We start from the raw sequence: 140,984 nt of genomic DNA, 5'->3' as shown, positions 1-140,984 counted from the left end.
GTTCGAACCACATTTTTGACATTTTTTCACACTTTTAAAAAGTGAGACCTACAGACCGCTGACGTGTCGCATCAGGAGAAGAGAAACTCTCCTATTATATAATAGATTGTTGTTTTAGGCTTAATTTTTGTCACAAATGAAATGTCGTTCACGTTTTTCAATATGATTCATACAAGATAATAACTATTATAACATCAATATAAAATAATAAAATATTTTAAATTAAACTAATCATATTTTCGTTTAACATCACTCTAACAGATTTTCTATAATTATTTTTTTTTAATCTTTTCTGACGTGGTCAACATATATGTTAAAGTGTGGTCAATGTAATATCATGTTTTTTATCTCTAAAGATAACAATGTAATATCATGTTTATAGATTATCAATGCTCTTTTAAATAATGCATATTGTTTTGTTTGTACCAGTTGACGAACACTGTTCTCCAGTTCTGCTTGTCACAAACCTCTCCAGTCTCACCTTATCATGTCACCTGCAAAGATCTCTTATTTGGATCGATCCTTTCTCATTTGTAGTTGACCTCTTTTAAAAAGTTTATGTGTATTTTTCGAATCAGACCAATAGCACAACCCTTAGCCATAAAAACGTCAGACCACTAACAAGATCACTTTATATTATACCAAAGAAAAACACATAAGTTTTAATTTTCATAAAAAGTGAAGAAGCTTGAAATTCTCCTTGAAGACATATATAAGAAGTTAAGAACCATAGAAAAGAAATGGATATTATCAAGGAGAAAAGAAATGATTAAACAAATCTCTTTGCTTCGTCTTTTAAATTTAAACTCATTGTTGCAAGTTCTATAGTACGGACTACGGAGGCGTTGAAGGTTAAACATTAGTGTTCTTTTGTTGAACTTTTTTCTTTTTAATAATGAACAGATTTTCTTGCGCCAAAAGGTTACTCTGGGATTATCTAATTCAACTAATGAAGTAACACAAGAGAAGGTTAGAGAAGCTAAAAGCTTTGAAAAGAAGTATCTCTATTTAACCACATTGTGGTGGTCCAGTAGTCTCCACTAGCCCACTAAAGGAGGAGTTACCATATTGGTTTAAGCTAGGGATTGATTCCCTTCTACAGTTCTACTGCAAAATTACTAACTTCAGATTAATCAAAAAAAACATGGGAACAAAAGAGAATTTGAACGATCTGATTTTGTAAATTAAGTGAAAGGAGATCAGTTACACGAAAGTGAGGAGAGCTGAATAAAATATTCCAAAGAATGTAACGAGATTTGCATTCTTGAGTCTTGATCATCGTTTTAAATCTGATCATTTGTATGTGTCTTTTGTGTCGCAGTTGAATGTAGAGTACCATTACCCAGAAAACCCAATATACTTCGACATCACAGACTAAGTTTTTTCAATGTGTTCTGTTCCACAAGGCTGTTATTACTGGAACCTGTAGTAATCTCTACGCACAACATAACCATAGTATAATGTAATTATGTAAATAATTAAAGCGAGATAATCATTTCAGAGATCAAACGTCGGAACTTCTGAAGATAAACCATGTGAAGCCTGATACATCATCCTTGGCAACAAGTGTCTGTAGGGATCACTCTCTCTTTTCACTTTCAAATAGGCAATGCATTGTTCAACCTCAGACTTGACTTGCAAGTAAAACTCTTGAGCCTTCTCTTTGTCTCTTAGCTCTTGTTCCTTGCCTGCCGCGAACATAAAAACAAAGTCATTCCTAGTATTTTCAGCTTCAAGAGAGAGAGTGACCAAGTTTAAGAGTGAGCAAATAGATATATACCTGCTGTTTCTATTGGTTTCCCAAAGTAAAGGTATAACCGCCCAGGAATCTTAGGTAGAATTACTGGGAGATAGCATTTCTGGTTTCCCAGTTCGGTTTCATCTCCTTCCCTAACAGTTTTGACGTTGAAAATCAGTTTTCATATGAGTTTTACTTGAATGGATTACAATGAGAAATATGATAATGAAGGCACCTTATGTTTCCAGCTTGCCTTGTTGCCTCTTCCATGAAATCCTTTAGGAACGGGATGTTCATTTGATCATCGGAATCGAGGACAAACTGAGAATATCATCCAATGTCCCATCAAAGTCAAAAGTAGACATGCGGTTTTTGTCCAAACCAAACTAGGCAAACCGGTTTTGGAACAATTCGGTTCGGTTTTTGATTTTCAAAAAAAATTAAGGGAAAATAAAAATAACCGAAAACCGAACTGAAAATAACCGAAATAGCCAAATTTAACCGAAAATATCAGACTTTTTAGAAAATTATACCAAAATTAACCAAACACCAAAAAATTTGGTTATTTTTGAAATTAAAAATGAAAATCGAAATTAACTGATAACCGAACCTAACCGAAATGTAATCAATTAATTTCAGAATTGGTTTTCAAAAATTTTGGTTAATCGAAACTGACGGTTCGGTTTTGGAAAACCAAAATCGCAGGGCTAGTTAAAAGTAGAGTTTAGCAGAGCAGAGAGAGAGGACAATGCTTCTTGCTAACACGTTAAACGAACATATCTAAAACGTGTTGTAGAAGCTGAGAAAGTCTTGAGTAATAATGTAAATTTCTGAATAGAACCATTCATGTAAACATGGAGGAAGTAGGAAAAATTGAGTTGAGAAATCTTACATCGCAGATGTCGTCTTCTCCAACAACACCAAATGGGACAATCTTGGCTCCAAACTTAGATGCAACTCTCACAAACTCTGGTTGCTCTGGCCAGAACAACTTGTATTCTTCACCCTGCAATGTCTCTTTCTACATGTTTAGACAAGTCTAGGAACACAAACGTTTGTTTTTTTTAACTCGGTGAGAGAAAGAAAAGCACCTTTTTATGAAAAGCCTCACGGATACCACCAGGATACAAAAGCACATGAGACTTTGAGCGCAGTAGATTGTAGATACTGAACTTGGAGATAGGAACTCCACCAATTAACTTAAATTTGTCAAAAATCTGTGGGTCGACAAACACATCCTGGCCGTCTAGAAAAAGCATTGGATGTGCCAAACCGCGCAAGTGAATATTTCTCTCTTTCAAGAATTGAGTTATCATTGGAATTAGCTCAAGTCCCAATAACATGTGATAGCCAACGAACAAAACAGGTCCTTCTGAGGGTATACCTTCAAGGCCCCTCACAATTTTACCATCTTCAAGTGTTGACAGATATACAGGTGAAGTAGGACCTATTAGCAATCTGCAGCACAGAAAAATTATCATTCAGTATTGGCTATAATATTGTACTTGATGAGAGTGATTTATTTTGTTGAGCATTTTTACTTGTGGTTGTATAGTTGTTGCTTTATCTCATATCTGGTAGGCATAATGTAATCTGAAAGGTGATCATGAGACTTCCCACGGCGAAACAAGTACACTTGATGATAGTAACCAAGTCTACACCATCCTCCTAACATGAGATATAGTTTGAAGTGTAGTTAGTATCAAGACTTGACTCAAAAGTATCATCTTTAGTGGATGAAGAGAGATCACTTACGAAAAAGAGAAAGTGTCCATTGCCTTTAAGCTTACGCACAATACATTTTGGCAATGTGCGTGAGTATCTGTCGATGTTTTCATTGTTCAGCAGCCAATGATCACGTCTACTGCAATAATCATAGCCAGAAATTCACATTAAACGTAAGATCTAAGGTAGGACATTACGTGCAAATCAAAGAGATTAAGAACACTTGAAAAAGAGAAACTTATTGGACCTCAGAAGTATCAATGTTTCAGCTCTGACCGCCTCTATGTGAGAATTGGCAGATGCGACAGTAGACTTAAGCAGTTCCAGCTTCCAAAGAAGTGTGTCCTTAGGGACGGTCCTACTCAAAGTCTGAAAAAAATAAATCTCTCCCGTTTAATTTTAGTTGTGATTTTTTAGGTTTATTCACACAGATTAAGAAAATATTTAATTTTGCATATTTCCAAAATAAAAACATCAATACTTATACACCTAATTATATTTCAACCAATAAAAAATAACGTGAAAAATATTGTTAATAAATTTTGCATTGAAATTCTAAAATGACACTTATTTTGAAATGAAAATTTTACTCTACAACGACAATTAAACTGAAACGGAAGGAGTATGTTTGTAAAGGATCTTTTACAGAAAAACTCATAGATCAATGAGTTTCTAAGAAGGTATCCTTACAGGAGGATTAGCTGAAACTGCAAAAAGATCTCTTAGTATCCCTCCACCAATTCCACTCATCTGATGGACTGCAAACTCATTCGTCAAAGCGTCTAACGCTGCAGTCAATGGATTGCCTGTGTAAGAAAGTCCGAGGAACAGATGAAAACATGGTTTAATGATGTTGTACAACATTCTACAGCAGTCACTGGCTCACAGCTTTCTAGTTACAATCAAGAAGACACTTTAATATCAAACTTGAAGCTCAACTAGTATGTTATCATTCACTTGGAGACACTTAATAAACAACATGAAGTCCATATAGAAATTGAGAAGAGAACAAAAGTGTACCTTGCTTAATACCAAATATTTCTTCCAATAGTGTACGAACTCCGTCTGCTAAAACATTCAGCATTCCTACCAGAGGTTGTGACATGAGGTTGTGGACATGTGTGGCTGCAACAAACAATGTCTACGATGATGTACAGGAACCATGACACTGTACCGACAATGTAAGACCGAACTTCGTACCTGGATTAGCCAATATCAAAGCAAGATCAATGTTGGGATTCCTAGCTGCAACATCTAACGCAAGACACGCTCCAATAGATTCTCCAACTAGATATATAGGTCTATTTGGAAAACGATAGCTCTCCGATTTAACTGTCCTCTCAATAAGTTGGACCAAGTCTGAAACACACAAACAAAAGGCTTTATACGCAATAGGCTATCTTTGCGGTTAACAAAGGTAAGGAGCAAGAGAAGGCACCTTTAGCAGGAGTACGGTCCCTGACTGGAATGTGAAGGCACCATACATCAAACACCCTACTCAAAAGACAACAAACAACATCAGAAATGACAAAATGAGGAATATCAAGAAACGGAGAAACCATGGATCAAGAAAAAAAAGGCGGGAACGTTGTGTAAATGAGAAAAGGCTAATGCAAATTTGTAAGCTTCTAAAGAAGTGGAGAATTTAAAATTACGCACTCCCCAAGTTTCTTGTGGTGACGAACAAGCCCAAGTCCAGTACCATCAATACCTACAAGGTTTTAATCTTGTTAGTCTTCAGTGTTCATGGAAATTTATGAGATTATGTCTAAAAATATGATACAAACTTATTTCTTTTTTCCAAAAACGGAATCTTCGGTATCATCAGCCATAGTCAAGTCAATGCTGTTCCAAACATTTACTAGGCTTAAAGTTTGTCGAAGTAATGTGGCCTTATAGGTGTAAATTAAAATTGGCAATGAAACATGAGTATTATAAAATGTGTGTGGTCTAGTTCGAACCAAGTATAACTACCTTCTCTATAAAAGCTGCATATCTCATATCTTATATATTAAAACAGAAGTTACAACCTTGATTCATGTGTGAACTTTTAAAAAATAGACCTAATGGAAATATTCATAGAAAGTCATGTTACATTTAATCTTTAATCTTATCATTTAAATTTTGAGCCTACCAAATATTTTTATTGAACTATCAATAATTAGATTTAAACAATATAAGATCCATTGGATTTATAGATAGTATAAATTAAATATATATAATTTAATGTTGTAATACTATACCTCCATATGTTAAATATTAAAATATATGTCGACGTTAACTTTTAAAATTATAAAGATTTTTTTTAAATAACAAAAATCATTTTATCTAACAATGATTAATCTTTACTATCTTAAACCAATGAAAACAAATTTTAAGCTATATAGTTTATTTTAAAAATTAAACAAAAACTAAATATTTAATTTTTACTCGATAACATAAATCTATGAAGCGAAAAGTTTAATTTTTTTAAAAACTTTCTAAATTTGTGAAATGTTACAATATCTTTGAATATGACAATAAAACAATATTTTTTATCATAAAAACAATAAAACAATATTTTACTAATCTTTATATATAGTTCCGATTTTAATAATGAAATAATAATCCGAAAATATATATATAGAAGAAGATACAAATATATGTGAAAGTTTGAAATAATCTACTCAATGAAAAAAATATACCGTAAACTTATTATGCTTTAAAAATTGATTAATATATTCCAATTTATAATTAAAAACAAAATATTTATATAAAAATAAATGAAAACAAAAACTCGCGCAATTACGCGGATCGAAATCTAGTATTCTTTAAAATGTAACCTACATATAATTTACATATTTTATGTTTAGCCAGTGTTCCAAAAAATATGTTTAGCCAATGATTGACGGTCCTGGCCATCAACAATCAAAGCTGTATTCATGTTGCCATTATAACGATATGGCGTGGCTGTTGAGGATCCGCCATGTGGGTAAACTCCAGAAATTAAATCTTACCATAGTGCTGTCTTCTATCATTGAGATCTCCCTATGTATATTGTAGGTGTTGTGTCCTGTTTTCTTAAATACAGTGTCGGTGATTAGTCTAGGTTCTGGTCTGGAATCTACCGGTTATCAAAATAAATATTTTCTTTGTTAGATGACGTTTTATAAATATGTGTATAAATTAAAAATATTTAGTATTTTATATTTCCTAAATAAAAACATCACTAATTATCCATCTAATTATAATTCAACAAATAAAAATGTTTGCATATATATATATATATATATATATATATTTATATTATTAAAATAGAAGTCATGACCTTTTTTATGTATGATTTTTTATTTGGACCATCCTAAAAAAATTATTAAATTATACATAACTTAGTTATAATATTTTTATTTTTATTTAAAACGCTAATAAATATCCTAAAGAAATGTCTAACAAAAATTTTCAAATATCTTTTAGAATCTTTTAAATTATATTTTCGAAATTAGTTATTTAAAATTACAATTATCACAAAGTATAGTTAGAAAATAAATTTTAGTTTAGTTTTGATTGTAAACAAAAATTAACAGTTATATAAAATACTTTAATAATATGTTAATGATAAGAACAATTTTAAATTTATTTAATTTTCAAAATTAAATTTAAGAAATATCTTTAAAAAAATATTCATTTCTATTTCTAATTTAAAAATAAAAATATCTTATCTATTTGACAAATAAATTATGACTTATTTCATATGTGATTTTTTTTTATCTAGACCATTTAGAAGTCATACCTATATACTTTTACCATGTAATACAATTAGGGCCTGACTGGTTTAACCGCAGCGGTTGCGGTTGCGGTTGCGGGAGTTTGCGGATGCGGGTGGTTGCGGTTTCTAGCGGTTTTAAGAGATTTGTACGACTGGTTATGCGGTTAGAAATTTGTGCGTTTGCGGGATACTTATGACTGGTTAACTACCAAATGCAGCAGCAGTTAAATAATAAATTAACAATATTTACATTTTATACAATTATAAAAATATCAAAAATAATAATATTATAATAAATATAAAATTTATATTTAGAAAGTTATAGTTTAAATTTTTTAAAAATATAGAAAATATTTTTATTTTAAAGTTTTATAATATTAATTAAAATTTAATTGATATATTTTAGCATTTTTATAATTTCAGTTTAATTTTTTTATTGAATTTTTTTATTTTTGTATTTATATTGTTTTGGAAAAAAAATAATTTTTTTTTATCCTCCCGCAAACGCCCGCAACCGCAAACGCTAGCTGGAACCAGCTTTTGAATTTATGAGGTTTAGAGCGATTTGGAGCGATTTGGAGCGGTTTAGAGCGGTTTGAGCGATTGTTGCAAAACGCCAGCAACCGCTACCAACCGCAAAAGCTGCGTTTTTGGGTGGTAGCGGGAAAACCAGTCATACCCTTAGTGTACACCTCCCTTCATAGATGAAACATTTGATTTTTATTCATATCGTATATATAAAACTTTAGTCTACTGTTATTAAATTTTGTATATTCCCTTAAGTTAAAAACCAATTCGGTTTATTATTTAAACAACTATACTAAATTGGTTTAGTTAATCACTATATACCAAGTTCTCTATCATGTAGGTTCAACTTAATTTAGTTTTCACATATATTTCGAATTTATAAATAAAATAAAACTATGTAAATCAGTATTGTTACATAATAATGTTTTCAAATTACATTTTGTTATAAAAAAAAATTTATAAATTTTATAATAATAATATTATACGCCACATGAATATTATTATAAAATTAGATAATATATAACACCAAATATATATTTTATTACATAACCTAAAATATTTTTGTATTAAAGAAAATCCGCACGGTCGTGCGGACGAAGATCTAGTTGAAAATTTAAAATGTTATTTAATTTATAAGAAAATATCTTCTTAAACGTTAACTATAAAAAGAACAGGAGTATTAGATAGGGAGGAAGAAGATTTAGAGGGACGAACCAGGTATGAAAAGGAGTAGAGGAGAGCCTTGAGCCTGAGAGTCACACTCCAACGGAGAGAACCAACGAGGCGGACCATCATCATCTCCCACGAAATCTCTCGCTTCCTCCAAGAAGTCGGACAAGCTCTTATGCAGATCGGGACTCGCCGTCTCCGCTTCCGAATACGGATTCTCCACCACCTTTGCTACCGCCGCTCCATCTTCATTCTTTCTTATCCGTCGAACACCTCCATGATGAGTCTTCGACTCTACGGAGTTAATGGCCGTGACTCGATATGTTTGTCGTCGTGTGTTTGTCTTCAAACTGCTGAAAACCGCGTTGGAGAGTCGTCTTTCTGACGAGACGGTAGAGAGGCCGGAAACGGAACCAAGTAGTGTAACCTCCATTCGTGATAAGTTTGAGAGAACGAAGAGAAAAATTTTCCGTAGAAAGTGAGAGCATCTGCAATGGTAGTATTGATGCAGTTTGAACTATTATTAAAAATATAATAAAAGAAGAAAGAAAGAAAAGAGTAGAGAAGAAAGAAAGGTAAACAGCTCTCGTACAAGAGCGCTAAACAAAAGATGGAGAACTTGATTCTATAAGTGTCATACTTATAATGGTGTGATGTTTAAAAACATAATAATTAATTTTGTAAAAAGATTAAATATTAGATGAGAGACTGTGTTATTAATATAATTAGGTGAGAGTTTATGTTTGAGAACATTAACTGTTGATGATGCTCTCAGAGTGAGAACGATAAAAACGTTTACAATGAGCCAAGAAAGTTCGCTGAAAACAATGCTTTAATATTTTTTTTTTGAAAACAATACTCTATTCGTTTCAGTTTAATTGTCGTTGTAAAGTAAAATTTCGTTTCAAAATAAATATTGTTTTAGAATTTCAATACAAAAGTTATTAACACTATTCTTCAATTTTTTTATTAGTTGAAATATAGTTAGGTGTATAAGTAATGATGTTTTTATTTTTAAAATGTGCAAAATTAAAATGTTTTTATTAATCTGTATGTATAAACCTAAACCTAAATCAAAAATTTAAAATGAAACAAAGAGTACTAACTGGAAATTATACACTAGGGGAGGACATGTTTGTATTTTTTATAATTAAAGAGTAGAAAGTTGGTTGAATTATTTTATTTTTAAGAAATGAATCCAGTGATAATGAACATGATTAAAGTAGAAGACAAAATAAGGAAAATAATTTTGTAGTTCAAGAATTTGGAATAGTTTATCCAACGTAACTAGAATTAAGAATAGCAAACCTATTTGAAAGTTGGCTCACTAAACTAATGTTTATCAACTGATAAAGTCGTTGGTTGATGGTTCATCAGGTTATTATATGAGTTATTAACACTCAAAGGCAGTTTTGATGTTTTTATTACAAGAAAAGACAGTTTCAACTACTGAGGTACTTTTTTAAAACTAAAACCAAATAATTGCTAACTAAAATAATTTATGTGACTAATATGGTCCCACACTTACAACTTGCATTACCTCTCTCCTCTCTCTATCTGATCATCACTATGTTTTCTTTTTCCTTTTGGAAAATATGTTCGACTTCTTCCTTTTTTACATGTAACCTATATTTTTTTTTGCAAATTTTTACTTTTCACCATCATAATTTTTTCTCTTTTACTTTATGTATCACTAATTTACTTTTTTTTTGTAGAGCTACAGATCCAAAAACTCAATACGGAGAAGAAGCAAAAGGATTTGGAACCTCCATAGAATGATTTCTTCAACTCAAAACCAAAGTCTCCGCCTCCTGTAACAGGCTTTCTCTCTCCGCCTCCGTCGACTGAAACCTCTGCCTCCATCTCTTCTCTGTCTCCTTGTTGCCTCCTACTCGTCGCCGCCTCTTTCTCGTCGCCATTGTTGCAAAAGCTTGATGGGCAACAATGGCCAGTTTTAGCTTTATTGCACATTTGGTCCCTAGAAATTTGAATATATTCATTTCTGATCTAAAAATATGTGTACATCGATGTGTACACTATTGTAAAGATATCTATGTGTACACATGTACATAGTTGTAAATGATATATATGTGTACATCGAAGTAATGATATCTATCGTGTACACAGTTGTAAATCATATATATGTGTACATCGAAATAATGAGTCAAATCAACTATATTTGTGTACACAGATGTAAATATATACGTGTACACAGTTGTAAATAATATATATGTGTACATTGAAGTAATGATAACTATATCCGTGTACACATATATATGAAAAATTAGATTGGATCAAGATATCTTAGAGACCAGAAATAGAGGTTACATTGTAACTTAACAATACTCACAACTAAACCTCTAATTGGATCAAGATGGGAGCAAAACATTTAGCACCGCAAAAAAACGTCAACGTGTACGCATGTATTAGTTGTCCACATGTACAATGTATTTTTTAAAAATCAGATGCACACTAGTTCTTTTGTACATTGCACAAGTTATGATGATTCTAATGATTTTGAGTATTTTATTATTGTTGCTCATCGCGCTTTTGCAACAAAGGGGGCGAGATGGAGGAGATGAAAGAGGCGAGACAGAGGCAACAACGAGAAGGAGGCGACGAAGGCAACAACGAGAAATGAATCTGATGTACATGTGTATTGTTGTACATGTGGATGGTAAAGAAAATGGTGTACATAGTTTATTGTTGTACATGCGTACTGTAGTACAATATGATACTTCATATTTATTTGTGTTCATTTAAGTCATTTAGGTGTGTCTTTAGCTATTTTTATTGTATTTTCATAGATGTATTCCTACTACAAGGGGTTAAAATGTTGTTTCTGAAGTTTATGACGAAATTAAGGACCAACTTTAACATTTAAAAAGTATTGGGTTACAAAATAAATAACAAATAAGTTTAGGGATCAAATCTGCAAAAATGCCCAAATTAGCCATTGTTGCTCTCAAGCTTATCGTGCCAGTTTCAGAGCGCGTCGGAGAGGCAAGAAGGTCACAGCGACGATGAATCACGACAAGGAAAGATGAGTTGAGACACAACACGGCATAGCGAGCTCGAACCACCACTGTTTCGCATTGCGGTGAAGGAGAAGATATGACGTTTCAACGGCGGCGAGAGCTTAGGTCACGGTGACGACAGAGACGAGTTGCAAAACATATACCAAAGATGAGATAAAATAATTGTGGCGGAGAAGAAAGAGTTGTGGCGGAAAAAAGAGATGCGGTGGAAAAGGAGAAAAGTGTGACGATGTGAAGAAAAGAAAAGAAGTTTTGATAATTTCTGATTTTTTTAATATGGTTTTAGGTTTCAAACGTGTGGTCCCAACTAAAGGAAGAAAGTTACTAATTTCCAAAAATTGTGGGGACATTTTAGTTACACCAATGACTTTAGTTAACAAAAACTACCTCAGTAGTCATAACTGTCTTATGTTGTTATTAAAAACTTAAAACTGCCTTACAGTGTAATATTTTCTTATTATATCGCTATTCACGTTTATAAATCTTTAAACTGATTGTTTAGTTAGTCATAAACTAATTTTGGAAAGTTTTGTTTCCATCTTTCTGCATCTAGAAGTCCAACTTCTATACTTTCTAACAATTTTGGGTCAACGATCTATTTTCTGACGAGAACTATCGTATAACATCAAATGTCTTTCGAACTATTGCCCCATTTTATATATCCCCCAAATAAAAGTTTTCTACTTGTTTCCGCATAGAATAAAAGTTGAATACTTATTTCTCCATAAAATCAAAGTTCGAAACCGGTAAACCCATAAATTGGATTACTCTGGTTTAATGTACATAAGTTAAACCGAAACTTACTAAATCTGAATGTAAACCAATAGAAGACCAAATTTAGACCCGACTAACTCAATTAAACCATCAACAGAAAACCCTAGACCCGATAAAAACCCTAACCGAAAGATAAAAAATCCTAACTCAGAGTCTGCAAAAATATTCACACTTTACTTCATACAATCCTGTACGTTTTGAACGTAAAGAAGTCCTCACGGTTTACTAGTTTTAATCAAAGTGTATTAAAGAGAAGAAAAACTTTGAGTCTGAGTGTGTGAACCTACCTCTTGTCTTTGAAAAATCTTGTTGGAGTCACATTCTTTCCCATCTTGACTTGATCTCCACTAGAAGTTCTCGCTAGCTACCAAAAGTTTTCACCAAACTCACATGTCTGTTTCTTGATGTCTCGTGCACACACTTTGTAGAAGATTGCGATAATATTAAGCTTTCCTTGATCCACACGTTTCTTCATCTTCACCGGCTCGTCCATGTACCAGCTTGATTCAGCATTCCTATGATTCCAAAGTAAGGGATTATATTAGACTTATTTATGCGCGATCTTTGTCGACGGGATTCTATTAGATAAGAAATTTCAGTTACTCTAGTTTTTGTTTACGTAACAGAGCAAGTGAAACTTGTTGTCTGTGTTTTGAAGAATCAATAACTTCTAACAAAATTTCCCAAATATCAAAGATGCAATTGAGACAAAAAATCAAAACTGAAGCTTCAGAGAAAAGCTTGAAGTTGTTGCCGGAGATCAATGGCGTTAGTCGGAAGTATCTTCTTACGGATTTGTCCTTGAAATTTTAACCCAATCGAAGCTTAAGAAGTAGAATTTGCAGCCCAGACATCACCATTATTGCAGCTTTCGGAAATCAGAGATTGAGACAATCGAATTTTGAATATCGATTTTAGCTTTTAAACTTGTCTTTGATTTGGATCTTAAAGCATAGTATGTTTATGGGCCGGGTATAATTTGGTAAAGTGTTGAATTCAAACCGGTTTCCAGGTTATATTTCTATGTTTTACGGTTTGGGCAAGTGATAATACAGAATACTGTCTAAACCGATATTCGTGGGAAAATAAGCTTAACTTTTTTAGGGGATATATAGAATCCTTTATATATTAAAGTACAAGTTACTTCACAAATCAAATTTTGACAAATCTTTTATATACTAAAGCACAAGTTACTTCACAAATCAAATTTTGACAAATGGAAAATACTTCAAAAAAAATTAATTGAAAAACAATTTTCTTTGATCCCTAATTTTTAGCAACAATTAACTGAAAAACAATTCTCTTTGATCCCTAATTTATAGCAATTATCTCAATATTTTATCCACGTTCAAAAGTTACTTTACCATGATTTCAAACTGTTTTTTTTTTCTTTTATATAAGTTTTGGTCTAATAATTTACTCTGTTTATTTTGTTTCTTTTTTTCCATCTTCTCCAACGAAACAATACATTTTTTTTTAATTTCTCTTAAATTTTGACTTCATGTTTCTTCATATCTTCTTTCTTTCTTTCTACACCATTTAAATATATTATTATTCTTCAGTCCGGATTAATACTTAAAAGTTTATTATTGACAAGATTTCAGGTTGATAGTGGAATTTTGAGAAGCAATTGATACTGGTACAGTAATTTTGAACATATTCGATTTTAAATCACTACAGCATAGCTAAATCAGAAGCTTCATCTATCTATTAATTTAAGGTAACAATTTGGAGAAATAGGATGGAGCATAAAATATTATTCTTCAGGAAAATCTATAACTACACTATCGGGCAGTGATTTTCCAGTTAAATAGAAGAAACATAAAGATGGAGCATACAATATTATGTTTTACTATTCATATAATATTTTAAATAATATTCACTCTGATTGAAAACTATGAAAATGATCAAATAATTTTTAAAACATGGAATTGACCTGTGCATAGCATAGGTGGTAATAACTAGCTATATATACATCTTTCCCAATAAACGAAACACTATATCATTCAACGCAATTCCTCCGAAAATGTCTACTCTGACTACTTTTCATGCTCTCACAAAATTCAGGCCTTATAAAAATAATCAGCGAGTTTAAGTTAAGTGCTTACAAGATGAACACCGCTTCTAGAGATACCTTTGAGATGGTATTAACAGACTAATGGGTAAACCAATATTTCTAAACATTTGTTGTGTTATAACAGATTATTGCTTTAACAAGCTAAACTAGTATTTCCTCTGTTTTTGTTTTATAGGGAAACAAAATCCAAGCTCGTTGCAAAAGAACACACATATACCATGTTCATCGTGCTATACCAGTTGGAAAACGGGGAGTAATTAAAAATGTTCAAATCAATGCAGCTAGTGGCAGGGCAGACGTGTTTCTGTTTATTTCCCAGAAACAATATTATATAGACTTTGATTTGTGATTCATGTCCACTATTTATTCGGTTAAAAATGATAAATATTTTAAAACCATAACAAAATGACGCAAATCAATCCATCTAATTAGGCTTTGTAAATATTTAATAGAGATATATTTTTTTTTTATGTTTTTGGGGTTACTTTTCCAATTGGTTGTATATTTGCTAGCGATTTTTTTTGTAAAGCTATATAAACAAAAATTTAAAATAAGGTATAAATCACAAATTTTAGATTTTCTTATTTAATAAAACTATTAAATCTCAAATAAATGTTCTAATATTATATACTTTATGTTTAGTTTACCAAGTAAAAGAAAAAAAATACAATATAAGAACAATACAACCTCAAAGCTTAAAAATCTACACTAAACAACATAAACAAGATACACCAATGTCAAAACTAATAACATATGAAACAATAACATGAACGTTTTTACAATAAACAAAACATATAATTACATCGAACATATATCCGTGCGGACGCACGGATCAAAAGCTAGTACAATATTATGTTCTACTATTCATATAATATTTTAAATAATATTCACTCTGATTGAAAACAATGAAAATGATCAAATAATTTTTAAAACATGGAATTGACCTGTGCATAGCATAGGTGGTAATACTAGTAAGATGATAATTCGGGAGACATTTGATACTATAAGATACTTCTCGTAGAAAAATAACTTTCGACCCAAATTTTTTTATCTTATAATATTTATCTTACTTTCGATTGGCGGGCTGAGCCAAATCTCTAGGTCCAAGAGTTCACATATCCCTTATATATTAAAGGAGTAGCATTGTAATAAATGCATTTATACTATAATAGACACGTGGCAGCCTCACAATGATTTGATAATAAATATGCCAATGCGTTCACACTATATTCATAAATGTATTCACACTATATACTTTGTATTTTTTTTATATAAAACTCATATGCATGGTTCCAATAAAACTTTGGATTTTTCGGTTCGAATCAAAACAAATAACGAATCAAAAGCTAAACTATATATATATTATTTTTATTGTTTACCGATAAAGTCGGGCAAAATATTTATAAGTTTTGATTCAATTCGTTATCCGTTTTGAATTAAACCAAAAAATATGGATATCCGTAACTTTACGAAGCAAATCAATTACTAAAATACAATTAAAAAAAAAAAGCAAATCACAAATACCAATATTTTTAGGAGCGATTATCAAATTCAATCTATTATATGCATATATATACATATATGTACAGAATTATATATATATATATGTTTATATATTATAGTTTATATAAGTTTTACAATATTTTTATAAATTAAATTTATTATATTAGGTATTAAAATTTAAAAAGTAAATAATATTTTATTTTTGTAATAAAACGTTATTATTAAATTTTCAATTAATTTTTAAATTTTATTTACGGATCAAATCAGATATTCTTTAAAATTCTAAATCATTTCGGATATCATAATCACCGACTATCCATGTGGCTAAAGATTGAATCGACATGAATGTCTCCAAATACTCGGATATTCGATCTGTGTCACCTCTATTTACGGATACAGTTGATTTTTTTATATAAAAAAATTCACTAATATCAAGGCCTTTTTACTTTTTAATTAATTTTAATTTTATCTTTCATGTATTATTTAGAACAAAGATATCATTAATATTAATTAACAATATCTTTATATATTTGTCATTTATTTTTGTATACTTTTACATACACATACATGTGCACCTTGATGTGAACACTTTATAAGTATTTATCACTACTGAAGTATCTATTTTTTTTTGGAAGTTGAAATATTTTTTTTTCTTAATGCTTCTTTCACTACCGACCAAATTGTAGTGAAATGATTAGTCTTAATAATTTTTTTTCTTTTTCTTGAACTATTATCCGTTTACAAACTATAATATGAAACCATTGGTTCGACATGACGATTATCTAAAATTTATAACATAAAAATAAACTAAAAAATCAAACATTCTAACAGAATAAACCAAAAAAATAATTTAAAACCGAACTAATATCCAGATTAAACAGATTTAATGTGTTTTTATTAAAAATAACGAAACTAATAATCACATCCCGCGCAAGGCGCGGGTTATTACCTAGTCTCTTATATATTAAAGAAAAAATATTGTAATAAATGCATTCACACTAAACTAGACACATGTCACGTGTAGAAGCATTGTAATAAATGCGTTCACACTAAAATGGACACATGTCACATATAGAGAGCTTCTCAGTCAAACTCTATATAAATATGTTCACACTATGTATTTTACGTTTTTTAATATAAAACTCACATGCATGGTTCTTCTTTACGTTATTTTTACTGTTTACGAATATAGTTGGACAAATTATTCCTAAATTTTGATTTGATTCGTTATCTATTTTGATTTGAAACGGAAAATCCTTATATATGTTACTCTACGAAGCAAATCAAATACTAAAATGCAATATCCGTAAATAAAAAAAGAAATCACAAATATCAATATTTATAGGAACGGATATCCAATTTGATCCGTTATATAAATTTTACAATATTTTCGATTTTAAATAATTTCATTTTAAGAATTTTATTTTTCATGTATTATTTTGAAAAAAATATCATTTAATATTAATTAACAGTATCTTTATATATTTATCAACCATCTTTATATATTTTTACATACACATACATGCGCACATTGACGTGAGTACCTTATAAGTAAATATTTACCACAGCTGAAATATCTAATTTTTTTGGAAGTTAAATATTCTTTTCTTAATGCTTCTTTCACTATCGACCAAATTGTAGTAAAATGATTTGTCTTAATAATTTTCTTTTTTTTTTAACTATTATCCGTTTAGAAACTATAATATGAAACCATTGGTTCGACATCACGAAAATTTAAGATTCATAACATGAAAACAAACAAATAATAATAATTTTTGATTGTCAGAGGAAAATAAAACATCAAACATTTTAATCGAACAAACCAAATAAATATTCATTTAAAATGATAGATATATTTTAAGAGATTAAAAACAAAAAAAAACAACCTAAAACCGAACCGATATCCAGATTAAACAGATTAATGTCTCTTTATTAAAATTCAAAACTAATAATCACATTCCATGCAAGACGCGGGTTATACTATAACACATCAAACTTTTAAAAACTTTAGTTTAATATTTTCCAAGAATCATTGAATGAGCTGTAGCATTCATACATACATATATAATGGACACTAATATATCTTTAGGGAAATATCTTAGGATAACACTAAAAAAATTTTGATCACAAATATAGACTCTGAGAATCAAAATGACCAAAATGTTGCATTAAAGAGGTAAATATACAGTTATACCCCTAGGGTTAACTAATCCAAACCTTAAGGTTTAGAGTTAAGGAGTGGGAATTTTGGTTTGAGGTTTAAAATTTTATAAAATAGAAAATAAATATTAAAAATTTGAAAATAAAAATTTTTAAAATAGTTTCAAAAAGTATTTTTGAATTATAAAAAGAAAATTTGAAAAAAAAAATTCAAAAAAAAATAAATTTATATAAAAGTTCAAATTTGAAAACATATAATCTAAAACTATAAAAAAAAATTATTTTTTTTATTTTTTATTATTTATTATTATTATTTATATATATAGGGTATTAATATCATTTTACCTATTAAATGAAATAGTGTAGTCATGTTCTTCCTTGTGGTCTATTTTTATGACCAAAACTTGAAAATTGTCTATTTATGAGAATTGCTCATATCCTTATCCTAAATAATATAAGTACGGGTATGTCAAACTAGTGTATTTGTAAAGAAGGTGTTCAATTCGGTGAAAATGCCTATATCTTTTCGGCAAAAAATGTATTTTAAGATTCTTTCTTTAAAATTATAGATTTACGTATGATCCAATCTATATTTATTTTTTCAACAATTAATGTCTACGTACAACATAGCTATAGTATAATGTAATTATGTAAATAATCAAAAGCGAGAATCATTTCAGAGATCAAACGTCGGAATTTCAGAAGAGAAACCATGTGAAGCCTGATACATCATCCTTGGCAACAATTGTCTGTATGGATCACTCTCTCTTTTCATCTTCAAATAGGCAATGCATTGTTCAACCTCAGACTTGACTTGCAAGTAAAACTCTTGAGCCTTGTCTTTGTCTTTTAGCTCTTGTTCCTTGCCTGCCACGAGAATAAAATCAAAGTCAGCTTTAAGACAGACTGATCTGGTTTAAGAGTTAGCATATATATATATACCTGCTGTTTCTATAGGTTCCCCAAAGTAGTAGTAGAACCGCCCAGGAATCTTAGGTACAAGTCCTGGGAGATAACAGTCCTGGTTTCCCAGTTCTGTCTCATCTCCTTCCCTAAACAGTTTTGACGTTTAAAAATCAGTTTTCATATGAGTTTTTACTTGAAGGTATATGACGATGAAATGAAGCACCTTAAGTTTCCAGCTTGCTTTGTTGCTTCTTCCATAAATTGCTTTAGGATAGGGATGTTCCTTTGATCATCGCCATCCAGGACAAGCTGAGAATATCATACAATGTACCAACCAAGTTAAAGTAGAGTTTAGCAGAGCAGAAAGAGAGACAATGCTTCTTGTTAACACGTTAAACAAAACATATCTAAAACGTTTTAGAAGCTGAGAATGTCTTATTGGGTAATGTAAACTTCTGAATAACTGAGTAGAGAAATCTTACCTTGCAGATGTCGTCTTCTCCAACAACACCAAAAGGGACAATCTTAGCTCCAAATTTAGATGCAACTCTCACAAACTCTTGTTGCTCTGGCCAGAACAACTTGTATTCTTCACCCTGCAAATTCTCTCACAAAGATAAGTCTAGGAACAAACCTTTTTAAAAAAAACTACATGAGAGAAAGAAAAGCACCTTTTGATGCAAAGCTTCACGGATACCACCAGGATACAAAAGCACATGAGACTTTGCTTGCAGTAGTTTGTAGATATTGAAGTTGGAGACAGGAACTCCACCCAATATTTTGTATTTGTCAAGCATCTGTGTGTCCACAAACGTAACTTCGCTGTTTATAAACAGCATTGGATGTGCCATACCGCGCATGTGAATGTTTCTCTCTTTCAAGACTTGAGTTATCATTGGACCTAGCTCAAGTCCTAATAACATGTGATAGCCAACGTACAGTACAGGTCCTTCTGAAGGTAAACCTTCAAGCCCTCTCACAATTTTACCGTCTTCTAATGTTGACAGATATACAGGGGAAGTAGCATCTATCAGAAGTCTGCACAACATAAAAATGATAATTCAGTATTGGCTACAACATTGTATTTGATAGACTGTTTTGTTTTTGTACTTGTGGTCGTCTAGTTGTTTCTTTAACTCATATCTGGTAGGCATAATGTAATCTGAAAGGTGATCATGAGACTTCCCACGTCGATAAAAGTTAGTGTACTTGATGATAGAAGCCAGATCTACACCTTCCTCCTAACATGAGATATAGTTAACTGTAGTTAGTATCAAGATTAAATCAAAAGTCTCATCTTTAGTGGATGAAGAGAGATCACTTACAAAAAAGAGAAAGTGCCCATTGTCTTTAAGCTTACGGACAATACATTTTGGCAATGTTAGCGAGTATCTGTTGATGTCTTCCTCCTTCAGAAGCCATTGATCTCGTCCACTGCAATAGCCACAACCAAATATTCATAATATACCTCAACTCTAAGCTAGGGTAACTCTTTGCAAATCAAATCAAATCAAATCAAAGAAACTTAGTAGACCTGAGAATTATCAGTGTTTCAGCTCTGACCGCGTATATGTGAGAATTCGCAGATATAACAGCAGACTTAAGCAACTCCACCTTCCAGAGAATTGTGTCCTTTGGGAAGATCCTACTCAAAGTCTGAAAATATACTCCCTCAGTTTTTTGTGACAAAAAAAAAAAATATACTCCCTCAGTTTCATTTTATATGTTGTTTAAGGTTTATTTGCACATATTAAGAAAATCATTAAATTTTCTACTAAGCTCTTACTTAATACATTGTTTTACCTGATATTGTAAATTAATGAGCTAAAAGAATATGGATAAAAATGAGAAAATTATCAACCATTTGCATTGAAAATATAAAACGACACTTATAATAAAACATATTTTAAAGTCTACCATGACACTTAAAATGAAACAGATGAAGTATGTCAGTAAGATATTTACTGAAGTGTATAGATCATGAGTTTCTAAGAAGGCATTCTTACAGGAAGATGAGCAGAAACTGCAAAGAGATCTTTTAGTATCCCTCCACCAACTCCACTCATTTGATGGACAGCAAGTTCATTCGTTAAAGCGTCTATCATTCCAGTCAATGGATCGCCTGTGTAATAGAGCCCCGGCAACAGAAGAAACACATTTTTTAATGTTGTTGTATAACGTTCTAAGTAAAATCAAGAACAAACTTGAAGCTAAACTATTGTGTTATGATTCACTTGGAGACACTTAATCAAAAACATGAAGTCAAGATAGAAAATGAGGAGATAACAATAGTGTACCATGCTTAAAACCAAATATTTCTTCCAGTAGTGTGGGAACTCCATCTGGTAACACATTCAGCATTCCCACTAGAGGTTGCGACATGAAGTAGTTGACATGTGTGGCTGCAACAAAACATTGTCTACCATGACCAAAAATGTTCATGATACATGACACTATACCAGACAATATGAGACCGAACTTTGTACCTGGATTAGCCAATATCAGAAGAAGATCGATGTTGGGATTCCTAGCTGCAACATCTAACGCAAGACACGCTCCAACAGATTCTCCGACCAAATATATAGGTCTATTTGGGAAACGATAGTTCTCTGACCTGACTGTCCTCTCAATAAGTTTCACCAAGTCTGAAACACATAAAGAAAATGCTTTAATCCGCAATACGCTATCTTCTCGGTTAACACATAAAGCAAGAGAAGGGACCATTAGCAGGAGTGCGGTCCCTGACTGGAATGTGAAGGCACCATACATCAAACACCCTACTCAAAAGACAACAACAACAACAACAACAACAGTAATGTGAAAATGAGAAAACATCAAGAAACAGAGAAACCATGTTCTTGATTTCACTTTAGGTTTCTCTTTCTCTTCAACTGATATTGATCTAGAAACAGAGGCAAGAACGTTGCAATAATGAAAAAGGCTAATACAAAGTTGCAAGCTTCTAAAGAAGTGAAGAATTTGAAGTTACGTACTCCCCAAGTTTCTTGTGGTGCCGAATGAGCCCAAGTCCAGTGCCATCGATACCTACAAGGTTTGTAGTTTCTCAAATCTTGTTAGCCTTTCAGTGTTCATGCAAATCAGATTGTCTAAAAAATGTAATAGAAACTGGTTACAATTCAACCAAAACGGAATCTTTGGTCATAATCAGTGCTGTCCCAATCATTTTGTATATTTAAAGCTTGTCAGAGTAATGTGACACTTATTGTTGTAGTTAAACTTGCCCATGGAAACGAATATAAAATCTGTGGGTCTTTGTTAAAAAAAAGTGTGGGTCTAGTTCGTACCAAGTACAAAGATGATCAACTTATCTTGCTTAACCATAAAAGCCACTTTTTTTTTTTTGATATTTTATGGTTTAGTGCCAATGGTTCATCAGCTTTAAAGAAGGGCGGCGTGACCATAATAATGCTGCATTCATGTTGCTATTATATAACGATATGGCTGGTCTGGTGTCTAGTGAGGATCCACCACGTGCTTCAACAACAGCATTCAAAACCAACCATAGTCTATCATTGGGAATTTAAAGATCTTCATAGATAATGTAAATGTTTAAAATAGTAAAGTAGTGTTGTAAAAACCGTTTTACATATACCTAAACTCTAAACCTTCTAAAATCGTACAAATTTTCTTCTAAAATGCTTTAAATTATAATATCAAAATAATATATAATTTTCATTAAATTAAATGAAAAATTCTTTTGGATAACAACTTTTAGTTTATTTTCACAAAAATAGCTTTTCAGAGAGAAAAATGATCAAAATAGATTTTATTAAAGAGTAAAGTATGCATTTATACCCCCTTGGGTTAAGTAATCTTGACTAAAGTTTTGAGTTAAGGGGTGTGTTTTGGAATGAGGTTTCAAATTTCAAAAAATTAAAATTAAAAATTAAAATTTTCAAAATAAAAATTGGCTATTTTGGTCATTTTATTTTTTGAAATGTATTTTTGTGACAAAAACTTAAAATGAGCAATTTGAGAGAAATGCCCTTTGTAAATTATAGTGATTAATATATTATAGTATAAAATCTAATAAAAATAATATAATATAAATTTTAGTATTAGAAAATCATGATATCTAATATATAATTATTATATATCTTTAGCTTAATTTGCAAACGTTTTGGCCAGTTAACTATTAGTATTAGGGGTTCAACTAAACGCTTTAGGCTTTCTTGAATATTGGTTTAAAATGACAAAAACATTACGGACAGTAACGGGATTAGTTTGTGTTCTGGTCGGAGATCAACAGGGTAATAAGAAAAAAACTTGATAATGCCAAAGAAGATTTAGAGGACGAACCAGGTAAGAAAAGAAGTAGAGGAGAGCCTTGAGCCTGAGCTGCACACTCCAACGGTGAGAACCAACGAGGTGGACCATCATCATCTCCCACGAAGTCTCTTGCTTCCTCCAAGAAGTCCAACAAGCTCTTATGCAGATCGGGAGTCGCCGTCTCCGCTTTCAAATACGGATTCTCCACCACCTTCGCTATCGTCGCTGCTCCGTTTTCATACTTTATTATCCGTTGGACACCTACATGAGTCTTCGATGCTACGGAGTTAATGGCCGTGACTCGATTCGTTTGTCTTCGTGGGTTTGACTTCGAAATGGGGAGAACAGCGTTGCCGACCACTCTTTCTGACGAGACAGGAGAGAGCCCGAAGACGGAGCTAAGTAGTTTAACCTCCATTGGAGAGAAAAGTCGAGAGATCGATGTAATTACCGTTTCTTTATTTCTTGAAAGCGTGAGCGAGAAGGACAAATGCATCATCCATGCTAAGAGCCAAGAAAGTGCGCGGAAAATAAACTTTAATATTTCTTTTTTGAAAACAGTAATTGTTTTGGATACGCGAGAAAATGACATGTTGTACTTTGATAATTAAAGAGGTAAAAATTGGTTGAATATTATATTTATTATAAAGAAATGAATCCAGTGATAAAAGTATAATATAAAATTTTAATGTAAGGAAGATAATTTTGTAGTTGTAGAGAACATGATAACTATGAACCTGAAATTTGACCCAAAAAATGAACTTGAAATTTTTAGCAAAACTTTTGTGAAACTTGGTTCACTAAACTGATTTTTATTAACGCTTTAATTAAAAGTTCATTATCCTTTTACATTAGGAATGCAAATTATGCAGAATATTAAAGAACAAATTTATAATATATTTTTAGCATGACACAAAAAATATTGTCAGAAATATATTTTGTAGAGCGGTTTATGGTAATGTAATCATATATGAATCCTCCTAAAATATTTAGAATTACCGGTTATAATATTGTTTTTATAAAAAAGTTCACAATTTGTAATAGTATAATTAATCAACGTTGAAAGAGAAAATCCATTATTTATCAATTGATAAAAGTGTTGATTTTTGTTAATCAAGTTATTATATCACTATCTCAGATTTAGAAAATCTGTAAACTGGTTGATTAGTTAGTAAAAACTAATTTTGGAAAGTGATGATTCCATCTTTCTGCATCTAACTTTTTGCACCTCCTATAAATGGGTTCAGAACAAAAATAAAAAGAAAACAATATATACTTTTTGATAGAAAACCAATAACAGTGACTTCTTGGATTCTTTGTTCTAAATGTGCAGACAAGTAACGTGCAAGGTTCGTCTACTAAAATTTCTACAAACGAAAACTAAGTTTTATTGAACAAAATCTGGAGCCAGAAATTGAAAACAAGTCCAATCAGCTTAAATGGTCAGAGCTCAAAGACCCAACTGCGCCCCGATTATCTCCTTTTTCTTTGTTTTTTTTAATGTATTATTCGGCACAGGGCCGTGCCTGAGAATTTTAGGCCCTAAAGCTCAATTATTAATTTGACCTTTTAAAACTATGAGAATTTAAATGTTATAGGGAAGAATCGAACTGGACACCTTATATACTTCTAATAAGTACATTACCAACCTAGCAACTTAGTTATTTCTGTTAGGTTTTGGTCCCTAATGTTTATATAATTTTTCAAGGCCCCAAGCATATGCTTGATTAGCTTTTACTCAGGCACGGCTCTGATTCAGCATCTAGCCTAGATACTACTGAATTATAAGGCGTGGTTTACGATAGAAGTTTAGACCACGGCTTGTTTTTGTATCCAAACGATTCATCTGGATGTTAATATTCAGATATTATTAGTATAGACACTATTACATAAGCATCTAGATGCAACATCCATAATATCTAGAATATTTGAAATGCTAAAAATATATAGTTTGGATGCTATATTTTCATCTCGAACTGAAAAAAACCTAAAAACCTTTAATACAAATAAAAAATTAATTTAATTAGTTATTACACTTATTATATAATATAATTAGAAACTGATGTTTTTCCGTCGAAACTAAAAATTTTGTTTTTTCCATCAAAACTAAAATCATGTTTTCTCCTCAAAATCATAAAATTTTATTTTTTCCACCAAAAGCGTAAAATCACATTTTTCACCGAAAGATAAAAATACATTTTTCCGCCAAAACCATAAATTGCATTTTCCGCCTAAACCGTAAAACTATATTTTCCCGCTAAAACAAAAAAAAATCATGCATTTTACCTAAACTGTAAACCATATTTTCCCGTCAAAAACAAAAAAAATTATGTTTTCCGCCAAAACCTGCCAAACCCGAAAAATCACATTTTCTGTTTAAATCATAAATCGCATTTTCCCGCTAAAACCAAAAATCGAGTTTTTGCGCCAAAAGTTGCCAAAACCGAATTTCGCCAAATCCAAAGAATCTTACTTTCCCGCCAAGCCCAGAAAATTGTGTGTTTCCTGCCAAAACCAAAGAATCGCATTTTCCTGCCAAAACCAAAAAACTAAGTTTTCCAATCAAAATTGGAAACAACGTAAAAATCGGAAAATCGCGTTTTCACCAAAATTGAAATTTGTGTTTTCCCGTCAATACTGCAAAATTATTTTTTGGCCAACACATTTTTCCGTCAAAATTAGAGAATCATATGTTTCCGCCAAAACGGGGGAATCACATTTCCAGCCAAAACCAAAGAATCATGTTTCCCGCTAAAAACATATCTTTTGCCAAAACCACAAATTGTACTTTTTCACTAAAATTGCAAAATTGAAATTTTCGTCAAAATCCAATAAATCGCATTCTCCGCGAAAAAGTGCAAAATTAATTTTAGATGTATCTATCTGAATATTATATTTATCTCATTATTAAGAATAAAACAATGCCCTTTTAGTCTTTTTAATTACTAAGATAAAAATGATATTATTTAGATTTTTGATCAATTTCAAATGCTATTATAAAATAACAAAAAAAAAACAAATAACTTACCATCTAGATGTTGCATATGAATGCAGATACTAACTATAAAAACCAACATTCAAAATGTTGTATCCAGATGTTACATCTATATGCTGCATGGCCGTAATAGTTGCAACTCTCCTTCTAAATAACCAAGTGCTCCGAGTTAGTTTCAGCATTTACGGATGATTATTCTGATTGTCCAGAAGGCAATTTAGTTAGTCTTTCGGATGTCTTCTTAACAAATATATATAGTTGTAATCCTGGAGAAATTTATATGTTTCTCAGTGTTGCGAATAGAGAGTTTTGAGAAGTTCTAAATGTTCACTTGTGCAGGTTCTTAGTAATTCTGAGAAAACACCTTCCTCTGTAACTATGACTTAACTGATATGGCAGCCGGAACAAAGGTATTAGCCTTTCAAAGCGAATACTATGTTCCTTTTAGTTTCAGGCTTTCAGGAAAGATGATGATTTTTCTTGTGTTGAAGAACAAAAATTCACTAGGAGTTGAGATAATGTACCAGCTTATAGGTAGAAGAGTAACAATGTCGCTTCTAGGAAAGCACAAGGCCTAAAACAAACTCGTTGCTTAAACTCATTGTTGCATGATGTGTTGTATCGAGAAGTTGAAGTTTAAACATTAGTTTCCTTTCTTTTTTTTTTGGCGACATTAGTTTCCTTTTATTGAACTGTATTTGGGTATTGTACATATTTTCTTGTTGGTAGTACTGGAACCTACAGTAATGTCTACGTACAACATAACCATGGTATAATGTAATTATGTAAATAATCAAAAGCGAGATCATCATTTCAGATATCAAACGTCGGAATTTCAGAAGAGAGACCATGTGAGGCCTGATACAACACCCTTGGCAACAAGTGTCTGTATGGATCACTCTCTCTTTTCATTTTCAAATAGGCAATGCATTGTTCAACCTCAGACTTGACTTGCAAGTAAAACTCTTGAGCCTTGTCTTTGTCCTTTAGCTGTTGTTCCCTGCCTGCAACGACAATAAAAACAAAAAGCCATTTATAGTATTCAGATCAGTAACTTGAAGTGGAGTTCAACTTTAAGATTAAGCATATATGAACCTGCTGTTTCAATTGGTTTCCCAAAGTAAAAGTAGAACCGCCCAGGAATCTTAGGTACAAGTCCTGGGAGATAGCATATCTGGTTTCCCAGTTCGGTCTCATCTCCTTCCCTAACAGTTTTTTGACGTTCAAAATCAGTTCTCATCATGAGTTTTACTTGAAATATATAACATGAGAAAACATATACTCTTTCAGTTCCACAAACATAGTAGTTTTAGGATTTTTATGTGTTTCGTAAAAATAGTGGTCATGTATTAAATTAAGGTTATTTTGGTATTTTAACTTTATTCTTAAAGTATGCATGTGAAAACTCTAAAAAAACTACCATCTTGTGCAAAGAAGAGATGAATATAAAATAAAGCACCTTAAGTTTCCAGCTTTCTTTGTTGCTTCTTCCATAAAATCCTTTAAGATAGGGATGTTCCTTTGATCATAGGCATCAAGGACAAGCTGGAAAATTCATCCAATGTACCAACCAAGTCAAATTAGAGTTTAGTAGAGCAGAGAGAAACAATGCTTCTTGCTAACACGTTAAAACGAAACATATTTAAAACGAAGCTGAGTAATGTAAGTTTCTGAATAGAACCATTGGTGGATCATATAACATGGAGGAAGTAGGAAAGCTGAGTAGATATAGATCTTACATCGCAGATGTCGTCTTCTCCAACAACACCAAATGGGATGATTTTGGCTCCAAATCTAGATGCAACTCTCACAAACTCTGGTTGCTCCGGCCAGAACAACTTGTATTCTTCACCCTGCACAGCCCCTCTCTCTCTACATGTAAGTCTCCTACCATATAATCTCCAGAGAGAACGTGAAAAGGTCACAATCTCCATGAGAAAAAGAAAAGCACCTTGTTATGCAAAGCTTCACGGACACCACCAGGATACAAAAGCACATGAGACTTTGAACGCAGTAGTTTGAAGATATTGAAGTTAGAGACAGGAACTCCACCCATTATCTTATATTTATCAAACATCTGTGTGTCCGCTAACGCATCTTTGCCGTTTAGAAAAAGCATTGGATGTGCCAAACCGCGCAAGTGAATGTTTCTCTCTTTCAAGAATTGAATTACCATTGGACCTAGCTCAAGTCCCAATAACATGTGGTAGCCAACGTACAGTACAGGTCCTTCTGAAGGTATACCTTCAAGGCCCCTCACAATTTTACCGTCTTCTAGTGTTGACAGATATACAGGTGAAGTAGCATCTATTAGGAGTCTGCACAACAGAACATTTTATCAATAAGTATTGGCTATAACCTTGTACTTGATATATATACTGGTTGATTTTGTTAAGCATTTTGTACTTGTGATCGTCTAGTTGTTGCTTTAACTCATATCTGGTAGGCATAATGTAATCTGAAAGGTGATCATGAGACTTCCCCCGGCGATAAAAACAAGTAGACTTGATGATAGAAACCAGATCTACACCGTCCTCCTAACATGAGATATAGTTGTACGTAGTAGTTAATTAGTATTTAATATATTTTTGACTCAAAGGATCATCCTTATTATGTATTGAATGAAGAGAGATCACTTACAAAAAAGAGAAAGTGCCCATTGTCTTTAAGCTTACGGACAATACATTTTGGCAATGCGTGAGAGTATCTGTCAATGTCTTCTTCATTCAACAGCCATTGATCACGTCCACTGCAATAGTCATAGATAGAGATATTCACATTACACTTTAAACTTTAAGCTAAGAATCTTTTTAACGGGGAACACTTGAGACAGAGAACCCAAGTAGACCTGAGAAGTATCAGTGTTTCAGCTCTGACCGCGTATATGTGAGAATTTGCAGATGCAACAGCAGACTTAAGCAGTTCCAGCTTCCAAAGAAGTGTGTCCTTAGCGAAGATCCTACTCAAAGTCTTAAAATTATATGTTTGTAAGTGATCTTTTACTGAAAAACTCATAGATCAATGAGTTTTTTCTAAGAAGGTATCTTTACAGGAAGATTAGCTGAAACTGTAAAGAGATCTCTTATTATCCCTCCTCCAGCTCCACCAATTTGATGGACAGCAAACTCATTCGTCAAAGCGTCTAATATTGCAGTCAGTGGGTCGCCTGTGTAATAATAAACACTTGTTTTAATGATGTTGTATCACATTCTACAGCCGTCTAAGTAAAATCAAGAAGACGTTTTAAATATGATTCACTTGGAGACACTTAATCAGCAACATGGAGTCAATATTGAAATTGAGGTGAGAACAAAAGTGTACCTTGCTTAAAACCAAATATTTCTTCCAGTAGTGTGGGAACTCCATATGGTAAAACATTCAGCATTCCCACAAGAGGTTGTGACATGAGGTTGTTGACATGTGTGGCTGCAACAAACAATGTCTACCATGACCAAAGATGTACATTATTCATGACATTGTACCGACAATATCAGAACCGAACTTTGTACCTGGATTAGCCAAGATGAGAGCAAGATCGATGTTGGGATTCCTAGCTGCAACATCTAACGCAAGACATGCTCCAATAGATTCACCAACTAAGTATATAGGTCTGTTTGGGAAACGATGGTTCTCTGACTTAACTGTCCTCTCAATAAGCTTCACCAAGTCTGAAACATACAAACCAAATTAAAGGCTTTAATTCACAATAAGCTAATCTTCTTGGTCAACAAAGGAAGAAGCAAGAAAAGGTACCTTTAGCAGAAGTACGGTTCCTAACTGGAATATGAAGGCACCATACATCAAAAACCCTACCCAAAAGACAACAACAACAACAACATCAGTAATGATAAAATGAGGAATATCAAGAAACAGAGAAACCATGCTCTTGATTTGAGTTTAGGTTTCTCTTTCTCCTATAGAAGTTGCAAGCTTCTAAAAAAGTGAAGAATTTGAAGTTACGCACTCCCCAAGTTTCTTGTGGTGCCGAATGAGCCCAAGTCCAGTACCATCAATACCTACAAAGGTTTTTAGTTTCTCAAATCTTGTTAGCCTATTAGTGTTCCATGAAAATGACATTAATTCTAAAAATATCATAGAAACTGGTTACAACTCAACCAAAACGGTATCTTTGTCATCATCAGTCATAATCAGTGCCGTCCTAAACATTTACTAGGCTTAAAGTTTATGTGGTCCTTATAGTTGTAATAAAACTTGCCAATGAAACAACGTATATAAAAAAACAAATGTGTGTGGTCTAGTTCGAACCAAGTATAAAGATGACTAACATCTGTTGGTTTAGATATAAATTTTTTTAAATGTAGCTTATATATTTTATTCACATAATTTATGGCTTAAAGTCAATGATTGAAGGTTCTGCCATAATCAATAATAAAAGCTGCATTCATGTTGACATTATAACGATATGGCTGGTCCGGTGACTCGGTGAAAAATCCACCATGTGGGACAACTCCAGAAACCAAAACCAGCCATAGTCTATCATTGGAGATCTTAGATAATGTAGATGTTTTAAAATGACAAAAGTAAACCGGGTTTCTTACAGACAATACCGGAGATAGTTCTGTGATATGGTCCGGTTATCAAAAAACAATGGATAAGACCGAAAAAGATTTAGAGGACGAACCAGGTATGAAAAGGAGTAGAGGAGAGCCTTTAGCCTGAGCTGCACACTCCAACGGTGAGAACCAACGAGGTGGACCATCATCATCTCGGACGAAGTCTCTCGCTTCCTCCAAGAAGTCCGACAAGCTCTTCCGCAGATCGGGACTCGCCGTCTCCGCTCCCGAATACGGATTCTCCACCAGCTTTACTACGTTCGCTCCGTCTTCATTCTTTTGTATCCTTCGAACACCTACATGAGTCTTAGATGCTACCGAGTTAATGGCGGTGACTCGATGCGTTTGTCGCCGTGGTTTTGACTTCGAACTGGGGAAAACAGCGTTGCCGACGACTCTTTCTGAGGAGACGGGAGAGAGACCGAAGACGGAACCAAGAAGTGTAGCCTCCATAGGAGAGAAGCTAGAGAGATTGATGAGATGGTAAGAGTTTATGCGTTTCTCTAGCTCTTGAAAACGAGAATGAGAAGCAGGACAAATGCATCATCCATGCTAAGAGCCAAGAAAGTGCGCGGAAAAGAAACTTTATTATTTCTTTTTTGAAAACAATAATTATTTTGGAAATGATCCACGAGGAAAGGACATATTTGTATTTTTATATAATTAAAGAGGTAAAAGTTGGTTGAATTATTAGATTTATTATAAAGAAATGAATCCAGTCATCATAAACATGATTAAAGTAGAATACAGATCTTAAAAATAAGGAAAGTAATTTTCTAGTCACAGAAAAGAATATAATTATGAACTTGGGATAGCTTACCCAAAGTGATTATAATTAAAAATAGCAAAGTTTTTTTGAAAGTTGGTTCACTAAACTAACTAGATGTTTTGCTCGCACATGCGGGCTTAGTCGTTTTACAAATATATATTAGTTTATATTTTTTAATTCAAAAATCATCATATATAACTTATTATTTATGTTTTCAAAAACATTAAATCAAACATCAAATTTTATATATATATATATATATATATGACATAAATTTAAATAAAATATATATTTTTATTATTGTGCTGAAATTTTAAAAGAAAACATTTCACATATTAAAAATATTTTAGTAAATATATTTATACAAATTTAGTTTATTAATATTTAATTATAAATTTTTTATTTGTTATTTTCTAACTTTTATAATTGAAAAAATAAATTTTAAGATAACAACACAATATATAAGAATTATCTTATTTAAAAAAAATAATATTATTAATAAAAATTCGTTTTAATTATATTTATAACTGAACAATATGTTTTAAGAAAACAACACAATGTAAAAATTATCTTTTTTAAAAAAAATATTATAAATAAAAATTCGTTTTTGATTATATAGTTAATTATAGATAAATTCATTAGGGGTTTTTGCCAAAACTAACCCACAACTTGATTTTAATCCCAAACCTATACCCAAACTTGAATCAAATGCAAAACTAACCTAAAAGCCTAGTGAAATTACAGCTCAGCCCCTTGTGACCAAACAAAAAAACAGAAGCCATTTTTACGAATATAGCCCCAGTAAATCGTCTGAGTCGTCTGAATTGTTGGAAGTCGTCTAGACGACTGAAGTTTCAGTCGTCTGGTACCAGCTTATTTTAAAAATAATTTATAAATCTTGTAAAAAATATTTTGATGCGTGAAAAATAAAAATCAAGTAATTATAAACAGTTTTAAGTGATATAAATTAAGATATGATAAAATTGATTTGTTTTGAAGATAGATGAGTGGAAGTAGTGAATCATGAAATACTTTGGTTTAGGAGTTTGGCAAACATATGTTGTAGTATTGTATGGATTGTTAGGGTTAGATTTTGGAAAACTAAAATGTTTTTTTCAGAAATTAGTTTTCACTTATATGTGTTTATTTCTGTGTATAGTAAACACTTTTCAAGTTTGATTTGGTTTTATGAAGTGTTTAATTAGATAATTAAGTTTAGGGGTTATGTTTAGGGTGTGGACGACTTATATTTCAGTCGTCTGTTGAATAATTTACCCGGACGACGTATATTTCAGTCGTCCAGACGACTTACTTGTAAGTCGTCCAGACGATTTACTTGTAAGTCGTCTGGAAAGTCTTCTATTTTAGTTTCCCACTAAAAATATTTAATTTCCCGCTAAAAATATTAAACTCTTCTGGACGACTTACATGTAAGTCGTCTGTTTTAATTTCTTCACCAGACGACTGAAATGTAAGTCGTCCAGGAAGTCGTCTGAGTCAAAAATATTTAACCTAATTAGATTTTTTGCCTCCCTATATAAAGAAAAATTTACACATTCTCTCTCCTCCTCTCAAATGGCTGCAACAAAAATGTAATGTTCATCATTCTAAAACTCTCCAACCTCTCTCTAATCTCTTTGACTTGAAAACACCAAACTTTATATGAATTTTTCAGTTTTGTCTCATGTATTTCTTACTAATCTATCTCTTTTACAGGTTTTTAATCAAGTGGTACTCATCTTCCACTAATTTAGAGGTAGATCTATTAATTTTAGATATGTATTTTTGTGTGTTCTATAAATGTAGATTTATCTAATCTTCCACTCATTTTTTCTATTTTTAAGTCATTTGAACGTTTTTGGATATGCAGGTTTTTCAGATCTGGATTTGATGTGCAGGTTTTTCAGATCTGGAAGACTTCTGGGACGACTTACGTGTTAGTCGTCTGGAAGTCGTCTGGAAGTCGTCTGGAAGTCGTCTGGAAGTCGTCTGGACTTCTTGGAAGTCGTCTGGACTTCCAGGAAGTCGTCTGGACTTCCAGGAAGTCGTCTGGACTTCCAGGAAGTCGTCTAGACTTCCAGGAAGTCGTCTGGACTTCTAGGAAGTCGTCTGGATTTTTCTGAGCGTTTTGGTAAGTTCTTATGTCTGATTTTTCTTCATTTGGTAACTTCTTGTTGTATAAAGTTCTTACTTTTTTCCCAAACTAAAACTCTCCAAACCCACTTTAATCTCTTTGACTTGAAAACACCAAACTTTATATGAATTTTTCAATTTTGTCTCATGTCTTTGTTACTAATCTATTTTTTTTTTGCAGGTTTTTAATTAGATGGTACTCATCTTCCACTAATTTAAAGGTAGATCTATTATTTTTAGATATGTATTTTTGTGTGTTCTATAAAGGTAGATTTATCTAATCTTCCATTCATTTTTTCTGTTTTTAAGCCATTTGAACGTTTTTGAATATGCAGGTTTTTCAGATCTGGATTTAATATGCAGGTTTTTCAGATCTGGAAGACTTTTGGGACGACTTACTTGTTAGTCGTCTGGAAGTCGTCTGGAAGTCGTCTGGACTTCCTAAAAGTCGTCTGGACTTCCTGTAAAGTCATCTGGAAGTCGTCTGGAAGTCGTCTGGACTTCCTGTAAAGTCGTCTGGACTTCCTGTAAAGTCGTCTGGAAGTCGTCTGGACTTCCTGTAAAGTCGTCTGGACTTCCTGTAAAGTCGTCTGGACTTCCTGTAAAGTCGTCTGGACTTCCTGTAAAGTCGTCTGGAAGTCGTCTGGACTTCCTGTAAAGTCGTCTGGACTTCCTGTAAAGTCGTCTGGACTTCCTGTAAAGTCGTCTGGAAGTCGTCTGGACTTCCTAAAAGTCGTCTGAACTTCCTGGAAGTCGTCTGGACTTCTTAGAAGTCATCTGGACTTCTTAAAAGTTGTCTGGTCTTGTCTACTCATCTACTCAAGTTGTCTGGTCTTGTCTACTCATCTACTCAAGTTGTGAATTGCATGTATACTCTTTTAGTTGTGAATTTTTTGTAAAATCAGTAATAATATTTTCCAAGATGTATTAAATGTGCTAACAATGTGTTTACACATTTACAAATCAATGAAATAATAGACTTCAGTAGCCTTTTTCTTATCTTTGGATCTCTCATATGCAATAATAAACTCCAATGGCCTTTTTCTCATCATAATAAACAAGAATGTTGGTAAGAGATGGAAACAAACAATAGTAACTAGTCAAAGCATATCATATTTTTTATAAGTTTGCATTGAAAAACTTAGTCAAATTTAGTAAAACTAAGGGAGAGAACATATTTTGTAAATATGAGTTTTACATATCTTGAAGTTACTTATCATTCTTAAAAATACAAGTTATTCAAAAACTAACGTAGAAGACTTAAAAACTAGTGGAGAAGACGCGGACGACTTCAATCTAAGTTGTCTAGACGACTAAACTATATGTCGTCTGGTCAACGCAGAGGTTATTTTTGCAATTGACTTTGAAATCTGTTATTTCGGACGACTGAAAGTTAAGTCGTCTACTATTGTTTGGTTAAAAAAAAAACTCCAAAAAAGCTAGACGACTTACATTTCAGTCGTCAGAGGTTAGTTTTGCATTTGACTGGATTATTTCAGAAGTTTGACTTTTTGGACGACTTACATTTCAGTCGTCTAGTGAAAATTAAAATAATAATATTTTTTTAAAAGTAGACGACTTAAAGTTAAGTCGTCGTAGGTTAGTTTTGCAATTGAAAAAAAAAACTTCAAGATTTAATTATATACAGACGACTTATAATTCAGTCGTCCACGAGACGACTGAAATGTAAGTCGTCTAGGATTTACGAGGTTTGACCAGAATCTCGGAAAAAAGTCCTGGACGACTTACAATTAAGTCGTCTGGTGGACGACTGAATTATAAGTCGTCTGTGTATAATTAAATCTTGAAGTTTTTTTTTTCAATTGCAAAACTAACCTATGACGACTTAACTTTAAGTCGTCTACTTTTAAAAAAATATTATTATTTTAATTTTCGCCAGACAACTGAAATGTAAGTCGTCTGGGGAAGTCAAACTTCTGAAATTATCCAGTCAAATGCAAAACTAACCTATGACGACTGAAATGTAAGTCGTCTAGGTTCTTTGGAATTTTTTTTGAATCCAAACAATAGTAGACGACTTAACTTTCAGTCGTCTCAGGTTACAGATTTCAAAGTCAATTGTAAAAATAACCTCTGCGTTGACCAGACGACTTCCAGGTAAGTCGTCTACAGCCAGACGACTGAAAGGTAAGTCGTCTACAGCCAGACGACTTCCCAAGTAAGTCGTCTGACGAACAGATCTGGAAAAAAACTCGATGTCATACCTTAAATTGGTGAGATAAGTTCCTTAGCATACATAAGGCTTCTCCAAGCACACAGAATCACAAACGAAAGTCACCCACCCATAATTGTTAGCTTCTATGACTCTATGAACCATAAAAAATTTAGAATCAAAATCTTGGGTTTTTTTAGCTCATTGTGGAGAGAAATTGAGAGATATGTTGTGTTTAGTTCACAAGAATGGAAAAAGAAGAAGGGTAAATCGATTTTGGGAGCATTAAGAGCTTCAAATTGGTTGTTCATGGTGGTTGTGGTATTGATGACAATGGCAATCTTGTAATTACTTGAAGATGATGAGGGTGAGAGAGTAAAAATGTCATTTTCGAAAAAAAAAAGAAAAAAAAAATTGATGGCATTTTCGTAAATTATATGAACTTGTGGGGTGAATAGGGCAAAACCAATTTTCAAAAAAAAGGGAGGTTAGTTTTGTGTTTGACTTTAAGTTGTAGGTCAATTTTGCAAAAATCCCAATTCATTAAGAGTAGTATAGATATTAACCGCTCTAACTTTTAACGTGAGAGCGCCGTTGCTAAAATATATATATATAGGACATAAATTTAAATAAAATATATATGTTTATTATTGTGCTGAAATTTTAAAAGAAAACATTCACATATTAAAAATATTTTAGTAAATATATTTATACATATTTAGTTGATTAATATTTAATTATAAATTGTTTATTTTTTATTTTCTAACTCTTATATTTGAAAAAATAAATTTTAAGATTACAACATAATATATAAGAATTATCTTAGTTAAAAAAAATATTATTAATAAAAATTCATTTTTAATTATATTTATAACTGAAAAATATGTTTTAAGATAACAACACAATGTACAAATTATCTTTTTGAAAAAAATAATATTATAAATAAAATTTCGTTTTTGATTATATAGTTAATTATAGATAAATTCATTAAGTGTAGTTAGTATAGATATTAACCGCTCTAATTTTTAACGTGAATGCTATGTTGCTAAAATTTACTTGGCAAATAATAGTATAGATGTTTATGAACTGAAAAAGTCGTTGATTGAGGTTATTAATCGCTACTCAGGCTTTACTTTCAGGCACTTGGTTTGTTCAATTGTCAATTTATTTTAAATCAGATAAAAACATTTATTATTATTTTGTATGTTTCTTTCAATGGATTTGGTAAAACAAAAATTTTGGTTCAATTGAACCGTTTAGAAAAGGTAATTGACATATTTACTGCGGATGGTGGTGACAGATCTTACCGGCTTCAATCATTGATGGTTCTTCATTTGATTGTGATGGAGTTCTTGCTGCAAATTATGGTTACTTCGAAAGGCAACATGAAATTCTATGGAACAGTAATCTTTTTGACTATGTTATTATCAGTAGAGCAATATAAAGAATTGGTTTACCTCGGTGATTTCTACTGAAGTATTAAAAAAAAGAATGGCAATTATTCTTAATTCAGTCTGAAACGTAGTGTTTTCGGATTAATACGAAAATTATCTCCCTTGAAATTTAACTATTCCAGAAGCAAATATGGAAATTTTTATATGAAGAATCTTTAATCATTCAACGCAAAATAGATGTGTGTTAGTTTACTTTGGATCTCTACTAGTGTATCAATTTTCTACTTTTGTTTTGCTAATTCTCATTGTTTAGAACTTTTTGTCCAAAAAGCTTAATAATACAATCCAGTGTAAAAAAACTTCTCCACCTTTTCTTTGGTGAAAATGTCTATATTATTTTTGACAAAAAATATATTTAACATCCTTTCTATAAAATTATATATTTACTTATAATTAAACAGAATTAAAGATGGGAATGGGCCGGTGAGAAACTGGAATGAGGCACATTTAAAAATGGGTATGGGATCAGAACTTGGCATGACACGGCCTCAGAACGTGAGAAATAGCTTAAGAATTGCGCGGGATGAATGTTATATATAAAACTAATTTTTATCTATTATTATTCATTTGTATTCATTTACGTATTATGTAATTAAATTAGAGTAAAGCATCTTGTTTATCGATGATACTTTTTGGTAAATAAATCAAAACAATCATTTTATTTATTTTATATGGTATATAACTAAATTTCAATAACATGGACATAGATATATATATATATAGTATATTTTAATATAAATATTTATTATTGAGAATTCATACTCATATGATAAACACAAAATTTCTATTGTTCGATTTTTAGTGCAAATTTCAAAATTAAAATATTAAGGTTTCAATAATTTTTCAATACAAACTTAGAAATTATCATCTTTAAGTATTTTTTCTATGTTATATAGTTTAATTTTAAACTATATTAATATATAATATGAATTTCTAGTAAATGAGATTTCATATTCATACGATTTATGATCATTTGTATCTTGTTATTACCACAACAAATTAAACCATTGATAACAAAATTATAGTGTGAGACATTTAACGTTTTTAATAATATATAATCGTTTTAAAAATTGAAAATATAACATATAAGAAAAATTTAATATTTTATTTTATGGTTAATGTGGTTGTTTAATATCTTTTAATAATATAAAATTAAACAAAAAAAGAGCTAAGATACAAAAATTATTATCAAATATTTATTATTTATAATCATTAATTATCATATATATGTTAATCATATTAGGCAATTCCGTAGTTTTTATTTATGAAATTTATTATTTAAAATCATTAATTTTCATATATACGTTAATCATATTAGGTAATTCTGTAGCTTTTATTTGAAGAAAGTGCGAGAATATTATTTTGTACACTATTTATCAATTTAATAGTTAGTTTAATAAAAAGTATATTATAAGTGAAGATGGACCAACCTATTTTTTTAAGAATTCAAAATTTTATTTTTATTGTGACACATGGCTATAAAACAATATTGTAATGTTTCTCAATTAATATATAAGAGATGGATAGGGACCAGTCTTATGTGCATGAGCAACTTATAAAAAACCCAAATAGCAAACTATTTTAATGAGTTTTTTTCTTTAAAAATAAAATTAATATCATATGAACAGATAATCCACATATAAAATATTATATTAATAAGAACATATACTACATTTGATCTTACCTAAAAAGCCGAAAAAGGTATGACTTAGAAGGAAACTCGAACTTCATGTTTATCCACTAATTTTCCGGCATTGCAGCTTGCACGAAAATAACCAAAAGGGAAATTTCAACTTAAATTTAATTACGAGAAAAATCAAATGTAGGAACATGGATGGGGCGTAAAATCCTTAACTATCAAGCTTTAGCTCATTCTATTCAATGGATGAAGGTTCAAAGTGGAAATCAAACCACTTGCTGGTTTGATAAGTGGAATCCATTGGGTACCATACATGATCTCACTGGAAACAGAGGTTGTGTTGATATAGGAATTCAACTAAAGGCCATTGCCGCATCTATTTGTCATCCAAGTTGTCGGAGACATGACATATATATATCAGAAACTTGTGCTGTCATAGAGCAGGTTATTGAAGTACAAAAAAAAACTCTTTAACGGAAGAAGAAGATATTCCTCTTTGGAACAGAGTATTGATGTCTATACAGAAGGTTTCAATTCAAAAACTACTTGGAACATGTTTCGATCTTCCTCACTGAGGGTCACCTGGAGACTTGTTCTAAAAGTTGGGCACCTACCCGATTACTCCACCGATTAAAAGTGAAGCGGAGTGCAAGCGTAGCGAAATTGTCCAATTCGGTTACATTAGTTGCTGAGGGCGAGGAGTGCGTGGAAATTAAAAAAGCTTCGGCCTAATTACAAAATCGCCTGGTCCAAAATCGTTTATTCTTCGGTGAAATAAAATTTAGCTCAATTTTGATTTTTTCTGATATTATATCAACTTCTCGTGTACTTTCTCAAGAGAAGTTGGGGTGAACCTTTCAAAAGGTTTGCTTAATGGCTGTGAAATAGTGGACTGACAGAATCTGTTGCTAACTGGTTTCAGCAGATAGACATCAAAAGCCAGAATGGTTTTTTCTATGGTACATAACATATGGCAAACAACAGCTTATACATTTTGGAGGGAAAGAAATGCAAGACGATATGGGGATATTCTTTGTACAACAGGCGGATGTAGCATAAAATCTTGGTGGGACAAATCATGTATAATATAAAATGTAAGACCAAAATGTAATTTTTAGTAAAAGAGAACAGCTAAAATTTGGATATATTACAAAGGATGTGAAGTTTTCATGGGGCCAAGTGCCACCCTCTTATTTCACATAGATCCGCCACTGAGTTTGATCAAAGTTATTGATAAACAAGTCATAAATCACATCCTTTTACTAGGATCAAATGAGAAGAGTATGAAGGGTTTATGTAAGTATGGCTAGCTACAAGATGATAGGAAGTATGGCTAGCTACAAGATGATAGGAACAAGTAGGAGGTTTTTATTTTGATTCTCGTTAAGCAATTACGTTGTACTGGACAGTTTATTTTTCTTTTGAATTCATTTAACATTCAATTAAAAAAGTAGTTATGTGCTAGGCTTTGTCCCACCACAAATAAGCCCAGAATTTAGTAGCTTTTGGGTGCGAAAATTAAGCATTTTACATAAAATCCGCTCTTGTAAATTGAAATGACATTTTTTATATTATGTTGTTTTAAATAATGTTTTTTTAACACAATTTTTTTTTATTGTTTTGTTTGTACCAGTTCATTAATATTGTTCTGCAGTCTATGCTTGTTACAAACTTATCCAAGACGTGCCAGTGAAAAGTATGTGTGACAACTTATTGAAAAGACAGAATAATGACATTCGAACCAAATCAAATCTCAACAATCGGTAATGAAAAGATATGGGTGATAAAAAGGAGAATCGTGTACTTTAGCAAATGAATGGTATTCTGACTCTTTAATTTAAAAGGTATTCTAATTCTTTGGCGGTCAAACCTTTTTATATCTAAAAGAGGTGATACAGATAGATGTAAAGTAGCCCCTGTAAAGTATCGTAGAAATTTTCTTAATATGGATTTTGATGGAAAATAAATAGAACTTTACAATTTTCTAAGTGAAAAAGTCGAGAACAATTTGCCCCATCCCAGAAGGCAGAAGCATCCATTTCAAAGGACCATATTTTCACACAATGCGCGAAGATAGGATGAGAGACCACATGAATTCATGCATATACATTTTTTGCCAATTTAGGTGGCCATTAAATAGAAAATTACTATGCTCCCACTTTTTCTTCTACTTTAAAATTCATAAGATTTTTGCCTCCAGTGATATAAGCGTAATATATATACCTCTATATTTCTATAAAATATATATGGAAATTGTGTCTTGTAAACACACCTGGTTTAATCTTTCTCTAACAATTGTGACATATGTAAATCTACTTGTTGGTTTATATCCCTGTTCGAGAACGCGTTAGGCACTAGTCGGATGGTCGGGTTGGGCCTAGCGCCTAGAGAGAAAATCGGGGACTAAGCGGACATTAGGCGGGGTAAAATTTTTAGAATATGTTATAAAACATGTTAATCTTTAGTTGTGTATAACATTAATACATTTTCATGTTTAGGACTATATAAACACACAAATAGAATATATAAACTTAATATAGTGTAAATTCATCAAAATTATGAATATAAATTATATTTATCAAATTTTAAATCAAATAAATAGATAAAAATAATATTAAAAAAAAAAAAGATTAGACGATCATCTGACGGTCTAGGCGGACAAAAATCGGACAACCGATTTTTTAGACCGATTTGCTATAAATCGAGGCGGATGGGCACCTAGGCGGGTTTTTTTTTTAATGCTGGGTAATACCTTACATCATCATATAATCTCAAATCTATTACATATGATGATCAACTACCTGCAACATATGCGATATTGATGAACAGCTCAACAAATAATGATTCCACGATGAAGCTCTCCCCGAAACACTTGAACCCACTGACGGTTCTGCATGTACGACATCCTCGATGGACAGGCTCTCACCGCAACAGGCGACCACAACGAACGGCTCTGCTTACAGTACTTTGGAACCTCCGAAAGCTTCGCATCCTATAATCTGCAAGAAATTGCATAGTCTGGGATTCGAACCCCAGACCTGAGTGTAAAAACCTTTAAACCTTAACTAATAGGCTAGGGTGTTTCCACAACCTAGGCGGTTAGACGCCCGATTTTTAGAACAGTGGTTTATATCATGGTGTGGAGCCATTTTGACATCATATACCGACATACATTTTCAAACCAATATATAAAAATATGTACACATTTATAAAACCAGCTTCTTTCATGGTGAAAGGAATATATTTATTTGACGCTGTTTCATTCCGTTTCCTCTAAGTATATAGCTTATTGGACTATAGAGTTTTCCTATGATTTAATCATGATCATCACACACACATATATATATTATATTGCATGCTCTTCAGTCTGCAATATTATTATATTTTAAAAAAATTGCAACACACACATTTTTGGAAGAAATTGTTTACATCGTATGCTGACCAATGTGGTTAAGATATGCTAACAAGTGAAAATAACCTATTTATTTTTCTCCTTTCGAGGCATAATACATGCGCTAACGTTATTGATACTAATTAACTTGAAAAGAAAATGCAAATTTCCTAATTGGTTCTTCTGAAACTCCACATCAAAGATCTGTGAAGCAAATGCATGCCAGTCCACAATTCAAACTAGATATGTCGAGTTTGCAATGAAATATGAGCAGTACGAACTATGTGTTGTAGCAGATTCTGCATCGTTCATACTAGGCTCTCTAATTCAAAACTAAACGCATACTAATCCTTTTGAACTCCCACTAAATATAGCGTATCGTCTTGTAATTAAGTCTAAAACCCAGACGACTCCATTAATCAGTCCATTCTCCAAGTCTACATATAGTACATTTGAAACCATTTTCTGTTAATGATATCTAACGGTTCTATCTTCTATCATATTCAAACTTAGTTAATGCTCATATTCAAACAAACTAAAACACAGTTACTTCAAGTCGAGTGAGCCAACCACATCTATATTCGCTTGAATTCCATTGACCTAAGGAAAAATAAAAGCGTACAAAATTGTGAATGAACCGAGAAAAAAAAAAGAATGTTATCTTAATGACCCTAAATGGTCCATTAAAAGGAATATATTCCGGTGATGGAGAATACAAAGTTGACCATACTTAGCCCATGCAAAAGAGAAGAGATAATTTAAGAAATCAATTGCATATATTATTCCTTCTCAGGGTTATAAAAAGGGAGTAGATGCATGTGAGGAATGAGTACAAACATATAGAGAGTAGTGAGGTGTATAATAAGGAAGAGAGGTCTAACATGGCGAACAAAGTCATGTTTAGTAGCCAAGGATGACTTGCCTGCTCTTTTTCACCTCCATGATTCAATTTTATGTAGGGTTTTGGATTACTATGCTTCTAAAGAGTATAGTAATTCAAAATCTTGTTGAATCTTTGTGGGTAACGGTTTCAGGCAGTCTCCTTGGCTATCTTGACATGCTTTTTTCTTCCATGTTATACCTTATTTCTTTGTATTTTTCGAGTCCAAATAATATTTTTTTCTATAAATTTACTACGAAAATCCCTTAAACAATCTCTAACAAAGTATGTTATTAGAAAACTACCACTTTTTGCATTTATTGCAAATGCATGTACGTGGTGAGTGTACGCATTGTTTAGAAGGAAATGTCAAAGATGAATAGAAGAATCATATTTGGTAGCCAAGGATGACTTGCCTATTTCTTTGAGAAGTAAAATGGGCATGGTGTCATGTTTAAAAGTTACTGTAGGTAGTTTCAATTTTGACCATTTTGCTTACAAAATGATATTAGGCAGTCTCCTTGGCTATCCTTATATGTTCTTCTCTCTCATCTCAGACATTTACCTTCATCCAAATAATAGAGAGTGGGAGACATACACGAAACATGTAATTTTGTGACTTTGAGATTTCTTTATGTATATGTGTACGTAAAACCCAACATGTATACACACATAGTACATATATTATATTATATGTAGTCTACACTATAATGTATACTCCATAAGGTTACTGGAATCTTGCAAGACATTGAAATTTGTTTATTAGGTCAATATCATATGTGACAACTACCGAATTAGACATTAGTTTTGACTGTTCTGTAAACAACTTACCGAGAATATAGTGCACACAGCACACGTCTTCTTTGAGGTAAACTTATGAAATAGCTTTCAACCGATTTTTCTTGAAGTACTTATCTACATCAGATCTAGTGTAATTGTTAGTTTGTTACGTTTTTACTTGATATTTAAGATGAAAAGAAAACAGTTTTTTTGCTCTAGTGGTAAAAAAAAGTGTATGATAGACACTTCGTCATTCGGGTTCAATTTTCGTTGCAATAGATTAATTACATTATTTAGGTTCCAATTGGTGACTATGTTGAAGGAAAAAAATTATGATGAATTTTCTATTCCTCAAAATTTATATCTATTAGGTTGAATTTTTTATCAAATTATTAATTAATAGGTCCCACATTTTTCCTCTAAATTCCTCAAAGATGAATGAATTTATAAAGAAAAATATTCCTCTGCAATTTTGACGAGGAACAAAATGAATAAAAAATTTTATTTTTTTAAATTTTTTAAGTTCTTCAAATGAAATTTTATTTTTCATTTTATTCATTTTTTTCTATTCATCTTGTAGTCACCAATCGAAGCCTAGGTTTTTAAGAGATGGATCCACATTTTTTACACCAAAACACATTTTCATATTTGTATTTTTGTATATATTCCTCCATATCAATTTAATTGTTGTAGACTAAAATTTTCGTTTCAAAATAATCATTTTTTTAGAATTTTATTGCAAAAATTAATTAAAGGAATTCTCCAATTTATTTTTGTATTGGTTGCCGAATTGAGATATATTCCGGACAGAGACTAGGTTGCAAATATTGTTGTGATATATAAATAGGAACGTGCAGGTCTGCATGAAATGACCACGTCGCACGTTCGATTCATGAACCAAAAGGAAACTTATAATCAAATCGTATAACTTAATATAATTGATACAAATTTGTTTGTCGATATAAGAACATTAAAATATACATTTCATTTTTGGCAATATAAATATTCATATGTTTTAGTTTATAAGTTATAACTTGTCCATATGTTTTTGTCCATTCCATATATATAGAGGACAAGAAGCTCCCGTGACTAAGTGAGTGACCATCGGTGAATTGAAAAAAGATGGAGATGGGAATGAGGAAGCAGCGTTCTGTGTCGGCTCTTGTATTCCTTGCATTGATTTCGGCTTCAATGGCAACCTCGGAATCGGAGGTCCCTTTCATGGTGGTTCACAAGAAGGCGTCTCTCTCTAGCATCAAATCAGGAGTCCAACGCGTCTTCGTCACCGTCGACATATACAATCAAGGATCCTCGTAAGTTTCACTTCCATTTTCTTTCTTAGATCCTCTTAAGGCTCACAAAACTTGTTTGCATGCTCTCGCCGATCGATATTTTTATCGACCAGATTCTGAATCTTGGATTTTGAATGTTTTCTCACATTCTTCTGGAAATTGTATATGTTCTACGTGTTGGTCAAATATTCAAGGGACACCTAGAAATATCGTCAATCTTATCCATAGGTTGATATTCAAGTCAAATTTGGATTTCTGAATAATATCTGATGATTATGAACCCTTAAAAGAACGTTCCTGGTTTGAAATTTCATTACAAACAATATTAGAAATAAAATTGTTTAAAAATTCTGTAATTTTTTTTTAACAGATCAGCATATGATGTAAATCTGGTAGATGATACCTGGAATTCAAATCTATTTGAAATTGTTAGTGGCAACACTTCAAAGTCATGGGCAAAGCTTGACGTGTAAGTCTCTCTCATTTTTTATTTGAACAAGAAGTCTCTCATTAATTTCGAACAACAACAAGAAAAAATTTATTTGGCAAAAAAAAAAAAACAAGAAAAAATGTATTAACATATGGTTTTCTTTGTGTGTAGTGGTCAAGTTCTGTCACATTGGTTTGAGTTGAAGAGTAAGAAAAAGGGTCTCTTCTATGGTTCACCAGCTGTTGTTACTTTCCGTGTCCCATCTAAGGGTGTTCTTCAGGTATTTTATTATTTTTGCTTCTGGTTTCTATAGACTATAGTAATGATTCTTCAGAATAAAACCAAAGGAATCTTGTAGTTATAATTTTGTTATCTTTCTTGCAACTTAGGCGTATTCAACTCCAATATTGCCTCTAGATGTACTAGCAGAGACCATCCCTGAAAAGAAGCTTGATTTGGTAATGCGTCTTTCCGTTTAAAAAAAATTACTTCATTCATCAACATTCTTGGCTCGTTTTCTGTAATTAACTAACTTGGTTTATTTTTCTGTTTCTCGTGGAATCCATCTTGAACGTGGCTAAAATTCAGGCAAAGGTATGTCATAATCAGTATCTCTTCTCTCATTCTTTAACGTAGTTTATAAACAGGGGAAGACTTGGTGAAAGTTGCAATAAAATCTTTATGAAGATAGATGTTACCAGTTATTTTAACATTCATCAAATTTTCAAATGTTATACGATTCATGACCCTTTACGAAGATTTTAAGCATCATACATTCATACTTACGTTAATCTTGTGATCTGATGATTGTGATTTTTTTATTTGCAGAGATTGGTGGGTAGATTTGGACCTCAATTCTCAGTGCTTTCGATTATTGTGACGTTTGTGTATTTGATGGTAACTCCATCAAAGGCAAGCAAGAAGAAGCGTTGAGATTAAGTTTTTGGATCTGGCCTTTTTCATCTTTTCACGTTAGTAAAAATATCGCTCTCTTTTTTTTTTAACCTTTATCATTTGTAGTTGACTTTTTTTTAATTCTTGTGTCTTTCGAATCAGACCAATAGGCAACCCTTTACCAAAAAGAAAGTCAGACCAATAACAAGAGCACTTTAATTTCCACATTCTAAAAATAATTATCCAAAAGAAAGAAAAAACGCAAAAGGTTCAATTTTCATATAAAAACTTAACAAGAAACTAATGATCTTTGTCATAATGGCAAGTAGGGATCAGTCAAACGCAACTGCTGTAGGGGCATGAGAAGAATAAATTGACGGTCATACATATGAGGGAAGGATATGGTGATCAAATCATCAAATAAGGGTATCAAAATAATCCATCAGAACATATAGCTTAGTATATGTTGTGTATTACTGTGTGTAAGAGGAATGTTGTTTTTAAGATTGCAGAGTACTATTTCTTTTCATTTTCACATACCTAACCAAAAAAACTATGATTCAATATCTCTCTCTTTTTCTCAAGCTATACATTAATGTGTAGTTCAGGACTACTACTGTACTACACCTGGGTGTTGGAATGAGTCTATAAAGCCATGTATTTGAAACCATTAGTATAAGAGCAATTTTTTTTAGTAATTTGAATGCTAGTATTTGAAAACAAGAACTTTGGAAAGGCTTCAACTAAATTTGTATTATTTATACCAAGAAATATTGGAAAAGCATAAGTAGATGTCATATGCATTTTCTTGCATTAGAACCTGTAACACTTTGCATTCCAGAAGGTATTTAAAACACAGTGGTGATGAACTGATGATCAACTTGTCAAGAGGAATAGTAGTTTAATGAAATAGCATAATAACTAAACATGTAAGTAAACACTCAAGTGAGCAACGGCGTTTAGGTTAGAGTAATCACGAAAACCCGCAATAGACTAATGATTTCATTCTGTGCATTATACTTCGTGATAATCTTTCAAGAACAGCAAATTCAATGGCACATCATTATCATTTTATCACCTACTCTCTTCCTACAAATTGGATAAAGGGATTTGGATACTTATTCAGAACTACAATTGCTTGTTCAACATTATGTACATTTTTTTTCTTTATTTGTAATAGTAACCTAGCAAGGTAAAAACTAGTGTAATTACTAATTACTTAATCTAACAAACTAATTAAAAAAAAAAACAAGCAGTAGAATTGGAAATAACTAAAAAGCAATAAATCACCAGGGGAAAGTCGAAAGAGGAAAGAAAAACAGAAAGGCTTTAACAAAAGAATCAGTTTTTTCGTCTTAAATAAAACAAAAAAAGTACACCTAATTTCGGAAAGGACCACGAACGTAAGCCGACCAATCAGAATCTCAGAAGCATTGAACCAGTTCCATGTTTGGTCGGAACGAAAAAAAAACTAGAGAATCCACACAAATGGTGGCGCATCAACCCTTGTCCCAACCACAGTCCGGTAGAGATAAAGTTTATCCACCTTCTGTCTTCCCTCATATCCATTCTCCTCCATCCGGTTATTATCGTTCTCGTTAATGATCTCTACATTGAGCCATGGCGCTTTCCGTGCAAGCCTTTTGCATCCCCCAAGAGTGACTTCGCATGACGACATCCAAAGGGATCGCATTGTTTCATACTTGTTCACATCAGCAAGAAGCGCCGCGTCCCCAAACGGACTATCCCTAATCTCTAGCTTCCTCATCTTTTTGCAACCATTCAACACATACAACATGCCTTTGTCCGTATCCCCAGCAAAAGCTATAGAGAGCATCTCAAGCTCAGTTGCGTACATCCCAATGTAGAGGAAGACTTGGTCTGTGAGGAGACCAGAGACTGAAAGCCGTTTCAAGTTCTTGCATGCTTGCACGATTGCTCCAAAGCCTTCGTCTAGTGGTTGAGATGTGACGTGGTCGGGTTTGTGTGGCTCGAGGATGCATAGTCTGAACCTGATGAAATTTGGACAGTTCTTGGCGACGGTTATGAGCGCTGCGTTTGTCATCTGCTGGCAGAAGTAGAGAATAGAGTGAAGCTTAGGGCAACCTGCTGAGATGGCAACTAGACCATCTTCGGTCACAGCTGTGTTGCCTCCACCTTGTAAATCAGTTGGAAAAACCCTGAGCTCTTGTAACTCTTTGCATGTAGAAGCTACCACTTCAAGCCCTTTGTCACCTATACTATCCAGTATCTGCAAGAAAACCATAAAAGGCGATTATTAGTGTTCTAAAAATCGGTCTACTGAACAAATATGATAGAAACGTTTTTCACAGTGATTTTCCAAAAGTCGGTCTGTAGGCGGCATCCAGGTGTCCGCCTATAATTTAATTCTCTATACCTTAACTATCGTCTAGCTATTTCTTGAACCAAACCACATTTTTGGGTTCAATTTCGGTTAGGAGTTTGATTTGGTAGATTTTTTTTTAAGTTGATTTTCGGTTCGGTTTGGTTCGGCGATCGGTTACTTCGGTTTTCTATAAAAAAATTATAACCAAGCCATACCAAAAACCTAAACCGAACTAACCAAATTTATTTATCGAAATTTTATCAAAACTAAACCAAAATCTAGCTGAAATCAAAACTTTGATTAAGTTCAGTAGATTTTCAAAAGCGAACTAACTGAATACCGAACTAAACTTAATTATTCAGCAAAATTTAGGTCGAACTGAACTAACCAGACCGATTAAACCGAACTAACCAAACCCACAAGCCAACTATTTCTAGATGCGGATATCTTTCTTATTTTAAAGAAACCAGTATCAACTTACCCATAACCGTTGGAGCTTCTTGCAATGCTCAATAAGCTTAATGAGATGGCTGCCATGGATCTCAGCTGCATAGCTAAGATTCAAGGAGGTGAGGTTATGGCATACAGGGTGGAACGCTGACAGACAATGAGGAGCAGCCTCTAAAAAGCCAGACAAACTCCTTAACGATGTGCATTTCCTTATAGCGGCCTGGAGTTTCAGACAAGACTCTGAATCTTGCTCATCCTCATAAGACCCTACTCCTAAGTCAACAATCTGCGGCGCACACGCCATCAACCTCGCCAATGCATCAAGCGGCACTGCACGGTTTAGCTTCAAACTCCTTAGGTTTGGAGACCTTGCAACTAGCCTCTCTAATGCCACCAGATTGGTTTCACCTTCTAGACACGCAAAGTTCAACGTGACAAGAGATGTGTAAGTCTCTGGGAAACAGCTTAGCCACTGACCTCTGTGGTCATCAATTTCATTCTCTTGCAAGTCAAGATCCTGAAGATGCCTACACAGAACACAAAATTTGTAAAAAAAAAACAGAACCAAGTTAAACGTCATTACAACAAAACTTTACCTGCAGTTGGATGCAATGGAAGCTAGCCCATCAGTACTAAAACCTTCACAGCTAACAAGCACCAGAGACTTAAAATTCACAAAGGAACGCGAAAGCAGCTCCAAGCTCTCGTCAGTCACAACCATCCTCTTCAACCTCAGCTCCTCAAGCCCCACGCGGCTCCTCGCTAAAGCCTCGATCCAAGGCTGCACAAAGCCTCCCCATCCGTGAGGGACCAAGTTGAAGTCAGCGAAGTGAGGCTTCCCTTTCAAGGTTAAGGACTTGAAACAAGGAAACCTCCTTAGTAGCCTCTCCGGGTTGATGGCGTAACAGTTTCCGATGAACACGTTCTGTCTACTGTATCTCTCGATCTTGAACCAAGATTTGCATACCAGAGATATTGAGTGCCTGTCTTTATGAGATGTCACGAAGTCGAAGACGTGCTCTATCACTTCGTCTGGGAAGTAGTTCATATCTTATTCTTCTCTCTAGCAGCAAGAGCCCTAACAGATGGAGATCCAATCAGATCCTGAGGTTGAGCTCGAGAAACACCAGATCCACAAAAAGTCTAGAAGGAAGGAGATAATATAAATCTACACAACTTCAGTGTCGATATCAAAAAAAAAAGACATGATGATTACAAAGACGTTGACAATGAACGAGAATCATTAATACATCTATAGAATCTCTCTCAACACGCAACTATAAATAGAAACTTTCTTCCTCCCTCTGAAAGAAGAAAGAAAAAAAAAACAATGATGAAGAGATGATCAGAAGATTGATGAGAGAGAGAGAGAGAGAGATCACTACGCAAGCAAATCAAAGCAAAAGCCCAGAAACTAAAAACTCTCTCTTCTCTCTCTATTCTGTGTCTCTCGGTGACTTGGTAATGGAAAAGAAGTCTTTAACCAACGATAGAAGCACATCACAGTCATTAGGGGGGTCCCCACCTGGCTGTCCGAAACAAAACCGTGGTTTACTGATGATCCAACGGTGAGAGATGGTTGGAAAGAGAGATCTTGACCGTTGATGTGAAATGGCATGCATGTGTCCTTATCACTGCTTACGAGGCCATTCACCAAAGAGAAAAGGCAAGGGTGATGCAGTAGTGTCAGACTTAAGAAACATTTTTAAAATACCCTCGTTTTATGTATTTAATTACGGAGAAATGCCACAACAGTCTTGTAATAATAATAGAGAGTTATTATAATGATCAATTATTCAACTAATGTGTGATTAAAGATTGATTAGTAATTGGTTTATCTGCTGTACATACTTATATGTTGGCCATTTATTTTGCCAAAAAATGCCAAGTCTTATATAGTTTATTCTAAAGCTTGTTTTCTAGAGATAACATAGATATTTGATAAATTACATGCTATTTTGTCCAATCATCATGTTTTGTATAATGTTAGGTTATTTGTATTTTCCATCCAGATTTTGATTTCCTTTTTTTCTAAAGATTAGGAAAAAAAATTAGGAAACCAAATTGATTGATCAGCTACCATCAATTTATTGAAATTTATTAACTGGCGAATTAAAAAAAATCGTATTAACACGTTTTAAAAGCACAAATTTCAGAATTAGATTGGTTAATTTGAGATTTAAAACGAAAAAAAAATAGAAATGCAAGGCTGGCTGAATTTGTCTGGTATGAGGACATACAGCACCCGTGGAGATACGTAGTCAGGCAGTAGGTGATGACATTAGCAAATTTAGTATTAAATTCCTTCTTCTCTTTTTTTTTTTCTTTCTTACCAAATAAATCCAAACACCACTCCAAATAAAAATCTACAAAACATTTAAATTTAAGTTTAAAAATGGTGGCAGCAATTGGGGAAGAGTGTGTTTGATGTGAAAAATACAGTGTACCTTGGTTGAAAGTTGAAACGGTGGGTTGGAATATTAAATGGTACATGAAAAAAACATGGAGGTATTATAAAACTTTTAGTTAATTTTTTAGCGCCTAAGAAAACTAAGAAACAATGATTTAAGAGGAGAAAAATGTCATTTCAATAATTAATTTTCAAATTTGATTTAAATAAAAAAACAACATTTTCGTAAACAAGAAAAAACATTCAATTTTTGTTGACAAATTATTTTATGGACAATTGTCAATAATAGCACCTTTTGAAGTTTATGTCTCAAAAATAGCAATAGAAGGTGAAAGTCACAAAAATGACATTTATTAAAGAGTAAAATATCTCTAATACCCTTGGTTTAAAATTAAATAAACAAACAGAAATAAATAAAAATAAATAAAATAAAAATAAAAAAATAAAAAATAAAAAAAAAAATAAAAAAAATAATTTTTTTATAGTTTCAGATTACATGTTTTCAGATTCGAAATTTTTATAAATTTTTTTATAAATTTTTTTATAAATTTTTTCTTTTTTATTTTTTTTTCAAATTTTCTTTTTATAATTTAAAAATACTTTTTGAAACTGTTTTTTAAATTTTTATTTTTTATTTTAGTATTTATTTTTTATAAAATTTTAAACCCTAATTCCAAAACCCCACCCCTTAACTCTAAACCCTAAGGTTTGGATTAATTAACCCAAGAGATATAAGTGTATATTTACCTCTTTAATGAAACCTATTTTTGTGACTTTGAGCCTTGAGTGCTACTTTGGGAACAAAAACTTGGTTTATTGCTATTCTAGTCTTTTTCTCTTATTTTAATCATAAATTTCTATTAATCATATTATTTTAGTAGTTACTCAACAGTTATAGTGACTAACTAACAATATGCTTAAAATAACTTTTAAATATGATGAGTTCTTGTCAAAAATATAAATCTGACATTTTCTAAAAAATTTGAATGTTATCTTTTAGAATAAATTATTTAGAAACTATAACATCTTATAAATATGAATACTGAATAAATAAATTTATAATTTTCATTATTTTCTTCAAAGTAAAATTTCTATTTTTTCAATTATATTATAAAATAGTTATTTAATATATCAATAATTTAGTTATTATTTATAAAATAATTATCAAGAAATCTTATAATTGTTGACAATAATTATGTCACTTTTGTAACCATATGAAGTCCTAACTGAAATATGTTTCATAATTATATTGTCAAAATTTTTAATTCTATTAAAAATGTTAATACTTTTTATTCTCAAAAGAATAAAATTATTGATAGGTGGATTTTTCATAATTTCATTGATGTAACAGAATTTTGGATCTTAAACATTTTAGATGAATTTTTCATTAAATGCAGAAATAATCTTGTAACACATTTACAGAACCAAAATATTTATCTTCAATATAAAAAATCATGAAAACTAAAATGGTTTGAATTATTTCTTATTTATAATTTTATTTGTTAATGTTATATTTATTATAAATATATTTGTCAATATTTTAAATTCAGTATTTAGAAAATTGTTGATTTATATTTGTGCCAAAAGACATAAATTTTAAAGCTATTCTAAACAATATTAGTTAGTTATAGTTGTTATCTAACAATAAGGTTAGAACATTATAGTCAGTGAAAATTTATGATTAAAATAACTTGTCGATAAAAATTGAATGTCTTTGGTATACGAAAAAGTTAGTGTTTTATTTCAATCAAATTTGAAAATTATAATTTGAATGACATTTTTCTTATTTAAGGGATGAAATAATTATATCATTGCATTACTTACACCAACGTGGAAAAAAAGAAACACATAAGAGAAAGAACAAAAAATTAAATCGTGACTAGTTATTGTTATAGTTATTGTTGAAAACAAAACAAGCATCTTAATATTTGGAGATACTAAACTTTAAAGTGACATATTTTAGGAAATAAAGGTGATCGATTGGTTCGACTGCGAATTTAAAAATTTAGTTGTAGATAAATTGGTTGTAGCTGTAAAGTTGTTACTGTAGACTTTTTCTGTAGAGATTTTTGTTGTAGTTAAATTTGTTTGTAACTGTAAGTTATAGGTTGTGGATATTTTAAAATAAAATATATGAAATATGTGTTGTATATATAAAATTATTATTTTATATGAATTAAAATAATTTATATTAATACTTTTTTATAAATTATTAAAATTTATTGTAATTTAAAATGTGATATGTAAATAATATTTATATTATTTAAATATCTTAATAATTAAAAACACTCAAATTAAAAATTAAAATATTTATAAAAGTTTTTATTATGATTATATAATTTATTTGATATTATGGATATTTTTTTTCATTTTACAGATTCTACAACCTATAAAAAGATGATGTAGCATTTTTGCCTCAAATACATAAGAAAATGTTTTGCTTTATTTTTTTTTGTTGTAGTTTTAAAAATAAAACTAAAGCATGATTGGTAAAACTAAATAAAAACTTGATGTAGACTTTAATTTTTAAAAGTAAAGCTACAGCATGATTGGTAAAATTTAGTAATTTAAAAATAAATAAAGCTAAAGTATGTAGATAAAGCCCAACCAATCACCCTCAAAGAGTGAAATATATTGGTGTAACTAAAATAAAAACGGCTTTTTAACCGAACTCAATTATAGACCCACTTGCATATAATTACAAAAGGGAACACACAAAACAAAAGTATACTTGTTGGTTGAAAGAGGAGTCACTTCCTTGCCGCGTACCACCAAACGTTTGTTTAGTTGTATTTAGAGTGTAAATTCGGCTGAAGACCTCCTATTTATTTGGGCTATCACTAGTTAAAATCTAATGAACCAGCAAATGGAGAGTAACTAATATACACTAGGTTAAGTTCCGCGGAATGAACGTTATATATATTATATGTTTCTAACATATTATGAAATAATAAATATCTATTGAATAATTAAAAAGTTAGTAACTATTATCTATATAATTAAGTTGGTGCCAACATATAAATAAATTTTATTAATCCAAAAGAATATTTTTTTCTATTTGATATGGTATATAATTAAATTTAAATGATAGTAACATATATCTAGTATATTTTAATATTAATATTAGTTAAATGATTTCGCTCATGTTTTTTTATCATTTGTATCTATTATATCAAAAATTTTAAATTACTGATAACAAAATTTTCACTGTGGGATTAATAATTTATGTAATTTATAATATTTTTAAAAATTAATTTGTCAATATTTTTTCAAATTTTTATCAAAAAAAATGTTTAAAAGTAAATTTCAAAATTAAGAAATTTATTTATTTTCTTATATGACATATAATATAATTTAATATATATATATACATATCTATTTTTATATATATTTTATTTTTAATACGTATTAAATGAGACTTTCAACATATATGATTTTTTTAATTATTTGTATCATGTCATAACAAAAAGTTTAAACCATAGATCACAAAATTTGAATGTGAAACTAATGGTTTTAGTAATTTATACTCATTTTTAAAAATTCAAAATACAACATAGAAAAAAAAATTTTAATTTTTTTTAAATGGTTACTATGATTATTTAATTTATTTTAATAGTTTAAAATTAAACAAATATAATATAAGATACACTTATTTTTATCAAATTTTTATTATTCAAAGTCATTAATTGTCATATATACTTTAGCCATATTAGGTAATTCCGTAATTTTATTTATAGAAATAATGAAGCACATTAATAATATATTTATTGTTAGTTTAATAAAAAAAATTATTATATATTTAGATGAACTAACCTATTTCTTTAAGGATTCTAAAAATCATTCTAGTGATGACATGTTGCTACAAAAAAATGTTGTAATGTTTCCCAAATAATATATAGGGGATTGAGGTAATACACAGGGTAGTCTCCGGAAATACACAATACTGCATGAAGTTATCAATACATTAAAAAACGCATAATTATTTTTGCGGAATATACGAAGATATCAATACATTTTTTTAAATGAAGTTTAATATATTATTTTCGTTTTGAAATTAAAATTTTATTAGATCATTAAATTATAATATATTTAATTATTTAAATAATAGAAAAAAATATAAAGTTTTGTTACAATTAAAAAAGATAAATGTTTATAATTCATTTTAAAAATATTATAAATTATTTCAAAATTAGAAATTAACAACTATAATTTAATTTTATATTTTTTTACTTTTAATGAATATCTAAGCATTCAAATATCTCTAGTGGCACAAATAATTACAACACAACAACTAAAGATTAATTCCATATAGTAGTTTTGTTTTAATAAAAGGAAATATTATATAAATATCTTACAAATGACTCACATTGATTGTTAGATGGATATTCGTAGTATAGAGTTTTAGTATAGAGTTTAAATGTCAAAATCTAACATACAAACAATTAGGTTACAAACAAATTTTTTTTTTGTAAAGTAGGTTAAACTATTAAAATAAATTAATTGCGCAAATTTCATCGAAGAAAATCTCGAACATGGTTACTATGATTGTAGTTGGGCAAAATAGAAGTGCTACGTCTATAAATACTTAAGAACATGTATACATGGTATTCAATAATTCAATGAGTTTGGCTTGCGCAATATATATAAAGTGATTTTCTTCGATGAAATTTGTTTTGCTAACTTCAAAAATTAAATTATTTTTGGAGATGCTCTAAAATATGTCTTATTTTGTCAATACATGTTTTAGCTTCTTTTTTTCTTTTTGACGACAAGTCAAGACATGTTTTAGCTTAAACTCCTCAGAAATGTTAATGTAAGTATGTATGGATATAAAACGGAAGAGTGGTGGATGTGCATTGTTGTTTTTGTGGATAGGTCCACTTATCTCTTGTATCTCATCATATTCTAAAAAATGGCTGCCATGTGAAGACCACCACTTCCTTCCTCTCTCTGTTCCCTTTATATAATCACATGTCAAGATTTTAATTATTACCCCCCAATTACCCATAACTACAGTTTTGAGAAATGATTATCTAGCCGTTGATTGCTGGTTTCTTTCTATTGGTTAAAAAAACAGTTATTAATGTCTTTATAATACTAAAGAAATTAAAGTACATTTAGATAGACCAGAACTCTTGGCTAGAATCAAAGCGACGAAAATATTGAATGAATAGTGTTGATTAGATGGCCATTTCGTAAGATTTTGTGATTAGCAAGAAATAGGCATTCCATGGTGTAGCCCTTTGGTTTAATGAACCGTTTAATCAAATTACTCTTCCAACTCCAAAACGACCGAAGCATAGTGATTTTTGTTCTCCTCACCTCTGTTCCCTATTAGCAATGATTTTGCTAGGTTATGTGAAAGCAAAGTTCAAGCCCAAGAAGGCCCAAAGCATGCTCTTATCTATATATAACTGGTGGTCCTCCATAAACGCCTCCTTGGTACATAAAGGATAAAACTCTCACTGTGCATAGACATAATACACACAGCACACGACATAATTATAAAGATTGTACATATACATCATACTGAGTATTGACAACATTGTCACTTTTGATTTGTCCCGTCCAGGTGGTCCTCCCTACCATTTTTGTCGATCACCTTAATGAAACTTCACTGCCTATGAAACATGGTTATTTTCCTTATAGCAGTAACGGATATAGAGTATGGATACTGGAATTCACTGTTTTTTGTGCATTTGCGTGTAGAAATGTGCTATGGAATTCCACCTTCGTGAAATGTGCTGCAATATCTCTGCAGAAAACTAATCTAGTTTATAGCCATCTATCAAATGATACAGCACAAAAGCAAATGAAAAAAAACAATGTTTGCAGAGATATTGCAGCACATTTCACGAAGGTGGAAGTCCATAGCTGTTCCTAGACGTCGCTCTGGTATGACAGTTGGTCTTTTCATGGAAGAATTATTGAAAAAACTTGAGGTAGAGGAGATATGGGGATTCAACTAAATGATACAGTGGAGAGGGTGGTGAACTCTCATAGAAGGAGAAGACGAAGAGGGGCTGTCTTTTTTTTTTTTGAACAACTGTTTATAACAAAAATAAAGGCCCAGTGGGCTAAGACAGTTACAACCGGAGAAAAATTCGACGGCAAATTGAAAAGCTAGAATAACTAAAACATGATAAAAGATATAGATGGTCGAGGAGAGAAGAAACCTATAGAGAAACTTCACTTGTAATCCTTGAGCATGCATTCGAAGGAACGTGATGAAATCGAAATCGACGTTGAAGAACCAAATCAATGGGTTTTGAGAGCAGCTGAAAGTTGTCTCTGGAGATGCTTGGATCTCCCGACAATGCAGTGAAGTGCGGAGCGGCTGCCGAAGTAGGACTACACATAGAGTCGTCGACAGTACAGCTTCTGAAGGATAGAAGTTGACATAATCAAGAGATGTTAAGCTTAGGTTATATTGCAGTGAATTGAGGAAGAGATACACAATTTGAGAACAAGAGCTCTAGATCAGAGAGAAGATACTCGATTATGAAAGGGGGCGGAAAATTTATACAAAGAAAGTTTCAGCTCTAAAGAAACTTGGAGACTTACTAGAACAACCCACCTAAAGGCCGACTGGCACAAAGGTATATGGTTTCAATTCAACACTCCAAAATACTCGTTCATGGTTTGGATAGCTATACAGAATAGAATTCCAATAGGCAACATAATTTCCAACTGGAACATTGCAACGACGACAACTTGCTGTCTCTGTCCTGTGATGCTTGAAACTAGAAACCACTTGTTTTTCCATTGTTTCTCAGAGGATATATGGAGAAACTTTACTCATAAGTTACTGTTTGAGCCAGTGGCGACTAAGACCTACGGGGGCATGTGCCTCCTACTGATTTTTAATTATTTTTAAACTGATTAATACTGGTTTATGTAATGTTTTTATGATTTTATAACTAGACATAATGAAATTTTTTGATGTGCCCCCGTCTAGATATGGAGCTGGTTCTGCCCCTGGTCTGGGCAATACACTAGTGAATGGGATGGGGTCACTCGCCTTATAAATGATCAAACACGGAAAAAGGTACATTTGTTCTTTCTCAGATACGTGTTTCAGGCCACACTATTAACCATCTGGTACGAAAGGAATGGGAGGCGGCATGGAGAGAAGGATAATTCCCATGTAGTTTTGATTAAACAGATCGACAAGCTGGTCAGGAACCGCATCTCAAGCTTAAGAATGATGGAAGACCGAAAGTATACAAAGGCCAAGGAGATGCGGTCTCTAGTTTTCTCACTAGAAAAAAATTAAGGTAGTTGAAAACCAGGAACTCAAATTAATGTATTTACACGTATGTCATCATGGTGATTAGATTAGAATCCTACGGAGTTGAATCAAACCGGCACCGTAAGAACCTACAATGAAAAAACAAGATCCTGATCTCTAGTTCTTTGAGTCAGCTGATTAGCTCTACAGTTAAGAGATTAGTGAGAGAAAAAAAAACTTATTCCAAAACCATTAAGAAAGTTGGCCACTCATGCATGTGAAAGCTGGTGGTTTGCTTGAAATTTGGATAAATTTAATGGGTATCTTCAATAAGTTTTCCATAGTATATGTATACATTGATGCTTTCATGCTCCAATCCATCCAGCATTTCCTTTCCAATCTGCATCTTGAGATTGAGTCGTAACACGGACTTGGTGTGTTGCTTCTCTTAATTTCTTAAACTTCAGGCTAGGCTTGCGGATTTTGATTTCTTCACTTAGTTCAGGTCGGTTTGTTCGGATTTCAATTATTTCGGGTGGTCGAAATCTAACCGAAGTGAGCCGAGAAGAAATTTTCTTCGGTTCAGCTTTGATTAGTTCGGTTTTAAAATTTTCAAACAAAGTTTTTGGTTTTTGGAATATAATTCGAAAGTTTCAGTAAGTTTGGTTATTTCGGTTGGAATTTTAGTCTTTTTTATAATTGGTATTGTTTGATTTTTTTTTTTTAGAAAACCGAATTAACCTACTGAATCGAAAATCGTATTTTTAGTTGTTGGATTAAACCAAACTTTTTGGTTCAGCAGGTTCGGTTAATAACCGCAGGCCTACTTCTGGCTCTCACACGCGAGGCTTTATATTGCGAACATAATTAAGAATATCCAACCATATGATTTTTATTTTGCTTATTATGAAAGCGTAAGGGAGTATTCTTATTTTAGATTATGCACTTTTTAGATTATTGATTGATCTATGATGTCCAAGGTTAGATAATTCTATAATCTTTCATTATACGATTAATTTTTTTAATATAATATTTTTTTGAGCTTATTACACAAAATATAAAAAAAAATTTCCATACGATTTTCGTTTAGATTTAGTTTTAATGGGTTTTTATAAGGGCATCTCCATTTACACCGTAAAATAGAATGGAAAATAGAGTGATGAACAAAAAAAATGATTACTCTACAAATGGAGTAATTTTTTATTTTTTTCCATCACTCTATTTTTTACTTCATTTTGAAGTAAAATATGGAGTGGAGACGGAGATGCTTGAATTTGAGTGATAATAATCACTAGTTATTTCATTTACAAAAATGTAAATTTAATTTAGTAAAGTTTGGTGATTACTGCAATCAAAGTGAATCTTATATAGAATAATAAAGTTTTTTCTTAACACAAGTTCTGAAAATTTATAATGTGTTACTTTAATTTTGACATATGTGTTTTAAATATATTTAATTGATTTAATCATTTATTTTATTATTAATTTATTTTGCAATTATAAATCTCTTTCAATATGTTTTATTTGGGTGAAATATCAAAGATTATAAATTTTCTAAATCTCCCATATTTCATTAAATAAGTAAGATTTCTTAAAACACAAATTTAGCCATATAGAAACTAACTTTTAAAATTTTGTATTTAAAATTTTCAAGATTCTTCTAGCATGATAATATATTAATCATCAGTATCTTGAATATTTAATTATCTTATATTTTCCTTTCTTCAAATTCTTGTTATAAATAAATTTTCATGCTTTGTAACTATATACTTTTATTAATATGTTTAGTTTAATTATTTTTCTATAGTTTTTATTTTAAATTTTTTATACTTTAAATTTAGATCATGTATTTTTTTTTCCTTTTATAATATAAATATATTTAAACTTGATTGGAATTTGTCTTTTAAATTATGAAATTTTGATGGACATTTACATGTCATTAATATGTTAATTAATAATTAGATCTCGACCCTCGCAACCGCGCGGATTTTTGTTTTCATTTTTTATATAAATATTTTGTTTTAATTCTAAATTAGTATATATTATAATATATATGTGTCTATCAATTTTTAAAACATAATAAGTTTACTGTATATTTTTTCATTGAATAGATTGTTTCAAACTTTCACATGTATTTGTATTTTTTTTCTATATATATATTTTCAGATTATTATTTTATTATTAAAATCGTAACTATATATATAAAGATTAGTTAAATATTATTTTATTGTCATATTCAAAGATATTGTAATATTTCACAAATTTATAAAGTTTTTTAAAAATTAAACTTTTCGCTTCATAGATTTATATTATCGAGTAAATAATTAAACATTTAGTTTTTGTTTAATTTTTAAAATAAACTATATAGTTTAAAAATTTGTTTTCATTGGTTTAAGGTAGTAAAGATTAATCATCGTTAGATAATATGATTTTAGTTATTTTTAAAAAAATCTTTATAATTTTAAAAGTTAACATCGACAAATATTTAAATACTTAGCATATAAAGGTATAGTATTACAAAATAAATTATATCTATTTAAATTATACTATCTATAAATTCAATAGATCATCTATTTTTAAAATCTAATTATTGATAACCCAATAAAAAATTTTGGTAGGCTCAAAATTTAAATGATAAAATTGAATATTAAATGTAATATGACTTTTTAGAAATATGTCCATTTTTTAAAAAAAAATTACACATGAAACAAGGTTGTGACTTCTGTTTTAATATATAAGATTTTGAGACATAAAACCTCTTCAATAAAGTTTTTACTAAACTTTTGATAAAATAGCTTGGATAATTTTGCAACCCATTTTGATATTTAAAACGACAACAAACTATTAGCTTTAAACTGATTTTTAAAAATAAAAATAAACTGAATGTTGAAGTTTATATTGGTTGTTTAGGGTGGTTTATGATTCATGAATAAGAACTATTAAGAAAACACAAATTGACAAACTAATTTAATTAAAATTTTCAAAGTGCGTAAATTAAATGAAGGAAAGACGGATTCTGTTATTAAACTTAAAGGACGGGCGTGCATGGTTGCCACTTGTCCATGCATTTTCTTCTGATTAGAACACAAAATACGTACTTCTTCCCTCACCTACTCACACTACTAACTCACAGAATATCTGTATGCAGTCAAAACCCCACAAAAAATCTTACAGTCATATGTATTTAAATAAATAGTCTAATTAATATCGAATATATTACTTTGATTGGTATATTCACATTTATCTTGTATTTGTATATATACGTGCTTGTATTTCTCCAGAATTGCTTGTAAATTAAGAATCAAATTTGGTCCGAATTGGTATAATGTGATTAAGTAAGCAAGCATGATGTGATCCTCTCTTCCGAAGCAAACAAAGCCACAGCCACCTGTATTGTTTGTCTTTGTATATATACTTGCTCACATTTTTATTTCTGAAATAGATTGTATACACATACAAATACAAGAAAATTAACAAATCACATGTTGACCACTAAGTCATGAGAGTAATTACAATGTTGACTTAAACTATAATTTCAGTTCTAGAGAGAGACAGAAGAAGAGGAGAGAGAAGGGGAGAAAGAAGACGCCATTGAATTATGGAAAAGAGGGATGAACAGAACTTTTGTAACACCTGTTCAACATTCACCTTCCACTCGTCTCCTCCTTCTTGGTTCCATCTCTTAACTTAACCTCTCTTGAAACTATGGTTGAGTTTTACTATAATCAACGTTCATTTAGTGTCACAAGATCTCGCTTCGAACTTTGCTATCATCATAATCTTTTTCACAATCCTTTTAAATCCCCTCCTCCAAAACCCTAGATCATGAATGTGAGTTATACAAATGTCACCCCTTACCATAAATAGTAGTTAAAAGAAAGAAAAAAAATAAACAAAAGCTTCTTGTTTAGACAAACCAAATCTCTGATTGCCCAGCGTCCATTATAAGCCACTGTTTTGATCTGCACAACACACACACACACAAAAAGTCTCTCTCTCTTCTCTCTTCTCTCTATCTCTATCACTGAAACCCAAAGCCATCCACCATTTGTTCTTTTTTCCTTCACACACTGTTTCCACACTTCCTTTTTATTAGGCAACCAATTGAGTTAAAGATGATGATGGATGAAGCTCATGATGTGGAAACCAAAGCATCTGCTTTAATAGCAGGTGTCCATCATCGTCCAGGGTTTGGATCCGGGTCTGGCCATGGTCATGGGTTATCGGCGTCTGTGCCTCTTCTGGGTGTTAACTGGAAGAGGAGAAGGATGCCCAGACAGAGACGATCTTCTTCTTCCTTTAACCTTCTCTCTTTTCCTACTTTGCCTCCTTCTTCCTCCCACGTTCCAACTCCTCTTCCCGCACGTGTAAGTCCCTCCTCTCTCTCTTGTTTTTTGAGTTTTATTTTTCTCCTCAATATTATTTATTATTTATTAGTTTTAAGAATAAATTAAACCTTTAATGATTCTCTTTAAATCTGTGTGGATCCAAATGAAAATATTTAATATTTGTGTATATGATCTATGTATATTTCCTTCTGACTGATTCTGGAAAAGATTCAATGTATCATGTATGTTATGATGTAAAAAAAATAATGATGTCAGAAAATAGACACAAGAAGGCTAAGATTTCTCTTCCAAAAGGAACTGAAGAACAGTGACGTCAGTTCCCTCCGCCGAATGATACTCCCCAAGGTACCATCTCTGATTTGTATGATCATGATAGATGATTGAAGATAATGATGATGATGATGATGATGATGATGATGATGATGATGGTTGATCCAGAAAGCTGCGGAGGCTCACTTGCCGGCGTTGGAATCCAAGGAAGGGATACCTATAAAAATGGAAGATTTGGATGGTCTTCACGTTTGGACCTTCAAGTACAGGTATGTACTTATAATTTCATAATTTAATTAATTAGTGCTATGTCATAATGTCATTGTATAATCGAATCAACTAAATTTCATAAGTCACAAATTGGTTTTAGTTTGGATATCTATTGATATACTTGGTAGATCGCTAGTTTGGGTAGTATATTCACTTATCCATGTTTTTTGGTATGAAAAAACAAATGGTTACTTGTGTTTCAAAAAAAAAAATGTTTCAAAAAGAAAACAAACAAATGATTACGTATCCATGTTGCTCCTAATATCTTTAATTTGTTATCTATGCAAGTCTCCATAGTCTCTAACTACTACTATCACTAATTCACTCTATATGAGCTTTCAAAATGTCCCTGTGGTGGCATATATAATATATCATCATTTATTTAAGGACCGACCTTAATAAGATCTTAACAATTTGGATCTTGAGTCTTGGGCTAATGTTGTGATCTTTAGGTACTGGCCAAACAACAATAGCAGAATGTACGTGCTAGAAAACACAGGTACTTACTTTGTAAACCTGAATAATAATTAGATGTATTCTCTTTCTATTTGTATCATGGATCAATGACTAAATCATTGTTAAAATAATCAATTTGAGCTGGGTTTTATTTCCAGGGGACTTTGTGAATGCTCATGGTTTACAGCAAGGTGACTTCATCATGGTCTACCAAAACCTCTACCCTAACAATTACGTACGTAACACGTCACCAAAATCCAAAATCTTTTGTCCTGTAAACTCAAATTTATTTATTTATTTATATTCAATTCAGGTGATACAAGCAAGAAAGGCATCAGAAGAAGAAAACTTAACAAGCTTTGAAGAAGACGACGTTTACACAGACTTAACAAAGATTGAAAACACTGTGGTTAACGATCTTCTCATCCAAGATTATAATCATCATTACAACAGCGACAACGGAAAATGTTCTTATTATTATCCCATCATCGACGACGTCACCGCCACAGCCACTACCGCGTCTTTCGTCTACGACACGACGGCTCTAACCTCCAACGATACACCTCTCGATTTTTTGGGTGGTCTCACGATGAGAACTAATAATTATTACTCCAAGGTTGGATCATTCGAGGGTTTTGGCTCAGTCGAGAATATCTCTCTCGATGACTTCTAGAAAATCGGATCGAGCTATGGGCTCATGATGAATATTCTTGATGGTGATCAACTTTTTCTCTTACAAGATATATATAAAAATGCAGTGAACAAAAAGGTGTTTTATATTACAGTATGAGGAGCATAGCTAGATGGGAGCCGTGGAAGTGTTTTGTACTTGATGAATAATGTAACTATGTCTATGTGTCGCGGCTTTAAGTTATTAATCCATGCCCGATATGAAAAGCAAAACATAATTTTCATTTTGGGAAATTTGTTGTTCTTTTTGTAAAAGCAAACCAATTTCGTTATATATATATATGAACTTGTCTTTTGAAATCGTGTTAAGTCTTAACTATTTATTTAACCATTAACAAATTATTATTTATTAAACTGTTTTGAAAATTTATTTTTTAGTTTACAAGGCTTAATCAAATTTAAATAGTGTTAAGTGTTTACCCATTATCAATCAAAACTCCGTGCAACATCTAAAAGTAATCAAAAGAAAGACTAGGACAAGACAGTGAGGACTGAGGACACATAACAGTAATTTCTTAGCGGTCTACAAGACTGAACAAAATACATTGACCATCGTTGACTCAACTTTTTACATATTTTTCTAGATTTACTTAAGACATCCATCCATATTGGTGTTTCTAAGATTTCAAGCTAGAATCTTTCATTTGAAAAACTTTTATATGAGTTCTTTAAAATTTTGAAAAACTGTTAACTTAAATATTTTTGGTGAGAAATTCTGGTGAGAGATTCACCAATGCAGATAATGCTAAATTTATTGAATCGACCTTTTTTTTTAGAAATATAGAAATATGTCCAACATCTAATTATCTAAATCTCTTTGGAAAATTGTAAAACCGAAAACTATTTTGAAATTTCATAAATTTCATGCAGCTTCTTCTCAACTTCTTATGCTTTTTTTTTTTATCTCACATCACTATCTTGATTATGCACATAATCATCATTGGTATTAGGGGTGGGCGTTCGGGTACCCGTTCGGGTTCGGATCGGGTATTTCGGATTTTCGGGTATTTCGGTATAGAGGTATAGAACCCGTTCGGGTATTTCTGTACTTCGGGTCGGGTTCGGATATTTTTAGTTCGGGTTCGGTTATTTCGGATCGGGTTCGGATATTTAGATTTTGAAAAAAAAAATTTAAAATTTTTAATTCTAAAGTTTCTTGTATTTAAAAATATAAGTTTCACTTAACTAATTTTTTTTTCAAATCACATATCGTCCTAATTGGTATCATGAAGACTAGTGTTTAATTATTTTAAAAAATTTGGTTTATCTAGATAACAGTAATTATATATTGATTTAGGATGTTTAGGATTTAATTCACATTAATTCTTGCTTATTTGATGTTATTCGCTAGAGTAGCCTATATATACCATTTAATCTAGACAGTCTATACTTAGAAATCGTTTGCTAAAATATTTGAATAAATTTTATTAATGCTTTTGAACTTTTAACCAATAAATAATGATTACAATATTTAGCGCATGAGCTAAAACAAAATAAAAATCCAGTTTATTTTGATATCATGGAGTCTCTCTATCCGTGTAGGTTTTGAGCCAAGGTTTATGGATGAATTTATGTGCAGTCAGGGCCGGCTGAAGACCAAGTGCAAGCAATGCACCTGCCCAGGACACATTGCTGGAGGGGACCCATTATTTTTTTAATGTAGGTATAACTTTTTTTTTGTAAACTATAAATATAAATTTTTAGTAAAACAAAATTAATTAATACAAAATTTACAAATTTAACTTTATGGAAACAAAATCTTATTTCTGTTAATCTGTATAATTTTTTACCAAATTATAAATAACTAACAAAATATTATAATCAACATTAAAAGTAGTTACCGTAATGTAAGTTTTTTAAACATGAGTATATTTAATCAAGACGTCTTCTTTCTTCTAAAAAAAACTGTTCATATTTTCAAACTTCTAGTGACGATACAATTTTAAAAGATCTCAAAATCGTTGAGTCTTCAAGGATTCTTGCATCGTTGATTATTTTCTGTAAGTGATTTTTATTGTTTTGTTTACTATCCTGTTTTTTGTTTCTCTCTACACACGCATAGATTATCAATTAATATAAGAGAAGACATGTGCATAAACACAAATCACTGATTTTGTTTTGGTATTGAGCCAAATATTTTTTAGTTTCTAGAACCTAGTGATATTGAAAGTTCTAGATTTTGTTGAAAGTGTGGATTGTTATCCAAATGTTTCAATTGCTATAGAATTCTTTTGATAAAACCTGTGATTGTAGCCTCTGCGTAAAATTGTTGACAAATTATTTAAGATCTTCAATGTCTCAAGTAAAATTGAATGGTTTAGCTATTTTATGCATTACAAAGAATATCTTGGAAAGCATTGATTTTGAAACTCTCATACATGATTTTATATGAGTAAAGCTGGAAAAAATGTTTCTTATGATGATTACATGTCTTTTTAGGACGACTACAATTTTTTTGTTATCTCCTTTTTCACATTTGCGGGAAGATGTTATATTGCGAAGGTTTTGGTAGAAATAAATGATTTCATTCTCAAGAAAACAGAAGCTACAAAAAGAATAAGACTGTTTTCTTTTTATTTTTATTTTTTTAAACATAAACGATTTTATTTTACTTTGTAGCTACAATATCAACATTTGAATTTTATATGTCAAGGGTCACTTTTTTTAATTTTCCTCGGGCCCCTAAAATGTTTGAGCCAGCGCTATGTGCAGTGCGTAGTATATTTGCATCAGTATATGGCTTGCCACCATCATTCTTGGCAGACTTGACTCCAAACTTCTGTTTTTCTTTGATATTTCTATAAATAGCAATCTCTCACAAACTTCTATCTGGTTGCCGTGTATGTTCTTCCAAGTCATGTGTGGTAGCTCCGGCTGTGAAAAGTGAAAAGTACGGTAAAGGACTTACAGTTCTAGTGATTCTAACTCTACTGGTAAAGGGCTTACAGCTGTGAGTACCGCTATCTGGGTTCGAATCCCGACCACTGAGGAATTAACATTTTGGTATCGCCAGGGACAGAAGACCGACATGTGTCAACACGTGATTAGTATGGATCACTTCTGTGGGGCCATGATACCTTTGTATAATTCAAAAAAAAAAACTTTAGTCCTTATTTGCTTAGACATATCACATATGACATAATGAAAGTTAACCGTTATTCTTTAAATTGAATTAGAGAATCTTGAGAATGCAAAATGAAAAAAAGCAAGTCTTTGAGCTCTCTCGGGTTTAAGTGTTGTTGTCGGTTCATATCCGATTTTCAGTTTTCAAGTGCTTGGCTGCATATCTTTACACGTTTTCGTAGTTGCCCGGTCTTTGGCGATGGAGATTATTTTCAGCAGGTTCTGAAGCTTTTTTCGTAAGACTGTTCTCCGATCCTTAAATTTTCTTGGCTTGCGCTTCATTGTCGGTAATGATTGCAAGTCTAGATAAATGTGAGTCTAATATAATTCTTCCATAAACACTTTTGTGTTCTTTACTCTCATCAATTTGTCATGGTATCAGAGCCTGAACAAAACTAAAAACATTAAAAACATCCTTATTCTCGTTTGTCTTGCAAAATCGCAGAACAATCAATTCTCATTCAAAAACTTTTTTATTCACGACTTGAAAAAGAAGATTTTTATTCAATCATAGTCTTGGTGTCTTTGCAAAATCGCAAATCATCAAACTTATTCTCTATTCCTTTGTTTCTCGATTTGAAGCAAGGAAAATTCATTCAACAATTCAAACATTCATTCATCAACTTTCGTATGGCTATTAGCTCACGAAGATTCAGATTTCTTTACGGCAGTCTACCGGCAGCCGATTCACCCTACCGTGAAGATTGCAAAGCAAACAATCATCTCATTGTAGGATGGATAAAACAAACATTCGAACCAAAACTCAGATCATCTATCTCTACTTGCAAAATCGCAAGCTATGGGACATTCATCAAGCCTCCGCAACGATTAGTGCATGAGCTACTTCTACCACCTAATTTGAAGATTGTTCAATCTCATACGTGTTATCACGTATGAGCTTGAGGGAGGGTATTGGGAGATCTAGAAGATTGATCTAATCCAATAGTCAATATTAGGATATACATCAATATATTAGAATAGGAAGTTTATCATTATCTATTATATACTATTCCATATTAGTTTAGGAAATTAGTTTAATTTATTCTCTATATAAACAATGCATCTTGTAATATTATTTTCATGAGAGTCTAATATAATTCTTCCATAAACACTTTTGTGTTCTTTACTCTCATCAATTTGTCAGGGTTAGGTGGTATCTGTTGAGAACACAGAGAGAGTTCCATGAGAAGACATCTGTCTTGGTGACATATCTGTTGAACAAAGTTGTTCGAGTTTTGTCTATCTAATCCATGTGGAGAAGACGAGAAGGAGAACATAGTTTTTCTTTTACTCGGAACATTCGTTCTTTTTCTCAATTAAGATTTTCCTAATCTCATTCTTAATGTTTGCTCGCAACTATAAAAATCAACGAACAAAAAAAAGGAAAAATAACACACAAAGATCAAACTCAATGAATATTTTTTTTCCATAGTTTCAAAACAAACATTACAAAGAAGAGGCCGTGGCATGTCATCAGCATAAGTGCATAACCTTTGTTCTTGAACTTACCACAGATTCATCATTGTATACATATGAAAACTTTTTTTACCAGTAAATAATTTTTTTTTTCAAACTACAACAATCTAAGATGAGCAGTATCATTCATTCGTTTGATCTGCCACCCATTTCTCCAAGAATGCTGCAACACAGTCACGGAAGAGTCCTCCACACACATCTTATGAGTCATTACCGGACTGCACCCGAGGACTCCGGTCAGAAGACACTTTATAGGCAACGAATGCGTGAAAACCCCAACGCAACTCGATACCAAGGAAGAAGAAGAAGAATCACTCATATCAATGTGGTTATGATTAACATCATCCCTTGGGGATACTCCATCCTCAAGCTCGTGATTGGTCATCACCTGAAGCCTGCTTTTGCCTGATTTCTTCCTTGTAAGACTTGGACGATGCTTGTGAAGCAAGTCCCAGTTGGTCGACGTACCATAACGCTCATGTGTTTCACTGTGATCTGACCTGATCTTCTCTGCAAGTCCTGAGACTGTCCCGTTTAGAAACTGAACCATGCGGAACTCCACTTGTCTGAGTGATTCTCCGGAAGGAGCTGAGAAATCAGGCTGACATCTTTCGATCAAGCTCAGAGTTTCAGGATTGTAAATCTCTGATTGATTGCAACCTTCCCAATCTCCTAGACTCATCTCTATAAGTGCGTCTGAGGATTGTACGTGCTCCTCTGGAAAACTCATTTCCTGCAAAAACAAAATGCACTAAAGGCTAAAGTCTGATTCTTTAACCACTTAAAAGCTAATCCCAATCATGTTAAAGATAAAGTAAGCTCCTTTAAGCAAACAACCATGAACAAGACAAGCTCACATCATTACTTTGAAAAAACTAACACAAGGAGATGTAATAAGACTATGAGCCCTGTCGGTTAAGACAGCAACAGCCAAAGTAATTTCTCAGACAAATGTTGATTCCAATCTCAGACAGCAAAAGCCAAGTAATCTCTCTGACAAATGTTGATTTCAATTCAGACAGCAAAAGTCAAGTAATCTCTCTGACCAATGTTGATTCCAATTCAGACAGCAAAAGTCAAGTAATCTTTCAGACCAATGTTGGTTCCAATTTAGACAGTAAAAGTCAAGTAATCTCTCAGACAAATGTTTCGATCAAGCTCAGAGTTTCAGGATTGTAAATCTCTGATTGATTGCAACCTTCCCAATCTCCTAGACTCATCTCTATAAGTGCGTCTGAGGATTGTACGTGCTCCTCTGGAAAACTCATTTCCTGCAAAAACAAAATGCACTAAAGGCTAAAGTCTGATTCTTTAACCACTTAAAAGCTAATCCCAATCATGTTAAAGATAAAGTAAGCTCCTTTAAGCAAACAACCATGAACAAGACAAGCTCACATCATTACTTTGAAAAAACTAACACAAGGAGATGTAATAAGACTATGAGCCCTGTCGGTTAAGACAGCAACAGCCAAAGTAATTTCTCAGACAAATGTTGATTCCAATCTCAGACAGCAAAAACCAAAGTAATCTCTAGGACAAATGTTGATTCCAATTCAGACAGTAAAAGTCAAGTAATTTTTTCAGACCAATGTTGGTTCCAATCTCAGACAACCTATAGATCTTGTCCGAACATGAGAGACTTTTAAGATTTACCTGGCAAACCGAAACAGCCATGGATCTAGCTCGATCCAAAGGCGAGGAGTAAACCGAAGTAAACCGAACACCCTGTGATTTAAAGAACACAGCAAGAGCCCTAGCTTGGCGTTCACCATTAGCGGTGAGGGCAGCGACGTGGCATCTCCCTCCGACAAGATCAGGCCTAAGATTGAGATCGCACTCACCGTGGCTGATGAGATAAACCTCGGTAACAGCACGATCTTCGTCTCCGGAGGCGAGTCGGGAGAAGATAGGAGGAGGAGAAGGAGCGAGGACGTTGTAAGGATCCCAGACTTTGATGGAAGGGCCGATCCGTGGAGTTCCGAGAGATGATAGCTGTGGAGAGAGCGGCGAGGCTGAAGCGTGGCAAGGTAGCATCTCTGGCTCTTGCTCGAGAACTCTCTTCACTAGGAGGTTGTCTAGCTCTCTTGGATTCGATCTGCTGTTATCGTCTTCTTGTTCTTCTTCTTCACCATCTGTTTGTTCCTCTTCTTCTTCTTCATCGTCTCCCACTTGTGTAGATTGTTGCGCTCCCATCTTTTTTGTCAAAGAGTTGGCGATTTGCAAGAAGTGAAGCTGTTTTCTTGTTTTAGCTTAAACCGATCACATCACTTGTCTTGTCTCTACAACTACTTTCAGATCTAGCAGCCGGAGCAAGTACTGTCCGCGTAGGCGTAAGACAGCGTGTAAAATTTTGGACTCGGCCCAATGCATACAGAACTCTTAACCGGGTAGGCGAAGGGTGTTGAATTCGGGTTTGGTTTGGTTTGGTTAGACGTTTTTTTGGATTTGATTTGTTCTTTATACGGTAGTTTTTTTATAAATTAATAATGGTAGAAAAATGATAATATATATTAGTTTATAAAATTATTAGTTTAAATATTTACTTTTTAGATTTATGTTTTAAACTATACTTTATTAAAAAGGATGAAAAGAATATTTTATTTTAAAATTTCATATTTTAGTTGATTTATAGATTTGAATTTTATCTATTTATAATAATAGATTATTTGATATATTTGAGTATGTTGAATACGTACGGTATAATACAAATATATTTTTATAATAATTCAATAAAGTACCACCAAAATATTGAAATGAAAAAAGAGATGAAATTCATTCCAGAAAAATAAACAAAGAAATGCATTGGATATGTTTGTATAAAACTATACATATATAGTAATTGTTAATTTATGTTTTAATAAGATCATATATTTAGCTAATACTTTTTTTGATATTATTATTTAATTATTTTATCGAATTATATCATTTTTACATCGATCCAACTTAAAACAGTTTTTTATTAAATATATATGGATTGTAAGAACCGATCCGAATATGATGCAAATTTTAAATATCTTACTAAACTCTTAGAACAAAACTTGGCTTCTATATTCAAAAAATTAAACTTACACCAAAATTTACAGATATACAAAATATATTTTGGTTACAAAAAAAAAAATACAAAATATATTTAAAATTAAATATTTACCTGGAATATTAATGTGTATATATATTTTTATACTAATATTTATTATTCAATATTTAAACTTTTATTTATAAAATTAACTATTATGTATTTTAAATAATTCAAAAATCAGTTGTTTTAAGCATTCTGAATATTTTGCTTATTTTCAAAAGATTGGGATACAGTTAGATATAAAAAAAATGAAAGCACGCAATTATTTTTATTTTGAAACAAATATCCCAACCGTCTTGACTGAACCAATTTTTTAAAAAAAATATCCAGATCAATATCAAAATCTATAAACCAAAATACATGATACCGAAAATATCCAATCCGAATCTGATCGTGACGCCCCGCTCACCCATGGTTTACTTTAGTTTTTTAGTTTTTACTTTTAGTATTTACCAAAGTAGGGTTTACTCGGTTTGTGATTTGTAAATCACGGTTCTTTTACTTGGTTATCCAAATTGCAATAAGCTGAATCTCGATTTCGGAAAATCCAACTTAACCATTATTGTCTTATTAGTTATTAGCTTCTTCCTTGTTATTCATAGCTTTTGTGTTCCTTATTCATAGTTGCAAAACAAACAATCATGAATCAGAAGGAAAAGGAAAAGGAAAACCAGCGATTTTGAAAGCAGTCATGCCGCCATCAACGACTAAGTTATGCCCTGTAACATATTTACCGTCGTCGGATGCCAAATACAGAGCAGCTTTAGCCACGTCAGCTTCTTCGCACTCTGCTCCTTTTAACTCACTCATCCCTTTTACTGTTTCCCGGAGCTTTTCCTCCGTCGCCGTGGGGAACACTTTCCGGAGGTAACGGAGAACGAGCGGCGTCGCCACCGTACCCGGTGAGATACAGTTGATACGCACGCCGTGTTCGCAGAGCTCGCTCGCCGCCGATTTCACCATCCCGGGGATTGTGAATTTGGAGTGGGTCTAAACCTAGGTAGAGTGGATAAATGCTACGCTCGAAATAATCCAAAGCTTTAATTATAGCGTAGTGAATAAATGCTACGATTAATAGGTTTAGACCCACTCTACCTATAGTGAATAAATGCTACGCTCGAAATAATCCAAAGCTTTAATTAATATCAATACCTGCTACGCTTGAAGTGCATAAAATACATCCCGATCCAGCGGGAATCATAACTTTGGCGGCGTGTTTAATGCCGGAGACAACGCCAATAACGTTAATCCTCATCACATTCTCGAACTCCTTCATATCAAGCTCCGATATGCTCGCCGGAATCATAGGCCCGACAATCCCGGCATTGTTATACATCACGTCAAGCTTTCCATGCCGCTCCACCGTCGTTTCAACGGCTCTGGCTATATCCGCCTCCACCGTGACGTCGCAGACCATAAACTCAGCCGCCACCCCTAGCTCCTTAGCGGCTTTAAAACCGCTCTCCTCATCTGAATCGACGATCACGACTCGAGCACCGTGTCGGATAAACTCGCCCGCCGTGGCTTTTCCAAGCCCGCTTGCACCGCCGGTTATGAGAGCTACTTTGCCTTCTAGCTTCTTGCTGCATAAACATGCATATATTTGCATCTTTTCTTAGATTCAAGAAAATGGAAAAAAAAAACAATCTATCGAGCTAAGAACATCTCCAAAAAACATCTCCAAAAGACACTCTATTATAACTTTAGTGGGTGATTGGTAGTTGCTGTCCACAGCCCTATTTATTTTTACAGCACTAAATTCATAGCAATCAAACTTTAAATTTTTTTCTGAAACCACAACTCTTGAAATAACATACAATTGTTCAAATACTCTGCAGAGCCAAATATTCAAAACAAATTTTTAGTGCTTTTCATAAAATTCTACATCAATAAAATCTAAAACCACAACAAACGGTCTACAGATTTTTTTCTACAGCAAAAATTTTAAAGCTACAGCCATTACCAATCGGATGAAATTTTTTGCTCTACAAAAATAAACTTCAAATTGAAGTCACATATTTTATTTGTATTTTGGTCTCTACAATTACACATCACATTTATAATTCTTAAATATTTTTTCATTTATCGTATTAATCTTTAAAAATTTAATATCTCATAAAAAATTATTTTTTTTCATAAACTTAAGTTTTACACATAAAATTAAATAAAAATTTAAAATAAGATTTAAAATATTTATTTTCCTCTTTTACTTTCTTGTTCAGATCTAATGTATTTACAAGTTTAAGATCACATGATTTCAATATTTAGTTTTTGATCTACAAATTAAAAATATAAAGATACACTAGTTGATCATATAAGCTTTAAGAAAATAGTTTTATGGAATAATATAGTATTTTTCTTGAAGTTTAATATTAATTATGTTATTTCTATTTTTATTTTAATATAACATTTTATTAGTTAATCCTATTGTAATATTTTTATATATGTACTTAGTTATTTATAAAACTTTTATAAATTTAAATTAATTATGACAAATATAAGAACCATAAGATAAAATACAAATAATTTTTAAGTTAAATTTAAAGTTTTGTTTTTGAAAAAAAACACTTTTAAGCTTCAAATACAGAGTTTTAGAAACTTCATAATATAGTAATTAGTAATTACCATCAATTGATGAAGACCCATTGAGTTAACTCTTTGCTAATTTTATGCTCTTTTCGATGTGAAATTTAAAAATTATAGATTGATTTTGTCCGAAGAAAATCCATGAATGAGAAACAGATATATATAAGAATGAACTTGCCTCGTACAAGTACAACCTCTACCACCACCTGTGGAGTAAGCGGCTGATGCTGTGGCTGGTGGCCGTTTAATGGTTCTGACAAAAGAAAGAAACTAAAAGTTAAGCTGTTTTTTAAATCTTCTAAAAAGCTGATGTAATTAAAATGTTTGAAACAACTTAGTAATTATTAAGTTTACAAAAGAAAAAACTTAGTAATTGTAACTGAGAGATGATAGCAGTTCTAGTTACCTCGCGATGGATCTGATCAGTAAGGCCGCCATGGATGACTGCTTCTTTTGAGATCCTAACATATTAATATATGAGTTTCTAGTTTTGGTATTTGACTCGATGACAGAATTGCGGTCCTCGGATACAAGTGGCCATAAACAAAACTAAAATTGGAGGTCCACATTTATTAGAAGAAATACAAAAAAATTAAAAATGGTGAAGGAAATAGGAAAGAAACAAATAAAAGTTTATATAAAATTAAAATTTATATTAAATGCAGGTCCAACAATATTACGTGTTTTGTCATTATTGTTTTTTTTATATACACTATCTTCTTTCCTATAAATACTTCAAAATTTTAATTATATAATATATGAGGACTTTTAATTAAAATAATTTAGTTATAATGGTTAACTATTAATATGTTTTTAAAGAAATTAATAAATGAAATACTTTTTGCTGTGGTATTTTAGAAAAATAAGTGTATTAAATATGAGTGTATATTAATAATTTCATGAAAATATATTAGCTTTTATATATAAGTATTTTGTAATCTTATGTATTAATCTTTAGTGCTTCAAATACTTTGTAATAATAGGGGATTACGTTTTACATTGTGGAAATATATACATATGAATATATGATAGTAGTATCTCATTTAACTCATCATTACCTTTTGAAAACTGAAATCAAATTTGTTTTTTGATTTTATTTTATTTTGAGATTTTTTTTCTTTGCTTTGAATCTCTAACAGTACATAAACCAAATGAATATTATTTAAAAATATAATCAGATATATAAGAGATCTAATTATATATACTTCAATATTAGTGCAATTGATGCTTTATAATATAGAACAAAGAGTATATATAAAGCATACTTCGCATATTTTTGACAAAATATTTCTGAAAAAAAAACATGCATAAATTATTTAAAATAAACCCATATCCTCGAAAGTGATGTCTCGTAATCAAGAGAAAAAATTTATGAAGTATACTTTGTTTATACTATTTAGCGGACCATTTTTTACAAAGACTTAATTTTATCTCATGTACATATATGATAATTTTATTTTTCATATGCACCAAGAAAAGAACTCTACACAAATTCATTAATTATTTAACTTATGTGGTCTTTGAAAGCCTGAAATTACATGAAATACACCTTATTTTGGAAGGTTGTAGTAACAAAAATAATGTTTGATTTTTAATTTTCCACTTGACAATACAATAATTATATTAATAATTCATATTCCTATATGTTTTTATTATGTTGGTTTATGTATATTTTATTATGTATAGAAATATATAACTTCGATTCAAAACTACACAAAGCTACTCATGTAAGTCTCACGTCACTTGTTATTTGTTATACAGTATACACGATTAAAATGTGTTTTTACATTGTGAATCTTTTGATGTTCCAACGTGAACTCGAGAAATTGTTGTTGCACTATATATAATTTATACAAAAACTAGAAGTATCCCAAACTAAATCAAAACGAACCACCTAAAATCGTACATACTTGTCCTCCTTCTACAACGAAATCGTTGTCCTTCTTTAGAAAGAAAAACCGTTGTCCTTTTGTGAAATAGTAATATTGGATCCACAACTACCCGTTTTTTTATAGCAACACATTCTGTTGTTTATGGACTGTGGTTGCCTTTCTCCATTGTTACAGGACGGTTCAACCGAAGCATCTTTCAAGACTAACACACCTTGGCTAAATTCACAATAAGGCCGCCATGGATGACTGCTTCTTTTGAGATCCTTAACATATTGTATATGAGTTTCTAGTTTTGGTATTTGACTCGATGACAGAATTGCGGTCCTTGGATACAAGTGGCCATAAACAAAACTAAAATTGGAGGTCCACATTTATTGGAAGAAATACAAAAAAATTAAAAATGGTGAAGGAAATAGGAAAGAAACAAGTAAAAGTTTGTATAAAATTAAAATTTATATTAAATGCAGGTCCACGTGTTTTGTCATTATTGTTTTTTCATATACACTATCTTCTTTCCTATAAACACTTCAAAATTTTAATTATATAATATACGAGGAATTTTTAATTAAAATAATTTAGTTATAATGATTAACTATTAATATGTTTTTAAAGAAATTAATAAATGAAATACTTTTTGCTGTGGTACTTTAGAAAAATAAATGTAATAAATATGAGTATATTAATAATTTCATGAAAATATATTAGCTTATATATATATATATAAGTATTTTGTAATCTGCTGTATTAATCTTTAGTGCTTCAAAATACTTTGTAATAATAGGGTACTAGTTGATGTTCTGCACCTTGTCCGGATTAATATATCTATACATCTAACAATTTTTAATTCAATTTTTTTAAATAAAATAATAATAATTAAATTAAATATAAATTTAAATTATTATATATCATAAAATTTCAATATTTATATTGGTAATCAATTTATTAAATTGTATTATTTTGTTTCATATTTTTATTTATGTGATGTAGATTTTGGATCAAAATCTTTTTTATAGTAATAACTAAATTATGAAATTTTGCATATGAAATTAACACATATTGTATTTGGACTGAAAAGAAATTATGTGGTACTATAAGGATTATAACAAAATCACAAATATAAAACATTAACAAATAACAATAGTTTAGGAGTGTTCAATCAGGTAAAATCAAACCAATCCAAACTGAAATAGAGAAAATAGTCTAGATTTGGAAGTACCGATCAGGATGTTATGTTTAGAAAACATCAGTATATGAATATGGTTCAATATTAAGGGATCAAACCGAATAAACAAAAGAAACCGATTAATTCAGATATATTAGTATACTTATATATAAATCTTATAATAATACGTATTGATCAATATTTTCAGTAAAAATCATAGAAATTGGCTATAATATTAGTCATTGAAATTATAAAATGAGAAAAAGTAATGATGATATTATCGGTAGATATTGTTAATATCTAATTATTAATTCCTAAATATCATGATAATTATATACTAAAATATATTTTTTTTAAAATATTAGTATATATATATATATATATATTGGTAAAATATGTTAATGTTTATTAATTATTTTAAATATCATGATAAATATATAGATATCAAAATAAATAAATTAAATAATAATATTAATTAGACTAATAATTTATCATATAACTATGGAAAAGATGAAAATAAGCAAATTAACTAAATAAACTGATTAATTCAAATATATTAGTATACTTCTATATAAATTTTATAATAATCTGTATTTAATCAATATTTTCAGTAAAAATCATAAAAATTAGCTATTAGTTAAAATATTAGTCATTAAAATTATAAATGAGAGAAAAGTAACGATGATATTATCGGTATATATTATTAATATCCATTTATTAATTAAATATCCTAAATATCATGTTTATTATATATTAAAATATATTTTAAAAAAATATTGGTATATATATCGGTAAAATATGTTCATGTTTATCATGATTTTAAATATCATGATAAATATATAGATATCAAAAAATATTAATTAAACTAATGATTTATCCTAAGATCATGGAAAATATGACAAGTAAACAAATTAACTAAAATCATAGAGAATATGCCAAATAAGCCAAATCACTTTATAAATAATAGTATAGATTACGTTTTACGTTGTGGAAAAATATACATATGAATATTTGATAGTAGTATCATTTAACTCATCATTACCTTTTGAAAACTGAAATCAAATTTGTTTTTTAATTTTATTTTATTTTGAGAAATTTTTTCTTTGCTTTGAATCTCTAACAGTACATAAACCAAATGAATATTATTTAAAAATGTAATCAGATATATAAGAGATCTAATATACTTTAATATTAATGCAATGGATGCTTTATAATCTAGAACAAAGAGTATATATAAAGCATACTTTGCATATTTTTGACAAAATATTTCTGAAAAAAATATGCATAAATTATTTAAAATAAACCCATATCTTCGAAAGTGATGTCTCGTAATCAAGAGAAAAAATTATGAAGTATACTTTGTTTATACTATTTAGCAGAACATTTTTTACAAAGACTTAATTTTATCTCATGTACATATATAATAATTTTATTTTTCATATGCACCAAGAAAAGAACTTCTACACAAATTCATTAATTATTTAACTTATGTGGTATTTGAAAGCCTAAAATTACATGAAATACACCTTATTTTGGAAGGTTGTAGTAACAAAAATAATGTTTGATTTTTAATTTTCCACTTGACAATAAAATAATTATATTAATAATTCATATTCCTATATGTTTTTATTATGTTGGTTTATGTATATTTTACCATGTTCTAAAACGCGCCGCCTAGGAGGGTAAAATTGCTGGAAAAGCGTAAATCGGCCACCAAGCGTGGCGAGTTAGAGTGATTCGGTAAGAAAATCGAGATTCCTGAAAAAGCTTAATTTTTTATTCGTTTCATCTTTTAATCGACTAATATACATGAAACTTTCATGAAATTGGCAAAAAAAAAACAAAAGAATCTTGGTTTGAAATAATCGATAATAAATCAGCGATTAATCTCCGTATAATATCCGATTTTTTCATTAGGTGCTAGGCGCTGCCCGAGCGCACGCGTAACGCCTAGCGAATTTCCGAACAGGAATATTTTATTATGTTTAGAAATATATAACTTCAATTCAAAACTACACAAAGCTACTCATGCAAGTCTCACGTCACTTGTTATTTGTTATACAGTATACACGATTAAAATGTGTTTTTACATTGTGAATCTTTTGATGTTCCAACGTGAACTCGAGAAATTGATGTTGCAACTATATATAATTTATACAAAAACGAGAAGTATCCCAAACTAAATCAAAACAAACCACCTAAAATCGTACATACTTGTCCTCCTTCTACAACGAAATCGTTGTCCTTCTTTAGAAAAAAACCGTTGTCCTTTTGTGAAGTAGTAATATTGGATCCACAACTACCCGTTTTTTATAGCAACACATTCTGTTGTTTATGGACTGTGGTTGCCTTTCTCCATTGTTACAGGACGGTTCAACCGAAGCATCTTCCAAGACTAACACACCTTGGCTAAATTCACAATAATCTTTGACACTGTGTAGTTCCAGAAACCACTTGAGAGACCATCCCGGATGCTCCATTATAGAGCCTCCATCGTTTACAAATATATCAAGCTCCTGCCCTGTTCTTTTTTTTGTAACACCATATTTCATTCAATAGAGACTTAAACTCCAATGTTTATGGGAGCCATTACACAAGCTTCATTCCAGAGGGCTTGCTTTGCCAAAGCATCAGCCTCTCCATTTCTATTTTGTTGGATCCAAGAAAAAGGGATAGAATCAAAAGCTAAGAAAGACAGACTATGTCAGCCATAATGCCATAGATCTTTGTTGCTTGTTGTCCTGAATTGAGTGCTTTGACCAGCAGGAGTGAGTCCGTTTCACATCGTATTTGTCGGATGTTCTTCTCAATACAGAATTGCAGTGCTTCCCGTAGCGCCAGGCCCTCTGCCACCAGGGAGGAGTTGACGTAGTGACAGTGTGCTAGGATCGATACCTTCTCTGTTCCTTCTCCCACAATCCAGCCGAGTCCCGCTAGATGAAGATTTTCTCTCCATGCTGCGTCTGTTTGGAGCAGCGTTGAGTTCGGTGTATTGTTTGAGACTGATCCTCTATGTGTTGGTGGTTTAGCGGGTGAGTCGGGTATTTGGCTCCTGCCCTGCCCTGTTCATTTAATATAAATTTAATATAAATTGGTGATTGCAGCTGATCCATTGAGGCCCTATTCGTTTGTTCACCCAGGTGATCCATCTGAGTGAAGATGCAAATTAATGTTCGTTTTGTGCATTATAATGCTACATCCAGATATTTTTAAAAATGCATATCAAATTCTCACCCAAATGAAGGTGAGTCTTGACAGTGCATTTGGATGCATATACATCTAGTTCAATCCAAAATGATAAATGACAAAAATGACCTTTTAAAATCAAAATATTAATTTTCAAACCACAAATTCTATTTTTTTTTTGCATATACATTTTTCCGCTATAACCAAAAAATGTATTTTCTCGCAAAAACTGAAAAACACACTTTCCCACCAAAACCGCAAGATGCGTTTTTTCGCAAAAAAACATAAAACACACATTTTCATAAAAACACAGTTTTTGGCTAAACCAGTAAAACCACACTTTTCGACCAAAACCAAAAATACGTATTTTCCCGTCAAAACAAAAAAAAAAACGTATTTTCCTGTCAAAACCCAAAAAACGCATATTCCCTCCAAAACTCCAAAAAGCATTTTCTGGCCAAAACTGCAAAAACCATTTTCTCGCCAAAACCGGAAAACACACAATTTTCCCACCAAAACCGGGGGAAAAAACACATTTTCTCGCCAAAGCCGGAAAACACAATTTTCCCGCTAAAACCGAAAAACAGAAATTTCCTGCCAAAACCGGAAAACAGAATTTTCCCGCCAAAACCAGAAAACGCATTTTCCCGCCAAAACTGAAAAACACAATTTCACCGCCAAAAGCGAAAAATGAAATTTTCCCGCCAAAATCGGAAAAACACATTTCCCGCTAAAAGTGGAAAACACATTTTTTCGCCAAAACCGGAAAAACGTATTTTCCCGCCAAAACCGGAAAAACGTATTTTCCCGCCAAAACCGGAAAAATGTATTTTTTCGTCAAAATCGTGAAAAAAACTTTTCCCGTCAAAAACACTTTTCCCGCCAAAACGTCAAAACACACTTTTTCCGTCCAAACCGCAAAAACATATTTTTCCGCCAAACCCATAAAACGCATTTTTCTGCCAAAACCACAAAAATGTACTTTTTCGCGAAAAACATAGATTTCCTCAAAAACCGCAAAAATATTTTCGGCCAAAACCGTAATTTTCCGGCGAAACGTAAAAATTTATATTTTAGTCATTTTATTAATAAGTCCACCTAGATGCAGATGAAAGTTAAAAAATGAAAAGCAAATGAACATAGTTGCATTCAGATGATTCATTTCGATGCATGGACGAAATGAAGAAACGAACAACACCCAGATGGAACATCTGGATAAGACATGTAGATGGACCATTTGGATACATCTTCCAGATGTACAAACGAACAGGGCTTGATACATTTTTCTGTATTGAATCTTCCCTTTACTTAATTCTTCCTCTTTAATACCTTTTTCAAGTGATTCAACTGTTTCTAAAGCTTCTGGTAAAGGGCATCACAAAGCTGCCATTGGAACAATCTCAGGAATTGGTTCTTTCTTATCAAGGCTTCTGATGAAAAATTCTGAGGAGGGCCTCTTATTCAACCTCCACAATAAATAAATCACAGTTGATAGAGTTCTCATAAACAATCGCAGGAACTGGTGCATCCTTCAGGCTCTCTTCTGAAACAGATTGACTCTTGACCCGGTGCAAACCAAGTAAGGAATCTTCCCTTAATTCCAAAAGTAAAATTCACGGTTGGCCAATTCCACCTTATACCAATTGAAACCATCACCTTCAGGCTCAAGGATAGCTAATTTGTCCTCTTAGGTAGATTTAGTAATTCAAAACCGCGTGAAGTCTCATTTAAATCTCATGTCTATGGAGTATTATTCATCACAGACTCTATGTGGACTTGCACCTCTCACATACATAATTCTGCATTCTCGCACATATATAAGAATTAGATACTTCATATCAATGAAACAAAACATGCTCCATCCCACTCTGAAGCAAATGGCTTCGTGGCTCACCTGGCAATAACAAAATCAAAAATATCAACCATCATGGAACGTTTATGACATAAAAGATCCATAGAACAGATATAAAAGAAGATACTCAATAAATTGTTTCCAATACCTTGGAAACGTCACTCATTTGCATGCAAAACCTTTGCAACCAACTCTTGCTAGGGAGATTGACCGGAGATCCTGAGAGAAGAATCAAAAGGGTGAATTAAAGAATATGTTAGAACAAAATTCGGGAAAATAAGTTTTGATATATATATACACCAGTCTATGTACATAAAACCGAACATGTGTACTTGTGTCCATAAGGTCAAGGTTTTGCAGAAGGAGTACACCTGGAACCTTGGGAGGGGAGAAGGAGGTGCCTCTTTTTTTTTGATAAAAGGAGGCGCCTATTTCTCAATTGCATTCTTGTCCAGCTGCAAGAGAAACATAAACATATATCAGCTTCTTGAATAATAAGATCATCATCTAATACTTGGCTAAGACAAAAAAATTGGAAACATATTCTATAAAATTGGTTCGGTCGGTGTCTGACTCGGCATGTAAAATCATTGAACCTACTATTAGCTACCAATCCAAGATTCATACAACAAAATTTTTCAAGGAAGTGAGAGAAGTATACCTTTAAATATTCATTAATAACTCGGCAAAGCTTGATGAAAGATCATAGAGGACGTACGTTGTTCTGTTGAATGATTGTCGTTGTCGTAACCTAATCCTCAGAGAACGATAAAATTAAACAAAAATAAATACACACAAACAAAAATAGCACAGGAAATGATCTCAGAAAGATAAATGCGAAGATAGAGTAAAAAAACAAAGATGAGATCTCATTTTCTCAGGGAAAATAGAAGACTTAGTCAATTTGTGTAGGGAAATACCTATACATTCTCAAACGGCAATCTATGAATTGAAACACTGAACCATCATCATCATCATCATCATCATCATCACAACCTCATAATCATCCTTTACACTACATTATTATCATCATTAGATAAACACATATTTTCTAAAAAAATCCTTAATCTATATTTCACCTTGATTTACAAACCAGACAAGACGAATGATCTAGGAAGTCGTCTTGGAAACGTTTCAGAGACTTTACACAATAGGTGTCCTCGTGCTTTATAGCGCGTCACAACTATCAGTCAAGAATGACCGGACTTCAACTTGAAATATGTTATGAAAGCGTGAGTTTATTGATCCAATGTAATGAGTATATATACAACATATGAGATCCTAAGTTATCTAAGTAAAGGTACAATAGAGATAAAGTTTAAATCATATATATTAGGAATAGGAAATCTTTATGTTTATCCCTTTACAACTCATAAAGTAAGAGCTGGGAATTGGCCATTGTCATAGCTTGTGTTTGAAACGTAAAGAAAAGAAAGGAAAGGGAGTGGAGCAAGCGATGAAATTCATAATAATCTGCATCCATATACAGTAGAACCTCTATAAATTAATATTCGATAAATTAATAAATTTCGTCGGTCCCAGTTTACGTTGGTTCAAAATTTGACATAAATCGATAAAATAATAAGATAATAATATTTTAGAAAATTCTATAAAAATATATGGTTCTATTAAAATTATAAATTAATAATTTATATGTATATATATTTTATATAAGTAAGAACCTATTATTGTATTGTTTGTTTTATATTCACAATGGAATTATCTTTATATTTTTTTAACAGTTAAATATATTTTTAATGAGATTTAGTAATATTATATATAAAACCACATTTAACTTCTATGCAATATATATTATATACAGAAAATAGTATAATAAAATTAATATAAATGTTAAATTAAAAAAAAAAGATTAATGTCTATACACTAAAATTAAACATTTTTCTTATTTTAGAATATATATATATCTTAAAATAATAAATCTAAATAAAGAAACTTTTATAAATTAATATCTCTATAAATAAATAAAATTTCAAAATCTCAACATTATTAATTTATAGAGGTTCTACTATAACGGAAGAGGTGAGAGGAGGAGAATCAATAATCATGGAGTAGGTGGCATGAACGAAGGACATAATTAAAAGAGTTATTATTTTGGTGTTAAAGCTGAGAGGGAGCTTTTCCATGGAGGTTTAGGAAATCAGGTTTTGAATGGTAACCATCTTCTCGCCCCGCCCTGAAGTTAACAGTAAAAAAAGTTTCTATATATACTCTATATCTATACATTTTTATAACTGTTAGAACCGCACCGCAATTAAACCGCTTGTCCCGCACCGCTCAATCCGCAGTCACCATTCGGAGCCTCAACAAGATTTAGGGAAGATGAGACGACAACACAATCTAGAAGTAAAGGTAAAAGTTGTTGGGCCTCGAAATTAAGGGTTCAGTATTATTTAAATTAAGAATGCTATTTGTATTTGAAAAGCCATACGATGCACACATGTAAAATTCAATAGTTTTTTTTTAAAACGTCTGATTAATTATGCTATTACAACGATGAGAAATATTACATAGACGATTCTACAGCCGACAATTCTACCATTATATGAGAATGCACGTCTGACTGCATCGCTCAGAGCCGCCCTATGAAATCCATGTTCGATGATATGTCCTTGCACCATACTAAAAACCTTTTGTAATTTTTTTCTCCATGATCCGCATAATTTGCGTTTTCTGGAGTTTGAACCCCAGATCTTCTAGTGTAGAAACATTAATGAACATTTAATCAAACCACTGGATTAAAGGGGCTTCCACAAATTCAATAGCTTAGCATAAGAAAAAGAAATAGTTGATGGAAGGAGTGCGACGTGTCAAGTTTTGGAGCTTTTGCTGAGGTGGCGCAAGGAAAAAATGACAAAATGCAATTTTATTGTAATAGATTTTTTTTTAAAAAAATTAAGCCTTTGAAAATAGAAACTCCGTGCCCATGTTTCATTTTGCTCTGCTCAGGGATGCCTCTGGAGCCTTGTTAGGTGGTGGCCTGTAGAGCAGCGAAACTCAACTCTAAGAGCATGATTAACCCGGATTTTTAATTTGGAGTTTTTAAAAGTTGATTTGACACTTTTTTTTTTTACATTTTCGGCTTAGAACCGACTCTTATATCTCTTATTTAAGAGACAGTTCTTAGTTTTCTTTAGTTAAAAGGTAAGAAACGATTTGTAACCGAAGTTAAGAACCTCGTCCTAAGAGCCCGGATTAATCATGGCCTAACGTCACAATTACATGATATTAATATTTACTAGGGTCGGTCCGCCCTACGGGCGGGATATTAGTTAATTTGATATTCACTAAATGCTCGAGTTGAAATTTGTTTTAAGATTCAAGAATGTGGTTCTGTTATGTGTTACTTATTAGTATGCGGTGGTATAGTTGTTTTTTGATTATTCTTGCTTTGGTATTGTATCAAATTAACTAATTGTTCAACTCATAATTATAGATGTATAAATGTGGATTTGTGATAAAGTTTGATAACAATACTGTTTTTTTTTATTCTTATTCATAGTGGAGTGTGCATGTGTCAGAAAGAGGCCTATAACAACTTTTATGTTTTTGCGTATGGATTTTAAATATATATTATTTTGTATAATGCATACTTGCTCTACAATATTTGCTTGTAGACTAAAAAAACTGTTTTCTATATTTTTAAAAGAGAAAATATTTAGTCTAGAATATAACATGGACATATGTATTGACTATATATAGAAGTTGGGTGTTATTTTAAAATGACATATATATAGAGGTTTTTCAATCTTTACTTCACTGGCACAAAACATTTATAACTGCAAATACCTTTTTTTAAAAGCAAAACTAATAAAAGCGTGTACAACAAATGTATTTTGATATATATTATATGCATCAAGTTATAAAGATTGGAAACATTGCAAAACTGTTTGGAGCAAAGTTTTTAACTTCACGATCTTTATCTTGACGTCAGTCAGTGCCGGCCCTAGCCACAAGCAGAAGAAGCATGGGCTTCCAGCCGACACGATATTAAGTATTTTTGCGGCCACATATTTATAAAAAGTGACTTTAGCCTAGTGGTTCTAAGAGAAATTACCAGTGCTGGAGGTCATGGGTTCAATTACCCCTGACTGCATTTATTTATTCATCCTTTTGTTATATTTTGCCCCCAAATATAAAATGGGACACGTGTCACTCCCATAACGCACGACTTAATGACGTGGCATCACAGGAGAGAAGCGAACATATTTATATATATATAGATATCAGGATAGAATAGACTAAATTATTTTTATTGTAAGTAGTTTTAAATGAATGCACAAATATTAAGAAAGTTGTTAATTTTTTCAAAAATAGCATTTGATATATAAATTACGTGTAGTTAAACCAATCATAAATAAGTATCTATTATTTGATTGGTAACACTATAACCAATAAAAGTAAAAGTTACTTAAAATTATGAAAGCTATTTATATTTTGAAACAAACAAATTTTGCTTAAACTACTTACGATAAAAAACAGAGGGAGTATCATTTTGGAAGTGACTGCACAAAGTAGTACCAACCGTTGTTTTTATATTCCCCAACTAGTCATGACTTTCTTTCAAAGTGGTACATCTATTGTAGTTGCTGTTATGAGGCCCAACAAACACTGGTTCAAAGATATAAAGCTTTGACATGCTTCTTTGATCTTTGAGATGGTAGTGTCAAAATATCACATCAAAAATTACCCCCAAACAGTCTTAGTTAAAAATATTGCAATACAACAAAATACTTAAATTAGCTTGAATATTCAGGGAAAGGAAGATTAAGAGTCTTGAAACAAGTAAATCCACCATCAACAACAAGGTTATGCCCCGTCACAAACTTAGCATCATCTGATGCCAAATACAAAGCCGCTTTAGCCACATCTCTCTCTTCACACTTCTCTCCCTTCAAATCTCCTCCCGCGTTCACAATGGCCACAAGTTGTTCCTCCGGAATGTTGTGACCCATAAACACTTCTCGAAACATTCTCAGCGTTAGAGGCGTAGGAATGCCCGCAGGTGATATACAGTTGATCCTTATGCCGTGCTTGCACAGCTCACCAGCTACCGTCTTGACCACACCTGGTATTGTGAATTTAGAGATTGAGTATGCATGTGGGCCTAACCCGCCCATCAAGCCGCTTATGCTGGAGAGGCAAAGGATGGAGCCTGAGCCAGCGGGGATCATGGCTCGGGCCGCGTGCTTTATCCCTAAGACGGTGCCTCGCACGTTGAGACGCATCACTTTGTCGTATATGTTCATGTCTAGGTCCGCTATGCTTGGTGGTGATATGGAGCCTGTATTTTATAAGTAATATTTGTAGCTAGAAAGATGTTTAATATCTGAGATTTATCAAACTTTAACAAAAAGCAAAGAAAAAAATATATATAGTTCAAGTTATCGCATGTACATAGTTTATCTTATTATATATGATGTGTAAATAAATTTTTGTAAAGAGAAAATTTTAGATTATAATTCTTGTAGAAGCATTTCTTACATGATATTCCGGCGCTATTGAGTAGTACGTCGAGCTTCCCATGGCGAGCCACGACGGTTTTCACGGCCTTAGCGACTTGTTCCTCCACAGTGACATCACATCTTATGAAATTTGCGGCTGAGCCAAGTTCGGTCGCGACCATACGACCAGCCTCCTCGTCTATATCTACAATAATGACTTGAGCACCCTGGCTTACAAATTCCTCCGCCGTGGCCTTCCCTAGGCCGCTTGCACCGCCTGTTATGACCGCGACTTTGCCTTCTAACTTTCTAATGTATATTTGGGGTAAAACATTTTAGAAGATTTTCTTCACGTATTAGAATATCAAATCAGGATATTTAACTCTGTTAATAACTAAAGAACATTATAGAGTCGACCTTGAAGAAGAAGTCGAATAGTGGAGAAAAGAGGTTATTAGCTGAGGGATCGAACCATTTGAAGCAATGAGTTTGAAGTTTCTGCAAAGAGAAGCCACGGATAAGAAAATTGAAACGATTACTAATTATTTAATTAGATAATTAAGTATAGACTAAAGCATGTATTGTGAGTGTTTTACCTTGTGATTGACCTCAGCATTTTCCTCTCTTCCTCTTCTTAATCACTATGTGAATGTGAATTGAGATATTTTTGGTTCAAGAGGCTTAAGCTTTTTATCATGGGAGACAACGTGAGTAAAGGTTGAGAAGCTTAGAGTAAATCTACCAAGATGCAATTTTATTATAATATTTTTTTCTTTTTTCTTTTGGTTATTCTTTTATACTCCTTCCGTTCCACAATATTATATGTTTTGAAGAAGTTTTGATGTTTCAAAATATAAGATGTTTTGATTGAAAACATATTGAATTATTTTAACTTTAACTTTATTGAAAATTGGTCAACCAATTACATTTTATTGCATTATTTATGATTGGTTAACTTATGTTTAATTTATATTATTTAATAATATTATCTTTTAAGAAGTAAATTTTTTAATTCTTTTGCAAAGCAAAACATCTTATTTTTTAATTTTTGTGCAAAGCAAAACATCTTATAAAACAATAGAGGGAGTACTATTTAATGTATGAACTAAACGTGTCATTCCACTTTAAGAAAACACAAGATTTTGACCCGCGCTTTCAAAGCGCGGGTTTATTTTTGTTTTTTTTTCAATTGACAAATATTTAGTAAATGTCACATTTTCATATATTTGTGTTTTATTTTATAAAAGACTTAAAAAATTTATCTTTATTTATCGTATTTCATTTTAAATGACTATTTATGTTAAAAAAAATTAAACTTTATTTTTTTAATGAATTAAGTTGGTATAACTCTGATAAATTAATTTTATTATGGGGTTAATATTTTAATTAAAAAATTATATACTTTTAATAAAGATTTATACTTTTCAATAAAAAAATTCAATTATTTTTATGAATGCTTAAATTATATTAAGAAAAGAAAAAAATAATAATTAAGAATAGTTGAAAAAAAATTATTTGAACTTGGACTCAATGGCCCAAAGGAAAAAAAAGTGAGAATTGAATCTGATTTTTTAATAGGCCCAAATGGCCCAAAAGAGATTTGATTTGGGCTGGATCCAAAAATAATGACCCAATATAGATTTGTTATTAATATTACTTAATTGCCCTTAATGAAACATGCAATGTTAGTGAAGGAAACATGCCCCTAAGGTAATTATGACAATAGGATCCTGCTTTAATAGTATAGATAGCTAGGCTATATGCACTTTTTAAATAATTCTATGAAGGAAAAATATTTGATTTGTATATAGTTTTATTGAATTTTCTAAAATCAAGTGTCAATGAATAAATCTATATATTATTATGATATTATAATACTTTGTCCTTTTATATACTTTAATCAATGTGAGGCTATAGATGTTAACTCGGTTGTATTAGAATGGACATAAAATGATTCATGGTATTTATTCTTTTTGCTATATATCTTTTACGTATTCGTTTGCTGAAATTTTCTAACATATATAAAATGGTATTTAACTGGTTGATTTGAACAAAAAAAAAACTGGTTGATTGGTGTTTTTGCATATGCATGTGATACACATTCAACCGATCAAATTTGTTTGTTTTGTGTTAAAGATGTTACTTGGCAAACAAATTTTTGCTATTAAATGACGTTTAGGCTAAGATATATCGACACCAGTCGAAATAAAAGTATGACGTTGGAGACAAATAATGGTATTGTAAGTCCAACCAGTCACTCGACCAATGTACTAGACTACTAGAAAGAACCCTATTGACTGGATAAGATTATAAAAGTTAACAAGAAAAGAGAGAATCTTGGATAAGACAGAGATTCTCAAAAAGCTATTGTTAACCCAAAAAACCGAAAGGTAAAAGAGATTAAAGTAAGATTTATGTTAGTGGTGGCGACTAAGTTGGGTTTGGTAGGTTTTGATCATGGTTTGTCTGCATTACAAGGGACAATAAAGTCAATAACGACACCGTTTCCGCAGGCTTTACTGCTCCACATTCCACAACTCAAGAACTCCTCTTGATGTCTGGGTTTAAATTACGATTAAGATAACTAATCAGTGTGAAATTATTGTCCTATTGGGTAACTAATACTAGTATTATTAGTACTACTTATTAATTAAAAATCCTGAGAAACGTCAAAAAACCTTTTGTTTTGTCATCTTGCTTGTGTTAAGACAGTCTTTAGACAAAGCAAGCTCTATTACTCTGTCTCTCTTTACTCTTTTGTGTCTCGTTTTATTACAGCAGTAGTATCTCTGTCTTTTCTCGTCACGTGGGGGTACACGTGATTTTGGTCCATCACGGACCGTAATTGATAAGTTTAACCCCAATTACATAGTCTTTCTAGGCTAATCTTATTAAGCCCATTGGTGTTACAACTGTTACTTACTGTCTTCCTGCACCATATACACTAAAAAAATATAAAATATTTTTTAACAGATAAATTTAAATTATATATTAAAATAAATTTTATTAATATTGCAAATTTTCTTTTCTGTATTAATATTTTAATATAAATTTGATTTAATTAAACATAAAATTATATTTAAAAATATGCATGTATATATTTGAAATTCTAATCTTAGATAGATTTTTCTATCTATTTATTTTAATTAAATATATTAAATAAATTTGTAAAAGTTGCATAATTACCAAAAATTAAAATTAAACAATATTTATAAAATTTGTAGATATATAAGAAAATAATGATTTTATGATTAAATTTTTATAGTTTTCTAAAAAAATTGTATACATTTTTGAAAATTTTAGTAATAAATTGTATAATTTAAAAATATATAATTATATTTCGAAATTTATAATGCCATATTTGAATATATTTATTTTAATGGTGATGAGTTATTCCTATATTCTAAAAAAAATTCTAAAAATATAAATTGACATTAAATGTAATATATGAGTTATTACCGTATTTTAAAAAGTTTACCAAAAATATAAATTAACATTAAATACAATTGTCTATGTCATATTAAGCTATAAGACATGTCATCAATTTCAGTAGTCATGTCATATTTGTTTTGTGAAATTGATTGTACAAAGGACATGTGGCAAAATCACTTCGCAAATATAGCCTAGGGGATGATGATCTCAAAGTCTAAAAAAATTGGAAAAAAAAGATCAAGTTGAGTCAAGTTTAGCTTTGAGCTGTGATCATGGTGAACTTGGTTCGGGTTCGAGGAGAAGTGAAGTAATTGCTGAGAGCCATGAGAACAAAGGTGAGCGTGTTCATGGACTTTCTTGTGGTCAAGTTGATGACTCAATGCTGCGTTGTAGAGATTAGACATCTATGCCTGAATGTTGTGTACATGACTCATCTGGCTCTAACGAGAGTTTTCAGTTGGAACAGAAACTTACACTTGATAAGAAGTTTCTTCTTAATGGGTTTTTGTGGCAAAAGCATCGAATGTATCCAAGAATGTCGAGTGGATTGAATTTGTATGCTCTGAGTTTTCATCTCCTCTTGGAGCCTATCCTTCTGGCCGCGGGAGCAACGATAAACCCATAGATGGTGGAGTTAGACTCTTCAAGTGCTATATATTTACCAATCAGCAAGTGGAATGCGCCAAAGAAAAGTTATCATTCCATGTGTTGGTCAAAGATTTGGCAACGAAATAGCCTCTGTTCCAGACTGCTATCCTGAATCCAAACTCTTGTCCTTGACTGGTCTTTGCTTGAGCCGAGATGAAGCAGGTTCCACATTAAAGCCGTATTGTGAAGGTTTTGTTTTCAAATTGCAACAAGGAGAGAAGTTCATAGAGTTGCTCACCAATGGGAGCAAATTGCTTCCATCTTCATGTGCATACAATACCTTCAGGGCTCTCTTGCTCATTGATGCATCTGTATAATGAGTCTTTCAACATCTATATAACGTAGAAGGACTAATCACCACGAAGCCTTCAGAATCTACATTTTTTTACTACTTAAGATGTTCCGGGTGGCCAGACTCGAATCCGGGTGGCCAGACTCGAATCCAGGTGGCATTACTCACAGATGTGAGTCTTTTATAACAAAAGTTGTAGGCTATCTTTATCTTTCAAGGATTATCCCTTTTTTCATATGATTTAATTTAGTGATGAACATGGATATAAGTTATAAGAATTATCTTGTTTACTATGTTTTGTTAATAGTTGCCTTGAATTTTTGATGTTTTATTGATTACAAAATAAAATTAAAATCGAATTAATGCGACAATATTGTTCGTTTACCTTATTGTATAGCGACAATTTTTATTATATACTGAAAACTAGTCTAACTCTTTTACCAAAAAAAATACTAGTCCAACTCTTGTAAGTTTGATTGTGTATTGTACTAAAAAGCAATTGTGTATTGTACTAACAAAGTAATTGTGTTTTGTTATTAAAACTTAATACTCAATCCGGTTCTCAAAAAATGTCAATTTGATATATTTTACGCAGTATATTTTTATATAATGTATAATTATACAAATAACATTGATTGGTTAGTTAAAATGATAAGAAAATTCTTTTATAGAAAAAGTTGCATCAAAAATATAGAATAAGTTTTTTTTAAACAAGAAAAAATAGTAGAATAACACTTAACAAACACAAAGAGTGTATAGTTTTGCTTACTAAATTGTTTTGATTCAGAGAATTATTATAAAAATAAATTAGGAAAAATAGTTCTTTTAGGCTAAAAAGTGGTAACTATGTCCCGTTAAACTAATTTCTATTTTGTACCATTTTTTTGTCTCTAATGTCTTTTAGTATTTTAAAAATAAATTAAATAAATAGTTTTACAAGCAAACAAAAAATTGGAAAAATATTAATTACTAATGAAATACCTATAGAAACTTAGTGGTATTTTTCAGTTTTAAAAATGTTTAAATCATAATTTCAGATTTTGTTCTATATAAAATAGAATTGACATTTCTACAAAGTAAAAAATGAAATCCATTTTTTTTATTGAATCTACAATGTAGAATATGTGATATACGTAAAACAATAGTACTCTATTTAGAATACACATTCCGCGCTTAACCTAACACTCTAAAATATGTAGAAATCAGAATATACAGATTACTATAAATCTAAAATCTACAGAAATCGAAATTTACACATTACTATAAATCTAAGAACTTGTAGAAACCGAGTTCTATAGATTTACTGTATTCTACGGATAAGAATAATTAGTTCCAAAAACACATGAGAATAAATATTTGGAAATATTTAGTTTCCATATATGGAAAGGTTCGATTTTTTAGGAGAAAAAAATTGTGGAGATAGATTTTTTTTTTATTTGAGAATTTTGTTAATATTTTAATTATTTGTTATATTTTAATATTTATCAGTTGTTTTATTAGTTGTAATTTCGAATTTATAATTGAAATTAAGAATATTATTGCTATTTTGAAAATAATTAGCCTATTGAAACATAAAGTATATGACATTAGTCTGGGACATACTTAATATTTTTTTGCCTAAAAAAGAAATTTCCCAATAAATTATCCCATTTAGAAAAGAGACCCATTTTTCTAGTTTGGAGCTTTCTAAAATTGGACTCGTTTTTTTTTTTGAACATAACTAAATTTCAGGACACTTAATTTTAGTCGTTATAAAAAAAGACGTTATGATGCGTTACCATTCATTCCAATCATCATCCTAATGAGTAAGTATTAAACTTTTGCTAAATGACATGAAAAGGAGTAATTAACTAATTAATTAGCAATTAGGTAATAACATCAGTTACATAAGTGCATGGATGACACGCGTTGCATGGTTTAATAATCAGTAGTTCAGTACATAGGCCGACGTCATTAGTCGATGTTAATACACATGACTTATCATATCACCATTAGTTTATTTTACAGAGTCTCTCTCTCTCTCTATATAAAACAGAGAGACAGTGACACAGAGAGATAAGCAAATCAGCAACTATGGAGGCGTGACGGTGAGACGACGGCAACGAAGAAAAAGCAAAGAAAGTCACGAGAAATCTGGTAATTCATAAAGTTACGATTTTTATACAATTTAAAACTCTCTCTCTCTCTCTCTCTAGAATCTTTCTTTTTTTCAGATAAGCCCACCTCAATGGATTCCTCGTGATTCCACTTTAATGCCCTTTCATTGTCTAATCTAATCTCCAAAAAAGTTTTCTCTTCTCTGTAGAATTGTGAAAAAGCTCTCACCGTTACGATGGTTCTCGACGGAAACGGCGGCGCTGTATGGTTAGGCGGCGGCGGAGGAGGAGAAAGCGTTCATGGGGAGGAGGACGGTGCTGCTCACTTCAAACCTATGCTTGAAGAAGGTGACTGGTTCAGTAACCAACCTCAAGAACTCCAGAGTCATCATCAAGATTTCAGATTCCTCGGTGGCTTCGCTTTCAATCCTAACGACAATCTTCTTCTTGATTCGTCTTCCTCTCAAGCTTTTGGCCTCGACATGTCTCATCAGCCTTCGTTCTTGGCCGCGGCTGACAACAAGTCTTGTCTCCTTAACGTTCCTTCCTCTGCAAACCCTTTTGATAATGCCTTTGAGTTCGGTTCTGATTCTGGTTTCCTCGGACATATCCAAGCTCCTATGGGGTTTGGTTCGTTAATGCAGTTGAGCTCCGTCCCTGAGTTGTGCGGAGGAGGAGGAGGAGGTGGTGGGCTTACTCCGTTGGAATCAGAAGGTTTCGGCAGTCTTGCGAGTGGCGGTTTTGTCGGGAGCAGAGCGAAGGTTCTGAAGCCTTTGGAGGTGTTAGCTTCGTCTGGTGCACAGCCTACTTTGTTCCAGAAACGTGCAGCCATGCGGCAGAGCTCAGGGAGGAGGAAGCTGAGCGATGATGGAGAGGTGGATGAGACTGGGGTTGACGTTTCAGGGTTGAACTATGAGTCTGATGAGCTGAACGAGAGCGGTAAAGCGGCTGAGAGTGTTCAGAACGGTGGAGGAGGTAGAGGGAAGAAGAAAGGGATGCCTGCAAAGAATCTGATGGCTGAGAGGAGAAGGAGGAAGAAGCTTAATGATAGACTCTATATGCTTAGATCAGTTGTCCCCAAGATCAGCAAAGTAAACAATTACTTACTTCTCTCTTTGTTTACTCTTTGTCTTTGTTGTGTTGCTTGTGATAAGATTTGGTTTGGTTTATGGATGAATGTGCAGATGGATAGAGCATCAATACTTGGAGATGCAATTGATTACCTCAAGGAGCTTTTACAAAGAATCAATGACCTTCACAACGAGCTTGAGTCAACTCCAAATGGATCTCTCCCTCTGGCTTCATCAAGCTTCCATCCATTAACGCCTACGCCGCAGACTCTTTCTTCCCGTGTCAAGGAAGAGTTGTGTCCCTCTTCTTTGCCAAGCCCTAAAGGCCAGCAAGCGAGAGTAAGGCTTAGAGACTTCATGGTGTTTTTTTTTTTTGGTTACATGGTTTTTAGATATTGACACACTTGTGTTTTTTTTTTATCTACAGGTTGAGGTTAGATTAAGGGAAGGAAGAGCAGTGAACATTCACATGTTCTGTGGTCGTAGACCTGGACTTTTGCTGGCTACCATGAAAGCTTTGGATAATCTTGGATTGGATGTTCAGCAAGCTGTGATTAGTTGTTTCAATGGGTTTGCCTTGGATGTTTTCCGCGCTGAGGTGAGATTATTAAACATAATCTACTTTCAGTTTAACTGTTTGGATGCTTACAAGATTTTAATAGTAACATGTTTTGTTTTTGTGTGTATATTAACAGCAATGCCAAGAAGGACAGGAGATATTGCCTGATCAAATCAAAGCAGTGCTTCTCGATACAGCGGGCTACGCTGGTATGATCTGAGGCAAGGTCCTTGAGCATTTGATGAAGCTGAACTAGAAGAACTAAGCCTTTTAAATCTGCAATTTACTTCTCTGTTTTTTTCTCTATCTTTCAAATTAAGGCATTTAGCATGTAGGCAAATTGCAAATGAGAGTTGTTTGATTGTAACCTTTGAGAACTTGGTGGTTGTTGGAAACATGACATCAACCTTACTTTTATAAATGTTAATCCTCGTTATGTTTCATCTCCTAAAAGCTATGATCAAGAATTTTTTTTTTCAATTTCTTCATGAGTAATATTCTCAAAGAAGAGGAAAAGATTATTCCAACGTGTTCAGGTGGTTTTAGTGAAGTTACTTTTGCACATGTACGGTTTAAGACAGTGAATCAGATGTGAGCTCAACAGACAAAACAGACGGCTTTGGTTTTAGCAAGGTGAAAATCTTGGAGTTTATTTGGTAATGATGATTTTAGAAAGTACACACTGTGATTTGAAGAATGAACAGAAAAAAAAAATAGGGCCCACTCTTTATTTTTTGAAACACCAGGGCCCACTCTTTATATAAAGGCTCTTTTTAAGTAAAACTATTAATATCCGTACGGAAGATGTAAAAGTAGAGAGCAGACAAGAGTTTGATGGCGGTTAGAGACAGAACAGATACAGTCACGAGAACGTAGAGGATGTGATGAAGGATGATGAATACAAAGTAAAGTTTTTGGGGGCCATGGAAATTGTATTGAATCTTCAAGAACTTAAACTTTTAGGGTTTGACATGAGCTATGAATAAATATTTATCTCTGTACTCTCTTGCATGATTATTATTGGTTATCATGTATCAGTGAAGTCCTCGTGACTCCAGTTTTTAATGTATTATTCAAAACCCTTTGCGTACTTTTCTTATCCGTTTTCTCTGCAAAAAAAATCTTCTCTTTTTTGAGGATTTACATGCTTATAATCAATTGTCCTCAAGTTCAGCAAAGTCAATAATAAAAAGTATTTTGAATCAAGTTGTACTTGTACTTTTAGATCCAGTGTGTTTTGATTTACCGTGTGTCTTTTATGTGATCTAAGCGTTTTTAGCTGCAAATTTTATCATTATTGTTTGATTGTTAGTTTAGTACCATGTATTTTAAATCATCACTGTTTAATTAACTTTTGGGGGACTTGAGTCTGATTCACACTTCAATCAGTGAAGTTAATCTTTCATATATTAATGAGTGGTTATAGAGATACAAACACATATTAACATCACACTAAAATCCTGTTTTTTTCTAGTAGACATCTTTTTGATAGTCAGGTTCACAGAACTCTCCTTGAAGTTCATCGCATGCCTCTGCAACGAAAACTCTGTTTCCAAATCCAAAAATACGCTCTTTTTTTTTATAAAAAAATAAAGAGTCCAAAAATACACAATCAGAACACTACCAGAGAAACTGAGTTAAATAAAGCAAAGTGTTGCAGATATATGATCTTGCATTTTGGGATTCTAGTAAAGGGATATGTGAACGAATCGGTTAGCTCAGGTATCCCCTCTCAACATTTTCAAAGAATGGAAATTCTTGCCTATGCTGATGAGACTGAAGTGACGTTTGGTGAGCATAAGTAGCAAGACTTAGTTGTTCCCAAGTTTAGAAAGACGTTTAGTTCTATACTAGGTTAAGATCCGCGTCTTGCGCGGAATCAACATTATATATAAAAATAATTTTTTGTTAAATTTGTGCGAACATATAAATAAATTTTATTAATTCAAACAATATTTTTTTTCTATTTGATAAAATATATAATTAAATTTAAATGATATTCACATATATGATATATAATATAATATCTATTAAATGATGTTTTTTACACATATAGTTTTTTTATCATTTGTATCTTTTATAGCAAAAACTTTAAATTATTTATAACAAAATTTACATTGTGGGATTAATAGCTTTAATAATTTATCATTTTAAAAAAATTAAGTTGTCAATGTTTGTTTAAATATTTTATAAAAAACAATTTGTTCAAAGTAAAATTTAAAATATTAATGGATTTTATATGGTATATGGTTTAATTTAAAACGATATATATATATATATATATATATATATATATCTTAATATTAATAATTATTAAATAAGAATTTCCACTTATATGATTTTGTAACCATTTGTATCTTTTCATAAGAAACATTTTAAACCATGGATCGCATAATTTGAATGTGAGAGACTTTTAACAGTTTAAGTAATTTATAGTCGTTTTTTCTAATTAGAGAGATAACATATACAGAAAAATATAAAATTTTATTATATGATTAATGTGGTTATTTAAATTATTTTAATAGTTTAAAATTAAATAAATATGATAGAAAATACACTAATCTTATCAAATTTTTGTTATTCAAAAAATCATTAATTGTTATATATATTTAACTACATCAGGCAATTTCGTAACTTTATTTATGAAAATGATAAAGAACATTAGTAATGAATTTATGATTAGTTTAATAAAAAAACTTATTATATATTTTGATGGACCAATATATTTCTTTGATAATTCTAAGAATCATTCTAGTAGTGACATGTTGTTACAAAAAAAATGTTAATGTTTCTCAGTTAATATATAAGGGATGCTACTTTTTCAGTTAATATATAAGGGATGCTACAAATATTCTTCATCCACATTTATCCCCATATTTTTTTATCTTAAATTCATGCCACCCTACGTAAACATGGTAAGCGGTATATTAGCTTTACCAAAATACACAAAATTAATTGGCAAGAAAATTGTTGACCAAGAATTGCGGTATTTTATAATCATATAGATCTTAACGAAAAGTTAAACTTTACCATCATCTTAAGTAAAAAAAATTATTAGACGTTTCATTTTTTAAAATATGATATCAAATTGTCCTTGCAAATCACGTTTGTTTACAGTACCTCAATAATGAATGGGTCAAAGTCAATTTGAAATCCTTACTAAGCGGGAATATTTTGGCTGGTTTATTGTAATCAGTGAACCGTGAACACATTCTAAATTGTTGTTTTCAAGCTTAGAATTCAAGAAATTTAATATAAAGCTATGAGAACGTTACATTTCTTAACGTTTTTAATAAACTCATTGAGTAAAATTGAGCCTCAGACAATCGATGAATCTTCCTCATACACATACAAACTATAATCATAATGGTGGACATATGTGTTTTCAAGATAACTCATATGAACACACATGATGAACATATGAACGTATTGTTAAATCGTGAACATATGATTATAATATCTATGAACCGTGTGAATATTGATTACGGTGGTAACATGTGTTTTCATTAATTTAATGTGTCGTATGTGATTACCTGCCTCATACTAATATTTGACCAATATAAATAATATGAAATACTTGTGTGAAATAGTCGTATGGTGAGCATATATATAATTATAGTTATTATTAGTACTTTGTATGACCAATGGCATTCAGGTAAATAGTCTAGCAATAGATGTCTTGTTAGTTAAATGTTGTGAGAGAGCTTATGGTGGTGACACCTAAACAAAAATTGCATTTTTGTGAATATGTTACACATTTAAGGTTATTCTTTTAAAATGTTTCCCTATTAATAAGAAAGGGATTCCATTATAAATAGAAAGGAAGACACAAATCGAGAATGAATTTTCCTAAAAGAACTGCTTTTGTATGTTGTGTTTGCACATCATTTAATTAGTTATGAACACCTTGTCCAAAGGTAAATAGAATATGAAACTTATAAATAAAGTTCAACCAACGCTAGAGTTTATTGACAATTTAAAACATATAAATAAATAAACCATTGATAAAAAAGCAGAAAAGATTAATTCAAAAGAAAATATCCTGATATAAAAGTATACATCAAGATTCAAACGAGATTTGCTGCATCACGTTCCATATCGCGTGCAATAGCTGCACCACGTTCCATATCTGTGTATTGTTAAGAAAAATTTATGTTGGCACTGCGAAAACGTGAAGGAAACAATAACAAGCATGAACAATGATCAAGAGTAAAATTTTATTGATCACCCTTATATATGTTGTTTGTAATCGGAAATATAATCGGAAGTTAGGTTAAATTCTTTCAAATCCTGAAATATGAAAAATCTCATCTATATATGGTATAGACAGTTTTAGATTTACAATAGATTTTTTTTTTTTTTGGTGATAGATTTACAATAGATATGTAAACCATTTACCTTGCCAAAGCAATTACAGCTGTTGAAATGATCCAGAGACAAACAATTGATCTTGTTCCTTTTTTTGACGTTGCAGTCTAATTCAAACATCAAAATAACAATTTAGATAAAACACTTTAATATCATTAGTTTCTTAGAAGAGTTTTGGCATTTTGTAACTGTGTTTTGGATGCAAAATTATTTTTTATGAAATTTTACAAAAATTGGATATTTTTTTATATTGTTGACAAAAAAGATTCGGCTGTAAAATGTATCAAATTACTAAAAAATTCTGTTTTAAATTAAAAATTTCTAAATAATCAATTTGGTTTCATAGTTCAAGAACATATAATTTATTTTAAGTAAAAACAATCATCAAACTTATATTTACAATAAAAATATCAACAATGTAGTTTTTAGTTTCTAATTCCTTTTAGTTCAAACTATATTCTAAAATTAATTATAATAGTATAACTCCAACATGTAAAACTAAAAAAAATATAATAAAAGATTATTTCGAAGTTTGGTAACAAAACATAATTTCACAATATAGATGAAAAACATCATTTAACGTTTGGAGGTAAAATGAAAAGTCAGAGTTTATAACTCATCCACAATTTATAGAAGTGTCAAAACGTTAAAGAAAAAAATGGTGTAGCAGATGTAATTTACTAGTCTAAGATATGGATTTTGCAAGATTTACATGCATGGGCTAAGTTACTTAAACTAGTCTGAGATTTTCCTCATTATTGTGTTGATTAATATACCATGTAATTTAAATCACTACTGTATTATTAACTTTGGGAACTTGGGTCTGTTCACAACTTCAGTCTTGATAAAGTGAAGCTATCTTTTATATACTAATGAGTGGTTATAAAGATACAAACACATATCAACATCACATTCAAATCCTGTTTTCTTCTAATAGACATCTTTTTGATAGTCAGGTTCGCAGAATTCTCCTCCAAGATCATCGCATGCCTCTGCGGCGAAAACACTGTATCCAAGCACAAACAACACACACAATCAGAAGTTGAAAAACGCAAGCTGAGAATCTGAGTGTAAATAAAGGAAAGTGATCTTTACGTTTTGGGGTTGTTGTACTCTAGGTATTCTCGGTTTACCGACTCTGAAGCCACGGAACGTGAGACGGGCTTTGTTTCAAGCTTGACTTCAGGGGAAATGTCAGCTGAACATGCATATCCGCTGATCACTTCACATGCTTCGGCTGGGAAAACACTGACCATAGATATGTCATTGAGTCAGTCAATGAGAGAAAAGAAGCAAAAAAAAAAGAAGAAGGGAAGTGAAGGACTTACGAAAGGAGGGAGTCATAGTCAACGGTGAGAGGATCAGAGGTTGTAGGAGATGATGTGTTTGGTCTCAGAGATGAGAGTCTTGAAGCTTTAGTGTTGGTGATGGTCTGAGGAAGAAGAATAGTTAGCTTTGGAGAAAAAAGTGGTGAAGAAAGAGGAAGAATGGTTGGTTTGATACACAAAGCTCCTTGCATTTTTTGTTGTTGTTAGGAGATTGGTTTAGTGTTTTGGATATTATGTTTTGGAATATTTCATGGTATATATGTAGAGCCAGAGCAGAAGAAGAGATATTTTCCAAAAGGATAAGGTTCGGCTTTGCTGTATGTGACTTGTGAGAATGAAAATCAACGGAAGCTTATCCTCCCCTCTTGGAAGATATTTTATCCAACCTTTATGTGTTCTCTGAGTCAGCAGAATCAATAGTTGAGTCTTATACTTTTGTCATAAATGGTGTAAACTATGCTACACCTTTATAAGTTACATGGATTCAAAAAACAAAAGAAACAAAGCCAACGTTTGCTCACAACATTGTCTTTATTCAGGTTTTCTTAAAAGCAAAGCTTATACATACAAACCCCTTCAGTACCGGCGTACACTGGTTGTAGACAGAAGCACCCGACTCTGTTTCTTCCCTCTCTTTCCTGGCTCTTTGATGGCTACAGGTGTGGTCGGTGTTCTTGATGTTACACTAGCGAATGATGTTGTGTTCGTGTTTCTCGCACCTGCAAAAAATGTTGAGGTCATTAGTGAATCCTAAAGAGAATTTGCTGAGCTAAACCAGAGGTTACCTGTGGTTGCGTTTGATACTTCACTGTTGCTGCTGCTGCTTTGAATGTTTCTTGGTTCGTTATTCAGGTTGGGGGAGTCGTGGCCAGCAGCGAAACCGAGCCTTGTCACGTGTGAGAAGGAACTTCTCTCTCCGATGGTTGGAGGGCTTGACGATACTACTGGGGCAGAGTTTCCAAGGGCTAAAACAAAAAGCTTTTCTGATTAGATCAGTAAAACCTTGTACGTAACCTGAAATCAAATTAAGAGACGAGAGGTCACCTTCAAAATCATCCAAGGAAAATGAAGGATCGTCACCATAATAGAACTGCCCACAACTGGCCATCAATGGTGCAAGCTCTGCAGCTGCGGCTACTTCAGCTTTTATTTTATCTTTTCGCTCCTAAGAAAAAACACAACATCATATAATTTCATAGCATGATTTTATAGCCTAATCAAATCAAATACTAACTATAGGAAACAAGTAAAAGCCGATGGAAGTTGGAATCTGAAAAGTAGTTAAAAAGAGCAATACCTTCCTAGCACGTTCTTTCCTCTGCTTCTCACGCTTCTTGATTTCGTCCATAAACGGAGCAAATGCTTCAGGAGGTAATGATTCCCTCATATCAATCTCACATATCTGAAAATGTTATGAAAAAGAGGATGAACCCCATGGAGAATATGTAAGATAACTAAGGAGAAGCCCAAGGGGAAAATGTACCTGAAATGTCGTAGTTAAAGAAAAATGACTCAAGAAGCGGTAGCGTCTCCTTATCGCTTCTGACTGGGTGACAGTCTCCATTTCCACTATCTTCCCACTCACTCTGCCGTTTCATAAATTGAAAATCAGAACTCTAATATATCCACAAATTCACTTGCATTCACTCTAAGTCTTGGCTATCACACTAAATAACATTTCATTAACTGAAAGGCGCTATACACCATACACATTAGAACCAGCATCCAAAACCCATGCATAAATGATTAGTCAATGAAAAGATTCTTGACTTTTACCTTGTTGGAAGAAAGTCATTGCTTCCATAGTGGTGCAGAAGGCATTTCATATTCAAAGAGTGAAGGATAATATGCTGTCCATCAACGGACTGCATAGGGAATAAGATCATGTTTTATTGAGCGTTGTGGTATGTTTCTTTATCAATAAAACAACCAAGATTGTCGACAGCAAATAACACTTGATTTCATCTAATGAAGTGACCAGCATATAGCAATAAAAAATCAGCATGCAGCTGATACTTTTTTTTTGCAAACACAAAAGTATCCATCAGAAACTGGTTACCTGATAAAAGTTGTACGCATCATCGTTGTCCTTTTGATCCTTGCTGTCATTTTGGTGCAAAAGGGGCCTTTTACTCCCATTGTCTGAGGAGGGCATCAACGGTGCATCCTTTTCTACAAGAGAGTGACCATCATCACAACTCTTTTCCAAACTAGACTGAGATTCCTCATCTGACTTACCAACTGAAGATTCTTCAGTTGATTTATCTTGATCGTTAGAGCTGCTGATTGTTGCTCCTTTAGCCAAGCTAGGTGCTTGATAACCAGCTCGAGAAACATCAGGAGGTGAGGAAGACGGTACATGACTTCTAGGCTTCGCGCTTGGTTTGCAACAATTAGAGAGCCTCTGCTCCTTCCAATACAACTTCCTCTCCTCCAAACGCTCCAAAGCAGCGTTCACATATAGGTGCTTCTCCAAGTCGTCCACGAGCCCAGGATCTGCTCTTGCAATCCAACCGTCTAACTCAGAAACCGCCTGTCTGACAGAGAGATCAACATCTTGCGTGAACGTGAACTTTGAAAATGGATCAGGAACGTCCGAGTCAATCTCGTTCTTCCTTGTCGGAGCAAAAGAGTCTTTCTTGCGAGTCAGAAGTATAAACTCGATGGGATCTCCAACAGAGTACTGTTTGACGTTTTCGATATAAACGGTGTACAACTCTCTGGGAGAAATCATCACAAAGCACAGAGGACACCTCTTGAAGCACTCCGCCTTGTGGTTATCCTCACCGATCAAAAGGTACTGCAGAACACAAGGGAAGCAGAAGATATGCCCACACGAGGTTATCTGCGGACAGAGAGGATACTCCAAGCAGATAGGGCACTGCACAGGAGACGGAGTGGAGTACCTCACGCAAATGATATTATCCCACTGCAGCATCTTATCAGGATCCATGGAATCAGGAGAGTGATCACCAGTGTCCAACACAACGAACTTGTAATTCGCCTGGAGAAACAAGTCCTTGTTATAAGGCCTCCTCCTGTGCATTTGCCTTCTCTGAGGTGGAGGAGGAGGCCTGAACTGTTGGGGAGAAATGGGATCATACTGAAAGTTCAGTAAATGGTTCCCGCTAATCATATTAGCCCGTCTACCAGTTGGATTGTGATGAGAGGAGCCTCTAGGAGAGTTGGAGGGTCCAGTAGCATTGTGCTGCTGCTGCACATGAGAAGAAGAAGCAGCAGCAGCAGCTCTGGCATTTCTCCCTCTGGACCTATTTCTTCGACTATCATATCGAAGATGGTCATGTCTATCTGCACTAGGTGGGGAAAAGCTCCCCTTCCCTGCTCCAATTTGCGTTATCTGCAACAGAGAGAAAACAATGAACGAAATTAACATACAAAGCAAACTAAAGGAGTTCCACAGTATAAAGTAGAAGCCTCATAAATGTAACTGTACCTCTTTGGAAGATCCATGGCTATGCTCCTCCTCAGCTGCAGCAATCGGTTCTACAGTTAACGACAAAACCCAAAATCAATCTAAACAGCAAATCGCAGATTAAAGCTCAAATTTTTAAAGAAACCCTAAACAGCAAATTGAAAATGAGAGCAGATCAAAGCTCAAATTTTGAACCAAACCCTAAATATCAAAATCGAATTCGCGTTCCCCAATGTCAAAACCCTAAAAAAAAGAGGGCAAAATCGTTTAGCTAGATAATCAATTTTCCCTTTACCGCGAGAGCCACTGGAGAAATCAGAAGTTGGGAGAGATGATCCGGCGAGGGTGAGGGATCCAATTCGAGAGGAAGGAGGAGGAGACACGAGAGAGCTGTTGCCATGCTCAGAGCTAGGGTTTAGAGACGAATTCGAAGGAGGAGGAGAAGATTCGTGACCTTGGATATGCGTAGGAGGCAAGATGGACATGAAAATTTTAGGGATGACAAAGTGAGTTATCGCCGGCTCAGAGCCACAGCTTCTTCTGATTCTTTCTATTCACTTTTTTTTGATTCTTCTATGGGCAAAAAAAAAACATGTCGTTTTTTTCTTTCTTTCATATACAACCAACACATGTGCCCGACCCGAGTCCGGAACCCGACAATATGATTCCCCCTTCTACGCGGGTGGATATACCGAATCTTATATGATTACTGTAATACCCTCGGTTTATTTTGATTTTTTATACTTTTGGTGTTTGAGCCTAAACCAGAAAATATCCATTTCATCTTCAATGCGTATATTTTCTCAATTATATGGTTGTTTGTGTAATCTGCAGAAATATAAACTTTTCACAAATAAGAATATATGTGAATTATTTAATTGAAACATTTCAAATCGAATGAACATTTGCTCATGATTTTTCCTCAATAAATAGGTTATGTAATTATTTAATTTGTATAATCCAACTTTAGATAAAAGTAATGCGATACAAAGTAGCAGTGAGATGAACACATATCGTGGGGCTGAATTAGGCTGAGCCCAACCCAAACAAGTAAAAGCCCATTACTTGATTTAAATCTATTTGGTGGTTCTGTTTACAACATACACCATGCATGAAGAACCATGGAATGATTTGTTTTCCCTCATTAAACCAAAAAAATTCACAAAGACATTACAATGATTCATTTAAAGAACCATGAGATTTTAAGATTTATTATACTTATCAATATAAATTTTCTAACACATCTTCATGAATTGCTCAAGCAATTGAACTATTAACAACACATCCTCATGACATTATGTTGATTTGTAACATAAATCAATTCATTTACCATGATGAAATGAGTCAGATAGTCATTTAATTTCACCATTCAACAGTTTATAAACACATTCTCTCCCCCAAAGGCAAAAATGGGATTTGAATGTGTTTGTTGTCATGATCTCTCAAAGAGACCTTTAACATAAACCATGCCTTTCTCACTAAGCAGAAGCTCCTTCCTCATCTCTTCAACTTGTACATCATCCCCTTGAACCACAATCTCATCCAGTTTCCCCTTTTTTCCCACCATCATCTTCACCTTTATCTCCTCCTTCCTCGACGCCTTCTTCCAGTAATACGCTCCTCTGTGCAACACATCCATCATTATCATCAATCATTCACAGCAAACAGCTTCAGAGACAAATAAAGAGAGAGGAGCCTTACGCGAGTGGACTAAGAATGGTAATGAAGAACCAATTGTTCCCAAAATCAGGCACCGTAATGGTTAGGACAAGACCCACACTTGCTAAGCTTATACACGTACAGAACGTGAGCAGAGCAGCTTGTCCTCTACTCGGAACCATTGTTCCTTCAAACCTTTTTTTCACAATCCAACAACAATGTCAGCAACTAAACGCAAAACCCATTTAAAAAAATCAAAACTTTTCTTCTAAATTAGCCTTACGTGATTGTTTCTCCTCGATCGGTAACATTAAAGTTCTTCCTTGTGAAGAAAGAAAGAATCTCTCCAGCAACTTGCTTTGGCTCCTTCTTGATCCCTTCGCTAACAACGAACGTCTTTCTCACTATCTGAAACAAAAAGTCCCAATCATTCGATTCAGCTTAAGAAACTGGGAACCGTGGGGGTGAAGTTAGGGTTTAGCAATTCGATAAAGTTCGAACCTTTGATTTAACAGAGCGTTTGATGAGAGACCAAAGACCTGGAACTGAGATAACGAACAAACCCAAAGACGTGTAGTAGCTAGCTAACGAGTAACCACCACCAGTCTCCGACATCAACAGTAATGAACTAGGGTTTTGCTCCCACCATTGATGAATCTGAATCGCTGAAGAAGATACAGCAGAGAGAGGCTCTACAACCATGGCGGTGACGACGGGGGAGACTCTGTTCCGCTTCGTCTCCCATCCCCGTCTCCGCAGCCCTTTGATTACTACATCTCTTGAAGTCACCCATGGACAAGACAACGGCGGAGATAACAGCTTCGTCGCCATTGTCGAAAGTCAAAAGCTTTCTCTTCGGCTGAAAAAACAGCTTAAGCCTTTACGTGATCGTGTGTGTGTAAATGAGTCTATCCATAATCGTGTGGTTCTCATTTTTCTAATTTAAAAACAGATTTTAATTTGGATTTATGACGTCATTTCAATAAACATAACCTCTGTTTCTAACTTTCTGTTAAGACAAAACTCCGTTTTTTCCTTTTTCTTCTAATCAACAGTAATAATGTTTTTCTTTTGTCCTTCGTCACGTCAAGATCTGCAAGGTAGATACATGAGACCCACCATCATTTACAAGTTCACCATATACGGAAGAAGAGTCTTTATCATTAGATCTTTCCTTCCGACACAAAATCAGACCATAACATGATTCGAGTTCTCTTTGGCAATAAAGGCTATAAAGCATAGGTAGGTTGTAGCTAAGGTCAATTATTTTCCCGAAATTGATACTTTATAATAGGAAAAGTAGCTCTGAATCTTTAGGTACAAGCATAGTAATTAGGGTTCTTGAAACAGAGGAGTTGTTTATCATCTTCTGCTAGTTCAACAGTTAGCCAACTGGAATCTGTTGATCACGTCTAACTTGGTTGGTTGGGTCACTATTACATTTTATGAAGACCATAAACTGTTATAAGTTAGTCCAAACTTTATATCTACCGAAACAGTGAGCAATCAATCTCTGCTAGTGCTAAAAGTGGATCTATAACCATGGATCTATAACCAAACATAGTAGTATAGTGATAAGGTTTAACTAAAGGCAAAACGGGTTTGATTCATACGGAAAACATAGATTTTATTCAAAATTTGAAGCTAGATTAGTCTCACTAAAAAATTAGCTGAACTTCAACTCATGCACTTCCAAGAACAAAGAAAAAACACTAAAGAATCACACAACATTACACTCTTTGCTTCCTTTATATCAATAAATAATGTTCTGACAATGTTCAAATTTCTGTACTCATTTTCAAAAAAAAAATATATGCTGAAATAAACCATCAAAAGGAAGTAACAATTAAAAAGAACGAATAATGATAGCTCAGCTGTTCTTTATACAGTTAACACAAAGCAGCTGATCAGTCTTCTTCTTCCTCCTCCTCTTAAATTCTCTGTTTAGTTTTGTCTCAGAGAACTTATATATAAATATATGTCTATATGTGTAAAGCTGGTTCCTTTGTAATCACTTTGATGCTTTAAAAAGCTGACTACCAAGAGTAACAGTTGGAGTACCTTCACCCATTACTGTTGTTAAGCTCACTTCTTTGTCCAATATTCTCTCAAGCTCCGTCACAACGTAACTCATTGTTGGTCTCTTCTCACTTGATACATCAAGACATATCAGTGTCAGTGTAATAACCTCCTCCACTCCTTCTGCTGTGTATGTACCACCTAGTCTCTCATCGATCATTGCGGGTATCTCAGTGTAATCCGTTATGTTTTGCATCTGCAAAATCAATAACATCACTCCAGTAGCATACAAGTGAGATTCAAAACACACTTCATTAGTAACATTCTATGTGATTACATAGTTACATACCCATTCGACTAGAGTTTGTGTTGAGCTTGAAGGGGATGGTTCTGATGCTTCTCTTCCACTTACTAATTCCAAGAGGAATACCCCAAAAGCATAGACATCACTTTTCTCTGAAAAGCTTCTGAACTCTTGAACCCTACAAGAGAAAAAAAAAATTCTTAGAAACTAAAAAAAAAAAAAAAAATCATGTGCACTTATTTAAAGAAAAAATTACAGATATATCTCCCCAAATTTATTAAAAAAATTATATACACTTATTAAATAAAATCTGAGGACCAGCTCTGATCATGTGAGGTGTAAAAGTAATTACTCTGGAGAGAGGAAGATGTGGTCAGCAACAACGTGAGACGATGTACCAGCATCCTCTCTTCCTAAGAAGTTACGGACTCCTGCATCCGCAACTTTAGCAATGAAGTTTTCATCCACAAGAACATTTGCAGTTTTGAAGTCCTTGTGTATCAACCGAGGACTCAGTGAGTGAAGATGTGCCAATCCTAGAGATAACAAAGGTTATAATTATAATGCAAGATCAGGACACATTTGATTCAAGGAGCTGCTTATAATAAGTTTACCTTTAGCTGCTCCTATAGATATGGCAAGCCTATTTCTGAACTCTAGCCTACTTCCACCAGCACCTAATCAAAGAAAAGATGATTACATTGTCTACTAAACACACGTTATCAAAACTGATTAGTTACCAGAGAGTTACCGTACAGGTGATTGGAAACACTTCCATTAGGAACGTACTCGTAAACAAGAAACTGCATATTGCTTTCTTGACAATAACCCAAGAGAGTTACAAGATTACGATGCTTGATAGACGATAGATACCGAACCTGAAAGAACCCGTTTCACAATAAGTTTGTAAGCATGTTTAAATTTTTAGATCACAACCAAACATTGAACAAGGGAGTTTATTTATAATAAGAACCTCGTTGACGAATTCTTGTGTAGGCAAACCGTGTCTTCTCTTGATTGCTACAAGGACACCGTCTTGAAGCAGACCTTTGTAAACCTCGCCGAATTTGCCTGTACCAATGAGGCTTTTATGGGTGAAACTCTTGGTGGCTTGAGCAAGTTCCTCCATTTCAAACCTTCTTGATTCTCTCATTGACAACTCCATTGCAACATTTCTTCCTTCTGAAAAACACACACAAATAACACAAGTCTAAATCATGCGTGAGAGAGAGAGAGGGACGTTGATGGGATTTGGTGATTTAATACATTACCTTGAGAAGATGGATCAGAAGAGCCTGTTGTCTCAGACGCATTCTTGTGACGAAAGATGCAAAACCATAGGACAAGAAACAAAAGAGCAATCAATGCAAGAGCTCCAACAGCACCTCCAATGGCTGCTGCAGGAGTTGATGACATTTGTAAACGAAATAGCCTCTCTTCGATGCTCAAAACCTACTTACTACCATGCGAACTCTGTAGAAAAACACGAGAATGTCGGTAAAATAAAGAATAAGAATAAGAAGAAGACAAGACAAAACAAAAAGCGGTGACAACTTGTAAAGCTGAATGCGATTGTTTTGATTTTTGAAAGAATCACTCACACATGCAGTAAAAAATATATATATTAAAGAGAGAGAGAGAGGGAGAGAAAAAAAAATATTTCATTAAAAATCTTTTGACAGATCTCCAGTTATAAAGAAAGATCTCTACTTCATTGGCGAATAAATTTCACAAAAGTAGAATTCAAGAAGAAGTAGAGGAGCTTTTAAACATCAAATCTTCTAGAACTCGAAGGTAAAGGGAAGAAGAAAAATTCAAGTGTTGTGTCGGAACACATACAATGCCGACAGAAAGTGACATCACAAAGACAACATCTCTTTCTTAAGATGTACTTAGTGAGAACAACCAACAAGAAGAAGAAGAAGAATCAAACCACTAATGTTTTTGTTTTCAGTTTCAGAGATGACTTGACGTTTTACAGAGTGTTTACTCTTCTCCAACCACCAAACACCATTGTTTAATTTGTGGGAGAAAAGAAAAATAAAGAGAACCTCTGAAGCAAGTGGGTCACTTTGCCAGTTTGTAACTACAGCGAAATGAATTTTTTTTTTTTTTTGAGCTTAAAAGAAAGAAGAAATGAGAAACTAGAACCGCCGTGTAAACACAGTTTCAGCCGAAATCTATAAGAGACGACGAAACACACCACTACTAACTGTCTCCTCCTCTCCTATTTACTCAGTTCAGTAAATCTCTCTATTTTGTTTCGTTTCTTTTTTTTCTTTCCTTTTTCGTATGTTCGTTTTTAGATGGTTCTTTTAAACACTAATAAATGAGTCTACAGATTTTACTTGAATGCCGTCAGAGTCTCAGACTACAAAAAAGATATTTACTTGAATGTCAATAATTTTCTTTTTGTTCACAAAATAATGTAACCAGTGAGTGACAGATGGGAATTTATAACCCCTCAAATAAATCATAATCCTTAGAATTTGTTTTTTTTTTCTGTCAATTAGTGTAATTGAAATCACTGTTTATCCATCACAAAAATAGATCTCTCTGCCGTGCATAGTGTCTCCGACAGAGTGGGTTTTCACAGCCACCGTCGGTCGGGAATTTGTGTTTTTTTTGTCTCTTTTTTCTCGGTGCATGTCTGTATAGAAAGGAGAGGGACCGTTGTGTCTCTTTCTGTTTGGTTCTTCTGAGCGGCTTCTGGCTCCGAGACGAGAAAGCTCCTACTGCTCTATTTGTCGCTGGCTTATGTTTCCGAGGGGTAGAGGCTTTCAAAGCCTCGTGTCGCCGGCTTTTGGTTTCGACCCTTCTCTTCTAGGTTTGAGTTTTTTTCTATGTCAGTTTTGGTCTGTTAGATAAAATCTCGAATAGATCGATGACACTCTCTGACGAGGAAGCCAAAGCGATGAAGATAACGAGATGGAGGTTCTGGATTTATTTAATCAAGTGGTTGGTGGCTCTGGATGAGATATCGACGATGCTCGATGAAACGCTCTCCGTTGAAAGGAGCACAGCCGTGGAAGATGGAGGTGATCTCCGATGTGATTCCGGCGATAAAACAGAGTCCTGTTTGAAATTTATCATGCCATGTTTTAAATTTGGACCTATTAAATATGTTGTAAGTAAATATATTATCATTAGATTATGACTATTAAATTTCGACCTATTAAAAAAATTATGACTAAATTTTTAATCTTATCTATATTATCATGCCATATACTAGCTTACCGTTTATTTATTATTATTTTTTGACAAAGTGTTTAATTAAACGTCCATATCAACTTCTTCTATAGAATTATTTCTAACTTAACAATAGACTTCTCTTGCTTACCATCGACCTATGAATGAGTGAAAAAACAGAACAACAAAAAATATTCATACACTAATCATCATGGGTTCATTTCATCAAACATAACTCTCAAGTTTTTGGTTTCTCAAAGATGACATATTTTATCATAATTTATATCTTTCAATGTTCATTACGCAAATATCATTTCACATTGAATCATCAAAAGCTTGAGATTCACTTATTTTCGGCTCAACATAATATTTTTTTTATCAGTATATTCTTTAGTAACTAAACTTCAAAAACGTAGATTAATAACATAAATAATTTGTTTTGTTGTTCTATAATTAAATATTTTTAGACAAAACTGGTGAATACATACTAGACATGCATTTATATTTTGAGTCTTCACTTATATTCTATAACAGCTTGATATATTAGATTTGAACACTAACATATGAACATAATTTGCCGATGATTTTTTTCAAACATTTGATTCTTAGATATATATATGGAGTTGAACTAATTTTTACAGATGTCTATCTTTTTAAATTGACACTTATGTAATTCACTGAATTAATATAAGAAGTTGAAAACGAAACAAAACTCATATCAATGAAACATAAAGGAGAAAAAAAGCACAATTTTATAGAGGTAGAAAATGAAATCACGTATGGAGAGTCAATAGTAAACAAATCGAGAGCAAACAACATAATCCTCCTTCGTCATTTACAATCGATGTTGCATATCTGGTTTTGGTAATTTGTCTCAGCCGTAAAACTTAATTTTTTTTATGTGCATATAAAGTCTTAAAAATAATTAAAATAAGATATAATACATTTATTATTCAACAACGATGATACATTTAAGAGACCAACCTTTGTATTCGTCATTTTATAATCGATAAAAAATATAGTATTGTAAAATGTTAAAATCATTTAATGAACAAACATTAATATAAAAGCTTACTCCGCACATGCGCGTGGATTAATCTAGTATGTTATTATACTATACTAACTTTATAAAATCGATGTTTTGATGTCAAAAAAACGAGGTTGGGTTATTTAAAATTTTTAAAAATCTGCTATTATATTATATCATACAGTTCAATCAAAATTCTGTTGCTTAATGAATTCTATTATAATTATGGGATATTTTAAAGTTCTGCATAATTTCTTAAACAACAAATTTTTAGTTGTTTCACATTTTCGAGTGTTATTATTTAATATTAGAATTTGAACGGAACCACAATGATGGAAAAAGAAAAATTTATACTATTATATTTTATAGTTTGCTTAATGAACTAGTTTGTTTTAACTGGTACTATTACAAAAATAAAAATGATTAAAGCAATTTAAATCATTAACGGTGATATTAATGACAAATAGATTTCCAGGGAACAAACATTTATAAATATTCTTTCTAAAAAGCCATTCATAAAATATTCAAAATATAAAATTCAAGAAACTCACTTTTTGACGAAATAAATTAAATAATGAGTAAGACCACATAGACAGAGTAGAGTAGGTCAAAGGACCCACAATCCAGCTGTATAAGTGTGTAGACTTTTGCTTCTACTTCTCTTGTATTACCCTTTTTAGGGCATCTCCATCCCCATTCCATAATTTACTCCAAAAATAGAGTGGAAAATGAAGTATAAACAAAAAATAAAAAATCCTTCTATTTATGGAGTAATCACTTTTTTGTTTCTTCGTTACTCTATTTTCCATTCCATTTTGCAGTAAATTATTATTTTTTTTTTTTTTTTTGTTAAGTATGTGAATTTTCATTAAACTTGTTAATGATACAGGAAGATTACAAGAGTTTGATGAAATCAAACCCTAAGAATCTAAGAAGCTTATCAAAGCAAAAGTGTTAGAGAGAGCCACAAAAAAAGTTAAAAAGAACTCTTTAAAACAAACTAAAAGGTCTAGCCACAGTCCCTAAAGACAAGACTAAAGCTTGACATATAGAAGAAAACAGAACAACCGTTCAGTATCAGCAGATCACAACTCAATCTTGCCACCGGTACCTGCAACAAGAGAAGTAATCAAGAGAGTTTGCAACCGGAGAACAGTCTGAGGGACCGCAGACCGTCCCGAAGGCGACTCCGACAAGAGGACCGGCAAAGCAGGGGAGACCAAGCCCTGGTCCGGCAATCGCAACCTACGAAGTCCACTCCAGACGTTGCTCACTCCGGGAATACAACAAGACCATTCCCTGATAATCCAAACCGACACGAAGAAGCCAGCAATTAAGATGCTCTAGTGGGGATGGAGATGCTCTTAGTTACTGACGCTAACGTTTCAACTCACATTTCCACGATCTGCGTTTCGCGTTTATTTACGATGATCATCAAACGGTGATTAACAGTCAAGACATATATCGACTTTTTTTTCTTTCTCGTTTTCCCATTTATAATAAAAAATGAATTTTTGAAACGAGACCAGTGATTGAAGCGGCGGTGGTGGTCATCATGAATAAGGGTCTGACTGGTTCAACCGCAGCAGTTGCGGTTGCGGTTGCGGGAGTTTGCGAATGCGGGTGGTTGCGGTTTCTAGCGGTTTTAAGAGATTTGTACGACTGGTTCTGCGGTTAGAAATTGGTGCGTTTGCGGGATACTTATGACTGGTTAACTACCAAATGCAGCAGCGGTTAAATAATAAATTAACAATATTTACATTTTATACAATTATAAAATATCAAAAATAATAATATTATAATAAATATAAAAATTATATTTAGAAAGTTATAGTTTAATATTTTTAAAAATATAGAAAATATTTTTATTTTAAAGTTTTATAATATTAATTAAAATATAATAGATATATTTTAGCATTTTTATAATTCCAATTTAATTTTTTTTATTGAATTTTTTTATTTTTGTATTTATATTGTTTTAGAAAAAAAAAGAATTTTTTTTATCCTCCCGCAACCGCCCGCAACCGCAAACGCTAGATGGAACCAGCTTTTGAATTTATGAGGTTCAGAGCGATTTGGAGCGGTTTGAAGCGGTTTGGAGCGATTTGAGTGATTATTGCAAAACGCCAACAACCGCTACCAACCGCAAAAACTGCGTTTGCGGGTGGTAGCGGGAAAACCAGTCATACCCTAAATCATACGAATTGGAAATGATTGAAAAGTGCCTGAAAATAAAAATACCAATTATATTCTGCATCAGTTCTTCAAAAGGCCCATGTTGGGCTCAGTATCGTTTTAATCAAGCATATATACATAACACATGGGCTTTATAGCCTAATCGTTCAGTATTCCGGATTTGTTTGTTGTTTTACCGGTTTATGAACTAATTTAAAAAAAAAGCAACGAATCGAAAACCGGTTCAACTTATGTTATGGCTAGGTGAGGCCTCCCAGTCCCTTTGCAGAGGCTAACTAGGTTTTGTTTGATGTTTGGTCTGTCTCATCGTTATATGTATATTGTATGCCTTAAAGATCCACAGTTTATGCTAAAGTTTTAAGAATTTAGAGGTGTACAGTCAGTAGAGATCTATTTGGTTTTCTTATTCGAATGTCAAAACTAAACAAACAAAGAAAAAAAAAACAAATCTAACATGAATTGGTTTGGTTGTAGTTAAATTTGAGTGGAATATTAGTTAAACTACGAGGATTTTAGTGCAAGTTAAAAAACCTTTAAACTCAAAATCTCCCTAAAAGTTATTCATATATTCTAATTTACTCTACTAATTTAGAATCCTATTTTTATCTACTTAAAAATGTTATCATTTAAATTTGGACTTATTCACAATTCTTTAAAAATAATTATAGTATTACTTATTATTAGCTTATACAATATAACAGATATTCTTAAATTTCATATATATCAAAATATACTTACAAAACGACTCTAACAAACGTAATCGAAATTTATGGATCAAAATTATTATCCTTAACTAATTTTAACCAAATGAAATACTAATCACTATAGTTACTTGATTTGTTCTACATGATCAATTGTTTTGAGAAGTGAGTCAGTAAAGCCTTACAAGTATGTTCATTTTTTTTTCAACAAAAAAAAAGTATGTTCATTTTTTTGTCAGCTGTGTTCATTTGTTATAATTCCATTTTTATTACATGGTCCAAGAAAACCATTTAACTCATTATAATTTTGTATATCAAACTTTTCTTAGACATTGAGTTATACAATTCAGTAGATTTTAATACATATGGTCAAACTACTTAACCAATATTAAAATTTTGTATAATTTAACTAAAATACATAATTTGAAATAAAATATACATTAAACTTGCATAACATATATTTTATAATTACTATTTTTAAATTTAAAATATTATATATTGTTTTTAAATTATGTTTTTGAATTTAAAACTTGTGTTAGAAGTTAGAACATAATATGTGCTATAATGAAATTTTGAAATTTAGAATTAATATGTTAAACATTTTAAAATACCTTTTCAGTTTATATTCACAAATATACAATAGAAACAAAAAAAATAATAATAAAAATAAAATGATATGTTTAATATATTATTTATCATAAAATTTTGAAAATTTTAAATAAACAAATGATAAAAATATAATTTTCTCTGATTATACAAAAAAAAATTAAAACTTCAAATAGTTTAAGATAATCAAAATATAATCCGAATGCGGATAAGAATCTAGTTCTGATGTAAAAAGAGGGATAGGCTAGTCCATCGAATATTCGTACATGTTTGATCTTTATGACTCGTACTGTCTCGTAGGATACTGGATACATGATGTGTTGATGACAACTAGTAAACGAACGAACCAGCTGAGAGCATTTTCTCTCCAAGTGGGAACCGTATCCATTTCAGAGCTATATCCGACTTCATAATTGATTGTTGTGTCTGGCTGGCTCCCTATCGGTTATGTTTAACTAAATAAAACACTCCTAAGTGGACTCACCAAGTGCATTATATATATATCATCATCATGATACATAAAAATATCTAAAAAAAATGTTATTAAAAAAAAAAAGAAATGTGAATAGAAGATGGGTGGTGGTTATTAAAGAATTGAATGCTCCCCTTGGTCAGCTCTTACATTTGTCCCCCGGAAAATTCTCAGCTTCTGCTTCCTATTGATGGCAAACATCCCCATAACCATTCCTTCTCTTTTTTCTTCCTTGAGTTTCAGTTTTCTCTCTCTTTAGTTCTGGGTGAAAAAAAAAAGATGAACTTTATTATTGAACAAGATGATTCTTCATGGAAGCTATGTTGATGTTTCTTGCTGACACCAACCAACAGTCAAAAGACAGGACTTTTTTATATTCTCAAAAGGCTTAGAAGCTGCATTTTCTTCGTAATTAATTTCTTCCCCTTTTTCTTATCTCTGTTTCTTTTTTCTTATCTCTGTTTCTTCTAATTTGGGGTTGGTTTCATCTTCGCAGGTTTATTAAAAATGTCTAATCTTTTAGCAAGAACAGGACGAGACCGTCAACGTTATGACAACAACTTCCGGTTGACTTTATTAATTCTTGAATAGTTCTTGATATGATGGTTTTTTTAAATGGTGGAAAAATCAGTTAAGTAAATAATGGTGTTGACATATATGATGACAGATGCATTCCGTATAGAGTGGTGAAAGATGAGGATGACTCGAGTGTTGACTTTGAAAACAAGCTTCAAGTTCTTATGGTATCATCTCCTAATCGACACGATCTTGTCTTCCCAAAGGTTTTTTTTTTTTGTCTTTTCCTGTATCAACTTCTTCATGTTTGATGCTTTTGAAACTTTAATATGTGTAAATATCTTCAGGGAGGATGGGAAGATGATGAAACCGTTCTTGAAGCTGCTTCTCGTGAAGCCATGGAAGAAGCAGGAGTTAAAGGAATACTAAGAGTGAGTTTCTCTCTCTTTCAAAATCACCCATCCGAGGAAGTTCTTGTATAGATTTAACTGAATGTACTTCCTATAGGAAGAGCCATTAGGAGTTTGGGAATTTAGAAGCAAGAGTAGCAGTGCGGAACCTGACTGCTGCTTAGGTGGATGTAAAGGCTATATGTTTGCGTTAGAGGTGACTGAAGAGCTTGCGACATGGCCAGAGCATGAAAACCGCGAGAGGCGATGGGTAAGTAGCACCCATTGTTGCTTTTGTATGTGTTTTATAAGTAAAAAAGTAACTGATAAAGGTTTGTTGTATAAACATACAGCTGAATGTTAAAGAAGCTTTGGAACTGTGTCGGTATGAGTGGATGCAGTGTGCTCTTGAAGAGTTTCTAAGAGTAATGGCAGAAGATGGAAGGGGAAAAGAAGAGACTCTTGCCGCTTCAAGCCTTTCAAATCGAGAAGAGCGTCAAATCGGTTCCTCAGTACTGCTTTGTAGTTAAAATTAGTTTCATTTCTCCTAGGCACATGAAACTTCTTCAATTGTTATATATTATTATGGAGTATTGGAATGCTTCTTCTGTAAACAAAGTTAAAAAACATGAGAAGCTAATGATTAAGACTCAGTTTCTTCCAAGTTTAGCATGTGACTTGAATGTGATTCCCAAACAGACATATATAGAGAAGCTACTTTCTAAGCTGTTACTAACAGGATCTAGATAAACACATTCTTTGCCAATGCTATAAGAACCCTTTTGACTCCTCTCACAACATTGCTTAACAGGGATTCTGATCATAAGTAGTAAGATTTGAAAATTCTTGTTACTTGTATCTTGAAGATAAAATGTTCCATCTAGCAGCACCTGGGCAATTATTAGCTTAGCTTTCCCTTTAATAAAGTGTATTCCTCCTCTAGCTCCAATGGATGGATAAACCTGCACGCAGGGAATCACCACTTAGAAAACTAATACATAACTTTGAAGGATTGTCTTTAGAAACAAAAACTTGCGAGGAAATAACAGAGAGGCCATGTAACTAGTGAGAAAGGAGCAGTAAATGAAACCAATGTAATGATCAGCTTAAAAGTAAATAAGGAAATAAGCAGAGAGAGAACCAGATTTGGGCAAATGAATGCAAAGAGTCAAAGACAGACCTGGAGGTTTCTTGTAAAAAAGGCATTGTTGAGTGGCTCTCGCCTCTTTTTTTTTTTAAAACAAGGAAGGGAGAGTCATTGGTCAATGGAGAGCCTTTTTCTTGAAGCAGCCGTCGTCATTGAAACGATAACCAAAACCGGCCTCATCGGAAAAATCCATTAACATTGTCTGAAAAATGAAAACGAAAGGTCAAAAGGGTCAACTTTGCATTCGATTTCCGAATAAAACATTTTAACCCTCCCAACTAAATAAAATGGTAAAAAAGAAGCCCAAAAACAAAACGTGAGGAGCAGCAAGAAGACAAGATTAAAAAAGACAACCTCACTTTTAAGTTTTATGATCGAATCTCTCTCTCCCGTCACCGTCGTTGAGAATTTTCTCGGCGACTGAGTCTTCTTCCTTAGAAAAAAAAAAGAAAAATCAAAACTTTTTCCTTTATAAAAGGGAAAAAGATCCAAACTTTATACTCAGACGCCAATTTTGTTTTGTTGGGAGAGACGAAGACTTGTAATCTGCTCTGGATCTGAACCTCTTCTCCTCGCAGGTTCTCGCCTCTTCATTTCTATGCTAATCTAACCAAACCCTTTGTTGCAATTTTGTGTTTCTCTTTTATCACCTAACCAAAGCTGCAACTGCAAGCAAGCTTTGTGTTTTTGTTTTGTTTTGTGTCTCTTGCAATAACCATCAAATAGCCTGCCTCTCTTAGGTTCTATGCTTACAAGGGTTCTCTCTTCTCTTGCAGAGTTTCGAAGCTCTTTATAAGAGAGCCTGCTTGCGCCAAAGTTTGCAGCTTTTAGATGATATCCTTAATTGATTCTCTTTAAATCATGGGAGAGTGGGTCATTGGAGCTTTCATCAATATTTTTGGAAGCGTTGCTATTAATTTCGGCACTAACCTTCTCAAATTAGGACATAACGAGGTCTTGCATTTCCCTCTGCCTCTGCCCAATACCATTTCGTTAGAGTTCTCCTCCTGAAGCTTACTTTTGTTGATTATGTGTGTTATCAGAGAGAGAGATTAGCTTTACAGGATAACGGTGGTGGAGGAAAGACACCGTTGAAGCCCATTATTCATTTTCAGACATGGAGAGTTGGTACTGCTTTAGTCTTTTAAAACCTTTTGAAGTTTATGTGATGAAGCTAGTTCTGACCCTCTTGGGAACTTACAGGGATCCTTGTCTTTCTTCTTGGGAACTGCCTCAATTTCATTTCCTTTGGTTATGCTGCTCAGGTTTTGATTTTGATGGTTGCATTACGGTTTTGTCTTTAGTTCACTTACCTTGCCACACTCTCTCTCTTTGCAGTCTCTTCTAGCAGCTCTTGGTTCCATTCAGTTTGTATCCAACATAGCCTTTGCTTATGTTGTTCTTAACAAAATGGTCACCGTTAAGTACGTCAACATCTTCACTGTAATTTGCAACTTATTCCTCTTTCTTCTGATCTTATTTGGTCTGCCTTTGGTCACAGAGTACTTGTTGCTACGGCCTTTATAGTACTTGGAAACGTCTTCCTTGTAGCTTTTGGTAATCACCAGTCTCCAGGTAAACTTTTGCTTCAACATAAAAGGTTTTGGTCTATCGGTTGAGTGTGGGCTAATGCAAAAGTCTTTTATGCTCAGTTTTCACACCTGAACAGTTGGCAGAGAAATACAGCAATGTTACATTCTTGGTCTACTGTGGGATTCTGATTATAATCGTAGCTGTAAACCATTTCCTCTATAGGTGAGTCTTAGCCTCTCACTATCTTTTCAAATTTTTTACCCTCTTTGGTGATGATATCTTTAATCGGAATGTAACAGGAAAGGAGAAGTGTTGTTGATATCTGTACCTGGACAAGAGATTAGCTCCTATTGGAAACTATTGCTTCCTTTCTCATATGCTGTGGTCTCCGGCGCTATAGGATCATGTTCCGTTTTATTCGCCAAGTCACTGTGAGTTTTGGTTGAACAAACTGGTAAGTTATGTACATGACTTCCAAGTGCTAATTAATTTGAGTTTCATATTGCAGCTCAAACTTGCTGAGATTGGCCATGTCTAGTAGCTATCAATTGCACAGCTGGTTCACATACTCTATGCTTCTTTTATTTCTTAGTACAGCTGGATTCTGGGTAAAAATCATAAAGCCAATGAACTTTTTTTATTGCCATTGAGACGATAAAGTCACTAAAATAAAGATGTGTGTTTATGTGCTTTTGTTGCAGATGACAAGATTGAATGAAGGGTTGTTTCTTTATGATGCAATTCTCATAGTTCCAATGTTTCAGATTGCTTGGACTTTCTTCTCCATCTGTACAGGATTCATCTACTTTCAAGAGTTTCAGGTTCATCTTGCTAAGAAGGGATCTTAGATGATTAGTTTGGTCATCTTATATCATTAGGCTTATTATTTTCTTATTTTTTAAACAGGTTTTTGATGCATTAAGAACGACAATGTTCATATTAGGAATGATGTGCGTATTCATAGGCATATCGTTACTAGCACCTGATGATACAAGAGGCAACGAGACAAAAGACAACACATCATCTCTTGACTCAATAGTGTCCTCGGAAGAGGACAGGTTGATACCACAATCATTTGAAGATGGACATAGCAAAGACACAAGAGTAGCTGTACAAGGAATGTATATGAAAGCTGCTGATCTAATTGCCAAGACAAAGGTACCCACCACAAAGCAAAAATATCTCTTCAATGGTAACCTTTATCAACAACAAGCTTTAACCCTTCTTTATTGTGTGTTGCAGGCTGCTTGTTTAGCAGCATTGGGCTTTGGTGAAGACTCTATCAACGCATCTGCTATTCTTGTGATGCCGATGGTATCTTCCAAGATTACAGGGTTTAGAGGAAACGGGCTCGAGAGGGCTAAGATATTGTCCATGAGAGGAGGATCAGGATGGAGCAAACTAGCCATGCAAGAAGAAGGAACAAGAATGCTTGAAAAGACATCTCATCATCACCCTTCAAAGGCTTAAGTAGACAGTTTCTCAGGTACATTCTTCTCTTAGCAAACTCTGTTGTTAGGACCCCATTAAAAAAAAACATTACACGACATGTATTTTTGCAAAAACCAAAATATATTATTACATTACATCTCTGTATATTAAATTTTTTGTTTGTTTGAGGTCTGTTAAAAAGAGTTTCATAAAGTACAAATGTAGTGGAAGCCTCTTTCCAGTGGTTTAACTAAAAATTCATTAATGATTCTACATTATGAAGTCCAGATTTCAAATTCTTGAAAAGTGATTTAATAAACAATTATGCAGATTAATGGAAGAAAGATTTAGAAATGATCTTCAACATGCTATAAGTAAACTCGGTAATGTTTAAAAAGATACAAATGTAACCAAGTTTGAATTGAGTTTTAACTTTATTACAAATCCACAACTCAGGGCTATAGTTTATACAGTCTTGACCGATATTTTGAGAATCAGAATGTAAAAAAAGGAGAAAACATGAGACAAGTTTTGGTTTCAAAAGCTACAAATCACTTCCAGTTGTTGGCAACAATGTCAGCCAAATCAACAACTCTCTGTGAGTAACCCCATTCATTATCATACCAAGCAATCACCTTAACCATATCATCTCCCATAACCATAGTAAGTGATGAATCAATGGTCGAGGACACATCTGAGCATTTGAAATCAACAGACACAAGCGGCTCATCACAGACTTTGAGGATACCTTTAAGCTCTTTCTCTGCAGAGTTTCTGAAAGCAGCGTTAACTTCCTCAGCGAAAGTCTTCTTGGTGACCTGGACAACGAGATCAACCACTGAGACATTTGGTGTCGGTACACGGAGAGCTATTCCATTGTGTTTTCCTTTAAGGTTAGGGAGCACGAGAGCCACAGCTTTAGCTGCTCCTGTAGATGTGGGAACAATGTTTAGTGCAGCTGCTCTTGCTCTCCTTAGATCACGGTGGCTAGCATCTAGTAACCTCTGGTCTCCGGTGTATGAGTGAGTTGTTGTCATTGTACCCTTTATGATACCTGAAAATGTTAGCAAAACATGATCAGTTACTAGTATCATTGGTCTGAAAGGACTAAAGAGAAACCGCTGCATACCGAACTTTTGGTCTAGAACTTTGACAAAGGGAGCAAGACAGTTAGTAGTGCAAGAAGCATTGCTAATGATGGGTTTATCAGGATTGTAAGCATCAGCGTTGACACCAACAACATAAGTTGGGATGTCCTTTGCCTGGAGCTGTAATGATAACCTTCTTGGCTCCAGCTTCAATGTGTTTCCCTGCACCTTCTCTATCCACAAACACTCATGTTCCTTCAATGACTATGTCTATTCCCAACTCCCTAACAAAACCATTCAAATGATTATCTGCCTTTCGGACAAAAACTGATCAACTTCAGACACAGAACAGTGTGTTTTGACTTACTTCCAGGGAAGAAGAGACGGGTTGCGGTTAGACACAATCTTGATGATCTTTCCATCAACAGAGAGAGCAGCGTCTCCAGAAGGCTTCACATCAGCGTCGAAGATTCCGAGAGTAGAGTCGTATTTAAGGAGATGAGAAGCCTGCTTGACACCGCCTGTGTCGTTGATGGCAATGACATCAAAGGGAGAGTCCTTGCGACCATGCCAGCATCTCAAGAAGTTCCTCCCAATCCGACCAAATCCATTGATGGCCACCTTTAGTTTAGCCTCGGTCACACCTTTCCTGTATCCACCACTGCTTCCCATATGGTAGAAACATGATCAGTTACAAATGGTGGATGAATGAGACAGCTCTTTGAAAAGTACTAGTTTGTGTGACAAGGCAGAACATGGAAGGTACAGAGAACTCACTGCAGAAGTCTGGAAAGTGACAGCTGAGACAAACTCATCGGAAGAAAGTTTCTTGTTGCCGAAGGGAAGAGAAGCAGAGGAGCTTCTCAATCCTGAGAACTCTGTGAAACCCTGAAGACCAAAACACACAAACACATTTACTTAAACTTGTTAAGAGCCTGTCAGAAGAAGAAGGAAGGTACCTGAAGAGATGGTTTAGGAACAGAGAAAGTAGCTGAAGCCATGGTGACCAGAAAGTAGCAGCAGATGCTAGAAAGATGTGTTTGTAACAAAGATGTGGTAATATAGTAAAAGGAAATGATGAGTTGGAGGCAAAGAAGATTATTCTGGATAACTTTCTTACTGATTTGTATGGTTGTGGTTATCAAATCACTCTCTTTGTAATCTTCTCAATGTTTCTATGATCACAAATACATCAATCCTTGACCTCATTTTTTTTTTTGGCTTTTCACTTTGGGATTATTTCTTCATAGTATATGTGTGGTCACGGTCAAATAAAGATAAGGCTGGTTCTCCAATTAGAGCAGAGGTCTGTATAAGTTTACTATAAACACACAAAACTATCATATGATTCTGAACCATACAAGAACATTACAACTATTGTCTGAAACAAAGAAACGTAAGGAAAGTAACATTGCATTGCATAACAAACCTAAAGCTAAAGCTAGTTATTCAAAAATTGGAAGGTTGCAGATCATGCAAAGATCATACTGTGAGAAGAAAATTAATGAGGATAAAGTCAAGATCAAAGTATCAACATTGCTAGAAAAACCATTCAACAACAGCAGCAAAGATTCAGTGCAAAGACTCACATTCTTTACGACAATGACTAATAGATATCTAGCAAACAAGGCTACAGACAGTCATTGAACATTGAAAGATGATTTTGAAATTTGTAGTGTTAACTTTTCTCAAGACAGAACATTAACTTTTCACACATATTCTATTGAAACTTTACGAGACAAGCAACTTCTGGATACAAATGCGTACAAGAGAGTAGAGACCCAATCAGCAAAAGAGATGTAGAAGAAAACTTTTATTTGGAATTTATTAGATGAAACTTAGATATTACATAAACTCAGAATGTTGGTTTTGGCTATGTTTGATTTGAGAAACAGTGATCTCAGCTTGAGTTCTAGCCAAAAGCCTTTCAGTTTTCTGAATTTGAGTTTGGAGTAAAGAAATCATCCCTACACATCCATAAACAGGATCTTCAATTCTACATGTTGCTTCAAAGCATAAAGATTCCACTGCTTCAGCTCTTGTCTGAACAGGAAGTTGCTGTCAAAAAAAGATCAACCATCAATATTCATACTGTTATATATAAACCACTAATGCAATTGTCTTAGTTTCGGATTGAGAAAAGATACACACACAAAAAAAAGATTTTACATACCTGAAGCATTTTGGAAACATTTCCAGCACCATAGATTCTGTGGACACATGCAAATTTTTCAGGATTGTTTGGAGGGAAAAAAGGTGAGAAAACGCAATCTTTTGGACATCTTCTCCTCAGATATCTGCAAGCAGCACATCTTTTAGGATTCATCACAGATTTTCTAAAGAGAGAAGAAAGATACAAAAAGATTGTGAAAATCTAAGAACAAGAATTTTGACTTATTTCAAAAAGATTCAGCACATCTTTCACTTATTTGTATTCTCTTTTGTTTCCTTTTCTTTTCCAATGATCCAACGGCTACTTTCCAGTTTATGAAACTTTTGATGACATTTACATTAGGCAAGATTATGAATGTTGATTAATAATCATTATGGCTAATTAGAATATATTACTGTTAGATGCAGCTTCTTGATCTTCCAAATCTCACAACTCCAATTATTTTTTCAGTAACATAACTACAATAGTAATACAAAACAAAGTGATTTATATAAGTCCAGACGTTAATTTTTTTTTAATCCACAATGAAGTATGATGTCGTCTCCTTACAATATGTATACATGTATAACTACAGGAAAACTGAGAGAAGAAACATTACCAAAACCATAATCTCTTTCACTATCTTTGTAACAAAAGTGCTTCTCCAACCAAACCCAACCACAGTGTGAAGATAGCCAAAAGATCCGGTTCTTCTCCATACCCACTGGTGGTCGCCAAACCAAGAGTTTTCCAAGAAAGTCTTCACTTGAGTTAACATGATTCGTAGTTGATTCATTCATACGCATGTTCTTATCTCCTTGTCACTGCATAGCTGTGCACATAAGTTATGACATGGCATAAAACAAATAGCAGGAGTAGGGTGTCTCTTCTCTAGTTGCTGATGGAAGAGTCATGTTTTAAGAAGAGGGAATTAGATGTATGGGGACGGAATAGGAGAAGGTAGAGGGATGAAAATGGAGTTGCATAATGGAATTTGATTTCAGGAGTCGAGAGAGAGGGTCAGTGATGGTGGTAACCAGGGAAGGAACGTGAGGTGGAGGTGAGAGGATTGAGTTTTGGATGCTTTTTTTTTTTGTGTTAGCGCGTAAAGAGTTATAATGAATATGTAGGGTTGAACTTAACTGTAAGTAATGTTGCTTGCATCAGCTTGAATAATTTCTCCTGTTAATAATGCCTTTTGATCCACCTATCCAAATGTTGACAAGGATACATGATGCTTGCCAAAAGTACAGCTGGTGTAAGTTAGGAGCATGGCTGCTAAACGGCTTCATGAATGATCATCACTTTCAGCCACCATGTATGAATCTTAACCAAAGAGATTGTGTCATGAGGTCAGATCCGAGCACATGCATTTAAAATGATTGCAGGCAGACCTGGTGTCTTTCGAGACCAGGAAGAGAAACACGGATGAAACTGTTGGCGCAAGAGTTGATGAAGAGATTAGAGAGACATCATTAGTCTCTCCTCTGCCACTCCAAGTTATTTCTTATTTGTGTGGGTGGCTGGGTGTGTGAGTGCATCTGCATGTTCTATTTTTATCCATTGATCACATTTTCTCTGTCTTTTCTTTCTCACTTTATTTATGTTCAGTTTGTTGGTAAGTGTATATTCCATGCATTGCTTTATTCTCTGTTTTTTACAGTCCTGCAACTTTGATTAAAGGCGTGGATAAAGCAGTAAGAAACCGTATTTCCAGCTTACGTGGACGTTTACAAGTATACTAAAGCCATGAAAACAGTAAGATAAACTCTGTTTTGTTCTCTGTTTCAGTTCTCATAAAAAAACTCTCAAATTATGTCGCATACTCTGTAAAAAGGTTTTTTTCTTGAATGAATTGAACATTAATTCAAAAAAAGAATTTTGGTATTTGATAACTTGAAACGAGTTTGAAAATGTTCAGCTGGGAAAAAATGGCTTCTGTTTCCTGTTTAATGCTACTCTCTTATTTCTGAATCCTGAATTTTGCACAAAGACTTTTCATCACTGATGGCAGTGGCGAACCTAGTTGATGGTATACTTTTTCTTTTGCATTTTGAGCTCGTTATTCATTTTAATGTCTTGTTATGAAGTAAACTAGTCATGGTTTCTTGTTTGTCTCAGAAATAGAAACGTTCCTCTTCAGTCTTCACTCATGTTTTGCTTGATGTGAGTTACCCCCTAGATGAAGATGGTAGCAAGATATCTGTTAATTTTCTTATTAATTAATGAGTCTGTTTTGCTTCTCAAATTCATAACAATGTTCAAATTGAAATCATATAGAAGGATATATATGTATGTCTACTCCCAACAAACCAGGTTTGGAAGTGTTAGACTTAGATAATGGTACAAGTCCATATCTTTATTTTTTCTACATACAATATCAATGCCGCGACATTTCTGGTTTAATGTCTGAGGTTTTCTATTCTCTATGATCAGATGTTAGATATGTCAAAGCGAATTATTGTGCAGTTCTCTGATGAGACTTATACAAACCTCATTAAATTTACTCTTATATAAGGTAATTTATTCACTATCATTAATTTATTGGACGATAAGTATAATTAAGCCAAAGTAAATTAAAAAAGATAAAACGAAGGAATGGACTTGGTCCGTGATTGGAGACGCAGGAGATGTTACATGCACCACATGTCTTTGGATGAATACAAGAATAGAAACATATTTTAATATTATTTGACAATGAATAGAAAAAGGATACAACTTAAGAATTAAATAATGTACAATTAGTCATCGCCGGTTCACGATTTTAAAATGCGAAGTGACACTTACATACTAACCACTTATTTTGGAATGAGCTGTTTATACAATAGCCCTATCTTGTTGATCCCTATACCAAGTCATTCTTCGTATTCTAATCTCAATTCTTTGTCCACTACGTGTACTTAGACATATAAAACGTTATCTGTTTAGTAGTATTCTAATCTCGAATCTTTGCCTTGTTCTTCTTTCTCCTAATATACATTTAATGAGAGAAAAACATGATATTAATCAAATTATAATGTAGGTTGGACCGGAAAAAACATGAAATATATTAATTTGACGAAAATCATAATTATATCTTTAAAGTTTATTTGAAATTTCATTGCAAGAATTAGATATCTCGGCTCGAAGCAACTAGCAAGTGCTGTAGCTTTAACTAAACATGAGTCCACGAGACAAGAGCACTACTATACCATTTCTCGTGTCTTGTAAAGGGATGGATTAACTTTTGAAAATTGTAAACCCTATCTAAAAAGAATCCAAATATACACTTGCACATGCACGGTGCACGTATAAGCGACGGCGACCTCTTGTTTTGTTGTTTAATGCTTAAGGAAGTATTTAAAGTTTATAAAAATGATTAGATGCTCTCATTATTTATACACTTTACCTAATCTGTTTGTCTTCTGTCATTTGATTAATTTTGAAAGCGTTAGTTTGGTTAGCCTCATATCCCAAAAGCATATTCTGCTTTTCAATTTTGTGACGTAGTGCTCAGTATTATTTTTAGCGTTTTGCGGTCTAAATTAATCAGGTTTTTCTTTTTTAATCATTCAATGATCAATCATTTTTTTTTTTCATTTCTATGGAGACATAGTTATTCCAATTCATAAAATAAAACTCTGTAATGATTGCTATACGACAATATTATTTTTGGAGGTTTTTTTATCTGTCATATAGAATTCTGACAATATATGTGTGTGTTTATTTGTTGGTAAGTTACTTTATGTAAGTTCCATTTTGGGATCCAAATGCTCTAGATAAGTTTCACAAATGGTAACGTGAATTTCACTACGTTTGTTAGCTCTTATGCGTACTTAAGGGGTAATTTGATATAAAGCTTTTACGAATTTCAGAATCTATATAAGAGTTCTTATTTGATTAAAATTGTTGGGAACTTTACGAGGTCAAAATCGCCACCGGCCATTGTGTCAGCCCGGCGATAATGGAGAAAAGAAAAAGTTTCACATCCCCCCCCCCACCCATTATTGTAATTAGTTTGATTTGACAATAGTGATTAAGGATATTTTGGTGTGTATATAGGTCATATAATCCGAAATCACAGTATGTTATATTAATTTCGTCCCAGCGGTCATTCAAACTGGATACCTCTGAAACAATAGCCAAACTTTTCCAGTTAAACTAATGATCTCTGGTCATATATAATATTTTGAACAGAAATGTTTTGGTTTCTTAACGGTAGTTGCTGAAAATATATATTATTTGCTTTTATCACCAAGTGCCACATTTTTTTTCGTTTCTATTGTTACTGTTTGTATTTTTAGTTTAAAAAACGAAAAGCAAAATAAAAATTAACAATTATTTACGAATTAGTTTATCATTTGAAAAAAAAAACAAGATACAGAACCTATAAAAGGGTAACTCTTTTTTTTTTCATTTTGAAGCATATAGAAAACAGTTTATAAAAAAAATGAGAGAAATTTAGAGTTATAACAGTATAGGTGTGACTGTATATCACAACTAAGGTGAAAATAAAAAGAGAATAAAAACATCATCTACTCTACATTTTTCTAATCAAATGGAAAAAATATTTAGTTGATTTTACTTCACTTTTCTGTTTGTCTTTCATGCTTGTAAAATAATTTTTTACTCTTTTATTTAAAAGTAAATTTAGAATAAAAGAATGAAAACAAAATACAATATTTTATACTTTTCATTTTGTTGTTATTTACTCTAATTTATTTCTTTTTTTTCTGGTTATAAGAGTAAAGTAGAATAAATAAAAGTGAAAATGAAAAAGGTTTTCTTTTAACACCATGAAAAGGTTAAAAAGAAAAAAAATAGAGTAAATGCATTTCTCTTATAAAATCTAGAGTAAAATTGTTAGTGTGCTTTTCTCCTTTGATATAGTAATTAACTGAAATGGTGAAAGTGTTAGTTTATCTAATTGATAAATTTTGGCTAAATCTAGAATAAAGTTAAATTCAAAGTAAATATTTATTCTATTTATGATATACAATAAAAACTTCTATGTTATTTTTACTTGGTTACTCTGAGAGGTTACCAATCATACTCTACAAGAATAAGAGAAGTAAAAAAAAAACTATTAGAAACAATTCAAAAAAGGAAGATGAAAACAATTAATCAGAATATGCAGAAGATATGAATATGGGCACAATATGAAAAAGAAAAACATGGGAAAATTAAGGAAGGTAAGGTCTAAAGAGTGGGAGGGGTAAAGGACAGGCTGGCAGTTGTGATTGGTCAGTGACATAGCCAGCTGTATCCCATTCACTAACCAATCATCGCTATAAACCGACCGACACGTGATCAAAGCGGGATCCACCATGTGACTTCTCCTTCATTAATTGTCCCTAATCGTCGCGGTTTGATAGCTAGCCGGTTTTTATGTCCGGTTCGACCGTATCACAATTTTGCAACCGATCAATCCAACTAGGCGATTAATGGAACCCCTAATCCATTTCAATTCCTCTTTATTTTTTCCTGCTTATTAAATGACCTTTTATTAGCCAGTCACCATTTCCACAAGTTCTTACTTTCATTTCAATATAAACATTAAGATATATCGTTGAATATCGAAAACACCTTATTATTCTAAAATTAGCACACACAAAACTACCAAAATAACATTAATTAAAAATTAAAAAAGACTTATTATTTATATTTAAATTTGAGTTTAGTGATTAGAATTTAAGTTTACTATTTACTATTTAGAAGGTGGAGTTGAAGTAATAATTTAGGTTTTAAAATGATTTAGTCATTTTATCATTTAATTAGTTTTAATTTAGTCATTTTCTCTTTATGTGCTAGTTTTGTCATAATATGGTTTTTTGATATCTAAATCATTTGGCTTAATAACTTTTTCGAGCATGTGATCTTTTATTACAGCAGAAAATATAAATAGCACAAGACATCGTCTCTTATTAATCTTAAAAAATAGTGTAAATGGTAATGTATATTATGCAAGAGAAATATTCGACTATTGTAGAAAGACAACTCAAATGGTAAGATATGTAAAGACAATGCAACATGTATAAGTATGTTAGGTTTTCTCAATAACAATTACATTCAAATTTCCTTATAAGTTCTCGTATTTCTATTAAACTATTTTGGCTCCCATATTTCATAATAACAAAACTATTATTTGTATGACAGAGAAGAAATGGTTTTATCTACACTTTTGACATAAGACACACATACTTGGCTATATATATACACCTAAGCACACAAAGAAAACCAGACCAATCACTACTCTCAATACGTTTTAACCTCGAACCAATTAATTCTCTCCGATCATGCCGACCAGAAACATCGCCATCGGCGGAGTCCAAGAAGAAGTGACTCACCCCAGCGCACTTAGGGCGGCCCTCGCTGAGTTTATCTCGACTTTGATCTTCGTCTTCGCCGGCTCAGGCTCAGGAATCGCTTTCAACAAGCTCACTGACAATGGAGCCACCACTCCTTCAGGCCTTGTCGCCGCTGCCTTAGCTCATGCTTTCGGTCTCTTCGTCGCTGTTTCTGTCGGTGCCAACATCTCCGGTGGACACGTTAACCCTGCCGTTACCTTCGGTGCCTTCCTCGGTGGAAACATCACTCTCCTCCGTGGTCTCCTCTACTGGATTGCTCAGCTTCTTGGCTCAGTCGTCGCTTGCTTCCTCCTTCAGTTCGCCACCGGTGGCTTGGTAACGTCTTTTACTTATTATTACTATACTAAATCGGTTTAATGTTTTGGTTTCAGAAATTAGCCATTAAACTATTGAATGGATCTAAAACAATATGTTCGGTGTATGTAGCTAATTTTAGTTTATGGTTAGAAACCTAAAACAATATGCTCGGTTTATCTAGCTAATTTGAGGTTTTCAGTTTTAATATTATCTTGAATTTAAATCACATAGTACGAATTAATTAATTGTTCATGCTTAATTTCTAGTGAAATGTATTTTAACTCACATGAGAAAATTATGTTTTCGTGGATTTAATATTGATTTACATAGAAAAACAAAACAGTCAAACTAACTTTTTTTTTGTGCAACAAACAATCAAACTAACTAAAACTTCATTTGGACCAGTTTTTTTTTGTTCGGTTTGTTATGTTATCCATAATGAATATTCCAACTAAAACCACGCTTTTGACCTAACTTTCCGTCAAGCAACTAAACCTACCTTTTTAAAACATTAAATTTTCAGGCAGTTCCAGCGTTCGGTCTCTCGGCAGGAGTTGGAACCTTAAACGGTCTCGTCTTCGAGATCGTGATGACCTTCGGGCTTGTCTACACCGTCTACGCCACAGCCATCGACCCCAAAAACGGTAGCCTCGGAACTATCGCACCCATCGCCATTGGTTTCATCGTCGGAGCTAACATCCTCGCTGGTGGAGCTTTCAGCGGAGCCTCCATGAACCCAGCCGTCGCTTTCGGACCAGCCGTCGTGAGCTGGTCATGGAGTAACCACTGGATTTACTGGGTTGGTCCTCTTGTCGGTGGTGGACTCGCCGGAATCATCTACGACTTTGTTTACATCATCGAAAACGGTCACGAGCAATTGCCCACCACTGATTACTGAAGACGCTGAAAATTACTGTTGTAATATGATTTGTTTTTATTTCGCATCGTAATTGAATTTCTATGTGGCCGTTGGATCTTCTTTTTAGATGAATCCTTGTCCGTTGATGTATGTTGTATTTGGGTTTGTTGTTGGAGTTGTAATTTTCCTTGAAGGCTTTTTAGACGAATGTGAATTATGCATGCTTCTACGTTATATTTTCTTCTTGATTTCTTGTTTTTTTTTAAAACTTATCCTTATTAGCTATTCTTAGAAAACAGTCAATATATTATTGACTAGCCAATCCAGTTACAAACATGGGAAATAATGAGTAAAATGTCATTGTAACAACGAAGAATCAACGAGATATAACGTAAACTTTATTGTCGTCGTAAAGCTTTAGCTAATTTAAAAATATATATATATATATATATATATATAGAAATGTTTGAATTACATATTTTAATGTAATTCATTTCGGAAAACACACACAGATAACTCCACAAAATACAAGTCATGATATGTTGGATTGCTCCATGTCATCCAATCACGATTTATTATTTTCTTCTTCCAACATTTCGGCGGGAATATGTATGGACACTTTCGTCATTTTGATTTCATTTTGTTTGCTTTCGAAACGTGAATAGAAGATAGATGGAAGGGGGCAGATTCGCTAAATCCTTGTGGGGTAAATTGGATAGGGAAGTTCGTGAAACAAGTGGACACGATCCATCTACTTCTAAGACCTATCCACACCATGTGTTTACATAGCTGTGTTAAAAATAAATATCTAACGAAAACTGTGTCAAATACAGATTACAGTAGTTCACTATGCGAGAGCCAAAAGATCTGATCTTGCCTGAAATCGTTTGACTTTAATTATTGCAGAATAAGCATCTCCTAGCTGAAGTGGATTAAAAAAAACATAAACTGCTCTCATACTTATGAGGTAATGGTATATATTGGGCAAAATAAAAGATCCCAAAGGCACAAAGTGCGGTGTAGAGACCGGTTTAGTCGGCCAAAAGTTATACGAATTGATTACAGAGATCTGTTTCTTTTTTCTTGTGATATGAATCGTACAAGTTTGCAAAGATAGGCTATAACTAACACGATCATCTAGGGTCTAGGCATACCAAACCACGATCAAATAATTGAAGACAATATTATTTACACACATGCAGAGATATGCATTCGTATGTACAAGATGCAAATTGCCATGTGCTACATTGGACCATTCGTACACCGCACCATTACTTAGATACTTAATTTCTCATACCTTCCCTTTCTGTTCTTTCCATATAAATCTAATCTAACTTATATGCCTTGGCATTGATGGCAGTTTACAAGAAAAACCAGAAGTAAAATGACTTGTAAATTAATCTTGAAATCAGTGTTTTTTTGTTCTATATTTTCAACTAAAACTTTTCACGAAAATTTTAAATTAATGTTGAATCAGTGTTGAATCAGTGTGTTTGATCAAAAAAAAAATGTTGAATCAGTGTCTCTTATATTATCTCTTTTTTATAAAGAGTTTTTTATATTTTTTTCTTATTACCACGAAAATATTATTTTAGAATTTCAGTGCAACTTATTTACTTTCAACTTAATATTAGTTACAAATTCCATTGATCTAATAAATAATTTTATTTATCTTAAATAATATTAATTAAATAAGTGCAATTGATACAAATATATATATATGCATTTTAATCATTTTTTATCTATGTGAAAATGGTCAAAATGACACTTTTGTAAGAGGGAGAGAGTATAGTAACAAACTTAAAACTTACACATCAGTTAATTAACATCCAACTTATGATTAATAGACTATCATAATTGTAATTCCGATATGCTCCTTAAAGATGATGTACAATCCCATCTTGGAAAAGAATTTGCCAAACTGGACTAGGTTGTAAACCACATCAACAATTTGTTTTTGATGAATTTATTCGAACATAAAGGCAATTCTTAGCGAAACAAACATGCATTTTGATATTTAACCCTCTCACCGAAGAGCGGATAAAATTCATGCATGTACTACCACATAATTAAAAACAGTCTCCACTACACGCAGACACATATACTATATTACTCTACTTATTTTTGTGGGAACACTGAACTTTCCAATATTAAATTGTTATAATGTCATTTTCCATTGTCATAAATTAGCAAGGCCTCTCCCAATCTCTCCATTTTCTTCATTTTTCTGATCATGTTTTAAAAGGCCAAAGCCAATATATAGTTTTTCATTTTACAAAATTAAAAGTGGACATGACTTGGTCGGTTTGGAGCATGTAAAGAGTTCAGAAATTATAATTCGTAGAGATCACATATTTAAGTTTGGTCGGCATGTTCACGTTCCCCCGTCATTCTCCGACCAACTACGTCCACGTCTCTCTGTCTTTCCATCCATTAAACATAATCATTTTCAGGATTTTCTACATTCAATTTCTTACGTAGTTAGGCCCTACACCCCACCACGTGACAATTTAAAATGAGGGCCACTGATATATATTGAAGAATATATATATGTGTGTGTGTGAAGATATCAGGAGCACATATAAACAGTGAATAGCCTAATTTTTTTTTGTAAACTAAACTACTAGCTTAATTTTTTTTATGAAGTTTTAAAATATAACCACTTTTTATAAACTTTGTTTGAGTTTGGGGTGTAAATAAAAATACTACAAAACATCACAGATGTTTTCCAGCACTTGTATGCCGCTCTTCATTTCCGCTTTTTATTTATAATATTGCGTATAATAAAGAGAAAAGGACTAGGATAATATCAAACCAAGTTTTTGTTCCCAAAGTAGCACTTAAGGCTCAAAGTCATAAAAATAAGTTTCATTAAAGAGGTAAAATATACACTTATACCTCTTGTGTTAATTAATTCAAACTTTAGGGTTTAGAGTTAAGGGGTGGAGTTTTGGAATTATGGTTTAAAATTTTATAAAAAATAAATACTAAAATAAAAAATAAAAATTTTAAAAACAGTTTCAAAAAGTATTTTTAAATTATAAAAAGAAAATTTGAAAAAAAAAAATTCGAAAAAGTTTCAAAAAAAAATTATAAAAATTTTGAATCTGAAACATATAATCTGAAACTATAAAAAAAATTTCTTTTTTTCATTTTATTTATTTTTATTTATTTTTGTTTGTTTATTTAATTTTAAACCAAGGGTATTAGGAATATTTTACCCTTTAATAAATGTCATTTTTGTGACTTTTTCTTTCTAGTGCTATTTTTGAGACATAAACTTCAAAAGGTTTCTATTATTGACAATTGCCCTATAATAAACCTCTTATGGATTAATAGTATTTATTTATATATATTATATATATTATATATTATCTGTAACTATATATTTATTTATATAGCTAAAACCTATCGATAATCATATATGACTGAAACTTTTAATTTATAAAGTTTAGAAATCTATAGAATTTTCTTTGAAAGAAATTTATAGAATTTTACTACATTAAAAATTTCAAAACTTTGTTCACTCGCTGATTTTCGTTGAATTAGTCATTGGAATTATTACTACAATATATGTAGTTTCGATTAAACATACAGACTCGACCCTATCCAAGAAGGAGGTTTGAATCCTCTCCAACTTTGTCGACTGGAAAATATAATTCTGTCCAACTATAGTCTTATAGCACAAGATATACATCTCTCTTTAATGAATTAAGCTAATGCGACCTTCTAATAATTTGCGGTCCCAAAAACATTTATTGTGTGTTTAGTCTGAATTTTGGTCGGTTCTTTCAACACACAATAATATTCTATCAAAATAACGTTGAAATGTTATAAAATTTTGTTAAATGTAATCAAAATGGTACAACTGGATTATCATTTATCATCATTTTGTAGAATAAAATGATACAAATGGCTTATTCAATCAATTTCACAAAAAAAAAATTTATTCTTGATGAAAATGAATAATCATTTCATTCATTCTACAAAATTTTTTAAAAAGAAATTCAAAGGAAGACATTCCACAATTATTTTAATGAACTTTAATCAAAAAATCTTTTTGATGAACTAAAATATAAATTTATTCAATTTTCATATATCTTATTCATCTTTGTTGCATCAATTCATAGAATCAAGCTTGCATCAATTGTACAATATTTTACTTGAAGCACTATAGCCCCCATTGTTGGTTCATTATATTAAGACTCTACATTCTAGGTTAAATGTTGCAGTTGATATTTGTTCATGACAGTTAAACTCTTGCATAGTACTAAAATGGAATTGGGCTAACATTACTTGAAAACTTTGAGAGCCCATTTAGGTCATTGTAGTTACGATGATTCTTCGAAATGCCGGTAGTTTTTCTGAAATAAGGCCTCCTGGCCCGAAACGAGCAGTGGTGCAGGAAATATATTGCTCGTTCCTTAGCGAGCCTGTTTGAGAAACCCCACCGCAAAAAAAAAAAAATTCATGTGTGTATTTTGTCTATACGCAACTTTGTGCACTGTAGTATAGCTAAATCTACGGAGCTGGCGAGATAAATGTTTGGTAGAGCCTCTAAATTAAATAAGTGTTTAATATACCAGCTCCATGGTGGACTAGTGGTTAGGAATATTACATATAGAAGAAAATGAATAGAATCACAAAAAATGTAAAGATCGTGTGGTTCACTAACAATTTCTTGGTCGCATCCACGAACGATAGAAAATCCATAATACTACAGTGAAAGCAAAAAAAAAAATAACAAATAGAAAGTTTTAATTCAATGAACCCGCAAGCCTAAACCCAAATAAAAGATCAGCTCATACCGCGAATCAGTGGCGTTTTTGTGTTAATCCTAATATTCTAAATACACTCTAAAGCCGATTTAGACTACTCGAAGAGTAGTATAATCAGAAAAGTAATAATTAAATGGTTAAAAGTCTAAAGGTATAAGCCAGACTAAGAGGCGATATTGCTGAACTTAAATTGTTGATTAGCTAACTAAAGTTTAAAGCAATTTAGGCTTAATTTGTTGATTGAGCTAACTAAATAGATTTTTCTTTTCAATGTATATATGTGTTCAATCCTCGAACTGCGTCGTATTATACTGGAGCGTTGAATGTTTCTCATTCGTACAAATGCATTTTAAGTATTGTGATTTCACCATCTTTCACGCCACTAATATATTATATATATATACACCTTATTCAGTGATCAGTAGATATTAACATTACTAATTTATTATGTTTTAGTCACAATTTCGGTGATATCAGCATGTATGTCATGTCACATGTGTCACTTAACTTAGTTCTTTATTCGTTTTGACCTTAGCCAAAACTACCAAATTGAGGCTTATGCTTTTCCCCAAAATAGATTTATATTTCATCTAATAGTTTTTTTTTAAATTATAACTACTAAATGATAGCACTCCATCAAGTTAACAAAAAATGTAAATGTCTTTATTCTTGGTTTAATTGTTTAATCATATTTTGCAGTTGTTGTTAGCAACTAGTGATATTAGGGAGTCATCTTGATTAAAAAAAATTATTCCTCCGTTTTTTGTTCTTAAACGAAAAAGCAAACAATAATATTGTACTTGTATCAAAAGTTCAAAACTGATCCAAAGATTCCCACACACATATCAAAAGAAGTAAGAATACAATTCTACCAAAATAGAAAGGACCAACCAAAAATCCTAATTCCGGAATCGCCTCGGTGGATACACGTGTTAGCCAAGCCAGTCCAAATCGGCACTTGCCTTGTATTTGTAAACTCCATCCAACTTGCTCAATGCTCCACTCGTTATCCTAGTCACCTCGCGGGTCTCACTGGGCCCACGTTACGTATTCACAATCCATCCAATACTTGTCATCACTAGATGCATGGGGCTCACTGGGGGAGGGTTAAAGTTAGGATTTATTTGGTATGAACAAGTTCCGTGTTCTGTGACCAAGAAAACAAATGAACTTAATTATACCTTTTAAAGTACCAAATACATCCTAATTTTAGGTGATGCTGTGTATAGATGAGCTCTGTATGTTTTCTTACATCCGATATATTACTGATCAAAGATCATAAGGTGCATATCTGGTTAATAGAAAAGGTTTATGAGCATAGGAGTGTCTCTAAACTATCCTCACTGCTCATCCTAACAGATACTTGCAAGGATTGTGTTGAAAAGTAGTCGACTTTTGTACCCGAACGATTTATCTAGGTTAATGTTCTTATCACCCACAACGTTACATTTCATGCACACATTGGACGTCCAATATAAGATGTTGGAATAGCAGTTATATTATATATGAGGGAATTTTTTTTGAAACTTATATGAGGGAATGTTGTGACAAAGTCGAATGGAATATCTATATTAATGGTTGTTAATGCAAAAATACATTTTTGATCAAGGCAACTTAGAAAACAAGTATATTACAGCCTAGCAGGTTAAAAAAGATCAAAAAAAAATCAATCACGGTTCTGTTTAATGCTTTATTTTGTAAATACTGTAATGTAACTAAAAAAATTATATATATATATATATATATATATATATATATATGGGAAGTCAAGTATATATGCGTCCAAACATTTATGATGAGATGGGCTTATCCTGTTCAATGGGAGAATCAATGGCACTTTGCGTGTCTGCCGCAGAATTTACTCGTCAATATCTCTCCACCCATACTAGACGTGTCGCTCTGTGCATTTGTATAATTCTCCCAAAATTAATTGCATAAATAAAATTTCTTGTACCTTTAAATCGAATACGGGAATTTGTCATGGAAGAGAATACGATAAATCATCGTTTCATTTTGGAAAAATTCTTTTAAAATACAGAGACTAATTTTTATTTGTTAATAAAATACGCTGACTATCTTAGATTTCTATTTAATACACGAACTAATTTTCGTTACATGTTAAATACACAAACAGAGCCGGCCTTGGAAGGAAGCCAATGAAGCTTCTGCTTCCAGCCACCAAATATTATGACTTTAAACGGCC

General features: G+C 32.5%; 16 protein-coding genes, 1 long non-coding RNA gene, 1 other non-coding gene and 3 pseudogenes across 22 annotated transcripts; 6 read left to right on the top strand and 15 right to left on the bottom strand.

Moving 5' to 3' along the window:
- Window positions 1–1,338: 1,338 nt before the first annotated feature.
- Window positions 1,339–14,517, bottom strand: LOC106350312 (annotated as a pseudogene).
- Window positions 14,518–18,535: 4,018 nt separating this feature from the next.
- Window positions 18,536–23,760, bottom strand: LOC106402202 (phytyl ester synthase 2, chloroplastic). Its single transcript, XM_013842895.3, has 14 exons — window positions 23,184–23,760; window positions 21,857–21,908; window positions 21,585–21,640; window positions 21,350–21,508; window positions 21,161–21,265; window positions 20,870–20,985; window positions 20,398–20,519; window positions 20,189–20,297; window positions 19,974–20,104; window positions 19,535–19,901; window positions 19,346–19,459; window positions 19,087–19,172; window positions 18,900–19,009; window positions 18,536–18,824 (listed from the first exon to the last, which is right to left on the bottom strand). The coding sequence occupies exons 1-14, from the start codon at window positions 23,743–23,745 to the stop codon at window positions 18,634–18,636; spliced, it is 2,280 nt and encodes a 759-aa protein (XP_013698349.2). The 5' UTR covers window positions 23,746–23,760; the 3' UTR covers window positions 18,536–18,633.
- A 3,156-nt stretch (window positions 23,761–26,916) lies between these two features.
- Window positions 26,917–31,489, bottom strand: LOC106402211 (phytyl ester synthase 2, chloroplastic). Its single transcript, XM_013842906.3, has 14 exons — window positions 30,791–31,489; window positions 30,113–30,164; window positions 29,902–29,957; window positions 29,658–29,816; window positions 29,470–29,574; window positions 29,199–29,314; window positions 28,997–29,118; window positions 28,789–28,897; window positions 28,555–28,685; window positions 28,100–28,466; window positions 27,888–28,001; window positions 27,608–27,693; window positions 27,244–27,353; window positions 26,917–27,152 (listed from the first exon to the last, which is right to left on the bottom strand). Exons 1-14 carry the CDS (start codon window positions 31,173–31,175, stop codon window positions 26,962–26,964), a joined length of 2,103 nt encoding a protein of 700 aa, XP_013698360.1. The 5' UTR covers window positions 31,176–31,489; the 3' UTR covers window positions 26,917–26,961.
- Window positions 31,490–38,767: 7,278 nt separating this feature from the next.
- Window positions 38,768–38,956, bottom strand: LOC125589666. Its single transcript, XR_007325840.1, has one exon. It is a non-coding gene; the product is annotated as a U2 spliceosomal RNA (small nuclear RNA).
- A 3,937-nt stretch (window positions 38,957–42,893) lies between these two features.
- Window positions 42,894–47,255, top strand: LOC106402232. 2 transcript variants are annotated; one of them, XM_013842935.3, is made up of 7 exons: window positions 42,894–45,254; window positions 45,604–45,702; window positions 45,835–45,943; window positions 46,053–46,121; window positions 46,252–46,257; window positions 46,492–46,634; window positions 46,887–47,255. In XM_013842935.3, the coding sequence occupies exons 1-6, from the start codon at window positions 45,064–45,066 to the stop codon at window positions 46,594–46,596; spliced, it is 579 nt and encodes a 192-aa protein (XP_013698389.1). In that variant the 5' UTR covers window positions 42,894–45,063; the 3' UTR covers window positions 46,597–46,634; window positions 46,887–47,255. The 2 variants fall into 2 exon arrangements, with proteins under 2 accessions (XP_013698389.1, XP_022564886.1); XM_022709165.2 differs by having other exon boundaries at window positions 42,895–45,254; window positions 46,492–47,255.
- Window positions 47,256–47,813: 558 nt separating this feature from the next.
- On the bottom strand, window positions 47,814–51,210 carry LOC106402220 (protein AUXIN SIGNALING F-BOX 2). The gene is made up of 3 exons (XM_013842917.3): window positions 49,951–51,210; window positions 49,386–49,881; window positions 47,814–48,808 (listed from the first exon to the last, which is right to left on the bottom strand). The coding sequence occupies exons 1-3, from the start codon at window positions 50,400–50,402 to the stop codon at window positions 48,029–48,031; spliced, it is 1,728 nt and encodes a 575-aa protein (XP_013698371.1). The 5' UTR covers window positions 50,403–51,210; the 3' UTR covers window positions 47,814–48,028.
- Window positions 51,211–63,031: 11,821 nt separating this feature from the next.
- On the top strand, window positions 63,032–65,236 carry LOC106402246 (B3 domain-containing transcription factor FUS3-like). The gene is given in 6 exon segments (NM_001316169.1): window positions 63,032–63,362; window positions 63,600–63,689; window positions 63,783–63,883; window positions 64,337–64,383; window positions 64,499–64,575; window positions 64,654–65,236. Coding segments are annotated over 6 exon segments (924 nt in total). The 5' UTR covers window positions 63,032–63,113; the 3' UTR covers window positions 65,014–65,236.
- A 4,319-nt stretch (window positions 65,237–69,555) lies between these two features.
- BNAA02G28270D lies at window positions 69,556–73,346 on the bottom strand. Its single transcript, XM_013842954.3, has 2 exons — window positions 71,283–73,346; window positions 69,556–70,362 (listed from the first exon to the last, which is right to left on the bottom strand). Exons 1-2 carry the CDS (start codon window positions 71,820–71,822, stop codon window positions 69,727–69,729), a joined length of 1,176 nt encoding a protein of 391 aa, XP_013698408.1. The 5' UTR covers window positions 71,823–73,346; the 3' UTR covers window positions 69,556–69,726.
- LOC106402265 (momilactone A synthase-like) lies at window positions 73,345–75,882 on the bottom strand. The gene is given in 4 exon segments (XM_048744609.1): window positions 73,345–73,695; window positions 73,796–74,288; window positions 75,470–75,544; window positions 75,698–75,882. Coding segments are annotated over 4 exon segments (981 nt in total). The 5' UTR covers window positions 75,760–75,882.
- Window positions 75,883–82,588: 6,706 nt separating this feature from the next.
- LOC106424791 lies at window positions 82,589–84,982 on the bottom strand. The gene is made up of 5 exons (XR_002660996.2): window positions 84,463–84,982; window positions 84,304–84,398; window positions 84,045–84,134; window positions 83,532–83,838; window positions 82,589–83,425 (listed from the first exon to the last, which is right to left on the bottom strand). It is a non-coding gene; the product is annotated as an uncharacterized LOC106424791 (long non-coding RNA).
- A 3,150-nt stretch (window positions 84,983–88,132) lies between these two features.
- Window positions 88,133–89,644, bottom strand: LOC106424795 (short-chain dehydrogenase reductase ATA1-like). Its single transcript, XM_013865548.3, has 4 exons — window positions 89,442–89,644; window positions 89,263–89,343; window positions 88,886–89,154; window positions 88,133–88,685 (listed from the first exon to the last, which is right to left on the bottom strand). The coding sequence occupies exons 1-4, from the start codon at window positions 89,459–89,461 to the stop codon at window positions 88,141–88,143; spliced, it is 915 nt and encodes a 304-aa protein (XP_013721002.2). The 5' UTR covers window positions 89,462–89,644; the 3' UTR covers window positions 88,133–88,140.
- Window positions 89,645–95,166: 5,522 nt separating this feature from the next.
- Window positions 95,167–97,385, top strand: LOC106402272 (transcription factor ICE1). Of its 2 annotated transcripts, none has more exons than XM_013842979.3 (5): window positions 95,167–95,353; window positions 95,506–96,404; window positions 96,498–96,722; window positions 96,811–96,981; window positions 97,079–97,385. In XM_013842979.3, the coding sequence occupies exons 2-5, from the start codon at window positions 95,550–95,552 to the stop codon at window positions 97,160–97,162; spliced, it is 1,335 nt and encodes a 444-aa protein (XP_013698433.1). In that variant the 5' UTR covers window positions 95,167–95,353; window positions 95,506–95,549; the 3' UTR covers window positions 97,163–97,385. The 2 variants fall into 2 exon arrangements, with proteins under 2 accessions (XP_013698433.1, XP_013698429.1); XM_013842975.3 differs by having other exon boundaries at window positions 95,178–95,353; window positions 95,523–96,404.
- Window positions 97,386–102,090: 4,705 nt separating this feature from the next.
- Window positions 102,091–103,033, bottom strand: LOC106402297 (light-regulated protein 1, chloroplastic-like). Its single transcript, XM_013843007.2, has 3 exons — window positions 102,639–103,033; window positions 102,406–102,558; window positions 102,091–102,316 (listed from the first exon to the last, which is right to left on the bottom strand). The coding sequence occupies exons 1-3, from the start codon at window positions 102,827–102,829 to the stop codon at window positions 102,241–102,243; spliced, it is 420 nt and encodes a 139-aa protein (XP_013698461.1). The 5' UTR covers window positions 102,830–103,033; the 3' UTR covers window positions 102,091–102,240.
- Window positions 103,034–103,051: 18 nt separating this feature from the next.
- LOC125580282 (RING finger protein 10-like) lies at window positions 103,052–106,659 on the bottom strand. 2 transcript variants are annotated; one of them, XM_048744589.1, is made up of 10 exons: window positions 106,367–106,659; window positions 106,093–106,142; window positions 104,877–105,996; window positions 104,698–104,810; window positions 104,415–104,503; window positions 104,122–104,224; window positions 103,936–104,040; window positions 103,683–103,803; window positions 103,424–103,603; window positions 103,052–103,357 (listed from the first exon to the last, which is right to left on the bottom strand). In XM_048744589.1, exons 1-10 carry the CDS (start codon window positions 106,554–106,556, stop codon window positions 103,215–103,217), a joined length of 2,214 nt encoding a protein of 737 aa, XP_048600546.1. In that variant the 5' UTR covers window positions 106,557–106,659; the 3' UTR covers window positions 103,052–103,214. The 2 variants fall into 2 exon arrangements, with proteins under 2 accessions (XP_048600546.1, XP_048600542.1); XM_048744585.1 differs by having other exon boundaries at window positions 104,698–105,996; window positions 106,367–106,658.
- A 716-nt stretch (window positions 106,660–107,375) lies between these two features.
- On the bottom strand, window positions 107,376–108,641 carry LOC106402307 (protein COFACTOR ASSEMBLY OF COMPLEX C SUBUNIT B CCB1, chloroplastic-like). Its single transcript, XM_013843018.3, has 4 exons — window positions 108,232–108,641; window positions 108,014–108,138; window positions 107,773–107,925; window positions 107,376–107,693 (listed from the first exon to the last, which is right to left on the bottom strand). The coding sequence occupies exons 1-4, from the start codon at window positions 108,559–108,561 to the stop codon at window positions 107,504–107,506; spliced, it is 798 nt and encodes a 265-aa protein (XP_013698472.1). The 5' UTR covers window positions 108,562–108,641; the 3' UTR covers window positions 107,376–107,503.
- An 807-nt stretch (window positions 108,642–109,448) lies between these two features.
- Window positions 109,449–112,249, bottom strand: LOC106402318 (nodulation receptor kinase). Its single transcript, XM_013843026.3, has 8 exons — window positions 111,987–112,249; window positions 111,325–111,526; window positions 111,027–111,235; window positions 110,805–110,931; window positions 110,668–110,730; window positions 110,406–110,589; window positions 110,099–110,231; window positions 109,449–110,005 (listed from the first exon to the last, which is right to left on the bottom strand). Exons 2-8 carry the CDS (start codon window positions 111,467–111,469, stop codon window positions 109,742–109,744), a joined length of 1,125 nt encoding a protein of 374 aa, XP_013698480.1. The 5' UTR covers window positions 111,470–111,526; window positions 111,987–112,249; the 3' UTR covers window positions 109,449–109,741.
- A 6,062-nt stretch (window positions 112,250–118,311) lies between these two features.
- LOC111210508 lies at window positions 118,312–120,080 on the top strand (annotated as a pseudogene).
- A 616-nt stretch (window positions 120,081–120,696) lies between these two features.
- On the top strand, window positions 120,697–123,452 carry LOC111210506 (probable magnesium transporter NIPA8). Its single transcript, XM_022710932.2, has 12 exons — window positions 120,697–120,874; window positions 121,073–121,250; window positions 121,340–121,424; window positions 121,500–121,561; window positions 121,635–121,720; window positions 121,798–121,871; window positions 121,949–122,051; window positions 122,129–122,260; window positions 122,338–122,437; window positions 122,531–122,650; window positions 122,736–122,987; window positions 123,072–123,452. Exons 2-12 carry the CDS (start codon window positions 121,158–121,160, stop codon window positions 123,297–123,299), a joined length of 1,335 nt encoding a protein of 444 aa, XP_022566653.1. The 5' UTR covers window positions 120,697–120,874; window positions 121,073–121,157; the 3' UTR covers window positions 123,300–123,452.
- Window positions 123,453–123,659: 207 nt separating this feature from the next.
- On the bottom strand, window positions 123,660–125,546 carry LOC106402320 (annotated as a pseudogene).
- Window positions 123,660–128,346, bottom strand: LOC111198527 (LOB domain-containing protein 24-like). 2 transcript variants are annotated; one of them, XM_022710937.2, is made up of 8 exons: window positions 127,644–128,346; window positions 127,120–127,332; window positions 126,522–126,979; window positions 125,308–126,406; window positions 125,126–125,236; window positions 124,716–125,009; window positions 124,390–124,632; window positions 123,660–124,314 (listed from the first exon to the last, which is right to left on the bottom strand). In XM_022710937.2, the coding sequence occupies exons 3-4, from the start codon at window positions 126,672–126,674 to the stop codon at window positions 126,194–126,196; spliced, it is 366 nt and encodes a 121-aa protein (XP_022566658.1). In that variant the 5' UTR covers window positions 126,675–126,979; window positions 127,120–127,332; window positions 127,644–128,346; the 3' UTR covers window positions 123,660–124,314; window positions 124,390–124,632; window positions 124,716–125,009; window positions 125,126–125,236; window positions 125,308–126,193. The 2 variants fall into 2 exon arrangements, with proteins under 2 accessions (XP_022566658.1, XP_048600530.1); XM_048744573.1 differs by having other exon boundaries at window positions 127,120–127,324.
- A 4,203-nt stretch (window positions 128,347–132,549) lies between these two features.
- On the top strand, window positions 132,550–134,251 carry LOC111207223 (aquaporin TIP1-2). Its single transcript, XM_022705051.2, has 2 exons — window positions 132,550–133,162; window positions 133,668–134,251. Exons 1-2 carry the CDS (start codon window positions 132,776–132,778, stop codon window positions 134,040–134,042), a joined length of 762 nt encoding a protein of 253 aa, XP_022560772.1. The 5' UTR covers window positions 132,550–132,775; the 3' UTR covers window positions 134,043–134,251.
- The last annotated feature ends 6,733 nt before the right edge of the window (window positions 134,252–140,984 follow it).

Source organism: Brassica napus, chromosome A2 (assembly GCF_020379485.1).
Source record: "Brassica napus cultivar Da-Ae chromosome A2, Da-Ae, whole genome shotgun sequence".
NCBI classification, from domain to species: Eukaryota; Viridiplantae; Streptophyta; class Magnoliopsida; order Brassicales; family Brassicaceae; genus Brassica; species Brassica napus.
Note: the sequence above shows the minus strand (reverse complement) of the source record. Positions and strands in the feature narration are given on the sequence as shown.

What these genes read in the sequence shown, in the direction of transcription:
- LOC106402202 (XM_013842895.3), bottom strand. Translation starts at nt 23,745, where the DNA reads ATGTCATTTTCTCGCGTATCCAAAACAATTACTGTTTTCAAAAAAGAA. An exon ending in GAAACACTGATAATTCTCAG is followed by an intron (nt 20,298 to 20,397) that starts GTCTACTAAGTT and finishes TGGCTATTGCAG; the next exon opens with TGGACGAGATCAATGGCTTC. An exon ending in GAGAAGACGACATCTGCAAG is followed by an intron (nt 19,173 to 19,345) that starts GTAAGATTTCTC and finishes TGATATTCTCAG; the next exon opens with CTTGTCCTGGATGGCGATGA.
- LOC106402211 (XM_013842906.3), bottom strand. Translation starts at nt 31,175, where the DNA reads ATGGAGGCTACACTTCTTGGTTCCGTCTTCGGTCTCTCTCCCGTCTCC. An exon ending in TCTCATCTTGGCTAATCCAG is followed by an intron (nt 29,575 to 29,657) that starts GTACAAAGTTCG and finishes TGTTTGTTGCAG; the next exon opens with CCACACATGTCAACAACCTC. An exon ending in CAACAACTAGACGATCACAA is followed by an intron (nt 28,467 to 28,554) that starts GTACAAAATGCT and finishes TCTGTTGTGCAG; the next exon opens with ACTCCTAATAGATGCTACTT.
- LOC106402232 (XM_013842935.3), top strand. Translation starts at nt 45,064, where the DNA reads ATGGAGATGGGAATGAGGAAGCAGCGTTCTGTGTCGGCTCTTGTATTC. An exon ending in TCATGGGCAAAGCTTGACGT is followed by an intron (nt 45,703 to 45,834) that starts GTAAGTCTCTCT and finishes CTTTGTGTGTAG; the next exon opens with TGGTCAAGTTCTGTCACATT. An exon ending in CATCTAAGGGTGTTCTTCAG is followed by an intron (nt 45,944 to 46,052) that starts GTATTTTATTAT and finishes CTTGCAACTTAG; the next exon opens with GCGTATTCAACTCCAATATT.
- LOC106402220 (XM_013842917.3), bottom strand. Translation starts at nt 50,402, where the DNA reads ATGAACTACTTCCCAGACGAAGTGATAGAGCACGTCTTCGACTTCGTG. An exon ending in TCCATTGCATCCAACTGCAG is followed by an intron (nt 49,882 to 49,950) that starts GTAAAGTTTTGT and finishes TGTTCTGTGTAG; the next exon opens with GCATCTTCAGGATCTTGACT. An exon ending in AGAAGCTCCAACGGTTATGG is followed by an intron (nt 48,809 to 49,385) that starts GTAAGTTGATAC and finishes GTTTTCTTGCAG; the next exon opens with ATACTGGATAGTATAGGTGA.
- BNAA02G28270D (XM_013842954.3), bottom strand. Translation starts at nt 71,822, where the DNA reads ATGGGAGCGCAACAATCTACACAAGTGGGAGACGATGAAGAAGAAGAA. An exon ending in TGGCTGTTTCGGTTTGCCAG is followed by an intron (nt 70,363 to 71,282) that starts GTAAATCTTAAA and finishes TTGTTTTTGCAG; the next exon opens with GAAATGAGTTTTCCAGAGGA.
- LOC106424795 (XM_013865548.3), bottom strand. Translation starts at nt 89,461, where the DNA reads ATGCTGAGGTCAATCACAAG. An exon ending in TATTCGACTTCTTCTTCAAG is followed by an intron (nt 89,155 to 89,262) that starts GTCGACTCTATA and finishes AATATACATTAG; the next exon opens with AAAGTTAGAAGGCAAAGTCG. An exon ending in CAATAGCGCCGGAATATCAT is followed by an intron (nt 88,686 to 88,885) that starts GTAAGAAATGCT and finishes TATAAAATACAG; the next exon opens with GCTCCATATCACCACCAAGC.
- LOC106402272 (XM_013842979.3), top strand. Translation starts at nt 95,550, where the DNA reads ATGGTTCTCGACGGAAACGGCGGCGCTGTATGGTTAGGCGGCGGCGGA. An exon ending in TTGTCCCCAAGATCAGCAAA is followed by an intron (nt 96,405 to 96,497) that starts GTAAACAATTAC and finishes ATGAATGTGCAG; the next exon opens with ATGGATAGAGCATCAATACT. An exon ending in CTAAAGGCCAGCAAGCGAGA is followed by an intron (nt 96,723 to 96,810) that starts GTAAGGCTTAGA and finishes TTTTATCTACAG; the next exon opens with GTTGAGGTTAGATTAAGGGA.
- LOC106402297 (XM_013843007.2), bottom strand. Translation starts at nt 102,829, where the DNA reads ATGCAAGGAGCTTTGTGTATCAAACCAACCATTCTTCCTCTTTCTTCA. An exon ending in GACTATGACTCCCTCCTTTC is followed by an intron (nt 102,559 to 102,638) that starts GTAAGTCCTTCA and finishes ATCTATGGTCAG; the next exon opens with TGTTTTCCCAGCCGAAGCAT. An exon ending in GAGTACAACAACCCCAAAAC is followed by an intron (nt 102,317 to 102,405) that starts GTAAAGATCACT and finishes GCTTGGATACAG; the next exon opens with TGTTTTCGCCGCAGAGGCAT.
- LOC125580282 (XM_048744585.1), bottom strand. Translation starts at nt 106,556, where the DNA reads ATGTCCATCTTGCCTCCTACGCATATCCAAGGTCACGAATCTTCTCCT. An exon ending in CTTTAACTACGACATTTCAG is followed by an intron (nt 104,041 to 104,121) that starts GTACATTTTCCC and finishes TAACATTTTCAG; the next exon opens with ATATGTGAGATTGATATGAG. An exon ending in GGAAAGAACGTGCTAGGAAG is followed by an intron (nt 103,804 to 103,935) that starts GTATTGCTCTTT and finishes GTTTTTTCTTAG; the next exon opens with GAGCGAAAAGATAAAATAAA.
- LOC106402307 (XM_013843018.3), bottom strand. Translation starts at nt 108,561, where the DNA reads ATGGCGACGAAGCTGTTATCTCCGCCGTTGTCTTGTCCATGGGTGACT. An exon ending in AACGCTCTGTTAAATCAAAG is followed by an intron (nt 108,139 to 108,231) that starts GTTCGAACTTTA and finishes TTTTTGTTTCAG; the next exon opens with ATAGTGAGAAAGACGTTCGT. An exon ending in ACCATTCTTAGTCCACTCGC is followed by an intron (nt 107,694 to 107,772) that starts GTAAGGCTCCTC and finishes TGTGTTGCACAG; the next exon opens with AGGAGCGTATTACTGGAAGA.
- LOC106402318 (XM_013843026.3), bottom strand. Translation starts at nt 111,469, where the DNA reads ATGTCATCAACTCCTGCAGCAGCCATTGGAGGTGCTGTTGGAGCTCTT. An exon ending in TTCTGATCCATCTTCTCAAG is followed by an intron (nt 111,236 to 111,324) that starts GTAATGTATTAA and finishes TGTGTTTTTCAG; the next exon opens with AAGGAAGAAATGTTGCAATG. An exon ending in TGTTTCCAATCACCTGTACG is followed by an intron (nt 110,731 to 110,804) that starts GTAACTCTCTGG and finishes TTCTTTGATTAG; the next exon opens with GTGCTGGTGGAAGTAGGCTA.
- LOC111210506 (XM_022710932.2), top strand. Translation starts at nt 121,158, where the DNA reads ATGGGAGAGTGGGTCATTGGAGCTTTCATCAATATTTTTGGAAGCGTT. An exon ending in TTTTCAGACATGGAGAGTTG is followed by an intron (nt 121,425 to 121,499) that starts GTACTGCTTTAG and finishes GGGAACTTACAG; the next exon opens with GGATCCTTGTCTTTCTTCTT. An exon ending in TGGTAATCACCAGTCTCCAG is followed by an intron (nt 121,872 to 121,948) that starts GTAAACTTTTGC and finishes TTTTATGCTCAG; the next exon opens with TTTTCACACCTGAACAGTTG.
- LOC111198527 (XM_022710937.2), bottom strand. Translation starts at nt 126,674, where the DNA reads ATGAATCCTAAAAGATGTGCTGCTTGCAGATATCTGAGGAGAAGATGT. An exon ending in ATGTTTCCAAAATGCTTCAG is followed by an intron (nt 126,407 to 126,521) that starts GTATGTAAAATC and finishes TTTTTTTGACAG; the next exon opens with CAACTTCCTGTTCAGACAAG.
- LOC111207223 (XM_022705051.2), top strand. Translation starts at nt 132,776, where the DNA reads ATGCCGACCAGAAACATCGCCATCGGCGGAGTCCAAGAAGAAGTGACT. An exon ending in AGTTCGCCACCGGTGGCTTG is followed by an intron (nt 133,163 to 133,667) that starts GTAACGTCTTTT and finishes TTAAATTTTCAG; the next exon opens with GCAGTTCCAGCGTTCGGTCT.